General features: G+C 38.2%; 2 protein-coding genes and 1 pseudogene across 6 annotated transcripts; all 3 read right to left on the bottom strand.

The window, feature by feature from the left end:
* Nucleotides 1-8,403: 8,403 nt before the first annotated feature.
* Nucleotides 8,404-13,935, bottom strand: LOC128856881 (uncharacterized). 3 transcript variants are annotated; one of them, XM_054092300.1, is made up of 16 exons: nucleotides 13,750-13,935; nucleotides 13,640-13,689; nucleotides 13,382-13,577; nucleotides 13,146-13,325; nucleotides 12,103-12,937; nucleotides 11,895-12,029; nucleotides 11,617-11,828; nucleotides 11,479-11,550; nucleotides 11,094-11,419; nucleotides 10,842-11,022; nucleotides 10,715-10,774; nucleotides 10,477-10,656; nucleotides 10,066-10,406; nucleotides 9,847-9,994; nucleotides 9,610-9,786; nucleotides 8,404-9,544 (listed from the first exon to the last, which is right to left on the bottom strand). In XM_054092300.1, the coding sequence occupies exons 1-16, from the start codon at nucleotides 13,780-13,782 to the stop codon at nucleotides 9,395-9,397; spliced, it is 3,276 nt and encodes a 1,091-aa protein (XP_053948275.1). In that variant the 5' UTR covers nucleotides 13,783-13,935; the 3' UTR covers nucleotides 8,404-9,394. The 3 variants fall into 3 exon arrangements, with proteins under 3 accessions (XP_053948275.1, XP_053948276.1, XP_053948277.1); XM_054092301.1 differs by having other exon boundaries at nucleotides 10,483-10,656; XM_054092302.1 differs by lacking the exons at nucleotides 13,146-13,325; nucleotides 13,382-13,577; nucleotides 13,640-13,689; nucleotides 13,750-13,935 and adding an exon at nucleotides 13,012-13,069.
* Nucleotides 13,936-20,230: 6,295 nt separating this feature from the next.
* Nucleotides 20,231-113,383, bottom strand: LOC128856879 (broad-complex core protein isoforms 1/2/3/4/5). 3 transcript variants are annotated; one of them, XM_054092298.1, is made up of 8 exons: nucleotides 113,108-113,383; nucleotides 73,778-74,330; nucleotides 56,980-57,168; nucleotides 56,498-56,912; nucleotides 56,147-56,411; nucleotides 55,937-56,079; nucleotides 55,372-55,422; nucleotides 20,231-24,971 (listed from the first exon to the last, which is right to left on the bottom strand). In XM_054092298.1, exons 2-8 carry the CDS (start codon nucleotides 73,961-73,963, stop codon nucleotides 24,313-24,315), a joined length of 1,908 nt encoding a protein of 635 aa, XP_053948273.1. In that variant the 5' UTR covers nucleotides 73,964-74,330; nucleotides 113,108-113,383; the 3' UTR covers nucleotides 20,231-24,312. The 3 variants fall into 3 exon arrangements, with proteins under 3 accessions (XP_053948273.1, XP_053948274.1, XP_053948272.1); XM_054092299.1 differs by lacking the exon at nucleotides 20,231-24,971 and adding an exon at nucleotides 30,259-30,591 and having other exon boundaries at nucleotides 113,108-113,380; XM_054092297.1 differs by lacking the exon at nucleotides 20,231-24,971 and adding an exon at nucleotides 44,219-47,890 and having other exon boundaries at nucleotides 113,108-113,377.
* Nucleotides 34,038-44,219, bottom strand: LOC128856880 (broad-complex core protein-like; annotated as a pseudogene).
* Nucleotides 113,384-141,233: the final 27,850 nt, after the last annotated feature.

Raw genomic sequence — 141,233 nt, 5'->3', positions numbered from 1 at the left:
TGTTTGTTGTTTCTTCAGTGTTTAGAAGCAGTAACTACGTTACTTTTATAGTTTAAAGATGTAATGAAGAAATGAAATATGTTTTGAACTCTAAGTTTGTATTGCATTTTTAATCAAGTTAGAAATATTTGTAAGGTGAACGCACACTTTACGGACTATGTGCACATAAATTTTAAAACTAAATCATTGGCGAAGCTTTAAACTTCGTACACCACAGCAAACACAACAAATAGCCAAGATAAATACGAAATAAAAAGTTGGCTTAAAGCACGTATTACCCTCAATTCACGGTGAAGTGGAAATAATGTATAAGTAACGACCAACACACTGCCAGCAACAACAAGCACTGGAACAGAAAACTTACATAAATACAAAAGCGCTCTGAGTGCATGCAAAATACCCTGTGAGGATAAACTGAAATGGTTCATTAAATTACTACTTTGCAACCGCAGGTCGTATTGTGGCACTCGCGAATGAATTGCGTGAAATGAAATAACAGTTGTTTGTTCTCTTCGCCATCTTGAAAGGCATCAAGTGCTCAACATCGCGGGCAAACATCTGAAAGTGACATTTCGAACTGAATTTTAATCGTTCTCCAAGCATTGATTCAACGCCAGTGTTAATTAAGCAACTATGAAGAAATTCAGGTCGTCGGCCCTAGTGGTGAATTAGCCCGACTTTACACCAAGTTGGCTAATGAGTACACAGGCAATGGTGTAGGCTACCTTTACAGACCTGTGAGCTACTTATCTTTGAAAAAAATTTAAGAGCAGCGAATGAAAGATGGCGTAATGAACCCATCTGCAGAATCGCCTACTCTCAATGCTAAACGCACAGATTCTCTGCTACGTCAAAATAAGAATAGTCTTAGCACACTGATTTCCGTTTTAACGGGGCACTACCCAATAGGCAGACATGCGCAGAGGATGGGCTTGGCAACAGATGACTGCTGCAGAAGCTATCTAAATGAGGAAGAGGAAGGGACGATCTCACAGCTTCTGTGCCATAGTTCCGCTCCATCCAGACGTAGATTCACCATTTTAAGGAGACATTTTTTAATGGATTGGAAGATCTCAGTACTGTGGAAATCAGGAATCAGGTAAGAAAAACCTCCCATTGTATTTCTGCCATTAAAAAGGTCCTCCCAAAAAATAACTGCCGTTTGGAGTCGGCTTGAAACTATAGGTTCCTCCATTTGTGGAACAACATCAAGACGCGGACCACAAATAGGAGGAGGGGCTCGGCCAAACATCCAAAAAGGGTGTACGCGCCAATTATGTATATATACACCACGTATTCTGTTGTTGTTGCAAAAGACATTCAATTACTTCATATTGCTCTTAAGGATTTCAAGATTCATACTAAGAGAGATTTTCATTAGCGAAAACTGACAAATGGTTGGCTTAATAACCCGCGGTATTTTGTGGCGTTGTGGACCGACTCATAATTTCTTCCAATGTTTTCTTATGAACTTCAAGTTTAGCATATATTAATTGCCTCAGAAGACAGGTGGTGTATGGGAATATATTAGTTTGGTGAAAAAGAGATCCATTCTCTTCTCGATAGATGGCTGTAGTGAGCGATATCTCGTAAAGTATCGGCCAAACAATTTAAAGTTTATGGTCATTGTCATGATGATATTTCACACTGAAAAAGTTCTTTTGGTGTTTTCTTTTTGTTCCATTCAGTTTTGAGTTACAGGGTGTCGACTATGGAAGTCAACAAAGAAAAAATTTACAGTTTTTCATTGATAAAAACGAAAATGCAAGCCAAGCCGATGCTTATGGCGCCGATAAGGGGAACAGCTAATTACGTGCAATTTTGTTTTGCCGATTCTGTTCAGGCATTTTCGATGTTAAATGTCTATAAAATCCCAGAAATAATCGAACTTGACCGTCATATTAGTAGTCGTAGAGTCGCCCAAGAGCCATAGATAGTTCATATTGTAAAACAGTTTTAAACCATTTGCCCAAAAATTTTACGCAAAAATAATGGATTTCTTTTTCCCCAAACTAATATTCTTCTTCTTGTTTCTTCTTCTTCTTTGTCCCTTAAGTGCTCACGACCGAGAATGAAGATGTTAAATTCTCTCGCGAGAACGAAAACTAATTAAATTTCCTAAATGTGATGTTGCCGAATTCGCAGGAGTCCCATAAATCAGCCAATTTCCCTACAGAGTGGCGAATTTACGTATGCATACATTCGTTACAAAACAAAAAAAAACCAACCCGCCGCTATGTGCCGAAACAATCTCACAACTATCAGCAACAAGGCTACACAAAAGTATCAACAAACACTCGTGCCACAACAGCCACCTCAAACAACAATAAGCATCATTAAGTGATATAATCAACAAAAAAAACGAACGGACACAGCCAAACAAGCGCACGAATGAAGGAACAAGGGAAGAAGGGACGGACGAGCGGAACGAATACTAAGAATGCAGGACACCACAAACAACTGGCAACAAAATGAAGTAGCACCGCCTGCCAACCAGCCTCCGCCGTCGTCTAGCCTTCATGCATAGAATCAATCTCGAGCAGGTGCCTTCGTACGTACATATGTGTGTATGTATGACTGTGTTTACGTGCATGCTCTTGAGATTGTTCTACATATGCCTGAGATGTTCTTAAGTAAGTAAGTGCCGAAGTGAAAAAACTTGTACTTACATGTGTGTGAATTAAATACATGTAAGGATGCCAAGCTTGTGAGCTAGGGGTGTTAATGAAACGAGGTAAAGAGATGCCAGCGAGAGGAAGGTAGACTTACTTGTATATGAGTGCTAGTGTCAAATCTCGATTCACTGGTTCCAAAGTTGTGTTCAACTGGTGTACTTTCAGCCCAATAACTTGGGCTAATTGTATAGCGTTTCCAATGGCTTTGGGTTCCGCCATGCTGATATTGAAAAATAGGGTTCCAGCCGGAGTAGCCTACTTCATTAGGGTATTCAACCTGTCTACGGCTACTCTTATCACCCCTGAAAAGTGGAAAACAGGAAGAGTGGTGTCCATCTACTGAAATCTGTACACCCGCCAACCAAGGGGAATCTTATCACCCGATATCTTGCCTTTCCCCCAGTAGTGAATAACCTTGAGGCTCTTCTACTTTCGTTCACCGTTCTTCACGAAACATCTAACCTCAGTAGCACGGCGATGTGCACAAAACCACCCTAGCACATCAAACCGTAAACACGCGGATATACCGCGAGCTTTACTAAAAGTGCACCTGCTAGAGAACGGTCCTACTAGCATTGCACCTATCGGAGGCTTTCAATACAATTTGCCATTCCACGCTACTAGATCATATTGAACAATTTACTCGTCCGCTGGGTCTCAGTTCGTTGGTTGGTTTGTAAAGTTAGTGATCCACAAATTACAATAAATCTGGGATCAACACCCGCCAGTAACATTTCGAGATTAAAATTGATTACAAGCAGAGAAGGAGATGTCCTTTCTCCCTTGCTTTTCAATTTCTACATCTCGAAACTTTCTCAACCACCAGTTGGAGCTTCATTCATCTCAGATATTGCCGATTGATCCCTATTGCCGGCGTCCGGCAATGACATCCATTGCTAGTGTTCCAACTTTTCCCATGTAAAGGCAAGGGGACCCTTTACACGATCTTAATGAAGGAGGTCAACTACAACTGAGAGTCAAAGGTGATGACGCACTAATATTGACTATCATTAACCCCAAGTTACCAAGTTACCTCGATAGTTTGCTTTCTTTCCTGGCGTATAGAACCAAAATTGCCGCTAGGGTTCGACCCGTCCGTAACAAGGAACGTCAAATCGCCAGCCGATTCTGAATGAGGGGGTGCCCAATTGGCCCCTAGGAATGAGTGGCGGCACACAGGAGATGAAGCTCCAAACCTGATAACATACTGCTATCAGGACAGCTACGAAATGACTCCTGATATCCCCTTTACAACTTACGATATTCTTGCAAGTAATTCCAGCCGGGATGCTTCCGCAGGAATACTCGGAAAAACTCCGACGCAACATATGGCCACAGTGCATTGTAGTCGCGATAAGGTCCTCCTGACTCCCACGAGAGGGAGTCTACTCATCCAGACCACTGATGCATAGGTGATAATAGGTCTTATCATAGCCGTGTAGATCCATAGATCCTTGCTAGGAGCAAGACCTCACGTTTTCCCTAAGATACCTTTGCACTGCCAGAAGGCTGTCAGAGCTTTGGATGCCTTTCTTTCAACGTGTGGTTTCCAGAGGAGTTTACTATCGAGGATTAAAAAATAAATAAATAATTGGCGTGTACACTTCTGTTAGGTGTTTGACCGAGCTCCTCCTCCTATTTGTGGTGTGCGTCTTGATGTTGTTCCACAAATGGAGGGACCTACAGCTTCAAGCCGACTCCGAACGGCAAATATTTTTTATGAGGAACTTTTTCATGGCAAAAATACACTCGGAGGTGTGCCATTGCCTGCCGAGGGGCGACCGCTATTAGAAAAATGTTTTTATTAATTTTGCCTTCACCGAGATTCGAACCAATGACCTCTCAGTGAATTCCGAATGGTAATCACGCACCAACCCATTCGGCTACGGCGGATTACTCCAAGATATTTGATTTCTTTGGATAGCTGGATTGTGACTCCTTTTAGCTTAGGCAGAACGATTCCATCAAGCTTCCTCTTTCTGGTGAAGAGCACAATGCCAGTCTTCGTGGGATTTGCCGATAGCCCATTCGTACACCACCAAGTATCAATCATATCCATAGTTTTCTGCACTTTCCTACAGTTGTTCATAAGCGAAGGGCCTGTTACTAAACAGGCAACGTCGTTCAAACTGTTGCTGGGAATAAATGAAATGAAAATACCCATTTTGAGTCAAGTTTTTCAAACCAATTAATTTTGTGGTTATTGTGTTGTAGTCGCTTACTAAACTCTGTCAGTGCAATGTAGTTACTGGTCGTTTCCGTCTAGCTCAACTGATGGTAGCCCAGGCGGTAGAAAACTTGCTGTTTCAACAGGTCCAGAGGGAAAGGGGTGTTAGGTGAGTGGGTTTGTTCGCTGAGCATTTTGTTGTGCTCCTTGACTGTTGTAGGGGGGACAAGTCTGGAGCTTTGTCCACTACGAATCACTAGTTTCAGGCGGCCAGTCAGGCACAGCATAGTGCAGAACCAGCTGGTCAATTGCATTAAATGTCGTCAGCAGCATTTTTTTGTTTTTGTACCAAGTACAGCCGGCTAGCGATTTGAGAACTTTGTGCGGTTTTGGACTTTAATACCAATTGCGGTTGTGTGCGCAGAGAAGGAGAGCAAACTATCGAAGGTAACTCCCAAAATTGTGGGGTTGTTTACTGTCGGTATTGGTGTGTCGTCGTCTTTAACATTAAGCTGTAGTTTGATTACGTTTGTCCAGGTGGTAATGAGGAATACCGTGGAATTAGGGGGGAAAGTTGTAGGTTCCTCGCAGGGAAGAAGCGAGAAAGGCAGGCAAGGTAGTCGTTTACCTTGATGCACAGGCCATCAATGTCATTGCCCGACGCCACTATCGGGCAGTCGTCAGCGTAGGAGACCAGGGAGTCTCGCCCTGGTGGCGGGGGGAGTTTCGAGATATAGAAGTTAAAAAGCAAGGGTGAAAGAACACCACCCTGCGAAGTCCTTGCTTTATTTTCCTCTGGTTTAAGATTTGGTCTCGAAATATCAACGACGAATGACGACCACCCAGGAAGTTCGCGGTCCACCTCTTCAGCCCTAGCGGGAGTGTCGACTGTAAAATATCATCTAGTAGCGTGGCTTGGCTGACTGTATCGAAAGCCTTTTTTATGTCCAACGCTACTAAGGCAGTCCACTCGCAGGGGAGGTTTTGGTTGAGCCCGCGGGTTATCTGAGTGTTAATGACAATGAGTGTGAGGCTGGTGTTGGGTATTTCGTGTAGAGCGGGAGTAGAAGGGATTCAAGAGTCTTCACTACTGGGGAAAGGAGAGTTATCGGCCGATAAAAGTCCCCTTGATTGGCGGGTTTCCCAGGTTTCAGTAGTGGAACCACTCTCCCTTATTTCCACTTGTCAGGAATTATGAGAGTGACCATAGACATATAGAAAACCCTTGTGAGGTATTCTAGTCGCAATGGACCCAACTTTTTCAACATCAGCATGTTTAGTCCGTCAGGGCCAATGGCTTTAGATGATTTCATTTTAATGATTGCCCCCTGAATCTCATCGCTGGAGTAAGCAAGTGGCGCTATGTTGTTCGTCAGTTTGTGCAGCCAGCTTCAGTCTGGTGGCACTACGCTTGGATCGGGCGTGCGGAGGATGCAGTATAAATTGCCGGCTAAAGTAGCTCGCGCATCTCCCAAAATAGTAGGGTTGTTTACTGTCGGCTTTGGCTTTGCGTCGTCGACTTTAGCCCGGAGCGTTAGAGGGGAAAGTTGTCGATTCCTCGCAGTAAAAGAGCAAGAAAAACTGGTGAGGCAATCGTTTACTGTGGCGCACAGGCCATCGATGCAGACCAGGGAGACTCCCTCTGGAAGCTGGGGGAGCTAATTATTTATTTATTTACCATATTTATTAATAATGAAATATAATTATTGTATAAAGAACTATATTACAAAAAAGAGGCACTAGCTACTAAGACTATCGGCCTGATGTTTATCTAATATATGTATTTTAACATTACTGAGTATAACAACTTTAGATTTTAGAGAACAATAAGATTTTGTCATCATTGTATTATACAAGATATAGTAGATTGTTTTGGTATATAAACTTGTAAATATCTTTAACATTATCGGATGAGTATTTTCTTAATGCGACGGAAGGTGATTGGTTTTTAAATATTGTTTTCCTACTATTGGGAAACTTAGGGCAATGATCTAAAATGTGATTTATAGACAGTGGGCGGTTGCATATACTACATTCGGGGGCTGCTTTCCCAGTTAGGAGGTGTTCGTGGCTAATTTTAGTATGACTTAGACGGCATCTTGTGAAAATGTTTACCGGCTGAGAGGAGCATTTCAATGGGATATCTGGTCTGTTTCGTTCCGGACTTATGTGCTTGTAGGCATGCTGATATTTGCACCAATCGTTGTGTGTGAATTCTTTAATAAAGGCATTGATTATGTGTTTAATATCCGCCTTAAAGTAAATGTTGTGAAAAATACTTGGTGAGGTGCTAGCTTCCTTGGCTGCTTTGTCAGCGAAGGTGTTACCACCAATTCCGCAATGCCCCGCGACCCACATAATTTTAATTTTGGAGCTGCATCTGCAAAGGGCGGATCGAATTTTTATAGCTCAGGGTTCATTGTATGCAGTGTTGTTAAGAGCAAGAAAGGAAGACTTACTGTCCGAGCAGATTATGTATTTGTCTTTAGCTTTGGAAACGTAGTCGACTGCAAAGGTAATCGCCAGAGCTTCTGCGGTAAAGATGGAGCAATGCGGGAAAAGTAGACCTTTTTTAATGAGTACTCCTTGTTCATTCACCACCGCAAATGAGGTGTTCAGGTTGTCTTTGGATCCGTCTGTGTATACAAAGCTCCAGCCATTAGTGCTCCACTCACTATGTATTTCGTAAAAAAGCTTTCTATATATCAGGGAAGAGGTATTGCATTTGGCATGATCAAGAAGATTTGCGATAAAGGCGTTTTCTGGAAGCTTCCAGGGTGGAAATTGTGGAGCAACACATAACGTTGGTTTAAGAAAAGGATCTATTTTTCCAGCGTATTTTATGACTTTGCGGATAATGAAAGGTCGCCTTAGTTCTGTGTTCCTTTTGATCGCCTTTTTTACGTCACTGTTCAGTATTATATTGTTGGATACATACAGTTTTGGGATTAAACGCAGAGTGTTTTGATGTACACGGTCTTTCAATTCCGGAAGCCCCGCTTCGGCTAGCAGGTTTTTGACAGGGGTGGTGGGAAACGCTCGTAGACTTTTGCTTGCTGCTGAGTGGTAAAGTTGTTGTATGCCAGCGAAGGTCTTTTTAGCACACTGTCCATACGGACAAAATTAAAATACGGTACACTAGACAGCATGTGAAGGCACCCCGCACGACACTAACCACCTTTTCACATGCCCCAACAAACCCACTCATCTAATACCCCTCTCCCTCTGGACCCAACCCGTCGAAACAACCAGTTTCCTGGGCCTACCGTTAGATGAGCTAGACGAAGACGACCGGTAATTACACTACACTGACAGGGCGAAGATACTGCTACAACAACAACAACAACCGATAAAATTAAAGATTTTGTTACATTAATGAGGGAGGGGAGCTAATTAATTTTGTGGTCATTCTTGTTGTTGTTTTAACATAAATTTTTTGTGAAATGCAGTGTCATCGTTTGTCAGAGGCATCCGGCAACACTGGCATGGGAACGCGTATAATTTAACAGAAAAAAAAGTTCAGCCCCGGCAAAATCTCTTAATAAGAACGCAAACAAAAAATTCTTTTGGACAATTTATTTTCACTTGTTTCAAGAATCAAAAGACAACAATGAACATATTTAGTTAATATTAATCAATGGTATAATGAGTACATCTCCTATTCATTTATTATCTCCTTTAGAGTTGCAATTCAATTTAATGTAATAGTTAGGATTTTCTCTACGCGATCACGCATTGCTTTTGTAATTACTTTGCATGCTGCTGTGTTGCCATTGCTTATAGTTTAGCTATAAATTACAACTAGAAAATACATGTAAATACGAGTTTCTTTAAAGTTAAACAGCTTGAAAATTTGCATAATAAAAATATGTTTGTTCTCCACAAAATACATTATAAATTCCTTTTACACATACAACAACACGTTACCTAAACATTTTCGAATTGATTTCGTTTTTCTAAATCAATCGCCTATAATACTTAATTTCAACACAGATAAAAGTTCGTTCAGATAATATTCACAAATATACCAAATGTACATAGCCAGGATATGTATCAGTACCATAGAGTTGCCATATAGTTGGAAATTTAAACTACCTTAGCTTGAAATAAGTTAACATCTCAAACATTCTAATGCAACATAATAAATTTTCAATCACACTTAGGTACAAGTATGCTTAACAACAACAAAAACTAGGAAAAAAGGGATATATTTACTTTAGGAATGTTTCGTTATTAATTCGTCGTTCAATCCCAAACGGACGTATGATTACACTGAGAAGTTTGTGCTTTGCATACATGCAGCGGTAATTTGTAGCACACAACCATAGGAAACAAACAATAACGTCGTAGTACAAACAGTTAAGCACTAACATCGATTCCCATACAGTTCAGTATTACGTTTTTTAGAGGGTTTTGGAATGTTTCTTTAAAATACCATTAGAGGTAAGCGATGCTCACTTTGCCCATGACGCCTTAAACCTGAAAGCCAGGCTTCATTGTTAGTTTATCGTGACGCGAAAATCATTTACGCCCAAGAACGCCGCAGTCAGCGTCACATGTAAGATGGCGATGACTTGCGGGACCTTGAACGTGGCTTTGAAGGACTCTTCAGACTGTGACGTGAACCGCTACGAGACTTAAACCCATCGCTCCAAGGCTCTGAAACACGTCCATACCAGTGTACTAGGTCCATCACTTCCAACTGGCAAAAGCGAGAAGGTGAAGTGTAATTAGTTAGTAAATGCAATTTGCAAACGCAAGACATACCTGCAGGGTTTGCGGTAGCTCTTTGAACATTTCCTGTTTGGTCAGATTCGCATGCTGTGATAGGAACGATAGGCAATTCGACTTCAACGCAGTGGCCATGTAACGATCGGCGATGCCCAACAAGCAAAGCACTGAGCCCTCGTCAATCAGCGAGTTCAAAGTATTTTCGCACAATTCCTAGCAATCGCAAGCATTTATTTATAGTTTTTATTTTTCAATCATCGCAATCAATATTACCTTCAAATCATAGACTGAGTAACGATCAGATAACAGCATCAATTCACAAATCTGTTCAGCGCCCACAGTCTTGTCTATCGGTGCACCGTAGATGTAGAGCAGCAAGCGACGAAATATCACTGGCGAAGTGTCGGCTATGATAATTTTTCTGAGAAGCAAATGGATAGTCGCTTATGAGCTCATCGTATTTACGCATTTACACACAACCACGAAGCTTACCTCTTGATGCTCTCCTGCATGCCGGAGAGCAGCGCCTTTTTGAACCACTCGCAACGCGACGAGACAATCACTCGATGTGCACGAAAGGTGTGCACTTGTGTGGGCGGCCGCTGTAGTTGCACCGCATGCGGTGCTTGCAGCTGCCCGTGCGTTTGCGCGCCTCCGCTGTCGTCCTTGTTCAAAATTATTATTCCAGGCAGCTGTGTGCTGCTCTGCGCGTAGGTGTGCACCTCAAATTCCATGTCTGCCAGCTGAGCTGAGTGCAGAAGACGTAAGGCATTTTTCGATAAATTACTATTCGCAGCTATGGGCGGCTCGCACAAGTGCTTTGTCAAATTCAGCTGCATGGGACACATTAAAAAGCGACATTGAAATATTTTAGTGGAATTGTCTCGCTACACAAAAGTCTACCTTTACATTTTTGTAGTCATAAGAGCGACGACGCTCCATTGCCAAATCATCGGTCACATCCTCCATGTGGTTATCTTGCTCTGCCAGCTTTAATTCGTGCTCTAGGATGTTGGATGGTTCCAAAAGTCCCAGCTCAATGAGTGACTGTGTGAATTCCTGCCTTTGCACCAGTTTGCATACCTAAAAATACGCTTTTCAGTAAAAATAAGCAAATAAACAGCAGTCGAAATGGACGCACGTTGCTAATGGAGTCGCGCAGTGCTGACTTGTGATCGAAAACCTGCACAATTACACCATTCTGAAATGCACACAAAGAATTCGTTTACTTAATTATTTCTATGTGCGTTTTATGCAATCACTCCTACTATTTGACTTGTGGCCAACTTGAAGCAGAACTTAAATTCCTTCCAGCCCAATTTCTCGTCAACTCGATCAGAAAGATTCTCCATAATCAAAATGTATGCAGGTATGTCGATAATTAACTGCTCCAGATTTTGATTTATCGTGCTGCGTTTGCTTAAATAGTCCATATCGCAGAATGAAGTTCTGGAAAATAGAGAAAATTACGGGTTCATTAGAAGTGCGTTCAATTTGTGACGCTTTCTTGCAGCGCTAACTTTTTGTCCCTAATAATTTCGAGTGCTGTGGCGATTCGACCGTAAATGTCACGCATCTTTCGCACCTCGTACATATACAATACGAATTTGAGATCATTCTCCGCAGTCATTAGACGCTTCTTGTCTGTTGGATTATCGTAAAGTGTCAGTCCCACTGGCGGGCCACGTCTGAGTCTAGGCGACATGGGCGGTGGACTGAACAGTGGTGCTGCATTATTTTCCAAAACCACGTTGGCGCTGATAAAAGCGCTGTTTTGCGTTTGGGTTGCAATCGAGTTGTTCGCCTGCTGTCTCAGCGACAAATCCAAGTGCGAACAATTTATGTCCTAAAAGGCGCGAGTGTCATAAATTGAGTTTTTTTTTTTTAATTTAGCTGCCTACTCACTTTGCACATCTTTTCCAAAGAGTTTTTGATTTCCTCAATTACATTAGTTAATATTACCAATGCGGATTCGATCTGAAAGTTCAGAATAAAGTTTTAATTGTAAATAGTTAAATTTTGAGAAAGTTTTTGTCAACTTGCTTCAGGTACTAAATAATTCACCAACTCCGCCTTCTCCTCCACATTTAGACTCATGAAGACATTTAAAATATTACGCAAAAGTTGGTGTATTTGTGACATGAAAATGGGAATTCGTGTGCGCACGTATTTGATGATTTCATTCTTCTGGTATCGCGTTATATCAGAGGCATCTCGTATGAAAATATTGCAAAACTGCAATACTTTTGCGCATCCTGCAATGAAGGAAATATTCAATTACACTATTCAGGCAGACAAGAAGGTCTACGCCCACAGCCTACCGATTGCTGATTCTCTGAGGCAGTCTTTGAACGCCGCATAAAGTGAGGCGGGTTCGTGCGATATGGTGACAGGATTGATTGCTTGAATGATGTGGTTGAGCACCGTGTGGGAGTCCATCAGCGTATTAACCACAACTGAAAATATTTGCGTTAAATTAAATTAGTAAATTATGAGACACCTCATATTCGATTCTCATGCGCTACTTACACTTCTTAAGCTGTATGAGCTTTAGATACTTTCTAGTCGGATCCACCATTTTGGTGAGTGAAGGTTGCGTTTCCGCGAAATTGATCAGCTTCTCGCACGCATTCTCGTCCATGTCGGGCATTAGCGACTCCGTGTACAGCCAATGCAACACTGGCGTCAACAAAAATGTCGGCAAGTTGTAGAGCACGCCCACCGGCGTTAAAGGCGAAGAAGGCGGTGTATCCATTGAACTTGGAAATGGTGAAGGGCTGCGCGCCCGGTACGGTGACAGAGGCGGGCGTCTAGTGTTGCACACAGTAGTTGTTTCTGTGGGCTGCAGCAGAAAGTCTTGACAAAAATTGAATATATTCTTGCAATGGGATTGCGCCTCCAGATGTGAATCGGAACTGGAAGTGGGTGGAAAACGGCGCATGCCACCACCTCCAACACTCGGTACGCTTTTATCATTGAGTACAGCATTGCTACTGGTTGAAAGGCAATTGAAAGAATTAGACAAATGCGCACCGCGATGAGCTATTAAACCACTGTTGCTGCCAGCATTTTGGTGTTCAGAGGGGGGTTGCAGGTAGATGGGAGATAGATTCAGGCGCGGCAAAGACTTCTGGCTGTCGTCATTATTTTCGGCGCCTGATATGGGCAGCGTCACAGAGATCTTGATGGAATTGGAAGCGCCGTCGCCGTCCTGGCATTTCTGAGATGGTTGGTATAGCTGCGCTTGCAAGATGTCGTGGTTTTTGCAAGTATTTTGCGGCTGCGGTAATATTGACTCGTTCGACAGCACGCACATGCTACAGTCGAAACCATTTAGGCGCAGTACGGATGAGTGCACATGGAACTGCAATATGGCGATTAGTTGCTTGTTATAGATTTCAAATGTTTAATATTAACACAAACAATTTTATATGAGACCTTTTAAAATAAAAATGCGAACTCAAACAGTCAACGAAGTGAAGCAGCGAAATGATAACTAAAAATCAAAATAAATAAATTAACAAACAAAAACAACTGCATATGCGTGTTGCGATCGAACAGCATGAACTTACATCAAAGCCATCCGAGCTTTTGATGATTACATCCGTGAAATAAGACTCCTGCAATGCCTCTGCGAAAGAGAACTCCTTTTCCTGTCCAGCAGCATGGCACTCCTTCAGCCGCTTGCACTCCAATGTATACCAGTTTTCGCAGTCCAAAATTAATGTATCAGTCGGTGTTAAAGTGTTTGTCTGCAAGACATAATCATTAATTTTGAAGGCTAAAAAAGTAGCACCAATGCATTTACTCTAAATTCTATGCTATGTCCAGCAAAGGCGCCGAATACTAAACGTAGATTCGTTTCGTTCACATCGAAAGTTTCACAACTAAATAAGACACTCGCCGAATCGCAGCAAGTGCCGCAGTCTTTTGATTCAGGAAGTGGATTAACCAAATCATTATACCAGGTGATATCGTTCGTATCGTCCAGGCGAAATTTAATGCTGAAAATGCAAGATTACGATTAATTAATACCAATAAATCAGACATTAGTAACGAAACTTACCCTTCTAAGCCAGAAATTTCCGTTTTATGCTCAAAGATGCAAGACACGATCTAAAAAAGATCCGCAATTTTACTGAAATTGCCGTAGAAATTTAGCCGGCGCTTACTTACCTCCCAAGTGCCAAGGAACGTATGCTCCGCCATGGCGCTGGACGATCGCTGCTAAACCTCACGTTCTAATAATTTCCGTTTGCTTTTCTATGGTTTGAAATTGGGTTTTAACAAATTCTACACATTTGGAAAATCAACGAAAATTTTTGTGTACCCATCAGTCAGTGTGTTTGACGTTTTCTTCTATTCTCTACTTCTTACAGTAGAATACGGGGAAAATCGCAAACGTCAAATTACACTCTCTGGAATATGTTTGTGTGAATGTGAATGTCAGCTGTTTTTCGTTTAGTCTCTATTGACATTTGGTTGCCAAAAATAACGAGCTTACTCAAACATACTTAACGCCCAATTAGTCACCAATGAAGTTTCAGAGTAAACAGAATTTTCTCGTATTTGGGTTTTGTAGAGTGCAAGTTGTATTTCTTTTTCACCGCATGTTGGCATGAGCGCAGGGTTACCGCTGATTAGTTCGTATGGAAGTCTTTGAATAAATATTGGTCAAACTTACTATTTTACATCAAACAAGATTGCGCCCATCAGAAAGTACGTAACGTCACATTGGCTGAGTTATGTAGCGTTGCCAACCATTTGCTCTTAGCAATAAATTTAGTGCTTTTTTATACCCAAAATGAGAAAATTTTAAAAACATGACATAATGTGATTTTTTAATAAAACACAGAAAGTGGGTAACAAAAAAACATTCTCAAACAACGAACAGAATAAGTTAAAGCAGATTACCTTTAATTTTTGTAAAATATCTCAAACTCAAATTCAATTCCCTTGCCTACGCTTTTCAACCATAGAATATTTACGTATATACAAATTTACATAAACCAACACACAGTTTTCAATAAAATTACATTATGTACATAAGACTAACTAAAAGTAGAAGTCGAAAAGGATATAACAGGTTTTGGATTCTACAAACTCACTTCAATTGAATTAATTTTAAGACAAATAATTATAAACATTTCAACACATCATTTCTCCATTAAGCAAAAACGAACTGTTTTCGTCTGTTGTTTTTGGCGCGTTTCTTCTGGCAGTCTGCATTTCGCCTATCAGCTGTACAAAATCCCATAATGTGTGAGTGCTGCCAAGTTTTTAAACGTCCTCATGGGCGCGCTCTCTCTCAAAATGAAGAAGTTTCACATCTTATTATCTATGTCCGAGACTAAATAACAAAAAAAAACAAATGCTGAATCAAGTTACGAAAATGGTAATCTCGCCATACTGGTGCTAATACACATACGACGTCACTCATTGTCAAAGTCGCTGAGAGCAAAGTAACGGTACCCCGATAGGTGCTATCTCATTATTCTTTACATCATGATTTTACATTACACAAATGAACAGATATCGTAAAGACCTAATATCGATTGTTTATCTTTACTTTAAACACAAATTGAAAACTCCGTTGCTAACAATAACAAATCACATGAATTGTTGAGTCTTTCTAATAAAATTGTATCAATCCTATCAAGACCAAATATTAAAGGGCTTTCCAATAACAGGTGTTATTGTGAATAGCCCGCTATTCAATAGCCGCTGATTAACGATTTTTTTGACCGGGATTGGATGGTATTGAACTGGACAACGTTTATTTTCAACAAGACGGCGCTACGTGCCACACAAGCAGCGAAGCCATTGATCTTTTACGGGAAAAGTTTCTCTCGAAAAGGTGGTCACAATTGGCCAACGAGATCTTGTGATTCAACACCTTGTGACTTTTTTCTTTGGGGCCACGTGAAAGAGAAGGTCTACGCTAACAGCCCAGGGTCGATTCAAGACCTCAAAGATGGAATTCGTGAGGACATCGAGGACATAGGGCAGCCACTTTGCAATTCGGTTAAGGAAAATTTCATGAAAAAGATATTGTCCTGTTCTGTCCACGTTCCTGGTAGTCATTTGCCTGATGTTATTTTCCACTATTAACGGCATACCTCCCTCTTTATAATGAAATAAACATTCGATTATTTATATTAAAAAATAGAATTTTTCTTTGAATATCAAAATAACACCTCTTATTGGAAAACCATTTATATAAATGAGTAGAACAAATATTTTATATTTTTATTATAATAGGGTTTTTATTTTCTTTTTTGTTGTTTAGTATACACGAAGTTTAATTAAATATTTTCAAGATTCATATAATTTATTAATTTTACTTGCATCTCTGCTGGTATATTGTTGTTGTTTTTTTTTTTTTGTTTTTGGCAGATATGAGTGTAAAATGTACATCTGCGTATGTGCGTCTTGAGTGTGCATTTTTGGGGAATTCACTGGCAATGTTGAAATGCTTGAGTGTGCACTGTATATATGTTTGTATGTATTTGTAAATATGTATGTATATGAGAATGTGTTTGTAAATTCGCTTGGTTTTTATGTATGCAGGTGTGCATGTATGCGCACACGAATATGTGTAGACCAGCCTGCACAGACTGGCCGAAACGTCAGCGAGTGGAGTTGCAGGGCTTTGTAATGCCTTCCACTGACGCCTTGTCGGATTTTTAAAGTGTGCTTGTGTTTTTTGTTTTAAGTTGCTATTAAATATGTTTTGTGTGATTCTTCTCATTAATTCTTGGCATTTATTTCTTTGTGTTAAAAGTTAATATAGATTTCTATGCTTATTGCCTGAAATTTCCATGAGCCCTGATTTCTTTGAGATTTAGTAAACACAATCGTAACATTAACAACACGAATTTAGTACTTTTTTTTGTTTTTACAATATAATTTTGTTATCAATAAAAATTCGAAAAGGAGCCATAAGTACAAGATTTGGAAATTGTTTCTGTATTTCGCATTTTAATTTAGCTCATTTCATGTTTTTGCTATACACAATTTAAAATTTTAAATTTGTTGTAATTATTATTTTTATTTTTTTTAACTTTATATCAAATCACAGATTTTGTTTTTGTCTTCAAATTTGCGTCTTATATAGTTCCTCTTTTAATTCACTGGTTTTTTTTATATATTCCGGAACAAAGGAATAGTGCAGAAGACCAAATTTATGAATATTTCACTTTTTTATTTTATTTTGAGCTTAAAGTTAGAATTTTGTTTCATAATTTTGACTAAAGTACAATACAATAAAATTTCCAATTAGCTAAAGAGCGATTTTTAATGTTGAATAAATTTAATTTTTGTTTCAATTTCCTGTTTTTTTTATTCTGAATTTTGAAATATCTTGAAAATCGTGATATGCGTTGCATTTTGTTTAGATTTGTTGAAAGATTTTCAGTTCAAAAGTAGGAGCCTGAGGTAAAAGTGGTTGACTGACTTTTGTTGAATTCTGTGACGAAATTTGTGCAAAAAAAAAAAATACTTTCATCCGTTAACAAAAACTGACTTCTAATCAAGTCCCGTTAATATCATATGTTGTTTTTTTTTTTAATATAAAGAAGCTGCGTCGGCTACTTACGAATGTTGCCCAACACTGTACAGTTCTGCAAGAAAATGTGGCATTTCTGATGGCTATTTCAATATTTTTCAGCAACTTCGCGTGCAATTTTGTGAAATATTTATTAATTTATTTAGTAAATTTCTTTTATTTAACTGTTTACACGCATACAGACTTTGTTACATACAGAGAAATTTAAATTTCCTAGGCTGCTCGCACGACTACTCGGCTTACAATGCCTAAAAAGGCTTTCATAGTTTCATGCAAGCAGGTTTCAAATAAGAGGCATTTTTGTCACCCGGAGCACTTTCGCAATTTAACTTAAAAAAGAAAATTCAATCCTCCTTCGTTTATTAAAAAAAAAAGTTTAATTAAAAATAGTTTTCACGCACAACACATTTTATCTAAATACATATTAATGCACCGTAACTTATAAGAAAAAAACACTAAATTTAAAAACCTGAGCTCTTAGTGGCACCTCTCCCATCTAGCCTTGTTTGCTAATTCCATATGGAAAGGGTCCTGGCAACGACTTAAAATACCATAAAATAAAATAAATATATAAAGAAAAAATGAATATTAGAAAGAAAAGGTAACAGCAGTAAGCCTAACACAGTGTGACTTCAAAATACGGCGCCAATAAATATACGGCGTCATAAAAAAAAGTGTACTCGTATACGAGCAACTTTTTTAGCGCCGCATTCGCTGCAAATGCATTGTTTGTACATTTATAACGGTAATCTGATAATAGAAACTAGTGAGAATTAGTCATTACTCGCTCACTCCAGTGACCACTGACTGTAGTTCGAACCTTACAAAAAATATGTCGGGTGTGTTTTTAGCTGCATGAGAACTATCGATATCGTTAACTATGGCTTGACAGCTGAGAATGGCGAGATGTGTTGGCATTTCTGTGCGGTAAGGTTTGAAAAGTCATTAGGAATCGTTTAACGTCAGAAGAACGCTTTCAAACTGTGGGAATTTACTTTGAAAAAAAAAAAAAAAAATCTGTACGCGATGTTCAACGAAGTGTTGAAAAGACTCTGAAATGTCGACTTGTCGTTTTGCTAGACTTGTTGGCCTTTGTGCTCCGGTTGCGTCGAAAGTTTTGAGTCAGAGTTTTTGGCTTACGTGCCCATAAAATACAGCTCTTGTGCAAGAATTGAAGCCAAATGACCATCGTTTGCGTCGCATTTTTGCTGATTGTGCGCATTTAGACTTATCATTCAGATTTATTGAAAATTATATATTTCCCTGTAACTCCTAGTGGAGCAAAGGACCTCAATTTTCCGTGAGGAGTTGCCTGTCTCCCATCGGTCGCGTTCCCAGGTAGCGGATAGGGGAACGCTCGGGTTGTAAAATACCACTCGCGGACCAAAACGGGCAATACCTGCTTGAAGCTGTAGGTGGTTTTCATGGATCACTAAGCTAGGATAAGCGGTCTAGCAACCTACTTATTCGAATCTAAATTGCTAGCAAATCGTATTGGAAAGAGTCGTCAAACATTGAGCTGGTCGAGTGGAACTGTAACTCCCGAAGCCACGGCGGACGTATGCCGGATGTCATAGTTAGAAAATATATGCCAAGAAATCATCTACCAGATTATAAGTAAGTCTGGATCACTAAACTTAAATCGGTGTTAGTCTATCACTCATCATTCGTCGCACAGACTATATTTCCTTCTTTTAGTTAAAAAAAATGAGTGAAAATTAATAGAATTATTATATTATTTCTATTAAACTATTTATGAAAGCTCTGTTAGTGAGGTGCTGTGACGGGAATATGTCGAATTTGCAAAACAGTAGACGTGGCGTAGTCTATTAGTTGAATATTTAGTGATCCAGGGTTAAAAGAACATTTCATTCCAACAATATTTCTGTTTTGTATTATCATTTTGAGTTCTCAAGCTCTTAAAAAAAACAGCCGATATTTGACCACAAAATGCTTTTAAAATTATCTTTGCTAAATATTTTTTACTTTAAGGGGACAGATATCTGTAAAATTTCGAAATTTTTTTTTTTCATAAAATGTTAATATAGTCCTTTAAGACTTTGTCAAAAAAATGTTTAGAACGTAAATTTAAGTATTTCTTATATTACAGATTGTCAACCGTGACACTCTATTCTTTGCGTTCGAGCGCTGGGAGAGGTATTACGTTGTATTCAAACTTTAGACGCGTTTTTCTCAAAACGATATTTTTCGAACTAGCGTACACGATAACTCGAAAAGTTATAGACCGATCTCCCTGAAATTTTGCACACATATCTTATATGATTCTACTTTTTATGTGTTTTAAGTTTTCAAAAATTTTCGAAAAAATTAGTTTTTCGAAGCAAAAATAGTAGGAAAATTCGCCACAAAATTAATTTTTTTTAAGCATTTTATTCCGCGAATTTTTTTTTTTTCATTTTTGTTTAATTCATATAAAAATTATGACATTAATAAACAAAGAAATTTTTAGTTTTCCGTATTCAGGTCACTGACGCCGATGCTACAATGCCCGCCGCTTGAGAAGTCCCGCTGCGACCTTCCTGAAAGAACTGAGTGTACATCCGCCATTTTAAATGATTAAAATAAAAAAAAATTATTTTAATGTATAAATAAACCGTATGCCAATTTTCAAAAAAATATATTGACTTCTTCATTTTAAATAATTTGAATGAAAATTAGGGAAAATATGGCCGTTTACAGGTATCTGTCCCCTTAATAAAAAATGTGTGAAAATATTAGCTTTTAAATGAATTGCATAATAAATCAATTCCCATACACCTTTGGCCTCTGTTCTTTATTTCTTACGATTTTTGTTTTACATATTTATTGTTTTAAAGATTCTTATGCCGCGTGTCAGCAGCCACTGTAGTGATTATTTTGTGCTAATAATAACCGGTGACTGTTGACTGAATGCCGTTAATACTCAATTTAACGATTTTAGCCAATTTAAATTCATTGCACTGTGGGCTTAGACTTGCGAATATTTGTATAAAAAAAATAAAAGCCAATTTTTTATGTTTAATTTTGTTATATTTTCACTTTATTAACAAATCCAAAAACGATTTATGAATTTTGAATTTTTTGCGCACATCTGTGCTCTAATTTTTTCTCGAGTTTCACATTTATAAAACTCTTAAAACTCTTCAGGTTCGAAGGAAAATAAAATTAAGCATAATAGTAATAATAATATTTTTAAGCAGCAAAATAAATACCGTACATTTGTGTAAATTCTATACATTTCTAGTTGCTAATTTCTAATTGTAGTTGCATTTGTTGTATGTGTAGAAATTTAGATGATTTGAGTCGCACCAAAATGTAAAAAAAAAATAAATTTGTATATCCATTTGCACATGAGACCTAAACATAAATTTTGTACAAAAAAGCAGTTGCTTCATTTTTGCTTTCTAATTAAATCTTACTTCGTGTAAAAATAGTTAACAGCCAAACAAGAATTTTGTATGTAAATTTGAGAGAAAATAGATCACAGTTTGTCGTATTTTTTAATTTGCCAATTTTGATGAAAAAAAATAATAATAAATATCGAGCGCATGCTATTCTACATATACACACACGCAGTTTTAGAATTACACTTACGAGAAACGAATTTGTTAAGTATTAAGGGTACAATAGACAAAAACAAAACAAAATTAAAATTAGTTAAAAACAATTACCATAAAATTAAAATGTACATATATTTGTTGCAGAAACTCTCTTTCCTACAACTAAGTAAATATAAACTAGTCACATATAAACGCGTGAATATTCAACTTTCAGACATTCATTAGCACTGAGTCTATAGTCAACTGGGTAACTGGGCAACGCGTTTGAAATGCATTTGCAGTAGAATATATAGAAGTATGATATATAGCGGAAATCATTTTGAAATCGAGCAGTCTCATTGATTTGTGATTTGAAGACGGATTTCAGAGTGATTCTTGGCACATTTGCACTGGCAAGTTGGGTTGGGTGAAAGCTCGAAATAGAGTTAAAATTTGGAAACCTTAAACTGCGCACGAAACGCATTGAACTCTTCAATTTGATTTATATTTTGTAAAGTTTGCTCTAGACATAACGGCAGAGTGCCTGCATAACTGTACAGTGCTGTTGTATAACGGTAGTGAGCTTGCGCGTGCTTTCATAGGCGCGCTTTCACAGTCGCGCTTTCGTGCGGTGTAGTTGCGTGCTTTGCTTACGCAGCAGCTTTCACTTACGCGCCACACCGCGCTTTGCTTTTACATTTATTTACTATTTTTGTGTATTTTTTAGTGCGCATTTGCTGCGCCTTTTCCTGCATTAATTTAAGGTTATGCAATGGCACACATTTGCTTGCTTGTAATACTTCTAGTCATTGCGGAGGTTGTCAAGTTTCTTTCAATTAACTGCTAGTGAGACGTTTTTGTTACTAATAAATATTTCACTTTTAAGTAGCAATATTTCGTTTGATTTGTTTTGTTGTTTGTGTGTTACAAAAGCTCTCGTTGCTAGCGTCTTAAGCTGTTGGCAGCAGCTTAAAAGCTTCTTGTAGTGCTTCATTTCTGCTGTGTTTCTGTCATCGTTTTAAAAGTAGTAATTCCTGAGACAATTTACGGATATGTGCGAAAATAACAATTTGGAGTTCGTACTTTGCAGTTTTGAGCGTTTTTTGCTATTTTTGTTTTTTGTTTTTTGGCTTCCAAATTGTTACTTTTTTTTTAATAAATGCTAATATTATGTAAGTGTTTTGCTTTTGTTATTTTTTTTGTTGTTTTTTCTTAATTTCTTAATTCATGACTTTACTTTGTAAGAGATTTTAACTTATAGTTTTTTAATATTTACATGCTTACATAGTTAATAAAAATTGTGTTCTACTCTGAGTGAAAATCTGTTCAATGTACATTTAGAAAAATATTTTTTGTTTGTTTAAAATTTATTTCAGCGATTTGCGTACTTTCTTTCTATTTGATTTGCTGTGAAAGTAATGCATTTCCTTAAAAACAAAAAAAAAAAAACTTTGAGGTGTTTGAGGCTTTTCGTACTAATTTCTTGAAGTTTTTTACTTGCTGTATCTTTTCCATGTTTTTTTAACATTATTAGTTTTTGTGGTTTTAAATGCGCTTGTTACTTTGTTTTTGTATACATAGTATTTTATGCAACTAGAATTGTAAATTTCCAAATACAGTTATGCCTTTGCATTTTGTCATTTTGTCTTTTTGCATTTTTGCATTTTATTTTCATTTGTTTGTATAAATTTCAAGTCATTTGTACTTCACTGGTGAAAATCACTGAGTTTGTTTGTTTTTGTTTTTGTTTTTGTTTATATTTTTCTTTTCTTGTTGTTGTGCATTTTGCATAAATATGTCTGCGTCTTTCATATGTATAAATAGCTGGGCTTACATTTAGAATTGCATGCGTACTTGCATGTCTCTGTGTGTGTGTGTGTGTGTATTGTATACATATATGTATGTTTTTAATAAATTTCATCGATTCCACTTTAAGTTGTTTTCTTTAGTTTGGTAAAATATTAAGTTTCGCTTGATGCTTTGTTTTTCATTTAATTTAATTTAATTTAATTGTATAGAAAAAAGGACATTCTACTGATATTAATCCCTGATAATGTTCATTTAGATTTACACTTAATTCAATTCATTTAATATATGTATGTATGTATGTATATATGTATATTTGCAATATAACATGCATTTTTAGTGCTACTGGTTTTTTCACTTTTCCACTTTTTCATTTAAATTTTCCATGTAAATGTTTTTGTTTTTGTATCTTATTATCATAATTAATTAAGAAATGCAAACGGCTGAAACCGCTTTTGGCACACAGTGTTGCCCAAGTTATGCCTAATTATGTAAAATCGCGCTCACACTTCATTTCTTTGATCTACGCATTTGTTTTTCTTTCAATATTTCTTCTTCTAAGTAATAACTTGTTTACACTCAACTTCACTTTGAAAATGTTTTCTTTTCTGCTGTTTCTTATATTGTTTTTCTTGCTCAGTTGGAATACATTTGATTTCTAGAGAATTCGCAGCGCACTCGAAAGTAAGTCAACCCAAATGTACTCGAAAAATCAATAGAAAAAACACAAGAAACTGACTACTAAAAAATCTACATTTGCATAATAAAAATTATTATTTATAAAGACACCCGACACCCGTCTGAGGTGCAAATGCACAGTGGCGTGCAGTGGCAAAGGCAACGGCGTCGCGTACTATTTCCTTCTTCTTTAGTTTCTCACAGATTTCTGCTATTCAAATTTAATTTTGCTAGGTAATACCGAAACGGCATCGAATGTTGCGTATACGCCATGATATGTACAAATTGATAAAAACAAAAGTGAAAGTGAGGGCACAGCCTTTGCATAGTTGCTTTTTACTTTTCACTGTTCCCCACTTTTCACACTTTTCCACTTAGCGCCCCCACCTTGGCCACTACGCACGCTCCTCCTTTCGCTGCAATTGCTAGACCACTGGCCCGCAGTTTGGCGTTGCTGCGGCTGTCTTATCTGCAGTTACCACTCAAGTTCTTGGACTCTTACCAATTTTGGTGGCGTTCATATGCAGAAAACTGTCGTATAAGTATTTGTTTATGCATTTTTGCTTTGCTTTGAAATTAGCAGTAAGTGAAGTAATTAAAACTAACGGTAATTAGCATTAAATGTAGCTAAGAGCTTAGACTACGCTTACAACTGTATATGTTTCTTATGTGTGTGTGTGTGTGTATTTACAATGGACTTGCTCTCTCTTCATTTCATCTTAGCGGCTGCCAGGCCAGCCTCAATTGTTGTGCTTTTCGTTGAAAAGCTTATTCTACTTCACTTATATTTTAAGCCCATTTCGAAAGCGGTGCGGATTTGCTCCTTTCTGTATTGCACTTAGGCGCCAACGCGCACTGCGCTGGCCGCGCTATTTACCGCTTATACTTTGTGTAATGCCTGCATGTATATGTGTATGTGAGTGATTGTGTTTGAATTGTTTACAGTTAGTGAAATAAAATCCTATATAAACATAACTACATTGAAAATCACTAAGCTTTACCGAATTACAAGTACAATAACTAACATAAGTAAATTAGTATTCACGCCTATTTATAAGTATAATTGCAAATACTACATAAGAATAATTGCGCGCCTACGCTCCGCTCAGCTTAGCGGGCTCTCTAAAAAATCGCATTCCATCCGTAATCCTATTGGATGCCCGGTGGTGGCTGTCCCAGTTCGCTGGTGAAGTCAAATAGACTGGCGCGCGGATGCGTCAGATGATGGTGGTGATGGTGCGGTGGCACAAGCACATTTTTGATGGCGGACGTTTTGAGCAGGCGCTTTAGCATGCCGCTCGAGCCGCGATGCTGCAGACTCTTGTGTGTGGTGAGTGAGTTTTTGGTGCGATAGCGTCGATGACAGAACTCGCAAACATACAGCGTGTCGGACTGCTCGTGCTTGTCTTGGAAGTGCCGCTTCAGCGAGTAGTAGCATGAGAAGGTGCGTCGACAGTAGGGGCACTCCTGAGGCTCGTTGATGCCGCCACTGGTGGGCGGTGGCATGCGCAACGGAATTTGTGGCGATGTGGTTGTCAAGGAGGACGCGCCATTTGGGCCGCCGCAATTGCCGTTGCCGTTGGGCGTAATGCTGCCGCCACTGCCTGGGCGTGGTGGGGATGAGTTGTGCATGTTGAAGAGACTGCCGCCACCGCCGCCAGGGACATTGAGGCCGCCATTGCCGCCGTTGCACGCCAACGAACTCAGCGAAGAGGGCGATGGCGATGTGAGCGCGGTAGGCGGTGAGGGTGGTGATGAGGTAGAACTTGTCGGTGACGTAGCGTCCGAGCGTATGGCTGAGTGCGCACCTAAAGACGGCGGGAGAGAGAGAGTAAGAAATGAGAAGACGGAAAATAGATTAGTAAATGAGTGGGAAATTCGATGTAGAGAGCGATTTCTTTGAGGAGCAAGAAAATTAAAAGTGTGTGTGTGTGCGCGAGTAAAAAGTGAGAGAGAACTCATTGAAATGAGAAAATATAAAATACAATACTTTTATGTATTAGCATGATTTTGTTTTTATAAATTTATTGTTTTTGTTTTAGTTTAAAGCGGAAGTAGATATAGTTGGAGTGAGGCTTAAACTAAATAATTTATGTATTTGTATTTGTGGGAGTATTAAAAATTAACTGTTGGGTAAATATACAATAATTCAGAATTAGAATTTCAGTTTTGTAGGTGTTTTTGTTGTTTCTTTTTAGGCGTTCGATACGAAATAAAAGTGATTTTAGATTATAAAGCTGGTTTATATTTATAAAAGTACTTTTTTAGGTATTTTAATATTTGATTTGAGGATAGTGAATATTTGAGCTGTAAAACTTTTTTCTAAAGCGAAAGTTGAAAAAGGCTATGAAGCTGAAACTTATGGAAGAAAATGAACTCAACTAACGCTCAAGTAGGCGTAGAGCTGCCGAAAAAAATTTATGATTTTCAAAATTCTTCTCAGAAACGGACATGCAATTAGCGAGTTTCGCTTTGGAGACAGCAAGGCATTTCTACGCACTTACTTGAGTTACTTAGCGTAATATATATTTTCCAACTTAAAAATTAACTTTTAACAATAACTAAGTGTAACCGAAATTAGAAACATATTTACAAAATAAAAAAATACAAATTGTAAAATACAAATGGAATAAAAAGTGCATGCAAAAATTCTTGGTTATAACCGTTAACTAACAACTACATTTTAATATTTACATACGAACATTACAATAAGCTTTAAACAATGCCGTTAGTGCTGGCGCGAAGCTAAATAAACTGAAATGGCTAGCAAAGCTCGCTAAAAGTCAGAGAGCCGCAGCCAAAGAAAGCAGCAAAAACTAGTAAAAAATAGCAAAAAAGCAGAGCAAAGCGCAGCCAAATGCTTGGCAAATGAGATGCGTGTGTGTGTGTGTGTGTAAGCGTTGTTTATATACATATGCAGTAGCAAGCGTGTATATGTGTATGCGATGACTCGACCACAAGCGGCGACGCGCCGGCGACGTTGACACTGACGCTAAAATGCGTATGTGTGTATGTGTGATGATGATTGAGATGATGATGTTTTCGATGTGCACGATGATATTAAAATACAGCAATGACGATGATGCGGCTGATGTCATATGTGTGCGCGTGAAAGTGTGCGATGATGAGTCGTGTGATGGATTGCTTAGTTGATAAGTAAAGTTAAACGTATTTCTAAATAGCTACATTACCTATGTATGTTTGTATGTATGTAAGTACGTAGAAGAAAATCTGCATTTGTTGTAGACTTACCAAACTCAAATGAAAACTTATTCATTCTCATTTTGTTTCATTTTTGCTTTCTAAATATTTATATAGAACAGATATATTTTAGGTATTCGAGTAGTTTTCGAGTAGAAGTAGGACGCTGTGGTATTTCAAACAACGAGAGAGAAGCGGAGGGAATTTGTACGAGTCTTCGAAAACAAGAAGGAAAATAGAGATTATGCTTTCAAAGTACTTCACTACATTTCCGATTGCAATGTGAAGGATAGCGGTAGAACGGATGACGGCCCAAAGAAAAGCGCAAAATAGCTGATGAAATGAATGTATGGCTTCGCTAGTTTGAAGAAGTCAAAGAACCTTGATTGATGCGGATAGAGAGTTGTAGAGGGCGAGGTGTAAGAGATTTTGTACAAAAAAAGGGGAAAATACATAAATAAATAAGGTGACTTTTTTTTGCTTTCTAATATTTTTTTAATAAGTATTGATAAAAAAGTAAGTTTAAAAAAATCTGTAGGCAGTTAAGCAAATTACTAAATGTTAATTTGATAAAATTAATTTTTTTTCGGTAATGTTTTGTTTTTTAATTGATTTAATGACTTCAAATTTGCTTAAATCCATAAATTGGAAATAAAAAGACTTTGAGGCGCAAATATTGCCAGCTTAAAGTTGCTGTAAGAGAAAGTAATTAAAAAAAAGTGGGTTTAACTACCGAAGACCCAATACTTGTCAGTATTGGAAATGTATCACTGCGTATTAACACGTTGAGTGCCGCCCTTTATGTGGCACTTGATTGAAACAGGGGTCATTTATGTGATTAGCTTGAAACTTTAAAGTTGTATAATACAAAAAAATTAAAATTTAATATCCAAAAAATATCCAATATTGCGCATTTTCTTAGCGCCATAAGTGCGCATAAACTTTTTTGCAGTAGTGTTGCAAATAAATATTCAATAATTAATTGTAATTGAATTATGTATATATTCTCATTATCATTTATGTTTAGTAATCAGTCTGAAATTATGTTTTCTTGGCTTCCTGAAATAAATAAATTAAATAAATAGAATGAGACAAGTAGCTTTTGGGCGATTCCGCCGACGTGCAGATCCTCTTTACACAAGTAAGCGAACAAGTAGGCGGCACTCAACGTTTTAAGTAGATTTTTTATAATTCTTTTTTTAATTTTAAAGTGAAATAAAATGAGATAATAATTACGCTGTAACTGAAATATAATATAATAATTAATTTAGTCGAAAAATGAGGAAAAGGTAGTAAAAATAAAAATAAAGCATAAAAGATAAAGCAAGAGAGAGGCAATTCAGCGGTTAGTGTAGGAAAGGGCGACACCTGCTACTAAAGTGTCGCAACAGAGCGCAGGAAGTACGGGTGTTAGTGTGCAGAAAGCCAGTTGATAACAAACGCCTTTGGTGATCCACTGCACCAAATACCACGTGAATGCATGTACAGATGTACATATATATGTATGTATGTGTGTGTAGTTGACGCAATTGTCAGGCAGCCACGAACATAGCTATGTATTAATGTATGCATGAGTGAGTGTACGAGTATACTTCGCCAGATGAGTGTTTGAGCGTTCAAACTATGTAACTACAAGCAACGTAACTGATAAGTGATGAAGGGCGTTTTCGGATAGCTGGCAAAGCCCCAATATACAAGAGTCGTCAATGTGAAGGATTGCAATAATACCAGCAAGATGTCTAATTTAAGAGTGAGAGAACGTTTACAGTGATAATCGAAGGAGAGTTCGAGTTAGTTGGAGAAAAAGCGTAAGATTCATATACAATTACAAATAGCGCCTCCAAGTGTCGGTGAGTGTGAGAGAGTATTTATTAGACCAACAGGGTAAGAGTGGCTAGATAGCGTGAAATACATTGGTAGGAGGGAAGAGAGACAGAGAGAGTGAGAGTGAGAGAAAGAGAGAGCTATTTTCATATTCATAGAGTAAATAGTCCGTGAATGTGAACTAACTACTTAAATAGTTCCAAGTTTCGCTACGAATTTGTTGTTGGTGACTCTTTTGCTAACCTTGTCGTTGATGTCTTCAAGCATTTTTTTTCATTGACGCGCCACAAATTTCGTTTGCTGCTACTTTGTATACTTTGTAGAGTTTCCATAAGCAGTTATTCGCTTGAATGCTTTGTGCTCACCTCTTATTTCAGTTAAGGTCCGCAGGTATACATGAAACTTTTGGGTATGGGTTAGGGAGGGCAAGCAAATAGTTTGTTTGTTTGTTTGTTTGCACGCAATAAATAACATTTAATAAATACGCTGTTATGTGTAATGAGATTGCTCGCGTCGCTGCTCCACTGATGCACACACCACACATTTTATTTTATCAAACGACGGACGTTCCAATGAAGTTCGCTGCTTAAGTCTCTTGTTTCGGCGTTGAACAATGCAGTTTTTCAGTTTTTCGAGTGTACGCAGATTTTTTAAGGATAAATTTTGTTTTAATAGTTCATTGTTTTTTTTCTTCTCTAATTTTAAGTTCATTGATTAGTCCAACAAGCCTAATGTTTAGTTGTAAAAATGTGTAAAGGGCATAAATGCGGTAAAAAAGTGCGGTTTTGAGTTTCGAGTTTTAGTTTGAATTGACTACATTTGAAAATATATGCACACATGCACGTATATGTACGTATGCGTGCATGTATGTACGTATGGTAGACACAATAGAAGGCCACAGTGGGTGTAGTTGCGAGATGCGATGGTTATTTAGAATAAAAGTTTTGTACGAAAAAGTCGTACAATAGTACGAGTACGTATGCGAGTATGTATGTATGTATATACGCGTGTGTGTCTAACGAGTAAATATCTGCATTTATGTATATGCACCTACAAGTATGTACACCTTTGAAAATGTACATCTAACCTAGGAAAAATATATTATGTGCACAACATATATAGAAATATATATATATACATATATGTATGTATTTTTACGTATTTATGCTAGAGGTAAATAAGCGGAAGGCTTTAGAGAGCTGAGTTGAGTTGAGTTTCTTATGCAAAAAATTACGCTAAACTTTGATTATATTAATTATTTAGGCCTAAATTGTCAATCGTTCGCTAATATATGTATAAGTATATGTATATATGTATATGTGTGTGTATACTTATGCCTGCTTGTTTTTGCATTTAATTTATATATTTGTATGCGCGTGTGTATGTGTGTAAATGGCGCTAAATTTTAGGGTTTACAGTTATCACTACTTTATGGCATTGCTTTATGTGTGTGTGTGTGTGTTTTCGTTTTTGTTTTTGTTTTTCCTTAAATTGCTTAGTTGAAATTTGTCACTTGTCGCTATAGTCGCGTCCCCCTCCCATAGTCGGTGTCCAAGTCAAAATTCGTGGCAAACGCTTTGCTCGTCATTTTCTCGGCGCTGTTCAGGCTATGAACTGGCGTTTGCAACTGCGTGGATGTTGACGTTGACGGCGGCGAATTGCGCTGGTACAAGTAGTAGTCGTATAAAGTCATTATTTGTCGTTGTTTTATGAGATGCTGCAAATGGCTTGCATCATCTTGGCGAGAATGTTGCATTGCTTGTGAGTGTGGTTGTTGTTGTATTTGTTGTTGCACTGAATCACCACGCTCTGGCGTGTAGTACTCAGTGTGGAGGTAGTGCTGTTGTTGTTGTTGCTGCTGCTGCTGCTGCTGTTGATATTGATACTGATAGTGTTGCTGGTGCTGCTGCTGCTGGAGCTGCTGTTCACCATAATTTGGCGACTTATTCGTTGTGCTCGTTTGTCTAATGGTTATCATATTCGTTTCTCTTGAGACGGCTTTTGTTTTTGTTATGGCTGTGGCAGCACTTTTTGCATCTGTTCCTGTTGTTGCTGATGTTGATGTTGGTATTGATGTCGTTGTTGTTGCCATTGGCATGGCGGCGATTGTTACCGACGGAATATTGCAATTATACAAATTCCGCATCGCGTTTCAGATCGATGAATTGAATGGGTGATAGAGTTTGATGTCCTTCATTTCCATTTCGCCGGGACGCGACTTGTGGTATGTGTAAATGTGTGTCATCAGGGAGTTGCGCGAGCAATAGACCCGCTCACAGATGATGCAGCGATACTCCTCTTGGCGCAGGGCATGCTTGTCGGCAATGTGACGCTTGAGCGAGGCTTTCGAACATAGAAGCTTACCACACAGATGACATGAGAAGAGTTTCTTAGGCGAATTTCCTGGAATTTTTGTAAGTTAAGGATTTTTGGTTGGTACCGATTAACGTAAAAATGCAAAAATCATTCAAATCACGCAAATGAACATAAAAGAACAGCATTAATATGTGAGTACTTAGATATACTAAATATATATATAGATATGCGTGTGTGTGTGTATATGTAACAGTTAATAATAGTAAGTAGGTAGTGATAATAACAGTGTGTATGTGTGTGTGTACGCTATTACGCTATAATGTAGACATATAAAGATAAATGATGAACAATAAAAATAGAACGAAGAAACAAAAAGACGGTGGTGACCAGTATGCAAGTTGAGCTGATGGTTGCTGTTATACGTGGCGATGCGTTGCGTTGCGTTACCTACACATTTAGGGCATAAATATAGTAAATATGCGCACATTTAACCTTTCGAATCGTGTTTGCGCAACTAGTGGCTGAACTGAAAAAATTGGCATTCCATTCCAAAAAAAAAACAGAAAAAATATGTAAAAATTAAGCGTAGATGGCGCACGGAAGCCGACAAGCCAGTACGGCCATCGAACAAATTTGAACGGAGAGCACTGCGAATATGTAAAAAAAATATTACGTTTTGTAGTAAAAGACGTTTAACACTCGGCAACAAGTTGGAAATACCTGCCAATTATATGCACCAAACACCAAGTGGCTATAAATTATAGTGCGGCGCATAAAAATTACGAATTGTAGATATTTAAAGCAGAGGGCTGAAATGCGGATAAAAAACCTCAAACTTCAAAGCACCAATACCAGCTACTAGGAGTCGAGTGCCAAGCAGCATCCATTTAAAGCCGACGCAAATAAATTTACATTAGTTACAGTTACAGATGCGCTCGGGTGATGGTGAAGACTTAGCTTTTAGTGGGTGAAATGCAATCACTTATGCCCAAATAAGATTACAGTAGAAAGCCGAAAATGAGTGTAAATAATTTTGCCGTGCTATTGCCTAAAGCAAGTAGTGGTGCTTAGCGAAATGACAAAGCGACCAGGTGGGGATATTCTACCTGGCCTAAGCAGTATAAATATGGCTTATAAGCGACTGTGCTCGTATGAGTGGCACTAAAAGTGAATGCAAAGAGCTTTTCGTAGCGCTGGCGTTAGGCAAGATCACAATCGTACTTATAACAGAATTAGGGAATACACTTATTTGGAAAAGTAAGTAGTACCAGTACCTATTTGGAAAATCCGCAATACTAAATTTAGTTGCTGTGCAGTTGAGTTCCATACATACAGTGGCTCACAGAAGTATTTTGTATAGTCTTTTATAATGAAAAAATTTAAAATTTATGATATATTAAGAAGATGAGTTAACTTCTCTAAAGAAAATCGGGTAATCAGCTGGCGCAAATATTGAAGAGTTAATTAATTATGACAAAAAACGTGGGTAGCAATGAGATTCTGTGCTCACAAAAGTATTTTTAAAACAGTAAAACTATTTTTCCAACAAGTTTCGTTTGTTTATTTATCTTTAACTGAACTAGGGGCTACTAGAATTGTTATAAATTAAAAATCTTATATTTCAATTCATTTCGTTTGCGCATATAAAAAATGCCAAAGAGTAGGTTGAAAAAAAATTGTATATATCTGCAAAATGAAGGGAATCTGCGAAATGCATTTGTAATATTTTTAGGGAATGTCGCTTACACCTTTTATTGGGTATTTCACCAAGCTCCTCCTTCTAAACGGTGGTTAAATTTCAAGGGCCGATGTTGAATGTGAACCACACCTAAACGTCAACGACACCGTTGGACATCTTTCTTTGGAGTTATTTGAAAGAAAAGATGTACGTCGATAAGCCAGCAACAGTTCAAGAGCTAAAGGATGAGACAATTCGGCACATTAACGGCATAGAACCTCAATTATGCCTCAGCGTCATCGAAAATTTGGACCATCGGATGGAGGTGTGCCGCCGAGGTCGCGGCAGCCATTTGGCCGATATTTTGTTACATACGTAATTAAGCTATATTAATATTATCATAATAAAGAGAAATGACAATAATTTCCTAAAAAAATTTTATTTTATTTAAAATCAATACCGGCCCTTGAAACTTAACCATCCTTTATTTCTGTCGTGCGTCATATTCTTGTCCGTAAATGAAGGGATCTGCAGTTTTAAGTCGACTTCAAGCGGCCGCTTGTTTTTTTTTTAAGGAGCTTTTTCATAGCAGAAATATTCTCGGAGGTTTGTCATTGCCTATCGAGAGGCGGCCGCTATGACGAAAATCTTTTCCATCATTTACTGTTTTTACGCCCGGAATTTCGAATCTGTGCACTTCCCAATGGTAGTCACACATCAACAAATTCCACTACGGTGGTCGCTAAACGGTAACATCCTTAATAGAAACGTAGCCGTAAAGAGCGCGATAAATAAGAAAATTGAACACTTAGCGGTAAACCGAACTCACTGATGGTCAGAGAAGTGCGTCAAATATTAAAATAAAATCACGAAAACCCCATAGTATTCTCAAGCATCTGCTGAGATCGTGCGCAGAGAGCTCAGGAGTAGGTTAACTTATGGTGGTAGTCGGTCTGTACGACCAAATCACTTAGACCTCACAGGTCCCCTGTGATACCACTGGGCGACACATTTATTTTTCTTCGCGCAACCATTTCGTCGCTCTTCTGAAGCGCAGGGCTGATTCCATCCCCACGCTAGGCAGTTCTGTAAGAGAATTGAAAAAAATATCTGCCTAGAAAACCTGCTTTGATTTTAGCTAAGGCTGGACAGTTGTGAACGAGCTTTTATTTCCATACGCTAGCAATCCCAAATATACAGCCTTTGATGTCAAAATGTGGATGCTTTTCAACACAAAGCGTTTGGAAGCAACTCCCCAAAGTTCTAATACAAAGAGGATAAAGTGCGTGAACGGAGAGCACAACAGACCATGAGGTAGAATGTCGAAATGCAAACCTCGATGTAATATAAAGTGCGGAAACACAAAATTTGATTAAAAAGTGACGTTTCGTAATCTCTTCTGTTCGAAGAATGGAGGAAAAGAACCGAATGTTGAGGCCGCGATATTGAGCAGCTTGTCCACTTTACAGAAAAAAAGCAAAATACTTTCGTGAGCATAAATTTCAATTTTTTTCTATTGTATTGCTTAGTTTATGTGAAAAATAACAGTTACTATTAAGCTTTGCTGAATTAGTTATGTGGTTTAAGCCTCTAATTCTAATAACTTTTGAAATAAATTATAAAATATATAAACATTTTAGATGAACCCGATTGCCTTCACATGCAAAATACTTATGTGCGCCACTGTATATATTTTGGTATGTAGTCGCCAGTGTGCGTAGCCTAAAACTTAAATATGCGTAAGTGGAAATTCACATAAGCTTTTCATCTACTTTAAACGAGGTCTTCTTGGCTGCCTTACGAAGGGGCACAAAAAGCAAAACGCTCAATATTTTCACATTTTTTCATAGTTGGTTTTTTATTTCAAATAATAACTCAAACAATTTTCTTACTCTCTTCTGTTATGTATTTAATTATTTACGAAAATACTTTGTCGTTTTGTTGTTGTCACCTTTTTTGATAATTCCTTTTTTACTTATTTAGTTTTATAAATTTTGTCGTTTTGTTTTACTTTTGTGTTGCTATTGAAACAATTATATTTGTATGTATGTCTTTTAGCACATACAGTAGTACATACAGTTGCTGAAGTTATTTGTTTAATAATTTTATTAACTTAATCATATAACCAAAGAGTACTCACAAGTGTAGTGGACGAATATGTCTAAAAACCTTCCACACTTTCGGAAAAGTAAGTGCCATAGGGTGCAGATTTGCGACTCGACTGTATTTAGATATATTATACAATATATTTTTGTTGTTGTTGTATTTTTAAAATCACTGCAGTTTTAAGAATTCGCAAACAATTATTTATTTTATGGAGATAGTGTTTTTAAATGATTTTATTTGCAACCTAAACCATTCAACAAAAAACTTTGCCTTTTTCATTTTTGTTCGAATAAACTGTTTGTTGTCAGCAAGAAAGGGGATCGATTGCAAAACTTTAGAGTACAAGTTGTCGATATCAATAGATCTTTTAAATAAGAGCAATAAAAAAGCTCTCTGTTGCTTTTAGTTGTCATCACCCAGTTGTTTAAACTCATTTCTCTCTCACAAATGCACATCTTTGCAGCGGAGTGAAGAGAACGCACCAGGGGAAATTTGACTGTGTGAGGTGGAAAATGTTACAACTGGAAATTGAAATCAAAAAACCTCTCTCTTCGCTCACACTACGGTCGTGGCGTGGTCAGCTGCTAACGTCTTGTGATGCACTCAATTGCCGCTCATCACTGAGAGTGCCAATGCCGGCTGGCTTTGGTTGCGGCACTCGCTTTGCTTGGTTTTGAAAACTTGTATAATTCGTATAATTCTTAGAAGGAAACAGAGATCTCAGCCATATTTAATAATATATTTTCTGAAAACATATTGCGAATTTTTCTTTTAATAGTAAATCACGCCAACGATGAAAGCTTTGGGTGCGTGAATTGTATATAGATCGACAAAAACATGGACACTTCCAGCTTTGCGCAAGCTTGCAAGATGCGAGGAACAATTCTAGAATGAATATTCATGTCAATTGAAATTAAATTACATTTATTAATGGCAAATCTCTATGGCATTTATTAAATTTTCATCAAATATTTTTGGAAAGCAAATGTAAATACAATCCCTTTAATCTACCTGAAATTCACAATTAAACGGCAGGGATGTTCACTTCTAATGCCAAAAGTTCTGTCAAATAGAACATTGAGCAATTTGAAACTTTTTAGCATCATTTTATATGTTTTGGTATTATTCTATTAAGGTTGGCAGTTATCGAAGTCAGCAAGCAAAGCCAACCTGCAAAGGGGTTTGTTTTTGAATCCAATTTTTAATGTTAATAAAATAAAACTGTTCGGTTTGAAAGGCAAAACGGTGCAATTCCTCCTTCCGTTTGTGTTCTTCATTTAAATTCCGATTTTTGATTATTTTCATGTCAACTACTCAGTAGGAATAGCTGCTAGTAAATAATTATTTTCTATAAGAAAGGCAAATTAAACTACAGTAAATTTATTTAAAATTAGTTTAAAATGAGTGCTTATAGGGATTTTGAACATTTAAGAAAAAACTTGTCTGGGCATATCAAAAATATTATCTGGGTATTTCGGGTAGAATATTTACCGAAAAAAGCGGATTTGCGGCGAAAAACTTAAGGATTTCTCACCACATTAACGCAAAAGCACACAAATTCGTCATTGTAAACGAATTTCTGGCCAAGAACCCAACGAATATTATCCAAAAATCAACGTATTTTCCTAATATGGTCTTTACTGATTTTTTTTTTTCGTTTTAAATACTGAAACTATTGCCTTATGGCAGCTATTCTTAGTCGATACTATAAAAATATATAAAAAATAAATCCCGGCACCAAAGGGCACTTGACTGTTTCGCCGAGCTCCTTCATCTATTTGTGATGGATGTGTTAATTCTTTCCGCAAATGGAGGGACCTACTGTTTTAAGCCGACTCCGAATGTCAGATAGTTTTTAATGAAGAACTTTTTTATGGAAAAATGTAGTTTGAAGTTGGCCATTGCGAGTCAAGGAACGACCGTTTTCCAAAAAAAAATATTTTGGTGTTTGGTGTTTGGAATCCAGGCACTCCGAACAGTAGACACGCATCAACTCATTCGGCTACTTTGGTCATCGTTGGTGTATGATCCGAAGCGACCTACTTTTAAGATGATATCAAAATTTTGAGTAAACAATAAATATTTTGGTTTTTATTGACCAATTCGTGATTCTCTTAATTCTCAAATTCATGCACGCTACTTTAGATGCAAAACCAGGCTGTAAATAATCTATCAAACTGAACACTGGCGTAGAACAATCGAAGGAAAGAATAGGTGCTAGCTGCTAGGGCAAATCAAGGGCACGTTATGGCACTAAGTTCAGCAGAAGGGGTTTTCTGCAGGGTGCTTGCAGCACAGAGCAATAGCATACGACCAATTAACTTTTCCATCAAGAGGTGGTCTATGTAGCAGACCCTTACTCGGCACTGAACGAATGTGACAAAATCGGCTGGTGGGATGACGTAGCAGAAGCTACGAATCGGTTAGGTTACGAAAAAACTAAGAATGTTTTAGTGGTACTTATACGAAAAAAATTAACACAATGTCACTTCGTTGCCGTCTGAACAACGACTGATTGGACGAGTGTGTGAATATGGGTGAAATTATTGTGCAGATTTTAAGGGGACAGATCCTGTAAAATTTCAAAAACATTTTTTTTTTCATAAAATGTTAACAAAGTCCCTTAAGAATATGTCAAAAAAAGTTTAGAACGTAAATTTAAGTATTTCTTATATTACAGATCGTCAACCGTGACGACTCTATTCTTTGCGTTCGAGGGCTGGGAGAGGTATAGTTACGTTGTATTTAAACTTTAGACAGGTTTTTCTCAAAACTTTAATTGTTATTGACCGATATAATAATACAATAAGTTATTGACCGATATTATGATATTAATTCTATGTGAATTTACAATTCGAAAATTTTTCGAAGCAAAAATAGTAGGATATTCGCCCCAAAATTCATTTTTTTAAGCATTTTTTTCCGCGATTTTTTGTCGTTTTTGTTTAATTCATATAGAAATTATGACATTAATAAACAAAAAGTTGTTTGTTTTTTTTGTATTTGTATTGTCACTGACGCTGCAATGCCCCGCTGCGACCTTCCTGGAAGAACTGAGTATATACCCGCCATTTTAAACGATTAAAATAAAATTTATTTTTATATTATTTTAATGTATAAATAACCTGTATGCCAATATAAATATATAAAAATATATTGACTTCTTCATTTTAAATATTTTTAATGAAAATCAGGGAAAATATGGCCGTTTACAGGTATCTGCCCCCTTAACTGGTGAACACTCCCATGACGTGGTAGCCGAAGTTCCTCTCACAATTGCTTTTTTTTCACCATATTTATTGGCCAAACCTTGTAAATCTATCATCCCTAGGTGAAATGCAGGGGTGAGAGATGTGTGGTGCAAAACTCAGTGCAGTGTCTATATCGTTCATGTTGTCAAATCCCTTACTAGCAAATGTTTCAAGACTCAATTGCACTAAAAATACTTAACAGTAGCATTTGTTTCATTAACATTCTCTGGTCAAATGGCGGAAGTTCTCACATATCAATCCCCTCTCCAGCTGGTCAAACAATTCGCGCAATCTTCGTGTGGTAGTAAAAAGTGAAGAATTTGAAAAAATAAACACAAAAAAAGACTATGCTTTTTCATGTGACTATTTTCACATTGATTGATTTATATTTGTATGTGTGTATGCATGTAAATAATAACAGATTCGTCGTTTGCTCTGGCTTTCATTGTTTATGATAAATGTTGTGGTATTTCTGTCGCTGCAATATTCATTTAGTTTATTTGATCATAATTAGGATAGTTATTATTTTTGGTTGTTGTTGTTGTTGTTGCTGTTATGACTTACGAGTTTTTATGACAATTCAAAAATCGCTCATCACTGCGCCTCACTTGGCTCTTCTGTTCCGTTCTATGTCTTTTTTTGTGTTCAGTTTTATGTTTTATGTTCTCTGTTTGCTATTTGCTATTTGCTGTGATTTATGGTCTATGGTTTGCTCGATGCTCGATGCTCGATGCTCTATGATCTACAGTAGGTCTATGGACTATGGTCTATGGTTATGTTTGTATTCTAAGCACATGTAGCTGCGTGCTATGCACATATTTATCAATTAAGAAAACAAGAAGAGATAGAGTTGCTATTTTTTGTTTTGATTACAGTTGTTATGTTTTTATTGTAGTAAGTTTTCAATATTTCCATAATGCTATATAGTTTGAGATGGAAGTAGTTTAATGGTAGTGGATACAGAGTGTATGAGAGGATTTATATATGAGTGTTTGTGTATGCGTGTGTGTGTGTTGGCGTGAGTGTTTATGTTTGTTTGGAATTGTTTATGTGTGTATGTGTGTATGCGTGGGCGTATGTCTGTTTGGAAATTAGGATGTTTGCATGTATGGCGGGTCTGTTGGTGCTGCTGATGGATTTACCTTAGAGCTATTTTCGTTTTTTATGGATGCTTTATAGTGTTTTATGCGTCCTTCGTACATTCTAAATCATCTGTAATATAAAACTAATGTAAAGCGCCTAAAAGGACACAAGTTGTAGACGTTGAACGTACAAGTGTATAGTATATGTAAATATGTATGCATGTAAATGTGTTTGTAAACAGCATTTAATTAAAAAATTCACAAAAACAAAACGATTATTACGATTATATTAACTTTTACAATTTCTCCTTCATTTTCTCTTACTCATTTCTTATATTACAATATTTAAAATATTTACAATTACCCTTAAATTACTTATTATTCAATGAAATCTAACTGTTTTTAACCATTTTTTGTTTTCCTTTTGCTTCGCTGTTGCGGCTTTAGTGTACAATTACTTTCGGGTTTCTCATTTCATACATATTTTTACATTTTATATAAAATTTTATTTGCTATTTAGAGGATTTTTATTTTGCCGTTATGCTTTTTTTGCCTTTTTTCTTATTTTTTTTTTTAATTTAATTTTTTGCTTCTTCGCACAAACTCAGTAGTTCATTTCTACATATATGTACATACATGTGTGTGTGTTTGTGTGTGAGTGTGTGTGTATATGTATATATGTACTATTTAAAGCATATATAAAAAAACGATTAATTTTCTAAACTATATTTATGTGTGTATATGTATATTAGTGAATTTAATTCGTAAGTGTGTTAGTAAAGCACTTAAGTTCAAACTAAGTATGTGTGTGTGTATATGCTATAAAAAATGAAGAAATCATATAACGCACATACGCACAAGTACTACATACGAGTGTAAAAAAGATACGGATTTCGGCGCCACTTTGCCACATAAAAGTGATTTGAATTTTCCGAATGCCAACTAATACTTAAACTTCTAATTTATTCGTGCCGGACTTAACGTGCCCGACCATATACCGTATTTTAAGTCTATCTTAATATTGTCGCATAAAAATGTAAAAAAAGAAATACCGCACGTAATGCATAAAAAAAGTTTTGAACTCCTCATGCGCCGCCGCTCGGGGCGACGCCATGACAAAGGTGGTAAATCAACCGCAAATTATAAGCAAATAAATGTTTTAAAAATTAAAAAAAAATGTCTTAAAACAAAAAAATATTTGCATGTACTTGTAAATAATAAAATTTGGTATCGAATTGTTAAAAACAGACTTTCTCCTCCAAAAATACAATATTTTATTTGATTTTTGATTTCGCTAAAATACTAAAAAAAATAACAGTAATCGTAAGTTCGCGTTTAATAAACGTTTTTTCTCCAATTTTTTGTGCAGCTAAAAAGTCGTACAAAACTCCACATTTTAGGGTGTGAATTAATTTTTGGTTTTTCTAAAATTTTACTTCTTTCGAAATGCCAATTTTCAGTCTTCTTTAAATGAAAAGCAAAAAATTATTTCTCATTTCTCATTTTTACTTTATCCTCAATATTCTAAATATAATAATGCAAAAATTTTGATTTCATCAATGTGTGCATGTGTGCGTGTGTGCACACACACATTTTTACACGTCACTTAAAATGCCAATTAATCACGAATCACAATTTTTTAGTCACAATTTCCCAATACCGATAGAGGCGTAAATATCATAAAAGTTACAAAAAAAAAAAAAAATTTTTTTAAATGTTAAAATATTTTTGTTGCATATTTTTGCGTTAAACGTTTTTTTTCATAATTTGTAATTGTCCTAAAACCTATCAGTCCTTGCTGCGGTTGCCAGCAAACTCATATCTCTGCGCATATCAAAAAACAAAAAACTAAAAAAAAAAAAAGGTTTTTGAGTTCGAAAATTTTTACTTAAGCCAAAAAGCTTTGAAATAAAATTATTACAAATTTTGCAGCCAAGCTAAGAGTTTTGAGTTTCATCAATGAGTTCATGGAAAACCGTCATGATTTTGGAAGTTTTTATTAGTTTTTGTTTCTAGATTTCTGTTAAAAAGTTTTGGAATCGAATTCACATCCGCATTTGAGAAGTAAAATTAGGAAAAAATTCTTTACAATAAATGACAAGTCGCTAATATATTTCTTTTGCTATTTACAAAGTATCATTTACGTACATTTACACGTGTATATGTATATAAATATATTTGCAGTTTATGTATATGTGTGTGTATAACGAACCTCGTCTTCTCTTCCCCCTGCGCTTAGCCTAATTAGTTTAAAACTTTGAAAATCCTATGCGCTGCCCGCAAACTTTTCATAATTTGCATATCTACACACATACAGATGTATGCCACTGTATTCGTATTGGTATGTACATACACGTCATATATTAATAGGTATATAATAGGTAAACGCTTACATACATTGGCTATATAAAGAGTGATTTCTGCTTGCATCTATGCATGTGTTTTTACATTGTTTATATGTATTGTATGTACATATGTATGGTAACAGTACAGATAAACGAAATTTCTACACGAGTTATACATTCACAGATGCTATTGTTGTTGTTGTATGTCTGCAGGTTCATACTATGTATCGAATTGAGAGTACACAATAAGTCCACTAAAGTAGTATGCGCTCGAGCGCCTATATGTATACGCCTGTAGGCTAGTATGTGTGCCACATGAGGGTGGGCATTCAGCGTGCCGTCCTCACGCACGCGTGGGTCATGCGTTTAGGTGCGACGCTTTAATTTGTTTACTTTCTTTTATTTTTATTTCAGTCGCTTTCCTTCTTATCATAAATGGGAAAACAGAATACTAACACTAATCTTGTATTGTCAACAAATAAAAATTGCACATCTCATTATTATCAATCTACCTCCGCATTAGTGTGTGTGTGTGTGTGTATAGGTGTGTGTTGCTAGTTCTCTCATTTGAATGTAGCTGTAGTTAAAAATAGTTCATGAAGCATCCCGCTCGAAACCGCTTCATTTGCATGGGTGCGTGTGTGTGTGTTCGTTTGTGTTTGTCGTTTATTTTATTTCTCATTGTCTAAGCATTGTCCAACTACACTAAGTATGTAATTTGGGAGCTTTCCGGAGTCCCACGTCAACAATTTTTCGCACACGCCTAAATATTATAAATATGGAAAACTAAAAATAAAGTAAAATAAAATAAAATTTCTCTAACAGTCTTCAATTCATGCCGAACCCATCCCACGCCCTTGTTCTCAGTAGTCGAAGCCAATAAAATGTAGTCATGTATGTACAAGTCCGCAAATATTTCTCCAGTCATGTCCGTCATGTGCGAATGTGTGTGAGTGTGTTTGTAAGCGTGAGTTCGCATGTGTGTAGGAGCACATCGTCATGTAGCTTATTTGTTCTGTCCTTCTCACTTTGCACCTGTGTGTGCGTATGCGCTCGCTACAGCATCGCTGCCAGTGCACCGTTCGGCGCTCAATCAGCTCTGCGCCTAAATTAAACTAAGGTTTTATAAAACATCTGTGCACGCGTGATGCTTTCACTAAAAGTACATTTCCATGCATATAAAAGTCAATGATGTTGTACATTGATAAATAATGTTTTGTTCGTAAAACTCAAAAAAGAGATGTAAAAAATCACAGTTTTGCATTCTTGCGTTTTTCAATTCAACAATTTTAGTTTGTTCTCGTTTTTCTCCTTCTTTTCTTCCGCTTCTTCTTTTTATTCCTTTTTTTTTTGTTTTGTTTTTTGCTATTCATAGTTTTTGTGCTTGCATTTTTTTTTGTTTGTATGTTTGCTTTAAAAATGTTCAGCTCGTTTCACTGTGGGAGGGTCGGTCGGTCGCTCGCTTTGGGTCGAACTTTTTTAGTGTTTAAAGTCTCTGCTTAATTTTCACATTTTTGGTCACTTAGTCTTTTGTGGTTTTTTTGTTTTTTTGAATTGTTCACTTCATCGGTACGATCGGTTTATCGCTTTAGTACTTGTGGCATTCACCACAGTCCATGCTGTGCTGCTCAGTGCTCTAGTAAATTCATGCGCTCGTAATGCTCGCTTCCACCGCTACCTCCACCGCCGCTACTGACACCGGCGTAGTGATCCATTTGCGTTAGGTCCACAGTCGGCGGTAGCTGGTGTCCATATGGTAAATCAACCATTGTCGTTACGGGCAGTGTTCCCTGTCCTATCGCCGACATCGGGCTCATACTGGCGGAGAGCGTGGGCGGTGGTGGCTGCGGCGTGTTCAGAGCAACATGGAAGAGCTGCTGCAGCAGGTGATGTTGATCTTATAAGAAATCCATACAGGGCTTCACCATATTGGGTGAAGACTGCTGTTGTCCACCGTGAGAGAGTTGCACTGTGGGTCCAGCACCACCTCCACCTGCGACCGCGGCCGCGCCTACAATCGGTGAGAGTAATAGTTCCGCCGCGGCGGCAGCTGCCGCAGCTGCTGCTGCCACCGCATTGCCATTGCCACCTGCGCCGACGCTATTGTTGGCAACCGCTGCGGCGCCCAACGAGCTGAGCGACTGATGCAGCCGACTGCTGGGGCTGCCACCGGTCACACCGCCGCCCACCGCGCTACTGTGATGAAAGTACGAGTGATGGTTCTTCTGGCGGCGATGGTAGATGCTCTTGTGGTTGTTGAGGCTATTCAGCGTGCGAAAGACTTTGTGGCACAAATTACAAACGGCATTATTGAGGGGCTGCAGGTGCTGCTGCTCCTTGTGCCGTTTCAGCGTTAGTTTTGTGCTGAGTAATTTACCGCATACGTCGCACCGGTGGCAGGCGCTTAGTGGCAGCGGCAACAGTAGGCGACTACTACCCCCAACCATGTCGCCACCGCGCGTCGAGGAGAGTATGCCTGCCGCAGAGCCGCCCGAACCGCGACCGGTGGGCGAAGGCGATAGCGAGGAACGGCGATGGTGCAACAGGTGGTGATGATCCAATGGCGAGCCGGTGCGCGACAAGTGATGGTGGTGGTGGGCGGACGCGGCCAGATCGTGGTGGGCGTGCAGATGGTGGGACGGTAACATGGCGAGCGGCAATTGTTGGTGGCTAAAGTGCGGATGCTGGTGGGTATGATGCGGTGACGGTGGTTTCATATGCTGCGGTGGTGGTGGTGGCGGTGGTGTAGACGCAATCACATCGGATGGTGACGAGGCGGTCGAATGATGGGATTGTATATGGTGTGGCTGCTCGCTGGCTGGTCGCTTCGGCATGCGCTGGTCTGGCGAGCGCGGACTGCAGTTGGTGGTTGAACGGTCCAAGTCGCGTTCGCTGCGCATATGGTGGGAGTGCAATTGTTGTTGCTGCTGTTGGTGATGCGGTGAGGATGATTGCTGTTGTTGTTGCTGGTGGTGATGGAGGTGTTGGTGTTGTTGCTGTTGAAGATGATGATGATTGTGGAACTGGTGAGTGGTGCTTGTAGTGGTGGCTGTGGTAGTGGTGGTGGAATGGTGGAGATGTTCGTGTTGCAGTTTTTGGTTGCTACTACTACTTGTATTGGGACTGCCACCGGGTATTATAACGCCACCAAGCAGGTTGGTACTTCCACCTATACGACATATAGGAAGAGAAGAAAAAAAGAGACAATAGTGACTTTGTTTGCTTGCTATCAGTTTTCGTTTTTTATGTATTTTTTTTAGTTAATTGTTGTATTTGGTTTGGTTTATTGTTTGTTTTGGTTTTAGTATTCTTGTTTTGTTGGTTTGCTCGTTTTTGTTATTTGATTTTTTTCTGTTTCGGCAGTTTTTTGGTGAACCCACCGTCGTTTAGTCAGTGTGTCCAGGTCTGTTAGCTGAGTGTTTTTGCTTTTGTTTTGTATTACTTGATGTTCATCAGTTCGGTTTGGTGTTTGGTGTAAATTTCGATATTGTCACGTGAGTGTTTTGTGGCTTTTTTGTGTCAATGTCTTTGTACACTAACAAATCCAGGCTCAAAAATGTATCATTAAAATTTCATAATAAATCAATCTCGACATGAAAAATGCGAACTAAATGTTCCAACGCTAGACTTTCTGGTTCTTGATGTAGAAATATTCATTCGCTCTATATGTTTGACTTTTGGCACGCATTTATTGCAGTTCTTGTTTTTGGAAACAAACTAAACTAATCCGTTATTTGTGTGAAGCCGTTTCTTTGCTCTGCCGGATTCAATTTTTGCCGCTGAAGTGGATCGACTTTGTTCTGGGAATGGGATTGTGTTTCGTTTCAAACTCACACACATACAAAAGCACAATGCACGACGAGCAGGCGCTGCCACGGCAATGAAACAAGCGCCCAGCACAGGGTGTAGCAGCACCAGACCTTGCTTTCATTGCCGGCGACAGCGCTTTCTCCGCGCGCATTGCCTTCCGGACGTAAGCTGATTGCGGACTGTGGAGTCCCAATACCATTGGAACCAATTGCTATAATTTCTCTGATCTGCGATTGAGTTACGTTGCGGCGATGTACGTAGTTGCTAGTGTTAGAATTTTGAAACAAAAACGTAAGATAAACAAAACATGCTTTGAGTCGGCGACTGAAATCGGCGAAATCACTGCGAACGAGTGAATTTTGTGAATTTTTGTTTTGGTTTTCTGTTCTTTTCGCGTTAATTTCTGAGTTGCCTGTTAGGCAAAAAATTTTGAATCATTTTTATGTAATTTTGAAACATTTTTGGCCTGATTGATTTGTAGAATTGATTTTAATATTTTTTTTTAATACCCTTTTTGTTTTTTGTTTTTGTTCTCTTTTAAGCTTTTATGGTTTTTTGTCACTAGTGTCTCTTTTGATGCTTCTCTTTCCTTTATAATCGTAATAAATGTTTTTTTTTTCGAGGTTAAAGGAGGTACACCAACCTGCAACCCACCAAGCCCGTGGCAAAAGCGGCAACACTTAGTGCGCGCCAATTTCGCCCTTGTCGGCTTCAGCTGTTTGGGTGGGTGCGGGGTGGCAGTGGTGGTAGTGGTAGTAGTAGATTTTGTAGTGGTAATAACAGCTTTCGAAGGCACGTGGAGGGGTAGGGGTGAGGTAAGGGTTGGGGGTGATGTAGTTGGCGATTTTTGGGATTCACTTATTTTTTTTCAATGTTTTCATTTTTACTTTCGAATTTTAAAAGAAATATTTTTAAATGCGTTAACTAAAAAATAATTAATTTCGTTTTGCATTCAAATAAAAAAGTGTATTTTTTTCAAATCCAATTGGAGTTTATGTGTGGGTAATTGATGATGAGAAATGTGTATTGATTTGTTGCTTGATTGGTTGCATTCGTGGTAGTGTTTTCTAATTTACAATCTCAACTATGCATAGCTTTGCGCGCTTCGAGTTGGAGGCCTCGAGGCAAACCGGTATACCAATTGGTTCCAGCACGGGCACACGATTGTGATAGCGGAAACACACATACGCTTTTACTTGTATACGCAGCGTTCATGGCAGTGGACTATTTGCATACTTTCAACATACCTGGACTTACAGTACATACAACATTCCATACACTGTAGTTGTTTCTTTGTGAAGTTTAAAAATATTTAATATTCCTTCTTTAATATTTAAAACATAACATTTTTGCGTACGCTAAATTATGCACGTATTTATAGGTATGTATGTATATGTGTATATATATGAATATAAACAAAGTTCTTTATTCGCTAACTATGTACTAGATTAACAATACGTTAATGTGCTTGTATATGCATATGTATAGGTGTATACATACGTACACATATATATGTACGAATATATTTATCAGTAAACGAATTTATTAAAAACGAACACAACTGAAGTAAAAAGTATCTCGATCGGTCGCAAAGTGCCTAAGCCTAGCCAAATACGAAGTACTCAGTGATATATCTAAAATATTTACATGCTATGATTATTCCGTTAACTTCCACCCTCGGTTGATTGAGCGCACAATGCGCAGTAATGGCGTTCACTCGGTCGCTCGGTCGGTCGGTCGGTCGGCCCTTCGCTCCACTTGAGTGATCGCGCTGTCAATTATTTGTAGCTTTTTTCGTTATAAAAGATTCATAGCAAATAGGCGGATTAAAAATACGTACATATCTAAGGCGTTATTTCTGTTGTAAGTTTGAGAACATTAAAGCCATTTTATCGGTCGCACCTTTGTTTACAGTTGCCTGTGAGAGCGCGCTTGTAACGGCCGGGCGCGTAAATACTTCGCGTCACTTGCCTGCCTCTGCTTAATCTACACTTCTGCTCTTTCCCCTCCCTGTTTAATCGTATTGCTTTTATTCGCTTAGTCGCGCTCAAACGGCATATACTCTGTATCCTTTATTACTGCTTATAAGTATTCTTATAAGCACGCATGTCTATATATCTGAACGAGATGAGTTCTTAACGCACTTACGTCCAGACCTGCCTTAAGCCTACTTAGTCTGCATAACGGTTAGTTAAAATTACTCTACACCTAAGTATGTTAACGAGCACCTGAAAACATAACAACGTTACCACATGCGCTCCTAGCGTCTACCCCAGCGCGTCTATGCGTCTTTTGTGGTTGGCCCGCCCGTTGCGTTTGCTTAAAAATTTACATTGGTCAGGTAATCAAAGTACATGAAACCCTATGAAGATGAACGATGGTTCACCGGCGAGTAGTAGGGATTGTGCATCACAGCTACGCCGGCCAAGGCCGGTGACTGTGTCACATCGGCGCCGCTTACACTCTCCTGCTTCGGCTGTTTCAGGTTCCGATGGTAGATGCTCTTGTGGTTGCGCAGACTATTCAGCGAGCTGTAGACGCGCTTGCAGATGTTGCAGACGGGCTCCTTGGTCGGACGCATGTGCACGTTTTGGATGTGGCGCTTGAGACGCGTCAACGAGGACAGGTTCTTGTTGCATGGATCGCAGCGAAAATCGTCACCACCACCGGCGCCGCCACCGCTAGAGGTGTTCAGGTTACTGCCGGAGGTGTTCAGCGCATTGGCGCCAGATACGCCTGCTGCGCTGCTTGAGGCCGCCGCCATGTTGGCCATGGCGGCAGCGGCAGCGGCTGCGGCAAACATTTGCGACTGTTGGACGGCACTGCTGGTGTTGCTGATGCCGCCGTTGTTGTTGTTACAACCGTTTCCGGCACTGCTGCTGACATTCTGTCCATGTTGTGGATGCTGCTGGTGCTGATGGTGGTGATGGTGATGATGCTGGTGCTGGGAGTTGGCCTGCATGAGGGCGGCGGGCAAGAGGCTGGACGTGTTGGTGGCGTTCGAGTTGCTGCCGCCGGCGCTGTTGCTGCTGCAATTGCCGCTGCCACTGCCATTGTTTGAGGCATTGCAGTTGGCGGAGAATGTGGTGAGATTAAGACCACAAATGCTCGAGCCTGTTGGGCGTTCGAAGGGACAAGTGGCGCAGTTAAGAGGATTGTTGTTGTGATGGGCATTTATATTGGAAATGGTGTGGCGATTGTTGAAATTGTTGATGTTGTTGTTGTAGTAGTTGATGTTGCAGTTGAGATTGTTATTATTGTTGTTGTAGTAAATAGATTTGTGGCAATTTGTCGTCAGTTGACCTGACGACAAGGTGGAAGAAAGGCATAAAACGTTGCATTAGCCCAAAAGACAAAAGTCAGTTCAGCGAGTTAGGTATTAACGAGTGGAAAAAACTAATGGTAACGGTAACTACGAACAATCTTTAACAAATTTTGCGGAAACGAAATGGAATTTCGACTGAAAATTGTACGATTGCGAATACTAATTTTTCTCTTTTCTTATTTTTTTGTTTATTTTTTTTTGGTAATATTTGTACTCTTGCCTGATTTCGCTGGCGTTGGTTGGCTAACCGCAGTCGCAGTCGCAACCAGCGCCGATGCGTAATTTAACTTTGGATTTATTTATTTATATTTTGGTTTTCTTTGCATATATTTCTGTATAGACTTATTTGCTTTTATGCTTTTATGAAATGCTGTGCTGTGCTGACACTTTGCAAATGTGGAAAAATTTATTTCTTTTTTGATTGTTTACATTCCTTAACTCGTGCGCCTAGCAGGGAAGTGGGTGGCAGGAGGGAGTGTTTATGGTTGCGAATTCGTTGCAGTTCACGCAGCAATACATACATACACAGCCTCTACAGGACCTTGAGTTGGATTTGGATTTGCTTTTGGATGGGTGGTCTGTGAAGTGTTGACTCGAAATGGTGATTTAATTTTTTTTTTCGCTCTCGACATAAAACCAGATTTGCATATCTGCGAATTTTTCACTTCAATTTACTTTTACTAATTCGCTTAGCTGCTGCATGACACATTTATATGGGACTTTTTGGTATCGTTCCAAGAATTTTGTTAATTAGTTGTTTTTGTGTAGCGTGTGTGTGTGTTCAACACCATCACCATTGTGTGTGTAGTGGAGTAATTTAATTGCGTGATATTTTTATATTTTTCTTAATCTTCTCTGCATTTATGCATTGCATAGATTTTAATAATACTTTAGGAGCTGTTGTTGTAATTTTGCAGTATAACTTAAAAGAAACATGAAAATTTCTGTACTTTGGAGGGACTTTGGTAGAGCAAACGAATTCCAATTTTTGTTTTTTACAATAGGGCAACTCCCAAGTTGCAGTGTAGTTTTTGTTTTTGTTTTGTTTGTTTTATTATTTTCTTGATTGGGGTGAGAGGAAATGCGGATACTCGTAGGGGGGTGAGCGTGAGTTATTACTTTGGGGTGTGGGTTTGGGGCTTTTGGACAGGAAGTTGGGTGCTTTCAATTTTACGCCTTCAAATTAACTACTTAGTTTAGATACAATTTTGTGTTGGAATAAAAATTTACAAATATGAAGCTGGTATGCTTTTTTTTTTAATTTTTATAAAAAAAATATTTCTAATATGCTTTCAACAGCCAAAAGAAGCATTAAATGCGATTTCTGTGCTGCCTTTCTAGTGTCGGCCGAATTATGGCGGCCTCGCTAATGTTTCTTGCCGAATTTGTTAGTGTACGTTTAATTTTAGCGCACAGTGTGCATAACACTCTGCAATTTTCGCAACGACCTTCGTTCTAATTTCTAGGATTGCGCTACACGACGGAGTGTTTTATTTGTGTTGTTATTGTTGTTGTTGTTTGTGATTGCAGTTTGTTTCTGATTACTTTGTGGTGGTTTGTTCATTTCAAATTTGTCCTGTTACCAATGTGTTCATAGATATACGTATAATTTGGAATGGTTGTGCTTGCTAACGTCTGGCTAGTGTGTTTGTTGTTGTATTTGCAATAATTATACTTTAAATCCTTACTTGACTAACGAGTACATAAATAATAAAACATAACTTAAGAAATATTGTGAATTTTGGAGTGTTTTGTAGGAAAAGCGCGTTGGCAACTTTCGCAATGTCATAGGCTGACGTCTGAACACACCCTAATAGCTGAAGGCAGCGTGCTTGAAACGACGCTGGAGCGCAAGAGTTAAGTTTTTGAAAATAACAAAAATCTATCCGTTGTCCTTGCACCTGTTTAGTGTTGATGAGTGTCTGTGTGAAATTGAAGAACTTTCGTGTTTTTAATAATTAATTTCGAATGCGCCTTGGGCGCGCCAAATGTGTGTTGTGTCAGATCTGAACTTTGGTATATAATTTCCGATTATTTGTGTTGCATTGTCACATAAATTTTTCTAAATATTTCATGTATCTAATTTCTTAAATTTGTTTTGCTTTTTCAAGATCTTTTCACACTACTGTTCATTGAGCTTTTTGCTGAATTTTTGCGCCTTAAATGTATATTTGTATGCATACAATAGTTTCCAATCGCAAATGCAAATACTTAATTGTAACTTAAAATTTAAATTTTACAATTTTGCTACTGAGATTTCGGAACTTAAAACTAAAAAAACTCATTTGTTTAACTCCACCAATTATACGTGTGTATGTAAATTTTCAATAGCTTATATAGTACGTACGTTTGTTTGTATTTACTTGTATATGTTTGCTTGCACTGATCATAAACGTTCACTGAGTTAGCTATGTATGTGTGTTTGTATCGTTTCGTAGTGAACGATTAATAAAATGTTTCCAAATTTTTGTTCTTCATATTCCTCGTGATTAGTTATCGAATTAAGCGCAACATTTGATTAGTAGAGAGGCACGTGGTTTTCCAATTTGTTATTAGTAGCTTGTTATTGTTGTATATATGGTTAGTGTTCATTTGTTTTTGTTAGTTTTGGAACTTATAACAAGCGATTTGAGCATAGGTAGAACGAAAAATTCGATTAGCAGTTTGTGAAGAAGTGATTAGAGAGGGGTGTGTGTGTGTGGTGCGTGTGTGTGTGTGTATATGTGAGTGTGAGAGAGATAATGAGTTAGTTAGTCGGCATGGGCACTAAGAGTAAGAGTTAGTAAAACTATGTGTGAGTGCATGTGAGTTTGCGTGGGGAACCATTAACAACAAAGCAGTTCCGTTATTTTTCATGTTTCTGCTTGTGTTCGCACTGAACGCAACTCTAGCCAAAGTGAGAGCGCTCAAGTGCTCTTATATATACTATGGTATATGTATGTGTGTGTGTGTGGATGTCTGGTTAATAACATTTGGTTCTTGGTTTTTGTTATTTTAATTTAAAGGGGTTGAAGTTCTTGAGTACAAAATTTTCAATTGACAATGCTTTTAGAGGTAACGCGGCAACTGGGGCGGCGTCGTGGGTGCGAGGTGGAGTGGGACTTTATGCTAATATGGTCATTTGTGTGTACAGCCAATCTGTTTGTTTTTAATTCGGTAAAAAATGCGTCTTTCACGGTTTTGCAAAAAGTAAAAATTAAACAAAAAAAGAAAAAAAAAACAATAACAATAATAATTGTTCCTATATGAAGTAAAACAAAAGTAAACGAAGAACAGTTGCAACCTGGTTTTTCTTTCGTGCACTTAGTGTATTCGGTTTTGTTTTTAACTGTGCACACTCTCGTATTCGTAAGAAATGGCGCTAAACTTGGATAGAGGTGAATTTTCCAATTCAGACGCATTAGGGTTGCTCATACGCCCGAACTTGTTTACCATATTTGTTGTGTGTTTGTACGTTTGTTTGTTACGCATGATACACAACAATCTTTGATACCTGAGTTAGTTGGTAGTGGAAAATAGTACAAATTATTTGCAACATTGAATGAAGAACACAACGAAATCTTTTATGTGTGGTGAAAAAAAAAACAACAAGTAGTTATTTAACTCAAAAGAGGCGAACACTATGCAATAAGTATGTATGTATGTATACGTAAGTATGCGTAAATTGCAAATGCGGCGTTCCAACAAATGCGGAGGCCAGCAATGGTTTGCGTTGTTATTTTTTAACCTTTTTTTTTTTCGTTAAATGGCAAACAAAAACGATTAGAATTACAAATAAATATTTTTTTAGATGTTTTTAGTCATAACCTAAGGGTTAATAAACGTTCAATATGCCATATTCAATAATTTCGAAATAAAAATGTGTAAACGAAACTTTTTGAATGTTCTGTTGACATTTTGTTTTTCTATAATAATTATTTAATTATCAATAACACACATACACGACGATAAGTTGATAAATTTCAAAAAATGTTCACTTTAACAGTAAAAAGTGTGTACAAAACTGAAGGATGAACAGAAAGCACATTTATTTATAACGAAAAAACGACAAAATCAAAATTTAGAACACACTTGTGTCGTAGCTTGAAAAACTTCAAACATTGAAACTAAACACAAAAAAAAATTATTAATTAAATGAGCTTCTTATTACAAATTTTTGTTTTTGGTTTTTTGCTTTACCAACATATGAATCTTTATAGAAAAAAAAATATTTTTAGCAGTGTTAAATTGTGAAACTAAACATTCAAAAATATATATGTATGTATATGGATGTATGTGTACAGCTTTGTTTATACAGAACACAAAAAGTATGCAATTACAAATTGTAAATATTTTGCAACATAACGAAAACATAGACAACGAAAAATGTTGTAAATATTACGGATAAATGTATTTAGGTACGAATATGAGTAAGTAGAAATAGAAAATTTTCATTGGTTTATTCTCATAAAATACGAATACAAAATTAGCACACAAAAACAAATAGCACGGAAAATATATATTTTGAGCTATGCTTCCTCTACTGTCTTGGCAGCCTTGGGGAAAACTTACAAGCCTCGGGCTTCGCAATAATTACAGTGCTGCCATTACACTAGTTTTTTTCCATATGTTTGCAACATTTTTTATTCATTATATCGTTTTTTGGTTTTGTTTTTGCTTTTAGTGGCTCCGACAAACAAATACGTTGGGGTTTACGGCGAGCGTTGGACTTACGTTACAAGGAATGCGTGAGAAACGCGCTTCGCATGGGAGCCCTGATTTTGAAGCTTGTGAACGGATATGCAACGAGGACGATTCAACTTTTTTATTTCATTTTACAAAAAAAAATGTTTCTTACACCTTACAGTAAAGCCACCATAAAGCGTTTTCGTGCCGAATAAAGCGAAGAAAAAAGAAGAAGAAGCCAGGTGAGAAAAAGGAGCAGCAGACAGACTACCACAATTTTCCCAATTTAGTAAGAAAAAAACAGAAAAAGGCGCTACTGCGGCGCTCAAAAGTAATTAATTTGTTTAGAAAAGCTAGCAGCCACATAGAACACGCGAAAGTATACCTGCACGTGTGTGTGTGACTTTCCAAATAAACTTCAAATGAACTTCACAAATCCGCTGAAAGTGTGAAACTTGTTGCTGCGCAACTACGATGTATTATTTATTGCTTAATTAGGCGTTGAAATGCTGCAAACGCATACGTATACGCTTATGCGCCCACACGTATGCAACAAAAATCATACAAACCAGTGCTGCCTCGTGGTTGTGCGTAGGTGCGCCTGTGTCTGTGCCTAATCAAAATTAAACTTAAACACTTTTGCGGCGATTAACGCACACATAAAAGCGAGTGAATTGTAGTCGCTAGCGACAGCAGCAGAAGGGTTCGCTTACACGCCGCATATTCACAATAGCCAAGCGCAGCGAGGGCGGCAGTGTGTGCCAAGTACGAAGTGCAGAGTAGCTGTAGCCGCAAGCCACAACTTCGCACACACACACACAAATACACAAATAGTGGCGCGTAAGCGTGCGTAATCTCTATTTTGTGATTGTTTTTGTATGTGTGCCTGCCTGCTTGTGTGAGGCTGCTGTAAAATTTGCACTTTCACTTAAATAGACAAAACTTTTGCCATTATCACACACATACGCACACACACGCGCACACATATGCTGTGTGGCATGCTGCACCGCAGTTTTGTTGCGCAGCAAATTGTTGAGGTCGGCCGCAACATAAAGGCATCAATTAAAATTTCTCCACACACTCAAGAGCAAGGGATGGCAGGCAACAGCCATCAGACATGGACGGCCTGCTCCATTGTGCCATCAACCTGTGCCCTCTTGACAATCGGCCCGGCTGCCTGACAGCAGTTCGTACGAGCGAGTGATGTGTGGAAAATGTGCGCTAAATAATTGATGCGGCATGTGGCTTAGCACATAGTTGGAGCCAAGGCATGCGTGTGTGTTGGAGCTGGGCGCCTGGCGCAGTTGATAGCTGCTGAGATTGTAAAAGTGAAGTGTTTGCTAGTTGTTGCCACCAACAATGTGGCATGGCGTTTGATTTTGTTATTATAATGCGAAAAACTGGTTAATAATTTTCTAACACTAACACTAACACAAAACAACTAACTGGGTGTGCCAGCGCTAATCGGTTTTGCGGTGGGAGATTTTAACTGATTTTAGCGCGCTTTCAGCTGCCTTTCCGTTCCCTTCTTCTGCTTCTTCTGTTTCTTTTTTCTTCGTCAGCTTTGTTGTTACTTTTCGAATAGCATTTCATTCGATTCTTTATGGTCCTTTACTGCTGCACTTATGGAGGGGATACAAATGAAATGAGTATTTACCATCGAAACAATCAAATAAGAAAGAAATTTCCTACTGCTTATGTAAATCTATTTTCATCAACAAAATACTTAGTTGTTAAAATGAGTTTGTTTTTCAAACCAACAACAAAAAGAAAGAAATACGCTTTCTTGTTAAAAGTGCTCGAAATTGAGTTATAAATGCCAGTGAACGCAGTGCTTCCAGAAGCGGTGCATTAAATGACGATGACGATGAGTCTCGCATATGAGATGTGATTGTGTTGAAGGAATTAAAATACATTTACAATTGCATAAATGTATGTGTGTGTATAAAAATTAAGTTGGAAAAAATTTGAACACCAAGACAATGATTTGCGTTAGACGAATTTGCATTATCGGCTATTAAATTAGTATTGAATGTTAGGAGATGTGCGGTTGGAAATCAAATGAGAAACCTGTGTACGGCATGAATTGGTGCATTGATGAGACGCATGGGCGCCATCCACTAACGCCTTCCAATTTAGAAAAATTAATAAATAAAATCACTTCTTATTCCACTGCGTCCTTGGCATTTAACTATTTTTTCTTTTTTTTTCTTTTATAAAAAATTAAATTTTATTTTTTGTTTTTGCTTTTCAAGGAGCTTGGTTATCTATGGATTTATGGTTTAGATTTTGCTTTCCCTTTTTGATTTTTAATTGCCTAGTGAAATCGGTTTAAATTATTTTAAATAAATAAACCAAAAGTTAAATAAATTGACAAAAAAAAATTAATCAGTAGAGAAATTATTATAATTTTCATGTAAAAGAATGTTATGGAGTACTGATTTTTGATTAAAAATTTTCCGTAGTTATAAATGTAATAAAAAATAATTAAATTAGGAAAATACTTGCATTTGATGTAAGAATGTAAAGGAATGAATTTGAATTGATTTGAATTGAAATGTTCGGAAAGAGCGAATAGAAGTATGTATGGAAGCGGCGTACTCACCTTGCGGAGAAACTGATAATTCGGCGGCAGACTGTAGTTGCGAGTTAAAACCTGCAATTGAAAAGACATTTGTAAAATCGTTGCAAAAGTCGCGAGCAAAAATGTTCCTTGTCATAAGTAAAAGCTCTTCACAACACAGGCGTGAGCTTTCACATTCAAATTCATGCGCGTGAAAGCTCATATTTTATATAAACAAAAAACATACTTTTGAGCTTTCGTCAAATGAAACGAGCTGTGAAGTAACAAATGTTTGAGCTTTCATCATAAAATCTCACATGATGCCTAAAAGCACAAGGAACTGTTAAGTAACAAATACTTGAGCTTTCATCATAAAAGCTTACATGATGCCTAAAAGCACAAGGAACCGTTAAGAAACAAATACTTGAGCTTTCACCATAAAAGCACACACGATGCTAACATACGCTTGATGCTAGTACCAACAATTAGTGAGCACATTAGTGATGTATTTGCATAAAGTAAAAAGTGAGAATCAAAATATACGTATTGTGAGGAGCTTTCACTGCCAGGGCTTTGCCATCTAAACTTTCATTTCAAGTACACTCACCAGCTAACGCGGCAGGATCTAGACCGCTCATGGGGAAATTGAAGGGCCCCGGGGGAAATAACTTGCTCTCTGCCGGTGACATCATATATGACGGTGGAGGATGCGGTGGCATATTGTTATCGATCTCCTCATCGTTTCCCGAACTGCTGTACACAATTTCGTTAAGCTTACATCGCAAAAATCAATGTCTCACTCATTTATGTGGCTTACCTCAATGAACCTTTGCCGCCATCGCCGCTGCTCGATCGATTCGCCTCATGTTCGCCAGTGGAGTCGTTGCTGTGCTCATCGACCACTGTCGGATTGTTATTCGAGCAGACCAGCTCCATGGGTTCCGATTTGACGTCGTCAGCAGTGCGTGTCAGCGGCGATGATGTTAAACTGCCGCTGACCTTGTCGCTATTGGCGATGCCATTGCCATTGCCAGTGTCGCTATTAGCATTCCCGTTATTACCATTGCCAGAGGGTCCGTTACCTAAACGTGATTTTTTTTATTAATAACAGCGCAAATAAATGAATAGAAGAAATTTTGTTTACTCCATCACTTTAACAAGCACTTACGTTTCTCTTCCTTCAGAGGCGGTGTATTGTTATTGTTGTGTTTGATGGTTGAGAAATCGGCAGGTGTCAATTGCGGGGATGAGCTGCGTTGGTGCACGATTTCGGGGCTATTATTACTGCTCGACGGCAAACCGTTATCGGGTCCGCGTAGACGTTTCATAGCATTATTCGAGTCCTCAGCCGATGGTGTGGAATTGTTCCGTTCGCGTCGGAGCATAGCCATGCTGCGCTTAAACAGTTGGCTGTTAATGTGTGTGGAGGCCAATGGCAGTTGTTGGGATGGAGGTGGTGGTGGGGGTGAGCCACTGCTGCGCGAATACAGCACCGACTCTTCGTGCAGGGCATTGTGGTGTGTGTTGTGAGGAGGGCGTGTGGCGTTGGCCGCATTTGCCAGATTTTGTATTTGAGCTAATTGCTGTAGAAAAGCGGAAGTATCCTAAATTAGCAGAAATTTCTATATAATTGACAGTATGGAAACTTACACTATGAGTTTCCTCGGCCTGTTGCTGTGTGAGACCCGAGACTCGAAGTACCTCTGCCGTTTTAAGGAAGGACTGCAAGGACTTTTGGTGCACATTCACCTCGCCGTGATAAATGAATTCAACCAGCGAATGTAGATCGAGAAAATTTACATCTTGCAGTAGAATTACTGGATGTTTGCAAGGTGTGCTCTGCAAAAGTAAAGGAAGGAAAACAAATGAGTTGATATTCAGTGTAAAGTATGAAATTTTGTATAAGTATTGGAATATTAAAGTTAAAGAATATTTTGAATGATGTTTGCGGAAGTTTTATTAAATACGAATGCTAGGGTATTGAGTTCCTTGTCGTTGTTGTTGTAGCAGCATAAACATTCCCCACATATGTACGGGGAACGATGCTGGAGTAACAAGCGCTTGGCCGAATAAAAATCCGGGTCATTCCGGTAACGTGGAACCGACTGACGTGGAAATGGGACTGAACTCTATAAGTAAACAATAACAATCAAAAGCAGAACTAGCATTCTGAGCTAATGAAATTCTACTCTCTGTCATAAAATGCTTGTAAGACTTTCTAATAGCTTTTCAAGGTATTAAAAAAAATAATATAAGTTCAACTAAGAAAAGGAAAGAAATGGAGTTTTTATTAAGTCCAAAAAATTTGATTACTCTTCAGTAATGAAGGTTAGTGAAACTCCTTGAAATAGTTCTACATATGCACCTACTAATGCCCGAGGTAGTTCAATACGATTTGCGGTTCGATAAGCGAAGGGATTGCTACTAGCCCTCATTTATTTTTGTTTGGTTTCTTATGTTGGTACACTCTTCATTTCAATCTGTCAATTCACTCATTGTTTAAAAGCCATTTAGCATCGACGTGTCACTGTATTTTTGACAATGGAACAAATCAAGTATTATACAATGGTTCAATTTTTATTTTTGGAGGGCTTAAAAGCAAAGGGACTTTTCGCTATCAATGAGTAACGTACAAAAATGAGTTGCAAAATTCAAACGTGGTCGCACAAGCATTAAACACAATCCACGTCAAGGACGTCTAAAGCAGCAACAACATCAGAAATCATAAAAAAATACAGAACATCGTATTGAAAAATCGTCGAGTGAGTGAAAGAGATTTAGTAGGGCTTCTTATTGGGCAGTGTGAGCAAAATATTTTGACTGAAGTATTGGGGTTCGATAGTCCGGTCAAGAACGCTACGGAATTGCAAAGTGTTTTGTGGCAAGCCCGAATAGAAGACTGTCGGACTTTTTTCTACAACTTGAAAGAAAAGACGTTCGGTTGATGATCGGTATAATTACAGGACACGATCCATATTACCGCCATTGGAATAATTGACGATCCAATTTGCCTGTCTTACCTAGAGGAGGCAGTTAGTATTGAGCATTTGGTCTGTGTGTGTCCTGCCTTTGCTAGAGCAAAGCTACGAATTTCGTTCTCTCCAACTGGAGGATATTTTCAGATTTACCAAAGAATCTGGAAAACTCTCACCGATCTAACTACCTCTATTTCTTTATTCCATCCTATATTTTTCCTTCTGTTACTTCTCTCTTTTCTTCCTTGACTATCTATCCTTTCACTTTCCAGAGCTTTAAATACAATGGACTTTCTAGCCTAAGTGTTACCAAATCTCTCGATGGTTTTTGGCTCGACTTTTCAAATTCCAAAATTTTTCATTTGGGTTTCAGAAAGCTGTGTGCACAACGGGTGCTGCATTCGCTAGCAATGGAACAAAAATATATTCGAATGCGACTTTCTCAGCAACATTTCGTGTATCGTTTCACCACCAAGGATGAGACTTGGGTCTATCACCATGACGCCGAATTTAAACAAGAGGCTAAAGAATGGTGCGAACCTGGTTCTTCGCCTGCGAAACGAGTTCGTGTCCAGAAATCGGTCAAAAAGGATGCGAAAGGAATTTTGCTTGTGGATTACTAGCAAAGTGGTAAAGCAATAAATTCTGAATATTATTGTAACCTTTTAGACAAGCTGAATGATAAAATTCGTGAAAAAATAAGCAGTTTGCAAAAGAAAGAAATTATTTTGTATGAGGGTAATGTACCGTGTCGCTAGCGCATTTAAACAGTGGCTAAAATCCACGAATTAAAGTTCGAATTGTATTCACTGTTCCACTGTATTCACCCAATTTGGCCCCTAGCAACTTTCATCTGTATCCAGACCTAAAAAAAAGGCATGCGTGGAAAGCGTTTTTTATCAAATGTTGTGGCCATAGCAGCTGTGGAAGCATATTTTGCAGCCCTTCTAGATTCTCACTTCAGGAAAGGAATTCATAAATTGAAATCTCATTGAAATAACTCCTGTTACTGCATAAAAAAGTGTTTTGCAAATCATAAAATTATGTTTTTCTTATCGAACCGCAAAACTTATTGAACAGCCTAGTATTCACGTACTAACGTATGGCTCTATCGCGTTATCTCAGTCGCACACCATTTATCTTCGAAATTAACAACTTTCCTGTTTGCATTATTTTATTGAGATTTTTTTCGCTTTGTGGCGCAACCTTCACTATTCGTCATTTAAAATGTCAGCAGCTCCGATTTGAAGTTGGCAAATGCGTTGAGGAATGCAATGCACAATAAAACTCACAGTGCACAAATGTACAAAAACAAAAAAAACATGTGTGTATGTATAGCTGATTGTAGTAGTTTAATATAATTTCATTGTGTGCCTGTACGGCCTGCAAGGCTTTGTAAATCTGTGCAAATACTCGCTTCAATGCATTTCTGTAGGTTTGAAGTGATTTTGAAATCTATAAGTATGTGCGTGTGTGTGTGTGTGCGTTCGCGCGTTCGGCTGTGCGACTTCATGGTCACGGCGCAGCAACAAAAGCGAGTTGAAGTGCCCGATTTGTGCGTGGCTTGTTTATTTAAAATCAGACACATCCACACACACACGCACGTTAAATTGCTTTTTCACTGTATTTGTGTGCGTGTGATATCATTAATATACTTTGTTAACTGACTTTGTTATTGCTAACATGGCCAGCCCAAAGCGGGGCACAACGGCAAGAGCGGAGCATAGCCAGCAATCGACGGACAGGCAGTGGAGCAGCGAAGGCTCACACGGCAGGCGCACAAACAGTAAAGTGTGTACGCTGGTTTGCGCAATGAGTGATTGGCTATTGTTATGGCCAGCTGAAAGTGCTATTGCTTTTGTTGCAGTTGCTGTGCACAACCTAAGCCTGCCTGCAGTAAAGTTTGTGCGTGTGTTTGTGTGCGTTGCGTTTGTATGCCACACATTTGCACAGGCCCTTTGACTTTGCAGCAACAGCAGCGCAGTAATCGGACCCATCGCAGCCGCAGCAGAGTAGCAACAACTACCGCATATGCGATTGGACCGCATAAGCAGCAGCAACAACAATGGCGCACTTGAAAAGCGATCGCCACCATTGCGCTGCATCTAGAAATTAGGTCAACCATCAATAAAAATAATAAAAACAATAAAAAATGAGTATGCGCGTGTGTGTGTGCGTGTGAATGTATAACAAATAAAGGCAACATCAATAGCAACAACAACAAGCAATAGCACCAATCGCGCGCAGTGTTGCCAAGTTGCTGTGCTGCACCACTGCCGGGGTGATGAGCGCTGGAGACGAACTACGCACGAATGACACGAAACACTCGAAACATTTCGCCGAACTTGTTGCTCTTCGAGTGTCTGCTCTTAGCTGCAGCTTCTATCTATTTGCGCAGCTACTCAGTTTTTACTTTAGTTGTGCATTTCTCCCAACTGTTTTCTGTTGCCCCGACCTCTTCCCCACCTCGCAAATTACGCGCATTTTACAAGTTCTGCACAGATAATATTGAAACAAAAACAAAAACAAAAAAAAAGAATAGCAAAATAAAAAAAATCCCTTGTGGCTGCGATATTAACAAGTCATCGCCGTTTATTTTGTTTCACTAGTGTGTGTGTATGTAATCGTGCTGTGTGTATGTGTAAGTGCGTTTATATTTCGCCTTTACATTTTGCTATTTAATGCATTTTTCACAGCACAGGATCGTTTCTATTTTTACTGCTTCGATGAACGATCACCGAAGGAGATATCACCGAGCGGGTAGAAGGCGACGAGAGGGGTGGCGGTGGTGGCGGCAGATGTTGCTTGGTTGGTGCATGCTCTGTTGCCAGTTTGGGAAAATGAGGTCAGCCGCAACTGTCGATTGCAAAATCTGGCTTAGTATATATTTGTAAATAGGCGCGCACGTGCACGCACACCAGCGCAGTGGCATCATGCACTCGTATATTCACACACACACACTCACATGCGCCAATGCGTGTGATTGCAGTCAAGTGCTCACGGCATATTTCGCTGAATTGTTTTGCTACATCTTGGCCTTTGGAATTTATTTGTGATTATAAATTAAAGTTTATGATCTATAGAAAGTGGGACAGCTGCGCGAGATTTCTTTTGAATTATTTTACATTTATTATTTATTATTATTTTTTGTTTTTACTTTACGTTTTTTCATCATATCACAAGTAAATTTGTAAGTCAATTGCTTAATACGAATATTTCCGTGCTAGGCATAAAGGCACATACGTACGCACATATATACATATGTATGTATGTAAGTACACAAGAACTATCTACAACAGACATTTTTTAACTAGAAGGATAAGATAAAGTATATATTTTCCCCCGAGATGGAAACAGAAATCTGAATTTGCTAAATTCCTCTTTGCTATGCCCATTCGAGTAAAGTGTCCGAAAATTCAGTAAGATCGGTACATAAAGCGCTGTGCTCTGTACAGTTAAGTGAAATCTAGTTTTACTTAGGGTTGAGGGTACCATATCTACGGTCAGGAAGCGCCAAATGAAGGAAAACGTTTTTTCTCAGATTGGTCGCCCCTCGGGAGGCCACGAAAAAGCTGTTCATAAAAACCATCTGTCGTTCGGAGGCGGCATAAAACTGTCCCTTTGCCTCAAGAAGCACCTCACAAATAGGAGGATGAGTTTCGACTGATATATGGCGCCCTTAGTATGTTTTTGACAGATACAAAGTTTGTATGTATTTTGGTATGCTTGGCGATTTTCTGCTATCCCAAAAATATAATAAAAAAAATCAAACTTTTTTAATCAAAAATAACACCGTAAATAGGCCTGGCATGAGACGGTTAGTCTGACACCACTTGATGTTTTCATCCTAGGAGAGGCCTTGAAGGCCATATGCAGGCTGAAACATAATGGCAATTGGTGCGGACCCTGTCCGGCATTGGACTACAGAGAAAGCATGGACTTCGATACATTGTTTCTCTCCATTCCCGTTGACTCCATTCCATCAGGAAAGCGATGCAGTGTGGTGCTGCCAGTGGCTCAATTGTGGTCATACTCGGAAAATGAGCGTGAACAACTTCATTGGCACAGAGTCCGTTCTGCCACTCCCTTCTGCAGCCATCAAAGCCACGGTTAGCAAAGGGGTTACTTCAACCCACAAGCGAGCTTGGCAGGCTGAGAGCAGCTACACATGGGCAAAACTTATGTTACCTGCCATGCCCGACCGATTGTCGCAGATCCTTCTGTCATTAAGCGAAAGGAACTGTAGGGGGCGGCTGGTTGGACTGATGAGACTTTCTATAGGCGAAGCACATGGAAAAGGTAGGCATCTCAGACAGTGCACTTTGCCTAGCATGTGGAGAGGAGGATGAGATGGCGGATCACTTTATGTGCGTCCGCCCGGCCTTCGCACGCATCAGGCGACCACCTTGTCTTCTTGGCACCACAAGATCTACTCAGATTTCTTTGAAGGTTGGGTAGACTTAAATTAAATTAAAAAGGAAACCCGTGGTTGTTGGCAACTACTGGAATTTCCAAAAAAAAAAAATAAATAAAACGCGGTCATCATCCTTTTGGGCACCGATTCTTGGCAAATTCTCTGATTAGACTGCTGTTGTAATGCTGAACAACCGACACAAAAAGAAAGCAGCTAAATTCAAAATAAATAGCCTTCGAGTTGTAGCAGCATAAACGTTCCCCGTGCATATACGAGGAATGCTGCTGAAGTCACAGTCCTTGGCCGGATATAAATACGGGTAGTTCCAGTTACGCGAACCTCTTTGAACCTGTCTTCCTGCGTGGCGTGGGAAAGTCTCTTGTCAACTGTTATTTTTCACGTAAGTAATTAGAGAATACAAATTTTTGTACTAGGATTTTTCTAGATTTTTTTTAATTAAATTTATTTCATTGCACACATTTTCTACCACAACACCGCCAAACTGCATACGTTTTTGTGAAATTAGTAGTGTGAAAATTAGCAAAACAAAATCTACTCGGCTCAGCTCAGTTGGCGATGGAAAACAATGGCTTTGAATTTAGCGAAGTGTCGCTTTACAATTTCAGTTTTATTTTCGTTGGCCAACTACTTGCGCTGGTACTCCAATTAAGGGAAAAATTAAAAAAATGAAATAAAAAGAACAGCGACACAAACAACAATAGCGCGCAAAACAAGCCACTTTGCAAGGCGACATAAATTCAACTAACTTTCTGCCTTCGTCGGGTGCGCTGTTAGTAGTCATTTTGTTGTGGGGTGTGACAGTTTGAGACTTAAGTGCCACTATTGCGTTTGCCATTATATGACGTTTGTTTTTGTTGTTTACGCCTTTTGATTTTATTGTATATTTTAAGGCATTTTAGAGCTTTAGTTCAAATGCTTTTATGCTAAATTACGGCACTACAACCAGCGCATCAGTTGTTTGCGCCTACTGGGCAGCGAGAAGTGGGAAGAGGGCACTAGTGCTTGTCGAGTGCGCCTTGCGCTGCCGTATTGCAGTTTAAACCTAATTAAAATAATGCAGCAGTTAATTAAATATTTATGCGCCGAGTGGATACTTTATCCACTTTTTAGTCACTCCATTCCAATCTTCCGCTCACTCTAAGCGCCAAACGCGAGTCCAAACCGGTAGCTGGGCAGAAAAGAGGTCTCATTGGAATGTCGAGCGAAGTGACAGTGGCACAAAATGACAGAAAATGAAATGAAAATACGGATGATTGTTACAAATTTATTTTTGAATATTAAATGCAACTTTCTTTGAAACTCTTCGAGGTTTGTATGAACCAAAATTAGTACTTGAGTTAGGTCTAAATTGATATACATATTTTTTTGAATTATTTAATCCTTGAAAGAACTAGCGCACAGAGGTCCAAACCTGCGTTTTTGTCTAACTCCGCGCAATGTTGCCTTCTGCGTGCACAGCGGCCACTGTTTGCTTGGCAAAGTCTACAAATATTTCGGGCGCTTGTTTGTTTTTTGTTCCATATAACTGTAACTGTAATCGTAAGGCGAACGCAACAAGGGCGGCAGTGTTCACTTTTAGTGCCAAAAAAGTTTTCGCTACGGTGGCCATTTCTGTTGTTGCCATTGTCCAAGACGCGGCCCTTTGCTGCCTCTTATATTGTTAGGCCGCCGTTTGCTGCTACAATGCCGCCACTTCACCCCACCTCCTCCCCTCGTGCAATTGTTGTGCATTTATTTTACTATTTAGCAAATTAAATGTTGTCCCATCTCGCATTGTATTATTTTTTAGTACTTTGTGTAATGTCTTCAGGCTTCCTGTGTTGTGTGTGAACGGGTGTGTATGGGTGTACAATATCATGACTTGTTCGCTTTTATTTGAAAAATGTTTTCTTCACTCTGCGCTATTTTTGCATAAGTAGGTAGGCAGGCTTGCTGTTTCACAGAGTGCTGCTGACACTGCAATTGACGGCGCTTTTTTCGCTGATTTATTTCATTTTTTCGACAAGTTGTTAATCAGCAGTAGTGTAATGATTGTTGTTGTTGTGTGTTGCACATGCAAAACTTTTTACAATTTAGTGCAGGCCTTTTCATACAGTCTCCTAGTTTATTTTGCATTCAATACCAATGCCATAGAACTACTTCACAATTAGCTTTACTTTTTTCCAAACGAACAAATTGGAAGAGCAAAATAAAGTTGGCAACTGCATAAATAGAAAACTTGCAGATTTCTTTTAACAATTGTGACATATTTTGTTTTGTTGTTTTTTTGTTTGCTATTGTTTGTGTTAAACTGAATTATTGTGACTTATTATATTGGCGCAGGGTGGAGAAATTAAAGAAAATTATTTAATTGTTGATTTTCAATTTCCGTGGAAGGATTGGTTAATATTTTAAAGCATCAGTTAAGAAACATTCGAAGAAAACTAAGTTTGGGCTTAACAAAAGAAAGGCTAAAACTTAGTATCTTTATACTTTTAATGCCAAAAAGCGATCAAAATGACTGCATTGTGAAAAAATAAGTGCAACGCATATTTAAGTTAATATATTAGTAGACACCCCCAATAAACTACCAACAAAATGAGCTCACAAACCCACAAACAATTTTGTTCACGTGAAAGCTACAACACAACCTTAAAAACTGGTCGGAAAATAATACTAGAGCGGTGACAGTTTTCAAATAAATTCAAAAAAAAAAAATTATAAAAATTCAGAAAAATTAATTTAGAAAAATAAAAAAAGTAAGTTTAGAAAAATTCCGAAAAATAAATTAAAAACAAAATCAGAAAAATAAATATAGAAAGATTCAGAAAAATCAATTTAGAAAAATTAAAAATAAAATTCATTTAGAAAAATTCAGAAAAATAAATTTAGGAAATTTCAGAAAATAAATTCAGAAAAATAAATTTAGAAAAATTCAGAAAAATACTTATAAAAAGATTCAGAAAAATAAACTTTGGAAAATAAAAAAAAAGTTTAGAAAAATTTAGATAATAAATTTAGAAAAATTCAAAAAAGTACATTTAGAAAAATACAAAAAAATAAATATAAAAAATTCAGAAAAATAAATTTAAAAAAATTCAGAAAAATATTTATAAAAAGATTCAAAAAAATAAATTTTGAGAAATAAAAAAAAAATGCTTAGAAAAATTTAGAAAATAAATTTAGAAAAATTCAGAAAAGTAAATTTAGAAAAATACAGAAAAATAAACTAAGAAAATTCAGAAAAATAAATTTAGAGGAATTCAAAAAAAAAAATAAATAAATTTAGAAAAATTCAGAAAAATAAATTTAGAAAAATTCAGGAAAATAAATTTAGAAAATTTCAGAACAGTTAATTTAAAGAACTTCCGAAAAATAAACTTAGAAAAAAAAATTTTGAAAAATTCAGAAAAATAAATTTAAAAAATATCGGAAAAATAAAATTAGAAAAAATCAGAAAATGATAAATTAAAAAAAATTTAGAAAAATGAGTTTAGAAAATTTTACAAAAGTAAATTTAAAAAACCTCGAAAAAATAAGAAAAATTCAGAAAAATAAATGTAGAAAAACTTTGAAAGATAAATTTAAAAAGTTTAAAAAAATAAGTTTCAAAAAATTCAGTAACGTAAGTTTCATTCATGCATTCAGAAAAGTAAATTTAGAAAAATTCAGAAAAATAATTAGATTTTAAAAGAATTAAAAAAATTAATTTAGAAAAATTCAGAAAAATAGATTAAAAAAATAAATTTAGAAAAATTCAGACAAATTAATTTAGAAAAATTCAGAAAAATTAATTCCGAAAAATAAGTTTAGAAAAATTCAGAAAAATAATTTTATCAAAACTTAGAAAATTTTAAGTGGTGAACAAAACGTTTGAATAAAATGTGAATCAAGAAAACTAAAAATAAGTGGTGCTAATACTTCAAAACCAAGTCACAAACACAAGAAGATCAAGGACTTGACTTGATATTGACTTATTCACTCTCACTTTGGAGGTTAATCATAACTTTTTTATTACAAAAAAAAAATGATTTTGAGAGATGGAAATCTTTATTTCGACCTTTAGGTGCTCCATTGCTTGTCTGTTTGCATACTGCAGTCATTTGCATAAATTATAAATCTTCAGATAGGATGATTAATTTTGCGCCACCTTGTATATGTACATATATGCGATTTTCCTTCATGATAATTTGTGATTACAATCAGTTGTATATATGCAGACGTAAAGGGTCTTTCAAAAGACGCGCCTAATGGTTGTTTTAAAGTTGGTTGGTTGGTTAGAGTGGTGATTCATCCAGAATCCAACTAGCGCTTCCGCACCATTTTGTTGCCACATCCTCGTTACCAAATTGTTTAACAGTAATTTACAGCAGGACTATATCCAGTCTGTGCGGTTTAGGAACCTTATTAGGTTGTTGACGTCTAAGCCAGACAGCTGCTCGAGACTCTCGAACAGCGGCTTGCCCAGGGTTGACATTCTGTCCTTCCATAGGGCAGGGCATTCACAGAGAAAATGGAAGATTGTTTCTTTTTTCTCCCGGTGTCTACAACTGTGACAGTATGTGTTGTAGGGGATGCCCATTTTGGCGGCTTGTTCTCCGATAGACCAGAAGCCAGTTATGACTGCCGTAAGTCTACAGGTGTCCCGTCGTTTCATGTTTATTAATGTCGACGATTGCTTGAGGTTGTAGGTGGGCCATAACGTTCTGCTGATTTTGCATTTCGTCTGGTCTCTCCATCTAAAGTAAAACTGTCAAAAATTTAAATTCTTTTTCGTTTTACTATTTTTATTCAAAATATAGCTCTTAGCTATTTTATCTGAGAAATAATATCATTTACAATAAATGTCCACTACGTCGAGGTAGCGATGTTAAAGGTTGTTTAGCTACAATTTGCGCTGCACCAGCAATATTCTTAACAGATCGTCCAGTTTTTGGTCTAAAAATTGCCTATTTTGCTATTTCGCCATTCTTAATAATAAGCTTCAATAATTTTAGCGCGTTGTTCTTCCGTTTTATTGGTTCATTTTTTCAGTATTTTCCCTTCAATTCTGGCTTTTTCGTTACACATTTATGGCACACAGCAGTTTGAATGCTATGAAAGTTCACAGATTACCACAAGCCAGAGTCAGAAATGCTAGCAGAATCATAAATGGCGCTCTCGCTAAAAACTTGATGTATCACGTCTAATCAAACAATTCCTGGTATTTTTTACTCTCCCTCGAGATACCTATTCGATATCCGTACACTCAAACGATACTTAGTACTCCACAAAGCTACGAAAAAAGACACCTGGCAGTGCACTTTTATAGATTAACATGAAAAATTGAATCATCCCAAGTCTTTTGGATTAAAAATCAGAAACCTACACTGGCAAATGAGCCAACACTTTCATTCATCATCTGCGATAATAATCTGAACTGCCTGACATACCTTTTAACTCTACTCAAGTACTCTAAACCGGCCTGAATTTACTGTAGTTTCGGCTATCGACTCTAATATTGAAATTATTTCAAAGATTCCTATCAAAAGCTCTTCTAATGCCAATAGATTGGGCTAAGTATGTCAGAAATGATTACCTTCGTCGGAAGCTCAAGGCTCTCACTGAAACTAAACAGAAGTATATGAGTCCAGGGATCAGTTCTAAGCAATACATTTCGCCCCTTTCACTTAGGGAACAGATACTGAAATGGAACGAGGACTTAAAAGTAAGGTTTGGCTGATGATGCACCAGTGAGGAGCTCCGAAAGCAAGAACAGCTGTGAAGACAGTAGAAAAATCGAGTTTACAAGAACCTGTCCGCACCTGATTTGAAGAATTGGCGAATTTGGAAGGCGACGCAAAAGCTGTCGGTCCCTGCATTTGAGGAACAACATCAAGACGCTCATCACTATCTGGGGAAGCAACCCGGCTAATCATCTAATAAACGGAGATGAACAAAGAATATTTCTACGTCACATTTCAACCACAACTCGAAGCCCCAGCAGAACTGTGATTTTCTATAAAAAAAATTCTGGTTCTCTCACAAGCGTCTAGCGATTATTCACATCACCTGCTGCCATCGACTAAAATAAGCTTAGAATTGAAAGCAGAGAATAGTAGTAGGCACTTAAAAATCAGAGGCATTCCAGATAAGCAGTCGAATTTCTTTCCGCGCGATTTTCCATTGCGTGCCCTTATCGAAATCCGCCATTTTCTATTGAATGGAATTAGAAAACTTCTTCTTTGCAATAATTAAGTTTTACTACCTGCAGAAAAGCCAAGAGTAGTAAAACATAAATACCGCTAGACAAAAGTTTTTTAAGTGGCAATAAAGATTTAGCAAGAAGAAGAATATTCCCAACTACGAAAATGACCTTCCCTTGACAGCAACACAAAGAGTCACTAAATCAGTTTAACTGCAGCGAACTTTTGCTTTATTAAATTCTTTGAAAGCATTTATAAAATTTGCTTACTGTTATGCCAGTTTATCACGGTGTTCGCATGTCTGTATGTATGAGTACGAAACTATTTATGCAATTCATTATAAGTTGCATGCGAGCACAATGCGGCTACTTTATTTTAATATGTAAATAGTGCCAACAACAAACGAGTGTGTGTGTGTGTATGAGCCCATGTGTATGTAAGTATACTATCTATGTCACATTAGACCAAACGGCAAATGGCCAAAGGCAGAACCTCGTGCGCCTTGCACCGCCTTGGAAGCCTGCGCGCCTCTTAGTCAGGCGATTCGCTTGGCATTTCATATTCTTTCGCCGCAGTCATGTGGCTGGTTGGGGAAACTTTCCGACATACCATAAACGCATGCAGTCGCGATTGCTCTTTTGTTGGCGTTTTTGTTGTTGCGTTGCACAAAAACAAACTTTAATGGCAACCTAATTAATAAAACGAATATATTTAAAATTTGAAATTTGAAATTTCCGTGCTGCGATCCTCTCCGATCCGACGACGTGCGGTACTTGCAGGCCAAAGTTTTGCGATTTACTTAGGGCGCTGCCTTGGTTTTCTATGCTGCTCCCCCCGTGCAACGCTACTCCGCAGTTCTCCTGATTTCTAGTCACTTTTTGTATCGCTTTTGCAGTGTCTATACTTCATTTGCATCGCAATTTTTTTATTTTTTTTGTTTTTTTGTAATTCATTTTTACTTGGCCTGCCTTTTTCGGTGCGGTTTTGTTTTTCTTTTTTATATTTTTTGTTTATAATAAAATTTATTTAGTCGCTTTCTTTGTTTATGACAGCGCTACAGTGGCGAGGAGTTGACGTGAATTGCCAGCCTGCACTGATTTTCCTGTCTCAATGGCATTTGCCGGGAAAGTGTGGCAATGCGGCAACGCTAATGGGCCAGAGTGCAGCGTAAATATTTCGCGAGCTTATTATTACAGTTATTATTTGCTGCTGCTGCTAGCTAATGTTTGATGATAGTGATTAAGTAATGTTGTTGTGTTGGCTGGCGCGAAAGCTACCTTTTTCAGCTGTGTGTAATATTCACTACAATTCACTTCACCTCCAAGTGTTTCTGCACAGCCAAGTGCTGAGTTGTAAAAAAATGTAAAAAATCTCATGAAAACTGCCGTCGCTTCTTGTTGTCTTGTTGGTGGGTAACTTAGATCCTGTAGTTATGTAGTTGCGGGGTTTGGTGGTGGGTTGACAGGGGGAGAGACATTAGTGCGACTTTTGACTAAAAACATTTTTAGTTGCGTTTAAATGTTCGACGTTTACCCATTCACCGCAAAGTTCCGTTACATTGGCAAAAAATAACTTTGGCAAACTTACTGCAGAATAACAAGAAATTATGCCCCCTGCCCCCTGGCCCAGCCGCCACGCCGCAGTCATGCGAACTCTTCGATGCGCCTAATGCATTTTAAGTATTCGCCAGCATTGAGACATTAAACTTTACAAAAGTTAGCAGCAAGTGGGCGAAGACAATGGGGGTGCGGCAGTTGGGGGGAAATGGCTTGTTTTTGGTTTGTTGCAAATTTAGATTGCGGAAATATGCACGCAATTGTGGCTTTGAGGCAAGCGAACGAGTAGGCTGGCCTCTGATTTTTTGTGTGTGTGTGTGTGTGTGTGTGTGAGTGTGTGCTAGCAGTAACAACAATAACAACAACCGGCATGCAAGTGAACAACTGAACATGACACAAAGCGGAAACTTTTTGCCACTGAGCTGCCACCAGCGTCATATAATAATCGTTAGCAAATTTCCGACATTGTGGTTGCATGCGGCACATGTGCGCTTGTGCTTGCCGCATGCGTTACAAACAAAGTTCCTTGCATATAAACTAAATGTACAACTAAATGTATATGTGTGCGTGTGTGTGTGTGTGTATGCATGTATTTAGCTAACTTTGTAATTGTGTGAGTTTATATTAACTCAAATGCAAAATTGTTCACTTTGCCGCCTTTGCGGAATGAAGCGTTTGGGCGTTGCACGTTGGGTGTGGCAAGTATGCATTTAACGAGTTTTGAAATGCAGCAAAGCGAACGCCCAACGGACTCAAGCTACTTGCCACAGTTTGTTATTTTAATTGAAACTGCAGAATAATTTCATTTTATTGTGGCTGCTAGTTGTTGTTTTTATTGTTTTTGCTGCTGTTTATTCAGTCTATTTGATTTGCCTGGCTGTTGCTGGTGTTGCATGTGTTGCGTGCTGCTACAATTGTATAATTGCTACAGTTATTGCTGGTTTTGTCCGTGTTGTTGTTGTTGTTGTTGTTCTTGACGTTTTCAAATATTTTATGAGCATAATAAGTCAATATTTTAACAAGTCCCCTTGCCTCCGGCAACGAGTTTAGACCCACTCTCAAGCGAGCAACCATACAAGTGCGCGCACACACACACGCTTACATGCATGAGTGTGCGCGCATGCCGCATCATCGACTGCTGCTTATGTGTGAGTGCATGTGGAAGCACATACATGCACGCATTGTTATTGTTATTATTGCTTTTTCATTGTTTCCCAGCAACCGCGTGGCACTGCTTTGTAAGTAGGTCACCTCGCCGTGAATGCGGCTGTTGCTGCAGATATCCGCAAACTCGTACTTCTCTATGCGATGTCTGTCCATCCTTACATCTTCCTGTTCTTCGCCCGAGTATCGGCTGCTAATTGCTGCGCTTTATACTCGTCAGCTGAAGCATTGTCTTACAGCTTCTCGTCACACAACAACAGCGTCGACTTCGTCACCTCCAGCCGCTGCTCCTGCAACTGCTTATTATATATCTATATGGGTATGTATGTGTGTATTTATGTATGTGTGTATGTGTGTATGTGTGTTCTTGTTTATCGAATTCGTTTTCTTCACTTCTATTCCTATCTCTACCTCCTCGATCGCTATCTTTGCTTTTGCCTGCATTTTTTGCACTTTTGCTCCTTCTCTACAATTTTTCTCGCTTCGTTGCCTTTGTCTGTCGCCCTTTGATCGTCTTCTCCACTTCTGCTCTGGCGATCTTCTCTGCATTTTTCAGGGTGAGCCAGTTTGCATTCCTGCCATTGCATCGGATTTTAGTCTCTATGCCATCCACTTTTTATGGCATTTTTTCTGCTCGCAAAAGATAAAAATGTGCACTTTACGCTTTATAAATATCCACGTTTGTCAGTTGTGTGTGTTTGCACAGCTTTTAGTAATTGCATATGAACAAATATTGTATGGCTTTGCCTTTGCCTTTGCCTTCGCCTTTGCAACTTTCGCCTCCATTTTGCACAGCCATTGTGCGATGCCTTCAGTATTTGCCAACAAAGTTGTTGCTTTCGCTATTGGTTCAATTTAATTTTTCGATTTCTCTACATGAGCAATGGCACATACACACACAAATATACACACAAACAGGCATGACGAATATGTATGTGTGTATGATGTGTGCATCCTAATAAAAATTGTACTTTATGGGTCAAGTGTCCTCGAAAATATTTTAATCGACGGTGCCGCAGGCAGTTGCTGTCTGATAAAAAAAATAGTAAAAATATTTGCAGAACAGATGAGTTTTTAAAAAATTATTACAAGAAACACCTTTGCAGTATTTACTCAGCTGCTTCGACTTCAACTTTCTAATCCGACAATGCGACAGCCTGAAATAGCGAGTAGATCTACCACACGCGTTTCACAACCGTCTTTGGACTGGTGCAAAATTAATGCAGGACAGTATAGTGTAGGGCTTTACATCCGATTTGGGTGTATGCGTTTTCCACAAATAGAAGTAGCTATAGTCTTAAGGCACAGTAAAGACTCGTGGGTTTGATATTGTCTGCCGAAGGATGAACTTCCGCTTTTTATGAAGAATACGAGGAGTGACTACTAAATAACGAGACTGCCCTCATACATATTTATTCGTTATCTCCTGCTACAAAACCGCTTTATGGCAAATCTTCCATTGCGCACTCGAGGCGCATAACTGGGAACGAAGTAACGGACGCATTGGCGAGAGAGGCTACGGCCTCGCCATTAATAGGACCCGAGCCCTTCCTTGACATGGGACAACACACCATAAAGAAGAAGCTTAGGAGTGAAGAGCTGGGGCTGAGGGAAGTTTGCTGGTACCAAACTAGGGGTTTACGCCAGGCGAAATCCTTACAAGGGGGTACAACTCATAATTCTCCCCAAGTATTAACTGATAATGCTCACGGGCATTCACACAGGCCATTGCAGACGAAGCAGTCATCTGCACATGATCGGGATATGGTCCACCGATTCTTGTCGTTTCTATAATCAAGCTCCAATGCATCGTCTCCTTGAATACAGCGCTATAGCGCGGAGAATGTTGAGACATCTCGGCCAACTGCCGCCAGAAGAAAGGCACATACGCCTAATCCAAACCAGCTCTGATCTGAGTTTAATAAGGGAAATGCTACGTTAGAAGTGGTTCGACTTATTGCTAATTTAGAAGTTTGCTAAGTAGAAACTATAACTGGAAATAAAACTTGCCAAAAATAAAATGCTTCTCATGCGAACACTTTCCGAGAAATTCATTTCTCAGGTATTGCATAACTGTGGCATCCCATGCAATTCATTCTATACGGGGGCATTCGCCGATGAAACTCTACATCTACATATGCATTCCGCACTTACCTTGAGTAAATCGCGAAAGTATGGACTGCACGCTGACAGGACGACGCGATGCGCCTTAATGCTACGCCCCTCGCACGCCAATGTTACGTCGACGAAATCCTCATCGTCACGCAGATTTTCGAACGCCGATGTTATGCTGCTTTGGTAGTTGTTCCAGCGCAAACAGAAATGCTGTGTCTCGTCCATTTTGGTGTTTGGCGTTGTTTCTGTTTGTGTTTGTGTTGGGGTTGGTATTGGCGTTGGCGACTTCACTGATGTGACGCTGTAAAAGCGTCGCTGGCTATTCTGCTTCACTCTAATGTGTATGCTGTGGTTGTTGTTGCTGCTGATATGATTTACAATTATTTCCTTGTAGGTGCAGTAGTTAGTTTTAGTGGTTTATTGCTTTTTGGGGAAACGTTTCCAAATTGATTTACTGCTTCTTCTTATGCGTTCTCTGCTCGTACTTTTCTTGAGTTTGACTTTTTGAAAAGTTTACTTGCTTAGTGTATATTATTTATTTGTATTTTATGTTTATATTTGTATTAATATTTTCTTCATAAATTTAAATAAACTGCAAAGAGAAGAAATAGAAATGGAATCAGTAAATGCAAATGTACATACATAAATTTAAGAGAATGAAAAGTATTATGGAGTACTGAATATTGCTTAGAGAATTTGTTCATTTGGTATACATTTTGCATACAAAGATATTTCAACTATTTATTGTTTGGCAAATGAAACGCAGAAAGAGGCGATGGATAGGCCAATTGTTTCGAAAAACACCAGATAGCATCGCGAGAAGGGCACTGGGACCCTCAAGGGATCTCCATGTTTATGTAATATAAGTATTTATAATAATTTTTTGAAAAGTTAGTTCTCGTACCCCCTGAGTACTCCCATGCGAATATGTGATTAAGTGATGCCCTTGAAAACGGGTAATGAGTAACTAAAATTTAATTTAATTTAAACAAGCAATTATGGAGTAGCCAAAAGCTCCATTTTAATATGTAAACGATCAAGAAATGCTGTTCAAAAAGTATCCCAAAATTATCCCGCGAACCTACGAAATGAGAGAGAAAGAGACTATTCCCACAAACTTCCTTGTAGAGAAGGATGATACTACAGATTTAAAGAACTTTTACAACTTTTATTGAATTAATTTTTTTCACTTTTTTCATAATCATCTTCAAAGGCCCTACAAAAGGCCATATATTTATTTATGAAACCAAAGTGTTCCAGTGTGGAACATAGGGCCACAACGAATTCCCTCGATTCGGGTCTGTTTTGTGCCAATCTCTTAACTTCATTCCATCTAAGCTGCATGACGCGGCAGTCGTCAGGCTTTCTAAGGGGTTCCAGTCAACGGCAGCCCTTGGTAAGTCAACATTTCCTCTGTGTACAAGTAGAACTTGGCCAATCCAGCCCCATTTTCTCTTTCGGATCTTTAATAGTATTGGCAGAAGCTGGGTTCTGGCCCATAAGTCAGAATTAAGGGGGCAATCGGTTAAGGAGGCCGAAACTTTGGTGTTTTTCGAGAATTTTTTGAACAAGGAAGGAATAATCAGAAATTTTTTAAACATGGGGGGAATTTTACTCATATTTTTAAGTACACTTTAAAATTCTTTCAAGCCATTTCCGCCGGAAATAGTGGCGTTAGAGCGTGTTATCCATGGACGATCGCCATCCGAGTATCTTGCTGGTGGATATTCCTGAAGTTGCAATTTTTTCCGTAATCAAAAGCAATTTTATAATTAGCAAAGCAAAATTTATAAAATAATATTGAAATTTGCATATCTTTGAGGCGCCTGAACACAATGTAATTTTTTCATACCATATTTTTCATCTATTTTGCTTAAAAAATATATTTTTAATGATAATACAACCCCAGAATTAGGTTCATATGAATTAGGATTGAATAAAGAATACTCCGTATAAAATTTATAACGATTGGTCGATAACTTTTTAAGCTAAATTGCCGACCAATTGAAAAAAAGTAGTTTCGAGAAAAACGTCGTTCTAACTAACGCGCGCTACGGTGCGGAACCGACGAGCAGTCACTCATAGAATCGGGAATAGTACGAATTTCGCTTTAAAATTTTTACCACATATTTTTGAGTAGTTATACTAACAATTTATACAATAAAAAGTCGATTTTTTGATAAGTCTAAACTGGTTTCCCCCTTAAAGATAATATTTGGCCAGAATATTTTGAGAATCTTTCGAAGGCATCTGTTTACAAAAACTTGTATTGAGCTTGTGTCAGCTGTCGTCACATTCCACGTTTCACAACCAAATCTTCGTTAAGTTTTAACATCAAAGTTAAACTAATTGAATAGCTAAACTTTTTCTGCGTTTCTTTTTGCTTGGATCCATTTTAGCACATTTTCGCTTCGCAAATTATTCAACAACACTGCATATGACACAGAATAAATAAGAGCCGAACTCTTTTTTTCTAAAAGACATAAAATTCAACACGTCCCTATCTCCCTATTGGCTACAGAAAGCGTGAGAATGGCGTGTGAAAAGCAGTAAATCTTGGCTAATGATTCAAAATCATGTCAAAGTGGGTACTCTCTTACTCTTGTACTCGCTTTCGGAGACTCCATTTGTAGTTCTACTGGGTTGCGTCCCAATACCTTTGTGTGTATTGAACTTCAAATCGCTTTAAATAGACTCCGAGATTATAATACGTAGAAATTGATAAACAAACAATGCATTTTAATTGTAGAAAATAAAATTCAAATTCGCTTTTAATGGGCATATAAAACAAGTTTTATTTTCAATGTCCAGCTGAGGTTATTGACACTCAAGGTTAGCAGAGTTTTTTCGAAAAAATATTTTCTGGCGCTTTTAAGTTTTTAAGCAATATATTAGGGGGGGAAAAAGTACATAGTATATATATTTTTTAATTATTTCGTGTTTAACAGCTTATCGCTGCTCAGAAAAAGTTGCCTCACTGCTCGCACCTGCGCTGACACTGAAAAGCATATTTAAATATTTTTACACAAATACATATACATGCACCAACACTATTAATTGTTTTGCGGGATAAGAGTTTGACTGTTTTTACATACAGAAATACGATTTATCAGCGCATGAGGCCTGAATTAGTACTAATTTGTTTAGTGTTTTAGTCGATGAATTGGTTAGAAATTTGGTGACATGCATAAACACGAGTACAGTGTATTTTGTAAGAAAACATAAATTACTCTATTTAGGTGTAATTACGTTGACACAGTTATGTGCAATTTCAACTCCAAATGTAGCGAATTGAGTGCAGCTGCGAATTTTTATATAATATTTAATGTTTTTTTTCTAAAGCCATTGCCCAAAAACTTAAATGCAGGGAAAGTAAAACAAATAATTATCGTTTAGAATAAATATATGCACGTGTATGTGCTCATATGCGCATATGTATGTGTACACATGCATGTTTGTTAGTGCGCAGAATAGTAATCAAACAAAATCGGCAAAGCTTCAGCAAAATGTTTAGAATTCTGGCAGCCGTTAAGTTAAGTTCTCTCACAGCGATTCAAAAGCACTATCTCTACTCGTATGTGTGTATGTGTGTGCACTTGTATCTAGCAGCGAGCGCTACTCTACGAATAGTTTGCGCTGAGCGCTTTGCCTGCGCCGCTTTGAGTGCGCATGGGAGTGTGTGTGTATGGGCAAGTTTGCAGTAAATGCTGTACGTTGTTTGCCAATTCGAAAGCGAATGCGCATGGCAATGCATTGGATAGAATGCTTGATTCGCAAAGCAACCCATTCGCACATATTCGCCGAAATGACTTCTCGGCACTGCGTCAAATGCTGAGCACAAAGTTTAATTATTTTTTTCTTCGCCTTTTAAGTCGGTTGTTGTTGTAAAACATTTGTAGTAGTTGATTTGACACAGGAAGCAGCAACTTACTACTGATAACTAACGAGATTGTGAACATTTTTGTTCGACTCGTGCTGGGCCTGGTGAAACTACTAAATTTCGAAGGTACTTCCCATTGGATATGCGTTAAGATGTAGTGCATTTAGCATACAGTTGCCAGAGCTTTACAATTTTTTACGTCATCATTTCAACACGAAAGAGAAGGTAGCAATTATTATAAATTTCTAATGAAGATTGCACACACGGGTTTATTTTTTAAATCAAAGATTTGTTGATATTTTTTCGTTGAAAATGTGCCACATCTCCCCTGCCAGCAGTAATTTTTTAGGTGCCAGCAAAATTTTCATCCCCACAGACAGAATTAAGTTAAGAATCGATTAAGCCGAAAATATTACGAAATTTCAAAATTTTTGTTTTTATGTAAATATGTAGAACACTACGTCAGCTCTTCCTTTGTGATTCAGAACTGTACGTATAAAAAATATATTACTAGATGGAAATATGTGCATATCTATTTATTTTGACTTAGAGCGGAATAGTAAATTGGAAACTTCGAAACAGTTTCCTTCAATACTTTGCTCTTTTTTTTCTTTGTAATAAAAAAAACGAAATTAAATTAGTTCAAAAATTAGTTTAATTAAGTTTAAAACTAATTAATATAATATAATAAAAATATTAAATATATTTTTTAAATGAATTATTAAACCATATTTTTTTAATTAAATAAATTTATCATTTTATTTTTTTTTTTACTTAAAGTAATTATTTTTTAATTAAATAAATTTACCTGATTAATATTTTTTTAATTTCACGTAATTTAATAAATTTAAATTTTTTTTTATTTAAAGTATTTTTGTTTTTTAATTAAATAAATTTATCCTTTTAATATTTTTTTTGTTTAAAGTAATTAATTTTTTTTAATTAAATAAATTTATCTTTTTAATATTTTTTAAGTTAAATTAATCAAATTTTTGTTAAGTTAACCATATTAATGCTTTTTTTCGCATAAACTGCCTACCTGGCTGGTTGTAGACTCTTGGTGACTGCCTTCAATTGGCGACCGTTGCACAGAAAGGCTTTAAACACACACTACCGAAAACCTAATAACGCGACCGACGATTAGTGTGACCAATGCGATTACCGAATTTGAAGTTTTCTGTTTGATGTGTTTTTGTAATTTAAACTTCAAAACATTTATAAACTTGAAAAACATATTGTATTTTCAATTTTAATTGCCACAAAACCGATTTATTGAAAATCCGACATTTCATAAGCTAAAAATTTGCCAAATTGCACCTGTCATATTCTGTGAGCCAGAATTTACTTTTTACTTTTCTATTAGTTTTTGAGATTACACAAAACTATTTGTTTTTGTTTTCTTCACTTCTAAAATTTCATATAGTATTTTTGAATTTCTTCAAATTTCACTTGCATTTTTGCACTTGAACTGAAAACTGGGCTTTTCTTGAAAGCTTTCTTCGAAATTGAATGAATTTAGCTTAGTTTTTAGAATAACTTTGAATTCTAGTGTAGGCGCGTGGATTTGTTCTAGCGATTGAGCGACCGACCGACCGACCGACCGTACCGATTGTGTGACCAACAATGTACGCGCGACAACAAAACTCAACTGTTGATTGTGCGGCTGCTACTTTTGCTGCTACTTCTGGCCCGACTAGCGGCGTTAAAAAGCGCATTAGGCAATTGCCAAAAAACTATCCAAAAAATACATTGAAATGTAGACAGCGACGCCGACAGCCAACGGGAGGCACTGGGACTTCATTGTATGCACGTCCCGCCGGTTGGCGACGCTTACTCAAGAATGACGAAGGCAGCGCGCAGCAAACGCGCAACAATAATGCCGACATGAGGGTGTGTGCGCATGAAGTCTGATTTGTGTTGTTGGTTCTTTTTTGCGTTTGCCCCCCTCCGCGCCGTACTGCCCGCTGTCGTACGCGTCTGTTCTTAGCTTTTTTACCCGAGTTCTCCCTAATATTACTGCAATTTTTTTCGGTTCGGCTCATACCGCTTGTACTGGTTGTTTGTGTTGTTGTTGTTGATGTGACGGTTTAGGTTAGTCGGTTAGTGTGTTAGAATTCTGCATTTCGCAACGAAATCACACACTGTGCGTGAGTGTGTGTGTATGGCACTTGTATGTACATGCATATGCATATGCATGACGCCGTGTATTCGTGTGCGTGTGTGTGTGTGTGTTTGTGGCAGTCATATCTGCGGGTACTCCTCTTACTGGCGGCGCTCGGGTAGAATTTCGCTTGGATGTGTGAGAATTTGTCCAAAAAAATTTCCTCACAAAGTACGTATTTCATAAGCAAAAAATACACTGTTAAGGTACACCAACGAAAACAACAACACAAAGAACAACAACAACTCACAGCAACACTAGTTCACACAACACACAATTGAGCAGCTGAGAACTTTTTCTCACAAACACAGCAAAAAAATTATATTTGCTGCGCAGCATTTGCTCTATGAGCAAAAAGCATTTGCAAATTATTTCGAAAAAAAGAACAAAACCCAGAAAAGAATGCAGGTGGAGAGTGGAGAGTGGTGAATGGTGAATGGTGGTTAGCAGAGAACGGATTGCTTTATAAATGGGATCTGAGTGCATGGCATCGCACTAAACAGCTGCGCTGACTAATAAAATCCCAAAATTAATATTGAAAAGATTTTGCACACAAATGAACTTCAATGTTACTTATATATTTAAAATAACACCACCAACAACAATCAGTCGCAGATTTGCATGCGGAACGTGTGTGGAATGCTCGATGCTTCATATTTTTACGAGTATTCTGCGTCCACCGTACACTTGCAGTCCTTTGCAAGTTTCCAAAAAATTATGTGGATGATACTTATCGCCATCGGATATTTTATTTGTTTACAGATAAGCTGGTATTTCATAAGATCCAAAGAAAATACTATTTTTTTGATATTTGTAGGCCAGAGCCCAGCAAAACTCAAAATGACTTTCGTAGTACTCCAGCTTTTTACTAAGAACCATTTATTTAAACAAAATTTAGCTAAATTAGAAATTTGTGTGCGTTATCGTGCAGCAAAACTAAAAGCGCCGTGATTAATTGTGCTTTAAACTTTGAAAACTGGTGCTTATTTATGGCGTAGCAGAGCTCATGAGTAGCTTATGCGGCTTAGAAACGATAATGAGGCTAGGAGTGATGACGAACAGGCGTGCGTGAATTCATCAGAAGTTATTGGAATTCAAAGGGATAGAAACGGGCATATCCCATGCCTCAATGTAATCAAAATGCAGATAGATAGACATTATAGTAAAGAATTTAGAAAATTATAGTAAAGAATTTACGACAATGACTCTGTGGTCGTCTGTCGAAAACAAATTGTAGTATACATATATATATATAATGTTCATTTTTATTCAGTACTCAGTATAATCAAACTTCTATATTTCAAGGCATCAGTGATATACCAAACAAGATAGCCCCAACTAAATGCACCAATTCTCTTGAAAGTATTAAGGGGGCAGATATCTGTAAAATTTCAAACAAAATTTTTTTTTTCATAAAATATTAATAAAATCCCTTAAGAATATGTCAAAAAAATGTTAGAGCGTAAATTTAACTATTTCTTATATTACAGATCGTCAAACGTGAAGACTCTATTCTTTGTGTTCGAGCGCTGGGAGAGGTTGAATTTAGATGTATTCAAACTTTAGACGCGTTTTTCTCAAAACTATATTTTCCGAATTGGCATACACGATAACTCGAGAAGTTATTGACCGATCTCCCTGAAATTTTGCACACAACTTTTTTATCGTATGATATTACTTTCTATGTAAATTTACAATTCGACAATTTTTCGAAAACATTTTTTTTTCGAAGCAAAAATAGTAGGAAAATTCGCCCCAAAACTCATTTTTTTGAAGCATTTTAAATAATTCATTTTCATAATTTTAGTGAAAATCAGGGAAAATATGGACGTTTACAGGTATGAGGACAGATAATAGTTTCTTATAATAAAGCTTTCTTAAATACAGGTATTGGATTATTTTCAAAATTGGATGTGTAGGTCACACCTTACCTTCAAAATCCACATTACTATATTTTATAATTCTCAATCTTGTCATTTAAATATATTAACTTTTTTGCGATATGGCGATTTAAGGATGTGACGATCGCTGATGGGCAGATGAAAAATCCACTTTAAAAAAATTTATTGAATATTAAAGTTGAAAAATATTATTTGTCTATTTCTTCGAACATCTAAATCCCCCATACCTACGCTGCATAACTTTATACCGCTCTAGTGACAGCTAAAAACAATTAGCGTTATTTTAAATTTGGTTAGAAATGTCGCCCAAGTTGCATTTATATTATTCCTTGCTAGGCAATTCTTGTTCTCAAAGTGTATTTTAAAAATAAGCTTTCGTGCCAATTTTACACCAAGGAAGCTGTATTCCATCGCTATTGAAGTGTTCTCCCCTCTAAACATCCACTTAACCAAATATTCGGTGATTTGTCACGCACTAGTCCAGTGATGACCAAAAATTATTAAAAACTCTTCAAAATGTCCGGCAGTTATTTCACTTCTAAAAATAATCATAAATAATTGATTATCTTCTGGATCGATGGCTGGGAATTAACAAGTATATCCCCAATTCTTCAAAGCGGGAATAAAAATAAAGTAAGTAATTATAGACCACTTTTCAAACTCTCCGCGAATTCTAAACTTTTTGTAACCATTGTCAAATAAAATATGTCTTTTGCCCATAAAAGCTTTCATGCAATCACCATAGATTCGTCCCTGGTCGGCCCACAATATCTAATCTGTTGTTGTTGTTGTAGCAGTTACTTTGCCCTATCAGTGTAGTGCAAATCACCGGTCGTCTTCGTCTAGCTTATCTAACGGTAGGCCCAGGAAACTTGCTCTTTGCTCACATTTGCTATTGATCAACTTAAAGTATTTAAACTGCAGAGAATCGGGTTTTGCTCCCGTTTGTTTTCAATGTTATTAAAGACGACATTGATTGCCCATTTCTGCTGCAAAGTATTAATTTTCTTACATCTTCCAGAATTCTTCGTAACGTTCTTCCTTTTTTTTTAAATAAGTTCGTGTTTTTAAAGAGATCTCCAGTTCTAACTAAGTTTGCTATTGAATTATGTTTATATTTTCATTATTCTTCAGTTTTAGTAGTCAGCCTGAAATAATGTTTTCTTGACTTCTTAAGCAAAACAAAAACAAACAAACAAAAACCTTTGAGTGTATTTCTGCCATAAAATCGCTGGTTCAGAGTCGACTTAAGACTGCAGGTACCCCCATTTGTGAAATGGCATCAAGACGCACGCCGCAAGCGCCAATTATATATATCTGTTTATTTTGTTTTATATGAATTTATATAAAATTGGCGCTTGTATATATGTATATATTCGATAGAAATATATGTTAGTCGGCGCTTTTGAGCGGCACTGAATTTTAATCCACCTCCACTTAACAAAAAAGGTTGTAAGTAGGTTTCTCCCATTTCTAACTGAATCTATTTTGATATTATCGAATAAAATAAGAATTGATTTTTTTTTTCTAAAAATAATAGGTACCTAAATGAGTTATACACTCATCTGCACGTGATATCTCCTCAGCAATGCATTTGCCCATACGCTAGTGAATAGTTAGCTAATTTACTTCCACGTGTAAATAATTATTTATGGACATTTAACTCACTAATTTACTAGAATTATGTTCCCTAATTTAAATTTATTTCTTTACTTGCTAATTTTTAGATAGGCAAAGACCTTCAAACTAAAAATTTCAGTGCGCACATAAAAATCGAATTAAGTTGTTAGAGAGTAAATTTCCGCCACAATTAATCATCGTATTTCTTCGAATCCAGACAAAGTGTGGAGAATAAAGCAAACAAAAAAAAAAAAAAACAAAAAAAAATATAAATAAAATAGAAAGCGAAATGAGTACAGAAATATATTTAGTTTCAAACTTTTTATTGCAATAAAAAAATTGTAGTGTAGCGGGATGTGATGCCTGAACCACACAAGCACACAAATATTCCAATAAAATTTTTTTTGCGTTGGGTAGCATTTATTACTAGTTGCCATTACTATGATATGCGAGTTGTTGTTGGATGTTTGTCGCAGCTCCTATTGCTCTTCGTTCTCCACTGGCTTTCAGAAGATTATTTGTTTGCTCATTTTCCATTGTCGCCATCTACCTAAGTAGAATCAAACATATCTACATATGTACATACATAGAACTACATATGAATATATGTACACATGTATACCATATATACATAACTATATATACTCCACATACATACAAATAGTCTTTGTATATCATTTCCATGCAGACACGCTTTCACACAAACATTTGCTTGCACACAATTCGGACGTGTGCTTTCGGTTTGTTTGCCCTCAACTTTACGAATTATTTCGGTGCTTTGCTATTTTCAAGGTTAAATTTTAGTTTTGCTCACAAAAAGCGTGAGATAAAGTTTTTTTACGCCTTTTGTGCTTCGCTTTGACTGTTTTTTTTTACTCTGACTGAATTGGACTCTACAAACAAAAACAAAAAAATGCTCTCGCTCGGTTAATAGCAACCAATTCAACGCTATAATCAAATGGGGCACTGGGTTATGGGGTTTGGAGAGGATAGAGCGTGAGCGCTGGTGTGTGTGAACTTATTTTTGAGATGACGTATTTTGGGCGAAAATAGTTGAATAGCGAATAATAGGCAAATGCTATAGTAATGCTGAAGATATGCTAATGTGAGCGAGCTAAAATTTTGTCATGCTCTATGAATGTATGTGTGTATGTGTATCTGTATGTATATCTGTACTACACCTGCAGGGAAAATCTGAAGTAGTGAAATGAATTTATGTTCAGAACTGGCGCGGTTGCACAAATAGCGAACTACTCTCTTACTTCTGTCTTTGGTGTGCGATGATGTTGAAGAAGAGAGGTAAATGCGAGTAATCGCAATCCTCATATATATTGACCAAAGAGTCTAATGATGATGTGGTTCGATCGACCTGGAAAAAATTATGGCTCTCTCGAACACAATAAACTTAACTTTTTAACCTTAACTAAATGTACATATATTCAACATTTTTTAACTTTTTTCTTCAATCCATTTCTTTATTCCGAGCTGTTTTTTTTAAACACTGCGGAATATATTTACTTAAAGCTATTTAATTCATTTCAGCGACATTTAGGGCAAGAGACAAAAAAAAATACCACTGGAACCATTTGAACGATACAACAATATTTTACTCGATTGTGTGACCCGAAACAGAATTGCAGCGGGACAGAGGGTAACGAGTTGCGGAAAATTCGGTCGGTTAGACCCAATTGCGACGAGACGGTTTTCAGTTGACATTTTGCGGTTAGAATAAAATGTATTTTCTAGTGAAATATTTTCGTTTACTATATTTGTGAAGCAGCCCGTTGAAGCTCATTGAAGCTTATTGTACTAAAAAAGAGCTTATTTCTATCTACACTATTGATATTTTGCATTTTTTCTTGTGCAAATCGAATACCATTGGCTTACTCTTTCTTGTCACAAATTGTCATCAAGTAATCAAAAAAGCAACCCTCAGTCTTCAGCCCGTCGGAGAAAATAGAAATGAATCTAATTATTTTGCCGCCGTAAAAATAACCGACGGCGAGAAATCCGTCCCCGTCGCAATTCTGTGTAATTTCATGTTATTAAATGTGTTTTAATTTTGACACCGGGTAGCCAGTTGACGTTACCTGCTATTCGCTGCGATACATTATGTGGAAAAGAGAACGAACATGAACAAGCCATGGTACTAAATTCACCAGAAGCACACCTGTTCAATGCTCTGTGATTTCCCTGCAGGGATAGTTTCCCATAATATAATATTTGATCTACATATTTTTGCGTGAATGGCTGCGTATGCGGGCAGTACAACAATTGTCATGCGTGTGTGTTAGTTGTGCGTGAGAGAATAGAAAAGAGGGGCCTGTCTGGCCGGTTCACGCAAAATTAGACGCATTTTTTGTAAACATAAATTATATGTTTGTTTATGGACTGTGTGTATATGTGTGTGTGAGCTAGTGCGTAATTCTGTTTGAATGCGTGACAGGGAATCTCCAACAACAACGAAGGCACTTGTGAGTTAATTTGAGCTTTGATCAGTTGATAAAAATGGGCGTAAATTGTGCCGGTTCGGTTCGCCGTGATTTTGCTTTTTTATTGGTCAGCATAGAGGGTATTTCAATAAGTTAGACCGATTATAGATGAAAGAATATTTTATAGCATTAAATATGGAAAAATTGAAAGATGAAATTTTCGTCACAACTTTTGTTGGTGGCACCTATTCGATAGCTTGGTGTCATTAATCGAGCTGCATTTGTTTTTTGAACGGATTACAATATTTTAAAGCTTTGTCATTTGCTGAAATTTGTTGAGTTTACAGATTTGATTGCCATATGAAGCAAATTTCGTGGAACTAAAATTCGGCCAAAACAGCTTAAGCGGTTATCGAACCAAACAAGAAGAAGAAGAAGAAGAAAAAGAAAAAGAAAGAAGAAGAAGAAGAAAAAGTTACACCATGACAATTTTGATCTGTTGAAAATTGTCAAGTCTATTGTATACATACATGGAATACATTTTTCAAACTCTATTTTTATAACTTCAAAAAACAAATCCAGCTGTTTCGCTAAATTGGCATGGAACAACTTTAAAATCCAGCGAATATTTAATAGCTGCAGTATTCAACTAGTTTTCTCATAGCGCTTGCTTTCGCGTTTAAAAATATTTTACATACATACATACATACATACATTCAGTACCCCACTTATCTAGTTGTCCTTCATACATACATACCAACACCCATGCATACGTACGGCATGCAAATACGTAACTTCCTATGTCCAAGTAGTTCTCCCCACTCGCCATGTGGCATGTGGCATGCAGGCTGCGGCTAGCACATGCTCTCCTTTCATTCATAACTAAATGTAAAACCCGTAAAATCTGCGCGTAGACTACGCTCAGACACCGACATTCATTTCATTGCCCTCGACGAAGAGTCATTCAGCGTGCCGTCTAATGCGTGACGAGTGCAACACCGCGTGCTCCGTCTGCGAAAGTGAAAGCTCGCTCTCCTCTGCCTTCGAACGTACAACGGAAAATGAAAAAACTATTCGCACTACAATAGTGGCGGCGCCAACAAAAAGAAAACGAAACCAACAATAGCAAGAAGGAAGCGAGGTTGCAAGGTTGGCCAGCCATAGACGCAGCAGCTGAGCAGCCATTTGCGAAGAGGAATACCAACTAACTAACCCTAATGCCTCACTATCTATTTTAGCGTACGCTTGTGTGTGCATGCATAGAGAATAGCTAACCTGCGTCTGCCGAACGCAGCAGCCACCCATGCACCCAACGACAACAGAGCCGACGGCAAACGGCAGACTGAGAAATCGACGGACAGCCACAGCCATAGCCGGAGCCAGAGCCAAAGTCACAGCTAGACAACGATGCCGCAACAGCCAAGTTGATGTCCGTCTGCTGTCGGTAGGTGGTAGTTGATTGCAGCACGCGACGCACAAACATCTCATCGCAACGTTTCGAGTGGCATTCATCGCCAACATTAATGCCAGTTGCAGTCACAACGCAGAGCGCTTCCATTCGTCCTCCACCTCCACCTCCATTTGGCCAGACTGTGCATTGTTGACGCCACGTGCTAGCATGACTTGCCCGTACCCACACACAAGCACATGCACACATATACATATGAATACATGCACACTTGAAGGCAAAAAATGGCAAAGTGAAAGCAACTGGAAAAATAGTAAAGAAGAGAACTCGAGAGCGGAAGATGGGCTTTGAATGCAAAAAAGAAAAGCATCTCGAAAAGTTTTCCGTACGGCAGCAGCGTCGGTCGAAGAAGGGTTGGTGGCAAAGTGTTGCAAAGGTGTTGCAGCGACGCGACGCAAAGCTATGAATGGCCAGCAGCGCAGCAACAGTAAAATAAGTCAGTCTGCATGCGCACATACACACACATATGTATGCTATATATCTATTTTACTGTATGCTTGCCACCCCAAATGCTATGTGCCACATCTGCCACGTATAGGTGTATACACACATGCAAGCATATTCATGAGCAGCCGTTGCAAGCAGTGGTGAGCAAAAATCATAGCCAGCTGACGGCGACGCGTCAGCCACTTTGCCACTGCCCTCGGCCCCCACATCACACAGTGTGGCCGCAGTAGTGGGTGGCTAGACGAGTGGGTGGCGCAAGTTGACTGTCGTTTCAACGTTTTACTATCGTTTTAGTTTTCGCCTTTTTTGCCTGTTTTTCATGTGTGTTGTCAACACTGGGGAGCAGAGTGTGGATGGTGTGCGTGTGTGTGTGTAGTTGTAGTAGTAGTATGCGGGTTTTGATTACAAGTTTATGCCTCTGTTTTCCTTGACCACGTGGCGTGTTTTTGGTCTTGTTTATGGCGCAAAAATCTGTAGACGCGTGGGGGAGACCCTATAACTTTACAAAGTGGCAGCAATGAGCGATTAGTTGCGCGCTGATAATACAATTGTGATGTGGTTAACTGTGGTTGCAATAAGTTGGCGTGCGTTGTGGCTCAGGAGGCTCTGGAGGCTCATTATGAGATTAAAGTGCGCTATAAATCGATGCTACTGAGTTAAATGCTATCAGTTCAGGTAATAGAGGGAAATCGGAGGCTGCCCGAGAGTAATTGAGGTTTAGTTAGCGGAGAACTGTGTTTAGGTTGACTTGGAGTTCGTCTGATTTACGCCTCTTATATTTAATTATAATTCCAATTATACTTGAATAAAAAAGTATTCCTAAATTGAAGCTGAAATTATTAAATCTTTTTATTTTTTATTTGAACTCTATGAAAAGGCAAGAAATTTTGCTCTGAATTTAGGGGAAACTAAATATTCCGCTCAATAATGAAGATTTATAAAATTTGTATATTTTCTAATTTTTGCAATAATTAATATTTAGATTTATATTAATTATATTTTAACTTTTACTAGTTTCTTTAACATACTTTTATGAAATGAATTTAATATAAAATAACTTTTCAGTTCAGTAAAACTTTCAGTTAATTAAAGAAATTGCTGGTTTAAATTTAATACAATGAAATTTTTTTTGCATAAAATTTAGTATAAGTTAACTTTCTAGTTTTATATAATTTTTAATTAATCAAGGAATTAATTTTGTGATTTTTGAGAAAAAAAGTATATAGACTAATTTAAAAAAAAAAAAATTTAATTAGTTTCTGATTTTTAATTTAATTTTCTTTTTCTTAAATTGGAGCTAAAGTTATTAAATCTTTGTATTTTTTATATTAAATGCTAAAAAAAAAAATTTCAATAAAGTTGACAGTTAATCAAAACAAAAAAAAAATTAAAAAAAATGGCGATATTTAGACATTTTTGTAAACATTTAGAAGAGTTTTTATAAATTATTATTGTTTATTAGTTTCTTTAACACATTTTCATGAAATCAGTTTCAATATATAGAACAGAAATACATACTTATTTTACCCAATTCAATAGAAAATAACTTTTTAGTTCAGTAAAGTTTTCAGTTAATTAAAGAATATGCAGATTCAAAACATTTGAATAATTTGTAATTTTTGAGAAAATTAATATATAAAAAAATATTTATTATATTATATTTATCGGTATAGTTTAAAATGGTTATACAAAACAGAAATATTGTTGAAATATTTTTTTTTATAACCTGGTAGATATGTAATTCCATTGCATTTATTTTTTGAGAAAGATGTCCGGCATTTACACACCGCGGCCATAAGTTACATGGTTCATTTGATCACTCTAATTTTGACTACTTTTTTCAAAAAAACTGGAATACAGCGCGCTTGTTAATCGATTTGTTCCAAGCGCGCTGTATGTTAAATTGCGCCATCTTGTTGGAACCAAATGTCGTCGATGTTTAGCTGATTAATTTTTGGTAACACTCGATACTGCTCGCCATTCATCGTAACGGCCGCTCATTTCGAAAGAAATTAGGACCGTTGATAACGCCAGTGTTCTTGATGCCGTCGTTGCTCCGACGTTGAACGATTCATGGTGACTTGGCAAACATTAAGCTGCAATTAGTGGTGCCATGCCTTAGCCATAACCGTAACCATAGCAATCAGCTGTTCTAATCAAACATATAAGCAGCACTTTAAACGATTATAGGAGCCGCTCCATAAAGAGCCATAACCGTAGCTGGCTGTATCTATGGAATTTTGGGTTTTCCCAGTTACCGTAAGCAGCTGTGAAATACTTTACGTTTGTTTCGATATTTGCGACAAAAATTTGAATATTACAACTGAAAGACGAAAAATTAATTGACTTAGTGGAAAATTATCTGTGCTTTCATGACAAAATGGAGATGCTGTCATTAATTCTACTCAATATCAGCAGTTTATGGTTACGGCATGACTAATGGACACTTGCTGTCATGGTTACGGCTATGGGGTAATGGCTACCGCAGCACTAAATGCTGCTTTACTGAACAGAAATGTCAACACATCTCGCCCTTCTCAGCTGTCTAGTGATAGTTATTGATATCGGTGGTTCTCGTGCAGCCATAAAAACACCCATTATTAATATTTATACATTTCTTTAAAACATTTTTTATGAAATCAGCTTCAGTTTATAACAAAGAAGCTTTGTTTATTCAACGAATTTAGGAGAAACTAGCTTTCCTTTTCAATACCGTAGCTAATCCGGACTTTGTCTATTTATACTTATTCCGAATTTTTAAAATAGTCTCAAATAAAACCAGGAATGTTAGTATCAAAGCATATTAATATTATTTTAAAATATGTGATTTTTATGCAAAATTGTGCATACTGTTATATCTTTTCGGTTCTAGTTTAGCTTTTGCCCAAAATTCGTCGCTTGATATATCTAATATCGCGTTCGGTTTCGTACTAGAAGTATTTTATTACCAAACTAATTTATTATTCTGCATACTTCACTGCCATTTGTTAACACGTTATTTTTTTGCCATTAATTGCACTTTGCAAGCGCCTGCGAAATATCTAGCAAAAAGTTTTTAGCTCACTAATACAGACATACCAAAAACCAAAAATAAATTTTCTGCACAAAAGAAATTCAAAGAATTAAATTAACTAAAAATACATGCAGCCACACAAACACACACACCTATCTATGTGTATATGAATAATGCATTTATATAAAGAACATATGTGTGTGTGTGTGTATGTATAAAAGCCTTTATTTCAATAAAGCTAGTCTGCAATCTAACAAAATCCAAAATTAAAACGAAAATAAATTACAAGCGAAAAAAAGTTGAGCAGAAGCGGCATTGGTGAGTCTAAATACAATAGCAAAGCGCTACACTAATAGCAACCGAAACACCAAAATTTCGCGTAGATCTGAGTCCAAGTTCAAGGTCTTGCGTTCAACGGCTGCTAACGACTTTTGCCTCGCCGCGCCGCTCCGCCCGAACCAGCAATCGGTCTATTTGCGCGCCGCAGTGCAGGCAGCAGCCGAAGCAAGAAAAGCTAGTGCGATTCCATCATATGCACACGTATTTCTATATGACCCACACACACACACACACACATGCACATGTATGCAGCCGACGTATAGTATGCATGATAGAAATGTTTTGTATTTGATTGTTTGTGTGATTGTTTATAGTCAGCAAATCAAATAGCGCCGAGAAAAAAGTCAGTGCAAAGCGCTTTCAAACAGAATGACAAAAGAAGCCTAATAAATGCCGCAACCGAAAGCAACAGCAGCAGCAGCAGTAACGCAAGAAAACAATAACAACAACAAAATCAAAACTAAAGCAAAGACAAGCAAATAATAGCCACAAAACGGCGAGTTGCAGATATACCATAATTCGGCACAATTTGCTGGGTTCGTTAGCTGCATGTTTTGGATATAATTATGCACGATATGTGTGTGTATACAGTTGCAAGAGTTGCACATACATCCAGTCATTTAAAAAATTTATTTGCGAAAAGTCCTACGCCACTTTACGCGGCAATGAAATTTCGTATCAAATCAATAGTGCGCACAGCCAAATACAGAAAGAAACCTCGTCTAAATTCTACAAAATTACACCTCAAAAGTCGCAGTAGTTGCTTTTCCACGTCCCCTTTTCATTCGTTTTGTCTGCTGCCTCATCTACTCCGGCATTTGTCCGGTTGTAGCAGCACAAACAAAGGAAAGCAAAACTTCAAAAATAAAACTACATAAATAACTCACAGTCTGTGTTATGCCCCGAACCAACCGCTCGCCCCTCGCTCGGCTACCAACTATCTGTCCATAAAAATACAAAAAAAAAAAGAAATAAATGCGCAAAAACAACAATACTCATATTTAAGTGCTGCGCTTCACATATCTGGGCTCCACATAAATCGCATTCAAATGACAAAAATCGACGTGATCAGCAATTATTTCCACTCCTCGTCCTATGGAAGTCTTCATCATTAAATAGTCGCATGCGATCGTGCGCGCATTCAATTTCGCTTTCATACAAATTCTCTCTATTGTCGTTTCTATTGCAGCCCCAGCTCCCACCAACTTTGCGCTCAACTACCGTGCGACTATTCAGTGTTTGCTTGGCGCTGATGCCGCTACTCTCAGGCCTGTCTGTGATGGAGCGCGGCATGTGCTTGCTCGAGCGCCCATACCGAGACAGCACTCTGCGGCGAACAAACTTGCCTAGAGTGTAGTGCGCTAGAGCATTGAGCGCTGAGTAGTAGTCGTTAGTGACCTTCACCTTAACCTAGTCATGCTGAGTCGGACATTCGGTCATTTACCTTGGTCGATGTGTGTGTGTGCGTGTGTGTATACACATTAGAATACGTGCACCGCATACTGCACATTCCCCGCACTGCACCACCAGCGCAGCGCGCACTATGAGTTGTTGAAGCTTTCAAACAATCCACACACACAGACGCACGCACTCACTCACTCTATGGTTGCATGTGTGCTGGTGTGTTGGAGAAAAGTGTGATCACAACGCCACATTTGGCTGCTTCTGTGACTAGCGGAGAGTGTGAGTCAAGCGCGCCCCCCATGCCCCACTGTAGCGCTGAAACAGGAGCGCCAGCTAGGCATTCGAGTGTATGCGTTAGAATTTGCTCCCGTCGTTTGGCACTCACCAATACTTAGGCAATCGACAATTTGTTGCTCAATCCCTCTCCGCTGTTGGTGGCAATAATAGCTGAATGTTGTTGGCTACTAACTATTTCTAAACCAGAAACTGAAGCAAAATAAACAGGGAAACGAGAAGAGTGCCGAGTGAGCGTACAACTGATGTTGATGAGTAGCGCCTCGCAAGGGCAACTTTTTGCAGGAGGGCGAAGGAATCACACTTAAAGGAGTGTACACGACTGCTGTTGAGTTAAGTTTGTAGTGATGTATAGTGCAATAGGTAGCAGGGAGGGCGGGCAAAGAAAAAGTGCTATTAAATATCGTTGTACAGAATTTTTGCGTCGCGTCTCAAATTTTCTTCATGAAATTTAATTCAAAACTCGTTTCCGCTTCGTCTAGAAGTGCTGGAACAACAAATCAGCTAAAAATAACGCTAGCAAAACAGAAAACCGAAGTTAGCTTAAAAGCCACTGCAACAAAAGCAATAAATACAACTCTAATTTAGGAATAAGAGGGACGACGGCTTTGTTACGTTTTTTTTTTTTATTTGTTTTTTTTTTTTCTTCTGTTTTTTTGCGTGGCAAGGGCACAGTCTACGACGATCGCGACGCTAGTCGATAGTGAATGGTGGTGGCACAACAAGGGCAAAGGCAAGAACAAATACTAGTACAAAAATACAATTGGTACTTTAGGCAAAAAAGGCAATAAGAACAGCGTAGACTATGCTTTGTCTGCGATTTTAAAGTGCTAAGTCAGCTCAACTCGCTAAATGCGACAAATAGTAGAAAGGAAAATGAAGAAAAAGAGAACAAGAACAACCATTTAAATAAATGGCTAGGGGTTAAATGGTGTCTACTTTTTTAGATTTCGTAATACTGCAATACTGAAATTTTTCAAAGCAAAGAAACTAAATCTGCAAATTGCTTCAGGTCACGCCAGGCAGATTTTTAAAGCACCAGCGCAGCTGTTTGACTAATAACTTTTCGGATCTTTGAAGCCGTAAGCGCTTTGTAGAGTTCGAAATTAGTTACTAATAAAATAACTAAAATAAATAGAAATAATAAAGAAAATGAAAAAAATAAAAGCCAGAATAGTCTTTGAAAAGCAGCTTTCTTGCATTTTTTAAGTAATTAAAAGTGGTCAGCCATTTCTGCAGAGCTTCGGAAACTATAGCTGCAGTAAAGAAGAGATTTTTCAAGAGTTTCGTTTTCAATTCAAGTTGCTAAGAATATATTTCGTTGTAGTATTAAAACCTGAGTACCTAAGAAACCTGGAAAGTATAATTTCGGCGAAAAAGTTTTACATAATAGGACTATGAATAAGTTCGTGCGGTTTTTTTTCGAAATTTGAAACTTTATTGACGTAAAATGGTTACAAATTTAATATTCAAAATATTGTCCATCGCTTACTACTACTTTTTCCCATCTTTCTGGCAATTCACGGATTCCCTTTGTGAAAAATTCGGTCGGTTTTGCCGCAATCCACGAATCGATCCATTTTTTGACTTCATCGTAATTACGGAAGTGCTGGTCAGCCAGGCCATGTTGCATCGATCGGAAGAGATAGTAATCGGATGGCGCAAGGTCTGGACTATACAGCGGGTGGGGTAGGACATCCCATTTGAGCGTTTCTAAGTATGTTTTGACCACTTGTGCAACATGTGGCCGAGCATTGTCATGTTGCAAAATAACTTTGTCGTGTCTATCAGCGTATTGCGGCCGTTTTTCTCGCAGTGCTCGGCTCAAACGCATCAATTGTCGTCGGTAGACATCCCCCGTAATCGTTTCATTCGGTTTCAGTAGCTCATAATACACAACACCCAGCTGGTCCCACCAGATACACAGCATAACCTTCAGGCCATGAATATTCTGCGCCGACGTCGATGTTGAAGCATGGCCAGGGTATCCATACGTTGCCCGACGTTTTGGATTGTCGTAATGGACCCACTTTTCATCGCCAGTCACAATTCGATGCAAAAAACCCTTTCTTTTGTGCCGTTGAAGCAGTTGTTCGCATGCCATAAAACGGCGTTCAACGTCTCTTGGCTTCAATTCATACGGCACCCAATGGCCTACCTTTCGGATCATTCCCATGGCTTTTAAACGTTTGGAAATGGTTGATTGATCAACTCCCAAAGTTTTTGCAACCTCTTCTTGCGTTTGAGCCGGATCTTGATCGAGCAATTCCTCCAATTCGGTATCCATGAACTTTGGCGGCTCACCCTCGCGTTCTTCGTCTTCCAAGCCAAAATCACCACTTTTAAAGCGTGCAAACCACTTCTGGCACGTTCGCTCAGATAGAGCATGCTCACCATAAACTTCCACCAAGATACGATGACTTTCGGCTGCTTTTTTCTTCATATTAAAATAATGAAGAAGAATTCCCCGCAAAAACACATTATTTGGCACGAAATTCGACATTTTCAAGTGTGGTAAAAATATTGTTGTTTACGCTTCAAATAAAAAACTTATACTGACGTTTGTGCCTTACGACAGTAGCTCTCCAATGAATGTTTGGAAATGTGGATCGATGGAATAATAATCAAGTTACGCCATCTGTTGTAAAACCGCACGAACTTATAAATAGACCTATTATAAACCCTTAGACTTTGCACTATTGAGAATTCCAGTGTTTCTGATTATTAGAAATTACAATTTTTCCTTTTTAGACGCGTTATTTCTCCAAAATCCTGTTTTTGTTGTAGTCAGTGGTAGGTGGCATTGAAATACTGATCCTCTGTGTGCCATTGTTCCTGATATTCAAATAATACTTGGTTAATTTCTAATAAGAATTTCTAATATACGTGTAACGCTTATGGAACATAAACATTTCAGAGACAAAGAATTTGACTTTCGTATTATTTTATTTTTGTTTTTTGTGAATACATTTTTTTTATTTATTTGTCGATAAAATTTGACTAAACTGGCTTATTTTATGAGTTAAAATATTTTCAAGAAAGTACAATTCACTAATTTTCTGAAAGAACGCAATAACTGAAATCAACAAAAATTTAACTGAAATTTACTATTGCTTCCTAAGCAAAAGTATATATTCTTTCCCTTCCTATGAGATAGGCGCCGCTATGCATTTTTTACATAACAAACAGGTAAGAGTCATGTTTCATACTCAATTAGACTTTTCTATGACCTTCTTCCATGCTGAAGAGCATTAGAAAGGTCAATATCAGACCTATTACTGGCTCTCAACGTATTTGAAAGAATCAGCTGATTGCCTGACTTCACCGGAGTCATGACAGCAGCTTGTTTACAAAAAAATAGGATTGTGTTGGTGATATACAAACATAATATCAATACAGACTTCGCTCATGTTACTTCGTTGCCGTCTGAACAATGACTGATTGGACGAGCGTGTGAATGCGTGTGGAATGAGTGAGCAGTATTCTGCTGCCGAGTCCCCGATGACGTGGCAGCCGAAGTTACTTTGACACTTCCGTTGTGGGTGGCCAATCTTTGTAATCTATCGTACTTGACCTTCTTCCTAGAAACGCGCGATTTGCTCTTTTGGAATGAAAAATCTCCTACCAACCAAAAATTCTCCACTTTTTTCAAACAAATCTTCCGTGTTCAAATTTTTTTATATTTTTTTCTCTATTTCTCTATTTTCTCTATTTTTTTCACTTCGTCCCTCAAACTTAATAGTTTACACTCATTAAGCATACATTTTTCTAACCCAACAAAATTCAACAGATCATTGGTCATACTTTTATCACACAAAAAAAAAACAAAAATACAAATCTCCGATCAAGTCTCGCCATACTCAATTCCGAATTGGGGACATTTGAATGGAATGAAAAAAGTCTTGCTGCCTACATTGACTCACACACACAAATGTTCCTTAGCTGCATTTGAGTGGCAAAATTTTTTGCTGGGCTTGTGCACTCTTTGCTGCTCTTTGAGATGCATTTGGCTGTTAGCTGCATTCGCCTATGCAACTCTCTGCCAACCCATACAACGGTCCCAACCTGCTGCAATGGACCAAATCTCTCAAGTTGGCATGCCAAGTGCAGTAGAAGGTGAGCTCTCTATCGCTTGCATCATTCAGCCATTTGTTTTCCTTTTTCGCTCGCACTCACAAACTATTCACGTAGACACAAATAGTTCACCGCGCGGCTGTTGTCTGAGGTGTTGCATTGTGTGCGTGCCATTCACTATTCACTATTTTGGCGCTCAGGCGCTGCTAATCTGGTTTGCCTGCCGTTTGTATTGCCATTAGTCTAGGCTAGACCAAAGTGAAGCTTTTAGTTGAGTGAGTGTTGTAAACACTTTGCTCATAGTTGCTCAGCATGCTCAGCACACTCTTCGTCCGCTTGCTGGTGGCTGTGGTGAAAAACTAACAACGTCTTTTCCGCTGTCGTCGATGTACTGCAAATAGTGTATAGATCGGTTGGCATATGCGTGTGTGTATAGGTGCGATCTTTGTGTTGTAAGTTTTCCTATAGTTTGGCGCTGATCGTTTGGCATTTTCCAGTATAGTTTCAGCGGTGGACGATGGCGCTTGGCGCAGGATTTGGAGGTGCAGAAAAGTGATAGCGGGAGTGAAAATAATTTTGTAATAAAAAAAGTAAGATTAAAAATATGCAACATGCAAGCATTACGGGAGCGGGAGTGAAGAAAATTTGAAGGCACACAAAATTTTGGAAATTAAAAGTGTGCAACGAAAAAGTTGTGGAAATGTGCAAGAAAAAATATCTATTTCCTTTAAGGATAAGTCTTGCCTCAACTGCACGTAAGTGGTGGTGTATTTTGCAAGCCGCGCGTGTGAGCGCAAAATGCGGCTAGTGCATTGCCCCCTCATTAATAGCATTTGCTAGCTATTCTTACATCACTGCGTGTGTACGCAATTTTATGTCTGTATGTGTGAAAACCAGAAAGTGGAAAAATAAAGAAATTGCAAAACGCCAATGTGCGTCTATTGTGTTTCGTGAGAAGAGCCAAAAAAATGCAAAGTGGCCACCTCAAATTACAGTTAATTGCACACAAAAAATAAAAATAAATAAATAAAAAGTGAAGTGGTAAAATGTTAAGACGCCAGAATTAAAAAAAAAGTTATAGTCAAACGAAACTGAGCTGAGCTGTAAGCGCTTCCAAGCAAATGTGTGTGCATGTGTGCGTGAGTGTTTCGGCAGTTACGTGTGCGCGCGTCTATGCACAAACTCACACAAGCGCGCGCTGCGATCTATTGTAAATAATGTCAGCGCAAAAAAGTGCTCGTCTCAACTTCTCTATGCTTTTTCGTCAGTTTCTTTTTTATTGTTTTGCACGTGGTTGTTTTTGTAAATGTGCCTTATAGTCTTCGAAATGCCAGACGTCGAGTTCATGGCCAAATTTTTGTGCATAGTGATCATAGCGTCAGCTCAAACTGAAGCGGTATCGCTTATTTTGTTGCTGTCAACAGCGTGCTTTTCTGCTCAGCCTATACGCTGGCGCTTTGTGTTTGGTGCTTCTCCTAGAAAGCTTTGTGTGTTTAGTGAAGGATGTAAACGCAAGAAATACACGTAGTGCCACACAGGAAATAACGGGCGTGCTGCCTTCGAACTCGCGTTTCGCGCTATTACTCATGTCGCTTCCTAGGCTTTCCGCGCCTTCCATGTCGGCAGTACGCCCGCAGCGCAAGTACGTATTTTTGGAAGGCACAGCTGCAGCTGTGGGCGTATGCCTTCGCATCGTCATCAAGTATTGCGCCGAACTTTATCTATCGCCGCGTAGTGTAAATTTGCTGAATCGATTGTTAACTACGGTACAGCTACTGCGTGGCGGTGTGGCTTCGATATTGAGAAGTTGTGAAATGTTAGCTACCGCGCAACATGCTGTCTGCTGCGCAACGACCTACAAATTCTAGCGACTCCCCGGCCGCCCTGTGCGCGCGAATAACGTGGCGGACGCGGGTTCATTAGCCCCGCCAGATAACGAAAAAAATTGCAGTAAAATTTAAGCAAACAAATACACATATTTGCAATCACACATACACACATACTGGCATATGCGCGCTCCCTGGTGTAAGTACGCATGTTTGTGTGCGTTTTGTGCGCTTCATTTACTGGGCAATCTGCTTTGCTACGACTTGCTTTTTATATTCTTTGCTTATGTGTGCAATTGCGAAATTTGTTTTGTGGTCTTAATGGCGTTGTTGTTGCAGCACTTTGAATGTGCTATTGTTTTTGCTGCTGCAGCGGTAAGTAATTTTTTTGTTTATTGTTACAATTTGTTTTTCTGACCGCGTTATCAACTTTTGTCGCGCGCGCGCTTTGCTGTTCTCAGCAAAAACGCCATTTGGCAAGCATTTGCGGGCGCGCAGCGGGCGATTTACGCTGAAAGTGAAGTTACTAAGGACAGTGCAATAAAGGAGAGGTCATCTAGAGTGTTTCGCAAGTGAGCGTGGCTGTAATTAGTTTGCAAGCGTAGAGCGCAATGCGGCTTTTAGTTAAGTGCTACAAATTTGCTGATAAACTTTTGCAGTTCAATGTTCTTTCCCACACATACCTACAAGCGTGTATGAGGGAAGCTAACAAGGTACATATATTATTTCATTAATTGCAATAAAATACTTTTACCTCACAATTAACGCTTAGTGCTAAGCGTTGTATAACGCAATGCAATGAACTGTGCGATAGCGCGCACTACGGGTGCTGCTGGCTAACGCATCAAAAATTAAGTCATAACGCGTAAGCATTTATGGGCAGCAAACGCGGCGTAGGCTGTGCTGACGCAGTCTATGCAATGCTGCTTTCGCGCTCTCCCAATAAAACTCGTACGCACGCACACAGATGCGCGCGCCATTCCATTGCAATTTGTGCTGACTCGGCTGGCGATTGGTGGGCGGTTGTTAGATCGTCACAGGCGGTCGGGTGGGCGGCTGTGCTGTGGACTGCGCATTTAGCGACTTTCGCGATCCAGCGCCGCTGACGCCGTAATGCGCTCACACACACTCAGCGCCCACCATAACGGAGCGGAGCGCGGCGGGGCGGGGTACTGCAACGCGTCGATGTATGGGTGCGTTTTTGATGTAGATGTGTTTGTATGCCGCTTAGCGGCCAGCTTTAGCAGCACTCGTATTTTGCATTCTTATTTGTTCTGCTTTTGACTTTGCCATTTCAGTTTATTTGCATTTTTCCGCTTGTATACTCGCGTATATATTCTTAATATTTATTTCTGTTTATACATTTAATGTGTGCGTGTTGTTTTATTCTGTTTGTTTTTTTTTTTGCCTTTTTTGTTGTTTTGTTCTTTGCATTAGCATTTCTCATTGCGCCGAGGTGAAGAAACTTTTTGGGTTTAATAACATTCGACAAGGTTATTAGATAAAAAATAAAAATCATGAGCAGGAAGAGGCGAATGACAGCAGCGCGCTGCGATTGCGAGCGCGTATGCGAATGCGAATGCGAATACGAATGCAACTACCAGCATTTCGGTAATTCAACATTTTAGCGCTTTTTAGCTTTAGTTTAGCGAACTGTGCAGCATAGGGGGAGAGAGAGCGGTGATGATTGTTACAATCGTCCGTTGGCCTGTTTATTTCTTCCGCTCGTGGTCATTGCCACATAAATACTTGCCGTTCTAAGAGCTTTCAATCAAGTCGTTGATCTCATCACCATCTCCTCCCACCGCCCACAATCATCACTTTTCGTATTTCCTCATTTCGCCTGCAGCGTCACTTTTCTCCTATATTTTCAATGTCGATAAATTTCCAAAGCACTTAGCGCTGCAACTGAAACTGATACCGATACTGACATTTGTATTGTTGTTTTTGTAACTGCTGAGGTGAACGGTTGGTTTGTACGTTGAATTGTGCCCACGCGATATCGTTGCGTAGAATAGCCGCCACGAGTCGTTTTTGCAATCAAGAATTTCACTCACAATGCCATTGACTTGTCGGCGCATGCGCTGCGCGAGTTTAGAACTCTATTGATCTGCTCGGAACAGGGAGTGTTGTAAGATGCATCTTTTTGAATTGAGGGCGATGAAAGCTGATTCATGGGTTTTTGGGTAAACGAATTTTCAAAATCAGGTGATATGGAGTGAAGAGGTGAATATTTTCGTTTCACAAATACATTTTCTTTGGCGGGAGTGAAATTTTTGTAACATTCCAATATAGAACTGATAGATTTTTTGCTATAATTTAATATCTTAAGCTCTAGAGAGCAAGTGAGAAGGAATAAATAGAATTTTTTTTTTGGGGAATATATTTTTTTTTTTACTTCAAATTTGGCATAACGCATTTCTTATTCAGGTAGGCTTGTCTTTAGTGCCTAGAAAATTTACAAAATAAACTCAGTTATAGGTTATGTATAGAACTACTGCTTCTGGGAAATCTTAATTTTCTCAATAACTTGTATACGGTGGCGCAAAATTAATCACCCTATCGCAAGATTTTTTTTTTTTGGCAAATGACTTTCTTTTTTTATTTAGCAAAATTTGTCCAAAAACCAAATTGGAACGGATTCGCCGATCAGAATATGTAATATTAGTTTGGGGAGAAAGAAATCCCTTATTTTCTCGGTAGATGGCTGAAGTGATCGATATCTCGTGAATTATCGATTAAATTTTATGCTCATTGTCAAGGTGACATTTCACACTAAAACAATTATTTTGTTGTTTTTTGCTTGCTCCGTTCGGTTGTGAGTTGCAGGGTTTTAACCATGGAGGTCAAAAAAGAGAAAATTCGGTATGTTTTGCAATTTTTTTGAATGGTGAATGGTGTTTATGGTGCCGATATTGTAACAACGAATTACAAGTAATTTTGATTTCATCGATTCCGTTCAGGCATTTTTGATGTTAAAGATGCACCTCGCACAGGCAGGTCCGTCGTCCTAAATGTCGGTAAAATCAAGGAAATAATCGAAGTTCACCGACATGTTAGTAGTCGGTCCCAGGATCTCAAAATAGACCACGAAAAAATTACCATTTACGCAAAAGTAATGGATTCATTTTTTCTCCAAGCTAATATTTCTGACGCGTAACTTGTTTTTTTTTTAAATGTGCCAAATTTAAATTCATAACAAAGGCTTCCTAATCCGCCACTGAATTATTATTCCATTCCCGCTAAAAGGGGCACCAAAGAATGAATAAAAAAATTTCAATTAAATTACCCCAAATTCACTCCACGCGTTCGCATTAATGATCAAATATTGAATTTTCAAATAGTCGCTGCTCTACTTCCATAACAAAAAGAGTCGCGCATACACACACAAACAAAACAAAAAAAAATACTCGTAAATTCAACATTCCCTAAAAATTCTGCCAATTATTGTTGGTGCACAGGGGAAGCGTTTAAGTGAAGTGTGTAAAATTATAAGCGTGAAAAAATGAAAAAAAAAATAAAAAAGAGCTCCTCGTAAACCACAACAAAAGTGACACATTTCCCTTTATGTCATTACCTCATTACACTGCTTTTTACGGCAACTTCATTTACTGGGCCACCGATATTCGACACTTTACATACGTACATACACACACTCAAGCACACACTTACATACATTATGCATTAAGGTTTTATGTTTTCTTCGTTTGGCCTTTGCAACACACGGCTTTGTTCACTTTGGGGTGGGTTAGCGGCAAAGCGAAAGCGGAAAGCGGAAGGCGACGGAAGCGAGGGGTGGCGAATGTCATTGCTAAGTTGCAGCAATTATGTAAAATGAGACGCGATGACCGCATACCTTTATTTGCTGCGCCCAATCGCCCGCCGCCTTTCCTCCAACTGTTTATTCAACCAACTGCCCCACCAGCTGTTAGCTGGCTAGTCGAACGGCCGACTGTCCCTCCCGTTGGCTTTTCACGACTCCCGCCGAGGAATTCTTACTGCTGATGGTGGCAACAAGAGCTAATAAACACGCGCTGTGTCGTAGCCACTTCAGCAGCAACAACAACAACAACAACACCAACTTGCAATCGTCGTAATAGTGTGTGACGACACTCATGACCAACTGACTGACTGACTCAAAATGCAGTTGGAAAGTGCATAAAAATAAAACTGGCAATAAAACCAGAAAGACAATGAGGAGTATGCGAGTGCTATAGGAAGAAGAAATCAACTGCAATAAAACTAAACTGTAAGCAATGCCCTTTCGCAGGCATTTCGCTAGCGTAAACAGCGCAGTCAGCAGTGCAGCAGCAGCGCAAATCCAACCATCGAAGCCAATGTGGCAGCGCGGAGGAAAAGCGAAATCAGGCAATTCAATCAGCAATTTTCTAGTTGTTGCTCGTGCATTTGGTGCCTACAACTTTGCCATTCCCATAGCCCTCACTCGAAGTCAATACCGTTGGTTTTGCTGTGCAACCTACGAAGCTGCAGCAAAACAAAAGCGCAAAAAGGCAGTGGAGGAAGTGCAGCACAGAATGCGAGGCATACTACGGGAGCAGGAAGAACAGTTGAATAGAAGGTTTTCTATGTAGAGTCAATCAATTTGAAACTGTATGCATATGTATGTGTGTATGTAGGAAAGAGGCACTCGGCAGCCGATGCTGCCACTGATCAGGCACAGTGTAAAAAGTTGGATATGCGGCCACTTTAATCCTTTACCGCATAGGGGCACATAATAAATTTTGTTTCCAAATTAAATGTTATAAAATAGTTCAAAACTATTTTAAGCCCTCAAATGAATATTTGACAGTAATAAAGCGCAAAAAATTGTCCATGATTTTATGATCTTTTGAAATAACCTCACTTTTGTGTAAATGCGTGGAAAAGCAAAATTGAAGTGCGAGTGACTCAATTTCAAAAAACGATAACAGAGTAAAACTTAAGTACTTGTTGACAAAAAAAAACCTATTTTTATGAAGTCGATATATTCATATTTCTCCAAGTATAATAATTTTTTCCACTTTTCAACTGATTTCTATAGTTTTCTGTATTTTACAACTAGTTTTTGGTTCCGTAAAAAACACAAAATTTAAAACTTTTTCTTTATTTTGCTTTTAAAATGTCTTATTGATAGTTAAACAAAACTGTTTCCACATGAAACCCTTCTTTTTCAACGCTTTATTAAAGCACGCAGTAAAGGGTTAAATTAAAAAAAAAATCAAATTTCGACGTACATTTTAAGGAGTTGTGTGGGAGAAAGTTTTGTACACAACTTTTAATTCTTAATTTTTTTATTTTCTGGGTCAATTATTTGCAGTGAACATGGAGACTTATTAAAAAATGGTCCTAGACACGCTCCTTCAAGCGTTGCTATTAATTTCGTTTGAAGTTGGAAAATCTATTTTTGGGCATAAACACTAAAATAGCTTAAGGCCGGAATATGGCCCCACTATGACCAGAAAAAAATAAAATGAGCAAACAAGAAAAATCTTCAGTGGTGGAGAAATATATATTTTCCGCCAGCTACCCTGTTTTTCTTCTTCTGGTAGTTGTGGCGACCGCCGTAGCCGAATGGTTTGGTAAGTGACTACCGTTTGGGAGTACATAGGTTCGAATATCCGTGCATGAAAAAGCAAGATGATAGAACATTTTTTTTCTAATAGCGATTGCTCCCTGGCAAGCAATGGCAGACCTCCGAGAATATTTCTGCGATGAAAAAGCTTCTCATAAAACCCATTTGTTGTTCAGAGTCCGCTTAAAACTGGAAACTCTCTCCATATGCGGTGCAACATCAAGACGCACGCCACAAATAGGAGCTCCACTAAACACTTAACAGAAATGTATGCGCCAATTATTTTTTTATGGCATTCACAAATTTTACTAGCTCTGCTCTCTTGCTCTCGTGCAAATTTAGATTTTGCTGGCTGGCTTGCGAAAATGCGTCTCTGTGCGATTTGTGCGATTCGCGTAGCGGAGTTTCTGCCCTGATGCCTGGAACACCACCATCACTGGCAATGAAAATTTTCCACAAACACACGCACACACACACACACACAAACACTTGCGCTCCACCTCTATTCATTTCAAAACAAAAGCCACTACGGCGCCTATCAACACACAAAACAACGTTCGGTAAAAAGAGCTCTACGTGCGAGGCCCAGCAAGCAGCAGCTACTGCTGCCACCGCAATAGTTGCATGTGCATGTGATTTTTTGCAACTCGATGCAGCTAAGCAAATGCAGTCAGTCTTCGGCCCGATTGCCAGTGTGCTACATATACAAGCGCATCATTCTTGCAAATACGGGTATGTATGTGTGCATGTATGTGCATATGCATGCATGTATGTGTACGTGTTGCTATGGTGTGCATTGCAGCTGTGTGCGGCTAAATGTGGTTGGCCTTGGAAACCGTTTCCGAGAATACCAGCTCAGCCGCGCCGCAAATGCATTTGTGAGTGACTGCAGGAGATGGCGGCGTCGGCGACGCTGACAGCGCCAGCTACCATGCGCTTGTTGCATGCACAGTGTGTGATGCACTCAGGCACGTTTGGGTGTTTATGCGCATTCGTAGGCACTGCATTGGCGGCATACTTGCGTCTACTCACAAATATAGATATGCGCGTCCTTGAACGGCATTAATGGAGCTGCCACTGCCACTGCCACTGCCACTACTGCCGGTGCTGTCTTTGTAATTGCCTTGGCAGCGCACACTGCCACCGTAGCCACCATAGCTAGCGATAATGTGCACAGTGGCAACTGTTGTAGGGAATGTCTACCGGTTGGTTGGCGATTTGTTGCATTTAGTGGGCTATTGCGGCGCAACAGTTGTTCCAAACATCACATGCCACTCCACCACTCCAATAACAAACGTACGTCTGTCTATGTAAATATGTGCATGCGACACGAGTACAATATTTGCCGTTGTGTATTGGTGTGCAGCTCCACTTTTGTGCATTTGCCTGCCTAGCAGCCGCCCAGCCCTGCTCGCGTCGCTTTGTTTGTCTGCCGGACTTGTGCACAGTCGTGTTTTTGTGCATTTGCTGTGCCGTTCTATTAAATTCACAACCTAGTACGCCAGCATGTCCATCAATGTCGTTTAGCTTGGCGGCGCGGTGCGTCTTAGTGGCAAAACCAAGCTCGACGACATTTTAAACGAGTCAATTAGAGATCAAGGCCAACCCAACGGAAATGCCCTATGGGAATATATGGCGCACTGTGGCGTATTTATTACTCTGTTGGCTATCGCAAATTGCATGTGCGCATATGGGATGATGCGGGTGTGTGTGTGTGTGCATTGTGTGTGCCTGTCTGCCTTCCACACACAGTGTGGCATCTAAACTTCGCCGAAGCGCATATTTCTTTTAGTTTTCCTATTGCATGATCATACTTTTTTTTGTTTGTGTGCTTCCTTCTTAGTTTTTTTAAATCTTTTTCGCTGTAAATAGCAACTAATTGCGCTCACTTCCTTTTATTCAGGGTTTCGTGTGATCGAAGAAGCCATACATTTCCAACTATCTTTATGAAAAACACCGAAAATATACAAAACAAAAACAAGTAACACATCGAACACAAGCGAAAGCGTGTGAAGCGGCAGCGTAGCTCTATTGTGGGAGTGCTACTTAGACTCACTCACACACACACACGCGTAAACAATTGTTTTCTCATAATTTTTCTTAAAAATATCCCCCTAGTTTTTTCCACTCTTCAGCTAAAGTTAATTCATTATTGCTTGGTAGACTTTGCCGATCATCAATTGATCATTTTTTTCTTCATTTCCCTCCCTCGCTTGCCAACATTTGCCTTACCTCGTGAGACTGCAGTTTTTTGTTCGCTTTTGCATTTGTTGTTGTTGCTTTATAGTTTACGCACAAAGCTTCCTTCATTAATGTTTTCTCGTTTATTTAATATTTTCTTCCCTTTTGCTCCTTTTTGTTTTCATTTCGTATATCGATTTGTTTATTTTCTCGTCTGACACACAAAACCTTGAAAAATTATTAGCACCAACTACATTTGCAACTTGCATGTCGACACATACACATATGCAGGCATGTATGTATGTATGGGTGGGTATATGTTGATCATCAAGCCACATAAAGCTGTGTATGCGAACAATTTGTATACCTACACAAGCATATAAGTGCCTATGTAAGTAAGTCCATATGAGCAAATAAGTGCACGTTCATACATACATACATACATACAAAGAGTGTGCTTGCAATGCAATAAATGTATTACATTGAGTTTATGCAGGCTTCATAGTTGCGCACGCACACAGCCCTCGGCATGTGAATGACAGGCAATTCAAATGATCGCGAAATTTGCTAAGAGTAGAGATCGCATACCTAATAGGAACTGATTTGTTTATTTTTCACCAAAACACATTACAATAAAGAAACTCTAATTTTTTTATAAAAAAAGACACCTCAGTATGCGATAAATTTAATTACTACGGAATGGCGAATTTCATACGAGCAGTGATAAGTGGAGGATGGATGGTTCCAAATGTAGAAGTCAACGCAAGTGGGGAAAGTGATAAGTTTTGCTTCCTCTTTGTTTTTGCCAGAGTGTAATAATATTTAAGAAATTAATAGATAAGCGCAGGACTAGCACATTCTTTTTCTTGTTGATGATTGGCGCGATAACCGCTCAAGCGATTTTGGTCGAGTTTAACAAAGCGCGCCAGTCGTTCCTTTCTTGTGGTAACCGGCGCCAGTTGTTGCACACCAAGTGAAGCCAAGTCCTTCTTCATCTGATCTTTCCAACGCAGAGGAGGTCTTCCTCTTTCTCTGTCCCCACCAGTTGGTACCGCATCGAATGCTTTAAAAATCGCAGCGTATCCATTCCGATGACAGCCAACGTAGCCACTTGATCTTTATTTGCCGTAACTAATGCGCAAAGGTCCAACAATCTTCCTCATAATCTTTCTCTCAAACACTCCAAGGAACGGCTTATCGGTTGTTGTCATCGTTCAAGCTTTTGCGACATACGTTAGGACGGGCATGATGAGAGCCTTATAAGTGTTAGTTTTGTTCGTCGAGAGAGGACTTTACTACTCAATTGCTTGCTTAATCCAAAGTAGCATTTGTTGGCAAGAGAGATTATTCCTTGGATTTCAAGGCTGACATTTTTATTGGTGTTAATGATGGTTCCTAAATAAACCAAAGTCTCTTATAAAGTCGGAATCATAACTGTCAACAGTGACGTGGGCGCCGATACGCGACTGCGCCAACTCTTTGTTTGATGACAGGGGGTACTTCGTTTTGCTCTGGTTCACGACCAGACCCATCCAATTTGGAAAAGGCACAACTAACAGCGCAGTGATGTTAATATCATCGGCGTACGCCAGTAATTGTACACTCTTATAAAAAATTGTTCCTAAGCGATTAAATTCTGCTGCTCGCTCGATCTTTGCCAGCATCAGATTAAAGAAGTCACACGACAGCGAGTCACTCTGCCTGTAACCTTGTTTGTATCAAACGGCTCGGAAACGTCCTTCCCTATTCTGACGGCATATTGCGTGCCTTAGAAGAGGCCAACAGGCTGAACGGCTTGTTGAACCTCGCGAGAGCGTGCATTAAATAATCAAACAATATCTTCGACTCTAAATGCATTCACTGAACCCTAGAGGTCTAAGTGAGATCTTTTTACAGATCAGCCAGCACTGCCTAACCAACTGATTTCCAAATATTCTTACTCTGGGTAGAGATTTCTAATCCATACTCGTACCGGGAGAGAGTTGAATATGACGTGCTTTAGCCAATGAATTCAGATTAAGCAGTCCTAATGTTTTTAAACTCAGTCTTTCCCATTTTGCTCGAACAGACTTTCCTAATTGCTCTATCATATCTTTCAATAGAATAATAAAACTAAAAAAAAGTCTATACTGCTATTCATTCATTCACTTTATTACCCAACCCAGCTCAAGCTTAGGTTTATTAAGGGAATTGGATATGGATGAGGTACTTTAGGATGAGTAGAGCGCGCAAAAGACTTTGGTGGAAGGAGCAAACCTGATTCATTAATTACTTCTATTTTTCAGCCTTTTGTACTTCTTTCCTTGATAGCAGTTCTAGGAGGCAACCCCATGGCACTCTGCGCTCCTTATTCATCGTACTTGCTTTTCTACTGAATTCTAGTTGCTGTCCAAGTGCTGTGTGTTTATGCCTGCCATGCTTTCGATACCTGCTGATACCTGGGTTCGATCACTACTGCAGACATAGAATATTAAAAGATTTCTTCTAACAACATTCGCCTTTGGACAGGCAAATCAAGAGTTCTTGCACATTTCAGCCATGAAAAAGCTTCTCATAAAAAGTATCTGCCGCCAAACTTCAGCTCCCTCCCATCATGGAACTACATTAAGACGCTTCCCACTAACCGGCGTAGAAGCTTGGAACTTCCAAGAATGTATGCGCCGCTCAACTACTAAATTATCTTGCCGGTCTTCAGACAATACCACAACATCACAACAACGATTGCTTGCAGGGTTTCTATGCAAATAATGCAAACATTTGTCTATGCGTGTGTGTTTGTGCAACTAATAGAGTGGCTGACTTCTGCCGTTGTTGTGGCTGTTTAACGATAAAGCCGTCTCGCCTCGCAGCCGCCACTGTGCTTTGCTGCTGCACACACACCAACGTCGGACCAGCATTTATTTTCTTTTTTTTTGCACTTCTCGTTGGACGTCGTCGTGTACGTTTCCTTTCATGTTTACATACACACATGCACTCTCGCTAGTTCTGTGCTGGTTGCGTCTGGTCTATTCCGTGTGGAGCGCCTTTGTCCGTTGTTTGTGTGTTGCAACGATAGTGCGACATGGTAGCGATTTGTGTGAGTGTGCGATAGTGGCATTGTGGCATAGTGGCATTGGCAATGGCAATGGCTGTGGCTGTGGCTGGAGTGACTATATGCGTACGTACGCATGAAGTGCTGCGAATCGTCTGACATTTACAAACACACCTTCTACCCTTGCTTCTCTCGCCTCCCCTTTCTTCCATCCATTGACAACATTTATATCATTCGTGTGAATATTTTTTCACTCGCTGTTTTTCTATTTTTTATAGATACTATGTTTTCTGCTTTCGGTTTCACACTAACTATTATCATCCGCCGGTGTTCTTGCCGGTTCTTCTACTTTTTCGCTTGCCACTATGAATGTCTTGTGCTTTGGCATTTCTGCCATTTTTACGACTCCATTCAGCTGCAGCCGGCAGTGCAGCGGCAGTGGCGACGACTGTGGCAGAGGATGTAGTTGCCGCCGTTGCAGCAGGAATGCAGAAAAATGTGTTAGTGGAGTAGTGTCATTACGTCATTTATGGTGTTATATGTGCGAGTACTTGTCGCATTGTCATCTGGCCGGTCTGGGTCTGAATTTCTGGCTCAGTCTCGGTCTCGGTCTCGGTCTCGGTCTAAATGCCGGTATCCAACTGTGCCTCTATGTCTTTGCTGGCGGTGGTGGTGGCGGATGGAGGATGGACACCAGTGCTGCCTTTCGGTTTCGTTTGCAGTTTCGCTCCGGATCGCATGAGTAGGTTTGTCGTCATTGTTTCGTTGTTCTCCTTGCATCCGCCACTCCTTCAACGTTGTCAACATGTTGTTTGGGCTCTCGGTTGATTGCCTTGTACACGATTGTCTAAATATGCGGCACCGAGTAGGCAATCGTTGTTGCTGTGACTGACGTGCGGCAGTGCGGTTAATGTTGCATGCAGCAGCACAAACTAGTTGCACGTAGCGCAAATTGCTGGTGCGATTTTTGTATTAGGTGATTTTCCCGTTCTATGGTACACTTGCACATACAACTACCATAGTATGAGGCATGTAAGTACGTAGATATGGATGTATGCACGAATAGTATGAGCGCATAGTTTGTGCTGCTGATAATGCCGGAGCCTAGGCTACATAGGTGAATCCGGTTGTGCATTCGTGCGTGGCATTCAGGTTGATGTGAGTTGTATCTTATCGACTGGTGTGAAATGCGAATATGTGTGTATGTGCATAAGTGTGTGTTTATTACAGCAATCATTGTTGAATGGAAATATTTTTTTGTGTGGTGAGGCCGACGTCGTTGAGTTGTCGCAAACGAAAACGAAAGTAAGAACAACCGCACAATGTACGTATGTATGTATAGCTACATTTGTGTTTGTGTGTAGTTTGCACTCACATTTTTATTTTGTAGGCCATATTGCTGCAATTTCGTCTTTTTTCCAGACAGAAGACTTTTTGCCCTGCTTAGCGCTTGAATCAAAGGTTTTTCAAAATAATTTACTTTTATTTTCTTCTTTTTCTTTCGTTTTTCATTGCAAAAAGATACTGCGAAAATGAGTGATTTGGTTTGGCTGTGGAAATATTTCGAGGTATTAGGAGATTTTTTCGATTTTTGCTTGAAAAGTTCGGCTTGAAAAACTCGCCTTAGCACTGGAACTCTTACCCCTACAGTTTTAATCGCAACAGGTGCCGCTCTAAGTCAACTGATTTGAGTTTCATTTTTCTGTGATAGGTTGCCATATCTGTAATTAAGACTCCTACCGAAATTGGAGGTAATTTCTTAGCATTTGTAAAAGTTACGCCGTCTTGAGTAAATACCTCAGATTTGAATTTGCAACGAATTTCTATAAAATTTGCGCTGTAAATGGTTTCATTCGTGCAAAAGTCATAAAAATGTTCGGAAACTTTCCGCCAAATTTTCGGTGATACTCTAAAGATGGCAGCCGCATGCACGCTTAAAAACAGATCGTGAGTCCATCGAGGACGACAAACGTAGTGGCAGGCCCTCGGCATCGAAAACTGATGAAAACATCAATAAAGTGAAAGAAAAATGTATCAGTAACCGCAAATGAACCATTAGAGAGCTGGCTGAGAAATTAAATATTGCTCATGGATCCGTTGGAGTTAATGATTTGGGCTTGTGCCGTTTTGCTACAAAGTTGTTCCCAAAGGACTTGAATTTTGGGCAAAAAAGGGACTTCGTTGATATCGCCAAAGACACAATTTCCAAGGCTGAATCCGACCCAACATTCCTTAAACGCATCATCACTGGAGGCGAGACGTGGAGTTATGAGAACGACACGCAATTCAAACATCAGGCGAGGGAGTGGAGAGCGTCATATGAACCAAGACCAAAAAAAAGTACGTCGCATTCAGTCTTCACTCCAAAAAGAGAACGATGTTCACGGCTTTTATGGATTACAAATTTATTGTACGCAAAGAGTTTTTGCCGGAAGGTCAGAAAGTTAATAAAGACTATTATGTGAGCGTTATGAACCATTAACGTGAAGCAAGACGCCGAAAAAGAAACGATTTGTGGGAAAAGACCTAGTGGATTTTGCGCCATGATAACGCACCGCCGCACAGTGCCATCATTATATATTACTTGAATTTTTGACTAAGAACGCAACGAATACCATCCAAGAGCCATCAAATTCATCTGGTGTGACTCCCTGCGTTTTTTTTTTCTGTGTGATCGAGGTAAAAAACCACTAACAGCCGAAAGGAAGTAATGGAAAAATCGAAGTCGTATCTGAATCTGATTTATGTCGAAAATATATTTCCAGAAATGTTTCGAGAGCTGTATGAAACGCTAGCATAAGTGCTTTGCACTTGTTGGGGAGTATTTTGAAGGCAACCACTTCACTTTTGAGAAATAAACTTATATTTTGAAGTTTCTGAATATATTCCAGGAACCTTTTGATCAAAATGATATTTCTTCTAACCTCATTGTTAAGCTCATCTTGCTATTTTTATTGTTTCACTCACTTAGATACACATCTACAATTCTCAACATGCTTATGAAATAAATCACAGACATTTAATTTTAAAAAGGTTGCAGCAAAAAAGCTTTTACCTCCACACAAAACCATCAGCACACGGAACCATTACAAAGCTGAAATTAATTTCGCGCACTCCGCAATAGCAAGCGGCTACTCGATCGAAAATCTAACCACTTAATACACTTTTTGTCAAATTATTGCACGAACTGCTATCTGCGATTCTCATTGATTTCAGAAATCTGTGCGGCTTTCGAAGTCGCGCTTAGCTGAGAGGTAAAAAAAGATCCACTCACTTGCAGAATTTTGTGCTGCTCAGGCTATTTGCTGGTCCATATTTGATTGTCTCTTATTAAAATTATAACAATAACAACAACAAAATGCTAACTTTATTTAAAGTTAGAGGCACCAACTAGCAAGGCTTTTGGCTCTGAGCTAATCCTCGATGTTAAAACACACGCATTAAATTATGTGAGCATTGAATGAACTCCACCCTTTATCACATTTTTTTAAATATAGTTGCCTAAATTAATTTCAGTCCTAACTCCGTGATCCGGGCACGCTTTAGTTCGGTCGTTATAGTACTCCGCATGCCCTCGGCCCTCTCTCTGTGCGGATTACCGAGTTAGCACTGCATATTTTGTGTTAAATCAAATCAGCTTTTCAAAGTAAAAAATATTACCGAAGAAAAAAGTTATTATATTTCCCGAATTTCTATAAATCCATTATGATTTTTATATTTACTTACCCTCTGTGGAATCCTGAGTTTATTGCGGCTGACTTATATAAGTTTGTATGTATGGGTGTATTTGCGTATGTATTGCATTTAGGTAGATGTAAGAGCTATGGGCTTCTAAAAAGTTTAACAATCCGCTTGTGGTTTCTCGCAAGCAAAGACAACAATAAAAAACTAACAAGATCCTGAGTTGTTGCGTTGTAAAGCAAAAAAATTACAAAAACAAAATACTGAAGAAGCCTTCAAACGCTCCACACTATTCAAATTACTCGCTGCTCTGCATTGCGCTTCCGGTTTGCAATCGACTCCATTTACTAGAACGACTTTTGAATTTTCCGATCGAAAATCAATTTTGCGCTGGCCCTAATTCGGGCCCTAGATTGCACTTTCTTACTTGAAACTAGATAAACTGTATTTTTTTGAAAATGCTGCACCCAATAGCAATCAGTTCAAAATTCATTAGCCAACCGCCCAATTCGCCCCAGCGGCAAACGCCCGCTTCTGCGTGAGACAAAAGGCAGCGCAGTGACTAATTTACACTTTAATTATTCTATGGCAGTTTTTTATATATAAGTAGATGTATATTTTTTTCTTTTTTGGCGCTTTCGCTGCGTTTCCGTCGCTGATGTTGCTGCACGAAGTAAAAGTGTCGAACTGAGCACTGAATTCGCAACGAGCGAAGTTCGAGTCGAGTATCTGCAACGCAAAGCATCTACTGACTAACTGACTGACTGCTAGCCTGTGTGTTCCCCTTGCTAAATGGCAAATCGACTAACTGCGTTGGCTTCAAGTGGACGGACAAACGGACGAATGGACGGACATGCAAACGAAACAGCGAATGAATACATGAAAAGGAACGGCGTATAAGGGAATTAGGGAATGAGACAACCTGAAAGGGAGTGAGATCACAAAAAAGAAGTAAACTTAGTGAATAAAAAAAAATCGCGAATGCAAAGTAAAAGCCAAATGCATGATAAAAAGTGGCTGAAACAATCAGAAAGAGGCGAGCAAATAGGCTAGCACTTCAACGAAAGAGTGAGAAGTGGCAGCAAAACGAACAGAGAAAAAATCGAAAAAGCCACAGAAATGCGCTAGCGGATGGGGGTAGGGATGACTCAAATGTCCTTCTATTTGTTACGCGACGGCTAAAAGCGACGGACCTGACGACGCTGGCGATCGTCAAGCACTGCAAAATATCAGCTACAGCCACAACACTGCGATTTGGATCAGCTCGGTGCAGCACAAGGTGAAGCAGTGCGGGGTGTGCGGGGCAGAGAAGTTGCAGTGTGCGAGCAAACATGTAAAATGTAAAAAAGCACAAATCCAGAAGGAAGGCATACAAAACGAATGGTTGAGTAAAGATGTGTGAGTGATGAAATCTATGCACAAAGGAGATGTGATAAAAATAAAGTTTGCTATGGAACTTTTCGTTACATTCGCTCGTCGCAAGTCGTTGCCGTGGTAGTTGTAATTGAAGGGTGGCTGCTGAGCTGAGCTGATCAGTGTATCAGAATTTACTGCTGCCTGGCACATATTTTCTTTCATAATGCGATTTGTGGTAAGTACTTATGTACAGGCCTGTGTGCTGTTATGTCGCACGGAATAATTTGTAGAATTTCTGGCTATTTATTGGTTTAACGCTTCACTTATGAGCAAATTAAAAAATATTTAGTTGTACTTGCATAGGCGAGCCCATGGCTAGGGCGTGAATTGAGCGATTAAATAATCGAGAAATGCGTAATATTTGGCAGTGTCTTGTAAAATCGGAGCACCCTATAAAAATAGTGCTAACGAGTTCCTGTTCCTTCCTTGGGGAAGTTTATGGAAGCGGCAGTTTTAATAGACTTCCATTTTCTTACATCGTGAGCAGAATTGGCTCATTTCTTTGATTTAGACAAAATTAAATTAAATAAATGTAAATAGTTTCACGCTCTATAGGAATTTTTATTCCTAGTTTTTGAATTTAAATGTGAATATTTAACAGTAAAAAATCTGCTCATGCTTGCTTACCAATTAATAATTGGGATAATCTTCGTAGTTATTATAAGAAAAGGCAGAAATAGTTTCACGGTCATATATTCGGGAAAAAATCTTGAGTTCCTTGGCTCTAAATATTAGTTTGGAGAAAAAGAACTCCATTACTTTTGCATACAATTTTTGCGCAAATGGTCTTAAACTGTTTTATGGTCCATCTTTAGCTCCTAAGTAACTGTAATTTTATCGGTATCTTCGAAATTCTCCACATTTTCTTTCATATCAGAAATGCCTGAACAGAATCGACGAAACAAGAGTTGCATGTAACTAACTTTTGCAGTACCGGCATCATGAACAGTATTCACCACTTCAGCGGTCAGGCTTGCATTTTCGCCTTTGTCAAAGGAAAACTGTAAAATCTACCGAATTTTCTCTTAACTGACTTCCATTGTTAACACCCTATAACGCACAACTGAATGGAATAAAAAAAAAACAGCAAACGATTTTTTTTTAGAGAGAAATGTCACCTTGGCAACAGGCCAAGTTGTAAAGTTTATACATTTTTTGATCGATAATTAACGAGATCTCGATCACTAAGGCCATCTACCGAGAAAATAACGTATTTATTTTTCCCCAAGCTACACCAATGTTTCTCCTAATATACCGGTATTTCCGTCTCAATTCTACTAAAGTTCGCTTGCCTATGAAAGGGGTATTTCTGGGAGCATTTAATTCTTCAAAAAAATTCTTCATATTTTAAAACTTGAATTTAGGAATCCATACGGCCTTTATATAGCACATAATTTATATAGATCGCCTCATTACTGCAAGAGTGTCATAACTCAAAAAATAAAAAAAATCGAAAAAACCGACTTTGAAGTTTTTGATTAACAATACGGCGCTTAAGCGCCCGTTTGGTACTTCAACCATTTCACCTATGTACCTATACCCCGCTGAGTAAAAGTAAGGAAACGCATATCATAAATAGCAGGTGGTAGTTTCTTATCTAAAAAAATTCTTTTTGTGTTATGACGTTCTTCCAGCAGACGAGCGATATACAAACATATGTCCTTTTTGGTTGCAAATTAAGTTTATAAAAGAATAGGCAAACAGCTGTGATAATTAAAACTTTGTTTTATTAAATCTAAGTTCGAAAAAAAAGTTTTCGTTTTTCGAAATGTTTGATGGTGTTTAAATTTTTTTTTTATTAAATCGAAGTTCGAAAAAAAGTTTCCGTTCTTTGAAATGTTTGATGGTACTTGAATATGTATTTTTTTATTGAATCGAAGTTCGAAAAATAGTTTTCGTTTTTTGAAATGTTTGATTTCTTAAATTTATTTTGTTTATAAAATCGAAGTTCGAAATTTTTTTTTGAGAGATTTGATGGTATTTAAGTTTTTTATATATCACAGTTCGAAAAAAAAATTGCTTCCGCCTTTTCTTCTAACATCCACATTAATCGTTAATTTCTGCTAAAACGTAGTTTAAGTCTCATACTTACATTTACTTTTTTTTTCTACGTGTTAGGTAGAATTTTGACAATGTTTTTAAGTGGGTTGGGCAGCAATATTTCCATTTCTTATCATTTTAGTTCAAGTGCTATGCACTTCAGTTGAGTCTTTCACAAAATATTTTCACGCCTATACGCGCGACACAATTTTTTGCCTTTTTAAATTTCAGTTTTTTTGTTTTAGAATTTTTTTTTTTTAAACTTCAATTTCACTTTGTTTGCAGATAAAATCTTTTGAGTAATTTCAATTTGATTTTGATCCTTTTGCTATTCAGTTTAGTTGAGTTAAATTTTTCACCATTGTCTAATTTTTTGTTGTAATATTGAATTATGAATTCACATTTGGAATTTTTTCTTGGGGAGAGTTTTTGTTTTGCTTCTTCCGAATTCCTTCCGTTTTGCTTCGCTTCTAAATTTGTTGTGCGGCGAAAAAGTATTCCGTTTCTTGCGCAAAACAATAAAAATTCGCAAGTCCACTTGCGAGCGAGCTAAGCGCTAAACGTATCTATATGTAAGTCAGCGTCGCGTAGGCTTGTGCGAATGCTTGTAAATTACGTTCGTTCGGGCTGGGCGCACTAAACTGCCGCGAATGCGTTTTTAGCTCACTAACTTTTTAGTTACTGAACCTTTACTGTGCTGATCGAATTAAAAACTCAACTGAATTCACAAAAAAGTGCAGCCAGCCTGTCCAATTGAATCGGAGAATTCCCTGCTTTTCGCCACTGCCGCTGCCTCATCGGCGGTCGCTGTCACCATCGCCGCCTTCGTTGCTGCTGCTGCTATTGCTGTTGCTGTTGCTATTGCAGTTGTATACGAATGTTACAGTTGTTGTTATTGTGGTTGTTGTTGTTGCATTTTTTACACTTCTCCTTTTTTACACAAATTTGCGCTTTTCTGTTGGCTTTGCTGCTGCTGACGTGTTGATTTTTTTATTTGTTCTTGAATTTTGTCAGTCTGTTAGCGCGACATCTCTGTGTGTGCGTGTGTGTGTGCAACAAAAGTGACGCTAGCTTTTGACGTTGGCGAATTAAAAGAAATATTTTGGGCAATGCGGGGAAAGCGCCGGCTTGTCACATTTGAAATATTCAAAACCAAAGAAAAAAATCTGAAATTTTTCTAGCAACAACCAGTCACTTGGTTAGAATTGAGACATTATCATGCAAACAGAATGCAAGCGACATTATTTGCGCTCAGCACAAAACACTTGCGCTCAATCCCAAAATCCACTAACAGTGCGCGAGCGCAGCTTTGCAACGCTTACTCTGCCAGTGTCAACACTGCGCTGCATTTATTTTTTATATGCGGCGACGCGGTACATTCGTCTACTACTTTTCAAAACTGTAAATGTCCCCCAAACCTACATTTGCTGCGAAACACACACGCGACCCTCTAGCCCGCGTTTCCCTTACAACTTTGGCTCTGGCTCCGCCCGTTTGCGGTTGAGGCTGCGCCAGCGGCGGTTATCGATTCCGTGAGGGGCACTCTGTGTAAGCCCAAATTATTCCCTACTTCCCAACGCAGCCAACTTCACCGCACTTAGTTGATCATTCGTAATGCCGCGCTGGCGATTTCTAAAAAACGCCGATCGCTGCGCTGCCTGACATTAACCCCTGCAGTGTCCGACGACGATGGAGAGTTTGCTGCATGCTTCATAGCGTCGCACGGCGTCGCACTGCGTTACTCCACACCGCAAATCGAACCTTTGCAAAGCTTTGCAACGCATACGATGAGGAACATGTACTCATATGTGCATGTGTGTATGTATGTGTGCATGCAGATAAACAAAAACAAAGCGAAAATATCACATAAACGCACTCAGAAAATTATGAAAACCGAATGAGCGGACTAGCAGAATGTAAAACGCATGCGAAGGCAGCGTTTTTGGCAATATGCACGAGCGCATACATGTGCAATTACACTTACATAAATACATATACACATGCTTGTGCACACTCACACAGCCATTCTTACACAACAAATTCGAACACTTACATGCTTTCTCATTCGTTTTTGGGGCAGCGCGATGGTTGCGGGGCTTGGCGGTAGCACTTTTTCATACATTTTGGCACTTGTGTTTACGTGCGTGTAGCTGTGCTCGTGCTCACCACTCGGCTGCACTAACACACCTAAAGGGACGGCGGCAATTCGTAGGTTTTACGACTGAGGTGCAGTGCAGCACAGCCGACGATCATTGACATCTTGGGTTCCATGCGAACGCGAGCGGGTAAATTGTTTTTATTTTATTTTATAATTATCAAAATTCGCTGTAACAGTCCGCTCAAATATGGCAACAAAAGCAATCAACATACAAATGTATGCAAGTCTTAGGAATGAGAAGCAGGAAGGTGGACGATGAGAGTCGGGCGGAAGCGGCAGCTGTTCACTAACTTGCTAACAAATAGACGAATTTTTATTGTAAAAAAAGTGATACTTTTTTTATGATGGACATGTGGACTTAGCCATTATATAGCTCATTGAACCCTTGACATCCAGTTACAGAGGTCCAAACACCTATTCGAAAATAAATTCTTTTGAGGAAAAACCATCTGGTCAAGTTACATGGGTACAATTTGATTTGAATATATCAGTAAATAGCCTTTCAAGTCTTTTATTTGTGTATAAACATAAAATTTATGTTAAGTAAAAATCGCGATTGCTAAAGTTTTAACGCATCACAAGGGAGTTATCTGAGAAGCACTTGTTTTTTTGTTTTTTTTTATAACTGTTGCGATATTAGAGTAGTCGAATTCTACAGCCAGCAGCATTCAAGTACGAAGGTCGATTGAAAAGACCGTGCAAAGTCAGAGAAATCAAACTACTGGCGCGTATCGAGGTTAGAAGAACGCGCACTTGGATCAACGCACACTAAGTTTCAGCCAGATCGGCCCATTTCTTTGTTGTTGGCATTCGTTTGAATCGAGGACGTTGAGTGATTTTCCTTCTTCATCACGACGACGCACCAGCTCACGCCTCAGCATCAGCAGTTGTGGTCGCAAAATTCATATAAATAGTGTTCCAACGCGTTTCTCTCTACCCCTATTCCACAGACTTAGCTCTCTCGATATTCTATTTGTTCCCCAATTTGAAAAAATTTGTATCCCAAACAAGTAGTTTTACAATTTTGCACGAACTTTTCAAACGACCCTCGTAAAAAAGTTAAAATAAATTTCCTTCCAATTTTCTCAATAAAAGAAGCCGTTGCGTTTACAAATTCTGAATAAATATGAAATCTTCAACTAGGAATTTTAATACAATATTATTTTCCTTATTTATGAGGAGAAAAAACCTATTAATCAACATTTTTTTAAATTATTGATTGGGTATAGACTTTTTAAGCATACTGCTGTTTATTACTTCATGAGATGTGTATTCTTAGTAGATACCTATTCTTAACTTTCACCAAGTAAAGGCAGATGGAGAAAGGGATACTGATGTTGCAAGCAAAATTATCAAAACCAAAGCGCTTTTCGGCACTCTTGCCCCGCTCTGGGAAAGTAAGGTCAGGAAAGAAGGTCACCACAATGATCACGGGGTTTCGCCAAACGTTCATTAATCGTTGCTTGCGCCACATAATGAAAATGTCCTGGCATCGAACTATACCTAAAACCGAATTACTGGGGAAGGCTAATCAATCCGAGATAGCTACTGAAATCAGCCAAAGAAAATGGCAATGGCTTGGCCACACCTTGAGGAATACTGACAGCAACATCACCAAATAGGCACTGCGATGGGTCCCTTGAGAACAGACTGGCCGAAATGTAGGGAGACCACAAACCACCTCGTGCCGTTCAACGGAGGTGGTAATGGGATATATAAGACTTCAAATGAATTTAGAGCCCTTACACAAAGGCAGTTAAGAGTAGGTCAACAAACCCTGGAAAGCTGAAAGGCTACCACACCTTGGGGCCTTAATCCATTGAGCAGAAAATGCACTGAATGAATGGTCAACATTCAAAACAAAGTGCAATGCAGGCGGCAGTTTAAATATCTGAACTATATATCTGCATTCAGTCACAGACGTTTCTTAATCCAAACTTGAATAAGAAGTTAGGGTATTAATTTTCTGATAAAAACTTTCTCTAGACATTGTAGTGAAAAGAATTCAAAAAATCTGCCGAATGCAACCAGCGAAGGGAAGCACAAATGTAAAATCTTCATGCCAATACTCGTATAATCTGAAAATGTAGTATAATCTAAAACCTTACTGTTGTTCATAGGTAATGTGGCTCGGATCAGAATTTTATAAGCTCCGGATAATAGCTTGATTGCTTTTAATAAAATTTCACATTAGGAGGCCAGTAATTTAGTGCTCCAAACGCATATCGCACGTTTAATATTGCAAAGAAGTGACTCAAATTTTTAATTTTTCGAGATATTTTCATAAATTGAAGTAACCAGCTGATAAAGTTGTGCTCAGTCTTATAAAATATGCAATACGGCCAAATGGCGGAAGTATATGAATTTACATCCTTTTTTTTATAAACACATGACGCCCTACTGATATTAACAAAGTCAAAGTCAGTGTTCCAACGGCTTCGCTCAATAAAGGACGGTAGCTTTTTGAATTGAAGTGCATCGCTAATCAATTAATCCATTTTTCACAGCACACGAATCTATTTTCTGTTTTTTTTTTTCAAGGCACTGGTAATTAGAAATTTTAATGGGTAATACTTTTTATTCATTGATAAAAAAATAAATTATTTTTTCAATAAAACTGTAATACTTAAAGATACTCCATTTTATAGGGTGAATGACTTTTTAGTAATAAAGTGGATAAACTCTGAATAATATAATAAAAATATAGTATTTAGCTAAAATAAAATATCCACCTCAAATAAGCTTCATAAATTTTTATTTGTATTGTTTTTCTACCTTCAAATATACCTCAGTTTTCAGTTTTATTATAACTAGCAGTTAAATTCATATTTTTAAATTTGATCAAATTTTGTTCGCTTTTTTTTTCAAAAAATAAAAATTTTGAAATACTTCTTTATAAAGGCTCCTTCAAAAGATGTGCTTAGATTCTGTTTTAAAATAAAACATATACAAATTTAGATTCTTTCAGGCTTCACTTTTTTATGCAAAATACAGCTCCTAACATTTAAATGTGAAAAATTACATCATTTAAATATCCATCATGAACACGTCTCCAAGTAAAGAGTGCCAAACAGTCGATTCATGAATGCCGAATTATTGAGAACGTCCAGTTATTGTTGTTGGAGGCTGTTCAGCAACAATTTGCGCTACGGCAGCAATATGCTCAACAAAGCATTCAGTTTTTGGTCTGCCAGCTCTTTTTCGATCCTTGACAGAACCAGTTTCTTGAAACATTTTCATCAGTCTTTAAATTGTCGACACCTTCGGGCGATTATTTCCACCAAAAAATCACGAATTTTGCGATATTTATTCTGAACGACCGACATTTTTTTTAACAATAACTTTAACGCAATGTTCTATGGTCCAAAATTGCACATCTTTTACTTGAAAAAAATCAAAGATGACGAAAAAATACAGTCTAGGAGTTATTCACTACTGCTACCTAGGCGTCACTTTTGAAAGACCCTTTATTATTAAAAATGTGCAATGTAAAACAAAAAGTAAATTTTTCCTTTAAATGTTTAATGGCGAGTGCGGGAAATAGATTGGAGACTTTAGTGGCAGTCAGGCTGCACTGAAGGCCCTGGAGCACACAAAGCAAACCTCAACGATTGTAAAAGAATGTAAGAAGAAGCTTAATTCTGCTGCAAGGTGGAATAAGCTTGTACGTATATAGGTTCCAGGACCCCGCAGTGTTCAACAGAACGAAATTACCGATGAATTGGTCAACTACGGATCAGCGGTTACTCCACAGGGACCAGAGGTAGTAATCGGAATTAGCTCTACAGTAATCATGAATTGGATCAGCGATTATGTATGTAATTTACATAAAGAGCGATGGAACGCTGCAGAACTGCAAAGCGTTTTATAACAAGCCTGAGCAGAAAACTTTCCAACTTTCTTCTAAAACTTAGTAGAAAAGCCCTTCGGCTAATGTTCGGTATTATTAGAGGACACATTGGAAAAATTGAGTACTCGATTTGCCTGTCTTGCTTAGAAGTGCCAGATAGCACTGAGCTTTTCTCTGTGAGTGCTCTTGCTAGAGCTAAAAGCTACGAATTTTGGGTTCCGATGTCATGAGAATGAGTTATATTCCTTCTCTGAAACTGGAGAATATTTTCAGTTTGGCCCAAGAATCTGGAAAATTCTCACAGCACTAGCTATCTCTGTCTTTGTTTCTATTTTATCCTATCTCATCCCCTCTGTCACTTCTCTCTCCTTTCCTCCTTGACTTTCAACCCTTTTACTTTCCAGAGCTTCGAATACAATGAGCTTTTCAGTCTGACTGTTTTAGGAGCCACCATCCCCTTGGAGCTTCTTGGCCCGCCTCTTGCAAATTTCAATAGTTTCTATATTAAAGAAATATATCTAAATTTCATGAAATGTAATAATGAAATCATTCCTCAACCACCAAATCAATTTGATTTCATAAATAATACCCAGGAATTGGTGGGTGGTTACTTTCCATTCTCTTCTTTTCTTTAGGAACGATGGACGATTGCCGCATATTAATTTTTTTTTAACTTACAATAACTGAAAGAGAAGACTTTGCTTATAACTTATGAAAAAATGTTTTAACTTTAAATTTACAAAAAATGCCTGGCCTTGTTGCTCATGTGTGGGTAAATTTTCTAGTCGATTCCTTTGACACCCATGGGGCACAGCGGAGTGGGTGGCGCTATTGAATGAAATATGTGCATACATCCACTGGCAAGTACATATGTAAATACATAAATACGTATGTAGTAAGATCAACAACACCCTCAATCGCTGGTCTCTGCCTCGGCGCCCACCATGCGTCGCATTTTTGTTGATATTTACACACTTCGGAATCGGTTCTGGCTGATCGCGCGCTTTGTTCTTACTGCTGCTGCTGCTGCTACGGCTGTCTTTGTTGTTGTCATTACTTGCCGTTGAAAACCTTATAAACACTTAATTCACAAAATTTGTCTATAAAAATATTATTTTCGTTTGCGTCGCGAGTTCAACGACCGCGCCAATTCGTGCGGTTCACAATGATTTCATGATTTCAATTTCACTTCTACACATTCCACATCTCTCTCTCTCTGCTCCTCTGCTACTGTTGTTTTTGTTACTGCAGTTATTATATTTGCTATATATTTTTGTATTTTTTATGTTTGCATTTACATTATTGTTGTTGTACTGTTTTGTGCTGGTTTGCATCCAGCCACATGTGGCGTTAATTTTCTCAGCAGCTATTCAGCGCTGCTCGCTTGCAATGATGTCCCAGAAAAATGACAAATGATCGTTAATTGTCAAGTAAAATTGTTAGCAAAGAGAGATGATAAGAACGACGAAGCGAAGCACAGCAAGAAATCATTTGTGAACAGCTCACTGGTTCTAAAAATTTGCCAAAACGTCGTAAGGGCCGTCATTGCGAATTGCTTTGATGCTGGTGCGTTGACCCCCAACCGGCCATTAGTGACGCATTCACAGATTTCGTAATGAAATACCAATTCTTTCTAATGAAATTTATGAGCTAATCGTTTTTATTTTATTATTTTTTTAATTTTTTCCAAATAAAAATTGAATCACAAACAGGTAATGCAAAAAATCCGCTGCAGTTTTAATGAAAAACAAAAAAATAAAAACTTATTTGCTTAGTGCACATAAGGAAAGAAAAGTTAAACGACCCAGACCGAAAGGTACAGTTATCCAATACTAAAACAACAATCTGAAAAGTATTTAAAGCATTAGTGATTTTGCTAGATAGTTCGTGGGTAAAAGCTGATGGGCCCTTATTTCATCTGGAATTTTTCAAATATTTCTTCCTCATATTCTTCTTCTACCGATGCTTTTAAACGATAAATTCATGCTCCTTCTGCCTTAACGTCTGCACTATGATATCTTGATTAAAAATGTAATTCAACTCTTTAATGCCTCATTGCCATCCAGCCCATGAAACAGTGGAATTACGGCGTCATTCTTTCGGTGAGCATTAATCTCTTGTCTCGCACCAGTGAATTGGCCACCAAGATCGAGTGATATCACACCTTCGGACATTTAATGCTGGGGTATCCAAAGTCTAAATGCTTTGTGGATAAGCCAGCTTTGATTGAGGCATTGGAAGCCAACATTACTAAAGTTATTCACGAGGTACCGACCGAAGTCCTCCAGCGAATCATTCAAAATTGGTGTTTATGGATCACCGAATTACGGCGCAGTTACAGCCAATATTTGAAAGTGATTATCTTTAAAAAATAAATGTAATGAAAGGTTCTACACAAAAATTATAAAAATTGCTCAATCAATTGGAATTTTTGTTGTTTTATTTCAATTTAAAGTCCGATACCTCTAAATTGATCATTCGAAATCATTTTTCAGTTCGTGTAAAAAGTTGAGGGTTGAGCAATTTTTATACTGAAATCGTTTTACCTTTTTTATTTCTATTTATTGATTTATTTACAAGAAATAGAATTATGAATTATTTTACCTGTATTACATAACGAAAGGCGATCGTAGCTAAGACTATTGCCCAAAAGAAAAATTTTTTTTTACTTATGGAGCGCGTAAAGGTCCAAAAAAATATTTTCATAACTCATTTTTGTTTTTTATCCCAGTCAAAAAAATGTAGTTAAAAATTGAGAAGTCGCATGTGTTGCAGGTGAATTGCAGTCAGAAAATTCAAAAAATTCCAACTCAAGAGCAAGAGGAACATGATGTTTATCGGTTAGAGATATGGGAGCAATGCCTTCCGACAAAGAGTAGTTGATGTTATTTGAAATGAACACTACATCTACGATTCTATTAGGGCTATTATAAACACCATTAACTTGTGATAAATCAATGCATAAAAAACTATCAATGACATGAATTTCGGCTGAAAAATTTACGTTACGTTTTATGGCTAAGCGGCCGAGTTTCTATGTTGGTTGTCAATGACTTTTTTTATTCGATTTGGCATGAAATTGATAATTCTATTAGTACACCCCTTCTAATACATATTTTGAAAATTAAATAGAATATTTACAAATTTTAAACGCAGTTATATTTTAAATTTAATTTCATTTGATTATTTTATAAAAGTAATATTTAACAAATTGTTCAAAAAAATACGCAATAACAAAATTACATTAATTCCAATTCCCCTTTTTTACGTGGCCGCATAAAAAAAAGTCACAATCTGTTAAATCACAAGATCCCGGTGGCCAATTGTGATGACCTCTTCGAGAGATAACACGGTCCGGTAACCTCCCGTAAAAGATCAATGGTTTCGTTGCTTGTGTCGCACGTAGCGCCATCTTGTTGAAAATAAACGTTGTCCAGATCAATACCATCCAATTCCGGTCATAAAAAATCGTGAATCATCTCTCGATAGATAACACTTGTTATTAGAAAACCCTTTAGTTGCAAAATTTGGCTTCTTTTTCTTAACATTTTTGTCTAGCCTGTAAGGTAATTTGTACTGTAGATTATTAAAATAAAATAAAAAATAAAATAAAAAAGTAAAGAAAGCGAGAGATCCCCATAAGTGTGAGACCTTATAAAGCCCGGTTTTTTAAAAACATATTAGACACAAATGTTAAAACTGATTTTTATATTTTTTTTGTTTTTTTGCTTTGTGGTATTGAAATGGGTTATAGGCGAGAGTTCTTTTTCCGTTGGACTTACTGTTAAATAAAGTTTGTTCTACTTCAATGAAAAATGTAGAGCCTTCAACCAAATTCTATTCTAAAATTTCTAGTTACTTGAATATCGCGTTTGAAAGTTCTTCGAAGACACTTTTTCACTTATTAGCTAGGAATTTTTGTCTTTCATCAATCCAAACTTTCTATTTGGTAGTTGCAGAAGTTGTTCCATTACATTTGTAAGCTAAGAAAGAGTTCCACACAGTTTTGGTATAACTAGGGGTAGTTTGAAGGATTGTAGCGCAGAGACCAACTGAACAAGTTTCGGTGCTTCAAAAGATTATCTTCAGACTGCTTGAGCCACGCAAATTCTCCTCATCGTCTTCAAGTCTTGTCAACGCAGAGGTTTCGCGCATAGAGAACTGAGACGCATTTTAGTTGCTTCAACCGGGTACATTCGAAAGTTAAAATTTTGACTCGAATTTATTCACTCTAGCACGCAGAGATTGTCGGGTGGGGCGATTAGTAGCACTAAAAATTGGAGCACGTGTTTTAAAAGTAAATTTGGGGCCTTCGATTTAGAATTTTGGCAATAATTTTTTCAAACGTTGTTCGTATGGAATCTTCACTTTGGTTAAAAAATGAACTTGGAGTTTGTCTTAATATTGGAAGATGATAAAAAAGAAAGGTTCGGAAGGATTTGGAAAGAAACATTTTTTTTCTTTTAATTCCTTTTATACGTGCATTTGTTGGCAAAAAGTATATACAATAAATAAAACTAAAAAAAAAAATTGGATTAATTCTCTTAAAAAAATTTTGGTATAGAATAATTAATATCGCTTAAAAATTTTACTTATACGTAAAGACTATTTTTTAACCCTTTAACTGTTCAATATTGTTTCGAAAAACTTTTTCTGCCTGCTTATAGTAAATATATTTATATTTCCAGCGAAGACGAGTGCACTTGACATAAACAGAGTCAACATTTCTGTGTAAAAAAATAGGCAATCATGACAGGCAATTTGACATGAAGTCAAACGTTGTGTGTTGGTTTAAAAAAATATATATATTTTTACTCGTTGTTAAGGGGATAGATACCTATACAATTCCGAAAAAATATTTTTTTTGTTTTTCATAAAATGCTAATATAATCCTTTAAGATTATGTCAAAAAAAATTTAGAACGTAAATTTAAGTATTTCTGACATTACAGATTGTCAACCGTGACACTCTATTCTTTGCGTTCGAGCGCTGGGAGAGGTATTACGTTGTATTCAAACTTTAGACGCGTTTTTCTCAAAACTATTGTATATTTTTCGAATTGGCGTACACGATAACTCGAAAAGTTATTGACCTATCTCCCTGAAATTTTGCACACATCTTTTATATGATACTATTTCTTATGTGTTTTAACTTTTCAAAAATTTTCGAAAAAATAATTTTTTCGAAGTAAAAATAGTAGGAAAATTCGCCCCAAAACGCATTTTTGTTTTTAAGCATTTGATTCCGCGAACTGTTTTTCCATTTAGTGTTAATTCTTATAGAAATTATGGCATTAATAAACAAACAAATTTTTGGTTTTTTGTATTCAAGTCACGACGCCGATGCTACAATGCTCGCCGATTGAGAAGCCACGCTGCGACCTTCCTGGAAGAATTGAGTGTACATCCGCCATTTTAAATGATTAAAATAGAACACAAAAAAATTTATATTATTTTAATGTTTAAATAAACTGTATGCCAATTTTGATAAAAATATATTGACTTCTTCAATTTAAATAATTTTAATGAAAATCTGGGAAAATATGGCCGTTTACAGGTATCTGTCCCCTTAAACAAAATTTATTCCATTGATAAAAAAGTATATATACATAAAAGTAGGAGTGAAAACAGAATCAATAAAAGACCAAATTAATTTCGAGAAATATAAGTCACAAAATTAAAAATTTAAATTAAGGGCTATGATAGTTTTCCAAATTATCATTCGTTTGCATGTTTTCTGTTCCAACTCATATCTCCATCTCTATCATAATAATTCATCTGGCAGGGGTATTTAAAAATTATGTATTTATATATTGGCATGTACACCCGTTTTGGTGTTTGGCCCAGCCCCTCCTCCTATTTGTGGCGTGCGTCTTGATGTTGTTCCACAAATGGAGGTACCTACAGTTTCAAGCCGACTCCGAATGGCAAATATTTTTTATGAGGAGCTTTTTCATGGCAAAAATACACCCGGAGATTTGTCATTGCCTGCCGAGGGGCGACCGCTATTAGAAAAAACTTTTTCTTAATTTTGGTCTTTCACGGATATTCAACCTACGTTCTCTCTGAACTCCGAATGGTAGCTACGCACCAACCCATTCGCTGAATTATATGTCACAATTTTATTCCTCAAAGAAACAGAAGTACTTAGTATTACTTTTCCTGCCAATAAAATCCACAAGCCTTTTCTTATAACTTTCGTTCCCTCAATTATGACGTTCGGTCAATCAACTGAGAAATACATGCAAAATGCTTTTTTATTTGAAAAAAGAAAAATCGTTTTGTAACGGTACTTTCACTGAATTTGTTATTTTAGCTTAATATGCGCTATTGTGTATTAATATAAATAGGGTTGCCTGACTAACGAATACTCTAAAATGTAAATATTTTAAAAGATATTCAGGGCCAAAAAATGTTTCAGAGAAGAAATTGCAGTTTATTCGTTGAATAATAATACGAATGCGATATTTTTTATCTCCACGACGAGTAGCTCAACATTATGTCAAAAATTTTCGTTTCACTCTGACGACTATATTCGACATAAACAGCTAAAGGGTTAAAAAATGTCACCATCTTCAGTTCAACAATTTCACTAGAAATGCTCTTTCCATTTTTTTATTTTTTTATTATAATTCAACAGGTAATACCAAAATACTTTTCTATTCAAAAAAGAATGTTAAAGAAATATACAAGGAAGATACGGCTAACGTCTTTCCTACTCTAAAAGTATTTTGGACTAAAATTTATATTTTTTTAAACTTTCGTTTGGGAACTCATGGGTTAAATGCGAAATTGTTATGACCCTATTGGAAAACCCAAGTACAAGTAATTTTTGAAACATTTTTAGGCCAATTCAAACAATACTTTATACTTGAAGATAAACCACGTACTTCAAAAAAAAATTGTAACACACAGCGGTGTTGTCGCCAGATCCTTTCTTTTATTTAATTTTTCATTTAACAAATTGATGAGTATTGAAAGATTGTAAAGTAGCTCTGTTTGGTAATAAAAAAAGGAGTTTTTTTCATGCAATGTTCAGACTGTTAGAGCAGCCGTAATGTTTAACCCATCGAACAGAGTTGCAGATTTTTTATTGAATGAATGCTTGAGTGAGATCTAACACAAAATATTAATTTTATAATTACAACGAATTCGCACTTTACACAATAGATACTAAAAAAATCGTGTGAAAAGGTGTTAACAATATTAAAAAAATATTTTTAGAGTTCAACTAGGATTTTGGCTCGTGTTTACACATTTTAATTCAAAATATATATTATAAGAAATAAATTATTAAGCGGAAAGTGCAAAATGTAACAGCTCTCAGAGACTTTTCCTTAGCCTAATTTAAACGCTTCGAAAAATCTCACTGCATTTCAAATTTGTAAAATATTGAAAATCATGTTAAAACGAAAAAAATCGTGTAAAAAGAGAATTAGGTACTGAAACTAATTGGAAATGGTATGAGCACCAGATGATAGGCCCTACAAATAGTTTGTTAAATGAGTGAAATCACTAAAAGTAAAAATATTGTAACTTATTTAATGGGGTAAACATTGTTTGTATTATTGGGATTGTTTATCTAGAACTTAATTTTAGACTAAGAAAAAAATTACTAAAATTTGATAATTAGAAAATTCGACAATACTGAAATGCAAAGAGTGTGAACGCGGCATTAGCTTTCAACTAATTCAAGTAGCTCCCTAAGGATTTTTTAACTGGCAACAACGTTGCTACAATGAAAAATACATTTTCCCCGTGTCTATTATCAGCCAAATTACACTGTTCAATAGAGATACGGCAATTTTATGGAGATTCAGTGAATATTTTGACTCGAATTTATTCACTCTAGCACGCACAGGTTGGCTGGGTGAGACGATTATAAGTAACAAAAATTGGAGCACACGCTTCAAGAGTAAACTTGCGGCCATCGGTGCAAAACTTCGGCAGTAATTTTTTGAAAGTTTGTTCGTTTGGCATCTTCACGATGGTAAAAGCATAAACCTTGAGTTGGTCTTAATACCGACAGATGTTCAAAAAAATGTGGATAAATTCCTTTCCCGAATTCTCAAGCCTAACAAATTGTAGGTTTAGTAAACTAAGAAAAAAAAATGTTTTGGGAGAAATTTCCCACAAACCTCAAAAATTGCATGTTATATTCAAACACCATTTTTGGTAAGTTAATGCAAAGCGGCTGTTCACACTCAAAACTTCGCGGTTTACAATAAAAATAAAAAAAAAATGTATTTGAAAAATTTGTATTGCTACTTTGTTGAAATGAAAACCTGTAAGATTGCAGTTCAAAATGTGAAAAATTAAAAAATATTTTTTTTTTTATTAAATAAAAACTTTTTTTAATTAAATAATAAAATTAAAAACTTTTTTGTTCTTAATTTTTTTTAACTTAAACAATATTTTATGATATTTCCCTATGTAGGGGGTTTTCTCTCAAAACCACTGGTTGGTTGGTTTGTTAAAGTGGTGATTTATCCAGAATCCAACTAGCGCTTCCGCACCATTTGCAAAACCATATTTTGAATATAAATATAAGGCCTTTTTGAGCGTAAAAATTTACAAAATAAAGCGAATTTTGTATTTTTTTGCTTTTTCTTGCCACACAGGGTTGTCACATGTTGCAAATTCAGCAAAAATTTTACAAAAATTTAAAAACAAAGGAAGCTTTTTGTCTTTGGTCAAGATTTGTTTGATTTGAGTTGTCTCGTCCCTCAAGGCGAGTTTTGTACAACAAAGGCTAATGAAGTTTTTAATGATCAGAATTTGTGATTTTAAAATATTTTTTTTTCATAATTTTTTTTAAATTATAATTTGAGAAATACATAATTTTTTTATTAAATTATAAATTTTGCCTATTTTTCCGCATTAATTTCTTTGATAACACTGACAAACAATTTTCAGCGCTAGAATTTATTTTGTTTTAAATTTTAGCGACTGTTTTTGCATAAAAACTAAAGTTGTATTGTTCATAATAAAAATGTGCCAAATATACAAAATAAAACTTATATGGATATAATAAACGCGTATAGTACTTTTAGCGGCTTAGAAATATGAAAAATATTTCATTTACATTTTTTTCATTTTTTATCTGATTTAAAAATTATATTTATTTTCATTATCTATTATTTATATGTATTATATATTTTTTTTATTTAATTTTTTTTCATTTTTTTCATTTTTTTTTTTCATTATTCCAAACTTTTCCTTTGTAGAGGAATTCTAAATGATATTGCAATCGTACTTAATATTTATTTTGATTTGGTTTAATCTTTTGTTGTACCATAAATAATGACTCAGCTGCCTCTCCACAAATACTGATGTAAAAGAAAAAATTTTAAAAACTAATAAAAAATGCTTTTCATTGCGAATCTACTTACTTTCTTGGTTCTTCAAAGAATTTGGTCTGGCTCGCGCCTCGTTAATCCATCAATTAAACCATTTTCGAAATTCGTAACGTTGCTTTCATTTGTTTTTGTATTTAATTAGATTTGTAACACACAAAAGTTATTTATTTTTTTTATTTGTGTTTTCGTCAAAATATTTTTATTGCACATTTTCTTTGTGTTAACCCTTTTTCTAATGAATTTTCATAAATTATAATTTTAAGTTTTCAAAACAAGCAAAAAACTCAAATCCAAAAACACTCAAAAACACATCTTTCCATAGTCCTTCTTTCCTTTCTTTTTTCAATTTTTACTTCGTTTCAGCGCACTAAATTACTTTCCAAACTTTGTTTATTTAAAAAAAAGATAACTGTTTTGTATTAGTTTTTCATTTGTATTGTCTCATCGACGTCCGCTAAAATGTCAACACACGCACACTAATCGGGCAACAAACAGCAACTAACGTTATTTTAAAAAACGGAACTCAATTGAAGTGAACCGAACGGCAGGACACGGGACTAAGGACTAAACAACATCAACACGCTAACTGTAACAACAAAGACAGCAGCAACAGCAACGTCAGCAGCAGCAGCAGTGGCAACGTGGATGTCGTAGAACAGCGTTGCGCCGCGCCGCATAGCGACAACCGTACAAACAGTGGCGGTGGCAGTGGCAGTGGCAGTCGCAGCTGCAGCAGTTGTGGTCGCTGCCTCAGTGAAAGCTGACTGGCACAAATGTCTTCGGCTCGTCTAGTGGCTGCGGCGACGACTGCAGCAACATTTTAGTTCTTTGACAATGTGCACTGTTGCTGCCGCTGTTGTGACCAATGTTGTTGGCCATTATTGTTGTAAATATAATAAATGTTGATGTTGCCTCGTCTGTCCGCGTCTCTGACTATTTTAGGATTTTTCGCAAAGTTAATTTTGTTTTGTATTATGAAAGGACACGGAAGATGTGCGCGTTGACGAGTGGAGCAATAATAGAGCTTGGCGCACAATTAAACCCGTTATGTTTAGGCGTAGCAAATGCGGCAATAAAGCGACACTTTGTATATTTTGTTGTTTTTTTGTGTTTGTTTTTTAGAATTTTTACCTATCGCCCAGAAGGTGAAAATCGAATTTGTGCCACGAGATATGAAGCAACGCTTCAAAGCAAACAAACTAGCGATTGGCGACGACGCGTGTACTACTAAGCGCAATGACGGTTAAACGCATAGTGCCGCTAAACATTGGCGCTTCCTTTTTTCTAACCCAAACAATGTTTGCCTTTTTCCATAAACGATACATATTGTGCGCTACCGCTCAGCTGGCAATGATGCTGAGTGGCAGCGCAACGCCGATGTGTACCATGACCATTAAAATAATAACTACCAGCCGCGCTACAAACCAACCCCACCACTCCACTTCATCGCACATACAATCCAACCAACCAATCTAAACAACCACCTTCAAGCCCTTTAAACTACGCGCACGCATGCTGCTACCCCCGCAAACAGCCGACCGCCGCTTTGTCTGCAATATTCATCCAACCGTTCAGTCATCCATCTGCGACGCTGCATCCTTTCTCCTTTCACTACTCAACCCGCTGAACACACGCCTCCGCGCACCTGCCAACGCTGCTCACTATTCACTATACTCCACTACTCATATGCGCTCTGCCCCAGTCAAGCCGCGCACTCACTCACTCACAAACTCGCTCACTCGCTCGCTCATATCGTCGCCGCTAGAAAAAAGGATGCAAATAAAAATAAAAAAATAAAATAAAATTTAAAAAAAGATAAAAAGTAAGATGAAAATAATGAAAAAACGAATGCGACGTATGCGAACGAACACAGAACAGTTGAAATAAAAATCACTCGAACTATGCAACAAAAATTGTGTGTGCCGAAAAAGGGAAAAGTTGGGAAAAGGCAAAAGCAAACAAAACAGAAGAAAACAAAACAAACTAAAAAACATAAAAAATGAGAGAAAAAGGCAAATAAAAATACGAGTTCGCAAACAACCCCACTTGTGCATGCCGTTCACCAACTCCCAACCGCCGCCCAAGCCCCGCGACTGCTGCGAGCGCATCCCCTTGCGAGTATTGCCGCGCACATCGCAGCGAATCGAGGCGAAAATCTCGCCCTTCGTGACCACGTTCAAAAGGGGAAACGACGTTGCTTTTGTTGGCAAGGCATAGAATGCAGTGGGGTGGGTAGGGTGGTTTTTTTTCTAACAGTTGGATTGTAGCTCCAGCGAATGTCGGGCCAGTCGATGAAGAGACTGGGTGATATGCGAGCGAATGGCTTTGTTTGTGAGTGAGTGAGTAAGTGCGGCGAAAAGAGTGCACGATTAAAAATAACCAACCGAAAAAAGGATAATTTTTCTCCTTTCGCTATTTGACTCATTTTTATAGTCTGTTTTTTTTCATTTTTATTTTTGTGTTTATTTTTTGTTGGCGGAAAGTACTTATTCGGCACTCACTCTACACGGCAGGCGTTCGCATGATTCGCTCAGTCAAATGAGGCGGCAATGCAAAATGGTAATTAATAAGCCTTTTACACAGATGAGTATAGAAAAACCTCATTTGAGACCCGAATGAATTATTTTTGTGAGCAAAGAAATTTATGGCTACGAGCAAACGGGGCCCTGTGTCGGCTCGTGGTGCATTTTAGGGCCTAAAATATACCAATACTTTTATTATTTCACTAGTTTTGTATGTAACTTCAATGTAACATTGCAAATGAAGGTACAATTTTTAATCACTACCGACTCGCACTCAAACTATCGAAATCCATATCGTCGCAAAGCTTACAGGCAGCCACATTTTATTCAACCAACGACCAGTTATGTCCAACGTGCGATAGCCGGCGACGTCTAAACACAAACTAAATGTCCAAGATGTTGGCGATCGTCTTGGCAAATCGTTGTGGCCTTCAGTTATTTATCACCACACCACAGCCATGGAATTAACAGTAGCATCGAGCGCAACAACAACTGCTGTGTTCCTTTAGAACTCAGCCACAAGAGTTTTCTCAGTCAGATGCGACCGACTGGGCGGCAGTAGGTGGTCCATGCCTCGCTCTGCATCACACAACCCAAAACGTATCAAATGAACTATGAAAATAGGAGTAGCAGACGGCAGAATAAACGAGTATAACCGCCATAAACGATGGCAGCAACAACCCAAGTTTACAACAACATTAATGTGAACCAGCGAAAATAAGTACAAGGAGAAATAATAAGAAAATTAGCAGCAAAGCAGACAGAAGAAGCTTCCACGCAAGGAAACAAAGAAGCGCAACAGACGAAATGTGGCCCTAACAGTAACCCAGACTCCAACCGCACGTCCAGTGCGAGTCGCCGCGTGAAGAGAGCGTGCAAAGTAGATGATAGCGGCGGGTAGTCGGGGGCGATATGAGGCGTCGCGCCATCATTTTCAACGCCATCAAAACCATTGCAATCATCATTATCGTCGCCATAATCATCAAGAAAAGCACCCACCGGTGGAGCCACGCAGCCGAAGTCGCATACAAACCGTTAACAACAGCAGCCAAGCAGCAGTGACATGGACAAAAAAAAGCAACTTGAGACCACTGCGTAAGCGAGCGCTGGAGCTGCTGCGAGTACTGGCTATGGCCGCAGCGCTCCTTCTCCTATTTGTTGTGTCGTCCAAAAGCAACAGCTACGATAACAATAACGAAGACGGAGACGAAGGTGAAGGCGATGATAGCGCTGCTGTTCGCGAGCAAGGCATTTTTCCACGTTTCCTTTCGTATTCGTCTCAGATTTGGTTTTCGCTTCATTTTTTCCTTTTGCTGTCCTAACTTTTGTAGTTGGTGCAGAGATGTTCTGTGTGACTTTCTCTTGCGCGCTCATTTGTAAAACTCTGCTCTTAGGCTGCTAAAGAGAATATTTTCTTTGTGTATCTGGAAGAAAAAAATCAGGACCACTAAAGGAAAGAAATGTAAAAAAGGGACTCAAGCAAAGTTGGGCACACAGGATGACGAGAGCATGTTGTAGTGGCACATAACAGCATCCTGAAACTGAGCACTTTTTCAGTGTGCATTCTTTGCATTCACTTTGCCACGAAATCTGAACTGTGAGACCGGCAACATGCGACAGCTTACATATTTTCACGGTGCGTGGATAAGGCACATGCACGCGTACACAAACACATGCAAACACCCACACATCCAGTTTCATCCAGTTGCACGGGAGTTGGCAAGAGAATATAGAAAAAGAAAAAATTCAGTTCAAGTCAGTCCATGAGGGGGCGCGTGGGGCGTATGTGGAACTACATTTTTAGCAAGTGTGTTTCTAGGCGCTTATGTGCTAGTATGAGCGTATGTGTGGGCGTGTGTACGCTCTTCTGGGGGAAAAGTGAAATTAATTTATGCTTTTTTCATTGCATGTGCTGTCTTATCATCGTTTGCCGTCTTCTCGGGCGCGACAGCGGAGGAGGCGAACGTTCCCACATATCTTTGCGTCTTGTCACATATTCATCTGCTTTGCATTGCTGTTGCTGAGCGTTGCTGTCAGCTGCCTTCAGTTCTTCTACATTGTGCGTCTTACTATCGCGGTTTTTTGTTGTTAATTCAGCGTTTCGCTGTTGTTGCATTCTTTTGCGTTTGTTGTTTGCACAGCAACTTGACGGTTTGTCAACGTTGGAATGAGCACTCAGTGAAGGGAATCTAATTGTACTAATTAGAAGAGAGTCGAAGTTTTTTGTGAATTGTCGTAAGTTGGAATTATGTTAGTTTACTCTTCAGTTTTTTTTTCTTGTAATTTTTTGCATATTTCAAATTTTCTTGACAAAAAGCGTAAATTAACAATTCTTAGGTTATGTGGACGACCACATAACGGCGTATAGTCGTATGCGAGAAGAAAAGGAATTCGCATAGTGCGGCACATGCAACATATAAACGCATTTGGTATTTACATAACTTGATCGGAAGTACAAACCTTAACTTGCCCCGCACTAATGGCACAGTCCCTTCGTGCAACCTCCATATGTTTGAGTTATATTCAATTAAATTCGTTTATAAGAACTACATTCGTCAGTTTCCACCAAAGGTTTGGTAAGGTTAGGATGAACTGCTTGTAGTCACGCATAGACCGGTTCGATCCATTGCGATACCAGATGGAAACCAGAGCTCATTAGTTATGTGTTTTGTGTTTTGAAGTAGTTCGCCCGCATGCTGCATATTTCTAGGAGACATTTCTAACTTACTGCTAAGATATCTTCCACCGAGAGATGCTGTGTGCTGCAAACGGCCGGAAATGCGGGCAAGCAATTCTTGGATTTTGCTTGATGATAACGCCCCTTCGCACCGAACCCAAATTGTGTAGGATTATTCGACCAAACACCAAGAAAATACCATCTTGTAAGCACCGTATTCACCTGATATGGCCCCGTGCGACTTCTTTTTGTTTCCCAATTTGAAGTTACCACTTCGTGGAAGGAGATTTCAGTCGATTGAGGAGATCAAAGAGAATGCGATGGAGGAGCTGAAGGCCATCCCCTCGTCGGGCTACCAGGGGTGCATGGAGGGCTGGGAAACGTGGATTAAACGTTCTGATCAAACTACTACATTTTCCGAAATTTCAATATATTTTTCGATCAATCGGCAATTAAATTTTGCACTTCAATAGCTTTGCATTAAGTTTCATAAATCGGGTCATTATTATCATTATTAACATTTCACCGTGTTTTGAGTTTTTTCTTCTTTTTATAATATTCATTATTCTTTTATAAAATGACTGTTTACTGTCTAACGAAAATCATTTAAGTCCTAGTTTCAGGCTTGACACCAAAGTTAAAAAAAAAAGTTCACACTTTTCATTACAATTTCATAGATTCTTAATTTGGTCTTCTAGAAAAATTTGTTGTATGCAGTTTTATACAATAACTTATTAAGTTTTAGTGGAATAAGATGCAAGTTTGAAATTGCAATAAAAACGCATTACTTTTTATAGTTTATTTTTTTCCTTATGGCAGAAATGCACACTTCAGAGTAGTGAAAAGTATTAGAAGAAAACTATTCTATCACTCGGTGCTTGACGTCCATAGTGAGTTTCGAACCCGGGTCCTACCGAATCTTGATCACGAACAAACACATTTGGCTACGGCAATGTAAGCCTTTAAAAATGAATTCGCCCTATATCTTAGGTTATGAAACTATTAAGCTATAAGGGAGGGCAAAACGAAGTACCTTGTGTCATGAAACAAACATTCGGCGCACTCACGTATCGGATCCCACGTCACTGATGATTTCGAGGCCATAAGAAACTTCTTTACCTCGGAACAAGGTTAAGTTAGATTAGGTTGTAATGGATGCCCAGAAAGCGGGCCCATTAGGACGAAAGAAGTTTGCTTTATCCTTTGTGATGCCATTGTAAGGGGGCGGAAAAGAAGGAGGTGTAGGAAAACGATAAGAAGGAAAGGGAGAGGGGTGGTGAGTATTGTGGACTATGATTGGTGACTAATTTGCGGCTGTGTTAGCCGTTTTATGCTGCTGATTTCATCAGATTTTTGATATCAAGACCTGCTATGTCAGTAGGCGCAGAAAAGAAGTGAGAACCAAGATGCTTGAAACTTAGTCCCGCGAGAGCGGGGAAGCTAAGCAGCAGGTGCTGAGATAATTCCACCTCATCCTTCATACTGCTGAAGTAATCCCGAGTCTCAAGGCATGCATGTAGTGTCCCGTGAGAGGGCTGAGAACTGAGATTTTGTCATCCTCAGAATATTCCTCGAGCGCCTCCAATCCAAACGTGGCCAGAAGGATTTCGCGACCTTACACATTCGTGTAGTTGCCCAGCGCTTGCTGAGTTGGTGCAAAGCCCATCTTTCCAGGAGTAGGAGGCAGGTTATGCAGGGGATCCCGATTCTTTCCTTTTATGGGCACACTATCTCACAGGTCCCTTGTCTGGCCAGCTCGTCGGCTTCGCAGTTTCCAACAATGTCACTATGACCAGGTGCTCAGATTATCCTTATGCCGAAGAATTCTGATGCAATCGAAAGTGAGACCCGGCATTCCCTGACCACTTTCGAGAGTACCGTAATAGAGCCCAGGATCCTAATTGTCGGTTGGCTATCGAAGTGTTTACCTCCTTAACAGTTATTACGAAAGCAAGCATCCAATCAGGTGCTTCTTTGCTTGCGGTCGCCTTTGCTTGGAACACACTGCAGTGATGAGGAGCTGAGTTTGATGAGGAGCTCTTTGCAGAATACTCCTCCTCCAACCCTACAGTTCAACTTCGAGGCATCCTTGAACAGGTTAACCAGGCCCTGTTCCAGGTGTTGCCCCCGGTCCACCCCTCCCTTCATGGAATACGGATGGAGAAAGTTCCGTTTGGACTAAGCGAGGGTACACACTGATCCGTCGACGGGGGGATGAACTCAAAGTTTCTAAGGATGCTTGAGTGCCTATATGTGAGATTGAGCCTATAGCCCAAAGCCCCCTGTCTGATTGCGGTACGTTCAGCGTCAACACTACCTGCGATGTCTACAGATACCACATTTAACATTACATTAAGCGCTAGAGTAGGAGTAGTTTGAACTCTCTTTAGATTTTTGTCTGATGTCATCCTCTCCAGTGAGTTCCATCAGACATCGACTCCATATAACAAAATTGGCTTTATTATAGTATTATAGAGCCAAAGAACACCGCCTTGTGGCGTGCCCCTACTCACCTTCAGGCGGAGAGGAAGCATCCTGTATATAAATCTGGGAAGGTCTGCACCAGACCCCCAGCTTACCCAGAGAGTTAGTGATTGCCCCCGGAAGGACGTTATTAAAGCTCTTTCGATGTCGAGGAAGTTGGCGCCTTCTTTCTGATATAGAGGCTCCTCAATATTTTTAACAATTATGTGCATGGCAGATTCCACTGATCTGCTCTTGCAGTAAGCATGTTTGGTATACGACAGACGGCCCTTTGGAATTTCGCTTCTTATATTTAGGTCAATCAACCTCTTAAGGGTTTTCCGCAAGAAAGATGAGATACAGATTGGCCCGAAATCCTTAGGAGAGACATGTTTGCTCTTGCCTGCCTTGGGTATGAACACAAGCATTAACACCGATAATAAAGTCGGTTTTGAAATCCAAAGTGGAATCTCTCTTGCCAATAAGTGTCACTTCGGACTAAGTAGGCGATTGAGTAGTAAATTTCCCTCTCTACGAACAAAACTAACACTCACTAAGGCTCTCATCATGCCCGTCCTAATATATGACTCAGAAGTTTGGACGATGACGACATCCAATGAGGCATCGCTTGGACTGTTTGAGAGAAAGATTCTGCGGAAGATTTTGGGCCCTTGCACCTTGGCGACAGTGAGTGTTGTACGCGATGGAGCAATGAGCTGTATGAGCTTTACGGCGGCATACACATCGTGCAGCGAGTAAAGATTCAGCGTCTTCGTTAGCTGGGTCAAGTCGTCAGAATTGATACAAACGCTCCGGCTCTGAAGCTACTTGATGCGGGTCCAGCTGGTGGTAGCAGAGAAGGAGGAAGACCTCCTCTGCGTTGGAAAGATCAGGAGGAGAAGGTCATGACTTCAAATAGCACGAAAAAGAAACGACTGGTGCGCTGTATTGAACTCGGCCATGGCGGTTATCGCACCAATCAAGAAGCAGAAACCTTAGGCTATCAGCCAACAGAGCGCTTTGGCGAGTGTGTTGTCCCAAAAATTTGGGAGAATCCCTAATGCTTTAGGATATTTATTATGTTTCGCATTCTAGATGGTGCCGTATTCCCTATTTTGCATTGAGCCACTCTTCAAGGTGCCTAAGTTTTTGAATCATAATATTCTGCCGTTTCCTCAGCCATTTCCTTGCCGCCTCTGCAGCCCATTTTTGATTGAGTTATCTTAGCATGCAGATTATCTCTATGAAGTTCTAGAAGCTACTCTGAAAATGAGCAGTGGATCTCTTTGATTACATTATGTTCCGCAGAAATACTTTGAATAAAGCAAGCATCGTTTGTTCCACATTTTTCGAGACCGTTAAGCCTTCCGTTCTACTAAAAGCTTTGTGCCGTGGTTTCTGCAGGAATATTACCAAATTATGTGTCTCCGTTTGGTGCAAAGCTTTATGAGAAGCCCGACCATTCAACACGACCCTATTGTCCTTCAACGAACCCATTCGCGGCCACAGATTTTGATTATGAAAGTATCTTCTAGAGAGAATGATTTATTCCAACTCCAGGACTCTCATCATCTTGTGGCATATATTAAATAAAAGAAAATCTATCAAATCAGTCAGTGGGCTGAACGAGCTTCCTAGCAGCGCAGCCATAGTGCAGCAAATAAAGATCCGATAGCTATGGCAATTA

The sequence above is a fragment of the Anastrepha ludens genome, chromosome 3 (genome assembly GCF_028408465.1).
Source record: "Anastrepha ludens isolate Willacy chromosome 3, idAnaLude1.1, whole genome shotgun sequence".
In the NCBI taxonomy this organism is placed as follows: Eukaryota; Metazoa; Arthropoda; class Insecta; order Diptera; family Tephritidae; genus Anastrepha; species Anastrepha ludens.
Note: the sequence above shows the minus strand (reverse complement) of the source record. Positions and strands in the feature narration are given on the sequence as shown.

What these genes read in the sequence shown, in the direction of transcription:
- LOC128856881 (XM_054092300.1), bottom strand. Translation starts at nt 13,782, where the DNA reads ATGGCGGAGCATACGTTCCTTGGCACTTGGGAG. An exon ending in GAAATTTCTGGCTTAGAAGG is followed by an intron (nt 13,578 to 13,639) that starts GTAAGTTTCGTT and finishes TTGCATTTTCAG; the next exon opens with CATTAAATTTCGCCTGGACG. An exon ending in GACATAGCATAGAATTTAGA is followed by an intron (nt 13,326 to 13,381) that starts GTAAATGCATTG and finishes TATGTCTTGCAG; the next exon opens with ACAAACACTTTAACACCGAC.
- LOC128856879 (XM_054092297.1), bottom strand. Translation starts at nt 73,963, where the DNA reads ATGGACGAGACACAGCATTTCTGTTTGCGCTGGAACAACTACCAAAGC. An exon ending in AGGCCGAGGAAACTCATAGT is followed by an intron (nt 56,913 to 56,979) that starts GTAAGTTTCCAT and finishes GCTTTTCTACAG; the next exon opens with CAATTAGCTCAAATACAAAA. An exon ending in GCCTCTGAAGGAAGAGAAAC is followed by an intron (nt 56,412 to 56,497) that starts GTAAGTGCTTGT and finishes AATCACGTTTAG; the next exon opens with GTAACGGACCCTCTGGCAAT.